At 38.3% G+C, this 144,179-nt stretch overlaps 8 protein-coding genes, 1 long non-coding RNA gene and 2 pseudogenes across 29 annotated transcripts in view; 9 read left to right on the top strand and 2 right to left on the bottom strand.

Moving 5' to 3' along the window:
• The window catches only part of LOC104613421 (putative disease resistance protein RGA3), an 8,150-nt gene extending 2,905 nt beyond the window's left edge, over positions 1–5,245 (bottom strand). For 5 of the 16 annotated variants that reach the window (XM_088892029.1, XM_088892031.1, XM_088892028.1 and 2 more), the window contains exons 1-4: positions 1,187–4,817; positions 881–965; positions 740–804; positions 266–318 (exon numbers count right to left, since the gene is read on the bottom strand). In XM_088892029.1, coding sequence (XP_088748155.1) covers positions 961–965; positions 1,187–4,670 — 3,489 coding nt within the window. In that variant the 5' untranslated portion in view covers positions 4,671–4,817 and the 3' untranslated portion in view covers positions 266–318; positions 740–804; positions 881–960. Of the gene's footprint in view, positions 319–739; positions 805–880; positions 966–1,186 lie in introns of all 16 variants that reach the window. The other 11 variants (XM_088892030.1, XM_088892027.1, XM_088892026.1 and 8 more) reach the window with 5 other exon arrangements.
• Positions 5,246–5,442: 197 nt separating this feature from the next.
• On the top strand, positions 5,443–8,948 carry LOC148790130 (uncharacterized). The gene is made up of 2 exons (XM_088892037.1): positions 5,443–8,219; positions 8,297–8,948. The coding sequence occupies exons 1-2, from the start codon at positions 7,962–7,964 to the stop codon at positions 8,846–8,848; spliced, it is 810 nt and encodes a 269-aa protein (XP_088748163.1). The 5' UTR covers positions 5,443–7,961; the 3' UTR covers positions 8,849–8,948.
• A 21,032-nt stretch (positions 8,949–29,980) lies between these two features.
• LOC104613422 (uncharacterized) lies at positions 29,981–37,849 on the top strand. The gene is made up of 10 exons (XM_019200489.2): positions 29,981–30,757; positions 31,317–31,429; positions 31,575–31,637; positions 31,762–31,851; positions 32,112–32,277; positions 32,641–32,830; positions 35,078–35,916; positions 36,122–36,736; positions 36,816–36,881; positions 37,426–37,849. The coding sequence occupies exons 1-10, from the start codon at positions 30,188–30,190 to the stop codon at positions 37,531–37,533; spliced, it is 2,820 nt and encodes a 939-aa protein (XP_019056034.2). The 5' UTR covers positions 29,981–30,187; the 3' UTR covers positions 37,534–37,849.
• A 1,448-nt stretch (positions 37,850–39,297) lies between these two features.
• Positions 39,298–45,581, bottom strand: LOC104613423 (pheophytinase, chloroplastic-like). 4 transcript variants are annotated; one of them, XM_010281229.3, is made up of 7 exons: positions 45,346–45,560; positions 45,018–45,230; positions 44,183–44,923; positions 40,811–41,037; positions 40,287–40,478; positions 40,046–40,202; positions 39,298–39,872 (listed from the first exon to the last, which is right to left on the bottom strand). In XM_010281229.3, exons 3-7 carry the CDS (start codon positions 44,903–44,905, stop codon positions 39,630–39,632), a joined length of 1,542 nt encoding a protein of 513 aa, XP_010279531.1. In that variant the 5' UTR covers positions 44,906–44,923; positions 45,018–45,230; positions 45,346–45,560; the 3' UTR covers positions 39,298–39,629. The 4 variants fall into 4 exon arrangements, with proteins under 4 accessions (XP_010279531.1, XP_010279533.1, XP_010279530.1 ...); XM_010281231.3 differs by lacking the exon at positions 45,018–45,230 and having other exon boundaries at positions 45,346–45,581; XM_010281228.3 differs by having other exon boundaries at positions 44,183–45,230.
• Positions 45,582–50,927: 5,346 nt separating this feature from the next.
• Positions 50,928–59,240, top strand: LOC104613424 (RNA-binding protein Y14-like). The gene is made up of 4 exons (XM_010281233.3): positions 50,928–51,359; positions 54,342–54,478; positions 58,332–58,477; positions 58,861–59,240. The coding sequence occupies exons 1-4, from the start codon at positions 51,089–51,091 to the stop codon at positions 58,904–58,906; spliced, it is 600 nt and encodes a 199-aa protein (XP_010279535.1). The 5' UTR covers positions 50,928–51,088; the 3' UTR covers positions 58,907–59,240.
• A 2,676-nt stretch (positions 59,241–61,916) lies between these two features.
• On the top strand, positions 61,917–67,622 carry LOC104613473 (putative disease resistance RPP13-like protein 1; annotated as a pseudogene). The gene is made up of 3 exons (XR_016078603.1): positions 61,917–64,960; positions 65,777–67,106; positions 67,199–67,622. The product of XR_016078603.1 is annotated as a putative disease resistance RPP13-like protein 1 (transcript).
• A 2,502-nt stretch (positions 67,623–70,124) lies between these two features.
• On the top strand, positions 70,125–80,516 carry LOC148790131 (uncharacterized). The gene is made up of 3 exons (XM_088891494.1): positions 70,125–70,633; positions 72,230–72,423; positions 80,026–80,516. The coding sequence occupies exons 1-3, from the start codon at positions 70,125–70,127 to the stop codon at positions 80,514–80,516; spliced, it is 1,194 nt and encodes a 397-aa protein (XP_088747620.1).
• Positions 80,517–82,098: 1,582 nt separating this feature from the next.
• Positions 82,099–85,641, top strand: LOC104613425 (uncharacterized). Of its 2 annotated transcripts, XR_737959.3 has the most exons (4): positions 82,099–82,278; positions 82,426–82,491; positions 82,593–82,736; positions 85,215–85,641. It is a non-coding gene; the product is annotated as an uncharacterized LOC104613425 (long non-coding RNA). The 2 variants fall into 2 exon arrangements; XR_737957.3 differs by having other exon boundaries at positions 82,107–82,278; positions 82,593–85,641.
• A 15,331-nt stretch (positions 85,642–100,972) lies between these two features.
• On the top strand, positions 100,973–102,955 carry LOC104613426 (zeatin O-glucosyltransferase-like). Its single transcript, XM_010281235.3, has one exon. The coding sequence runs from the start codon at positions 101,185–101,187 to the stop codon at positions 102,706–102,708; it is 1,524 nt and encodes a 507-aa protein (XP_010279537.1). The 5' UTR covers positions 100,973–101,184; the 3' UTR covers positions 102,709–102,955.
• An 8,809-nt stretch (positions 102,956–111,764) lies between these two features.
• LOC104613427 (zeatin O-glucosyltransferase-like) lies at positions 111,765–113,531 on the top strand. Its single transcript, XM_010281236.2, has one exon. The coding sequence runs from the start codon at positions 111,855–111,857 to the stop codon at positions 113,334–113,336; it is 1,482 nt and encodes a 493-aa protein (XP_010279538.1). The 5' UTR covers positions 111,765–111,854; the 3' UTR covers positions 113,337–113,531.
• A 24,513-nt stretch (positions 113,532–138,044) lies between these two features.
• On the top strand, positions 138,045–139,882 carry LOC104613428 (zeatin O-glucosyltransferase pseudogene; annotated as a pseudogene).
• Positions 139,883–144,179: the final 4,297 nt, after the last annotated feature.

Genomic DNA, 144,179 nt, shown 5'->3' on the forward strand with positions numbered 1-144,179 from the left:
GTCAACAATAGACAAAACAACCTCAAACCAACACTCTCTTTCTATTAGATTCAAAAAACAAAAACCATGGAATCAATGAAACAAATGTAAAAGAGAGCTCTTAACAGTCTCTTTGTAATTGCTTCAACTTCTATAAATAATCTCCCATATGGAAGCAGAGAAGTTAATAGGAGAGAGTAATTTTAGGGAGAAAGAGTGGAAATTAGAGAAAAAATGTGGTCTCTCGGTTTACTTTATGAAGCGTGGGCGAGAGAGAGAGACTTACATAGATCACAGATCAGAGGTAGAACAGATCATCAACGGCAACCTTAGAGAGAACTGTGACAGAGAAAGAACCACTGTGAATAGAGAGTCAAAGTCGAAGAAAATGAGAATAGGAAGCCTGCGACATGATTATTGTTCGTGCTCCTGGCTGCCTCTAGTTTTATGCCGAGGCCCATTTTTCATTCTAAAAAGAATGAGGCCTGTGGCAAGAATATTATAACCAAATTACTTTTTGTTATTCATTCTTGCCCATTTTTACCCAAAATGAATAAGAATTGAAAGAATGAGGAATATGGCAATGAACCAAATATGGCCTTGACATCCACCAATTTGTCCAGGACATGTATCTACCATGTACAAGTTCTCATATTTAGACATACTAGATTTCTGACCTATTAAGGGAAAGTAAACCAAGTAATGATATCATATTCATTCCCCACCTAAGTACGAAGAAAAAAAGCTTAATAGAAAATACCATCTGTGTTCCTGATGATTCCACCATTGCCACTTGACTGTGTCCTGCCATGCTATGGTAACCATCTGCATTAATTTAAAATCAATAAGAAACCAGAAAGAAGGAACAAGTGTCTTAAAAATATACTAACCAAATCATCACCTGGACCTAGTGTAGTACATCTTCTTCTAACAAAAACATGTTTTTTCTTTCCGCCATCTCCTTGTTATCATGAAGATGTGCTAAACTGCATGTTTTAAAAAATTGAATGGTAAGAGATAAATATCTAAAAATGGATCAATTAGCACCAATCCCCCAATCAATGTATGAAACATTTCAACATAATTAATATGAAGAGGATATATAGTCAAACATATTAGATTGGTGGAACACAGCATGCTAGGACCTACAAGACCTTTTCTACGTAGTATGATGACTTGCTAGATAAATGTCAGTTGAGATAATTACCATCCAAGGATTGAATATAGGGCCCATTAATCTTAATAAATGGGACATGTGCAATCTTATGCCAGTCCTCTCCTGTTCCTTTTTGGCATCGCATCTCTAAATTAGGACAGCTCCATATTGACAGAAATTGAAGTGCAGTGAGGTGTTGCATCCCTTCTGGTAGACAGAGTATATTATCACAGTACCAAATTTCCAACTCTCGAAGTGATTTGAGGTGCCCCAACCAATTTGGAAGAGAAGCTAATTTACCACAACTCCAAATGTTCAATGTCTGGAGATTGGTAAAATGTTGCATAGCATCTGGCAATGATGATAAGTTTTCACAGTCAGAAAGTGATAAGTGTTGAAGAGCAGTTAAGCCACTTATCCCTTCTGGCAAAGATATTAGGCTATGGCACCCACATACTACTAAGGACTCAAGCAATATGAGGCTCCCCAATTCTTCTGGTAAATGATCTAGTTCATAGCAATTACTAAGACTTAATGATTGTAGAGTAGTAAGACTTTTGATCTCACTCAACAAAGAGTTAAGCTTGGCGCAGTCCCTAATTTCTAGAGACAAGAGTCTTGTTTTGTTACATAGCAACCCCTGTGGTAAAGACACTAACTCCGGAAACCCACTAACTATAAGGTTGGAAAGAGAGACAATGTTTGTGACTGAGCTTAACAGCATAATGTTGCAATCCCTCAGCTCTAGATTTTCTAGAGATGGGAGAGATGGTAGGTTTGTCAATTTTGGACACCCCTCAATTATCAGTTTACTGAGACAAGGAAGTAGTGCCTTTTTTTCAACAATTGACCACCCAACTAAGTTAGGCATATCTTTTATTGTGAGTTGTTTCAACATTGGGAATATTTCCCTACTGTTGCCACTGGAGCTGTTACTAAAATACATTGCAGCATCTACTCTTTCCACCATGAGAACCTCAAGACAGGGGAGCTGACCAAAAGGAGGCAGATTGGCACACCGTTTGCATTTGATTAATGAGACTTGTACCAGATTCAAGAGTGACAAATCCATCAACCAACCTGGGAAATTTGCACCCTTATAATTCTCAATGGCTAACCTTTTTAAATCTGGGTGTGGTTGGAGGTATTCAAGCACACGCTCAACATTATCTCGAACACTTGCACCATCAACATTTGTACCATCATCACGCTTCCAAGTCTTCCATGATAATCCCAGAAATTGAAGCTTTCTCTTCTCTTGCATGTTTGCCTGCTTTGCACATGCTGCATTTCTCACATTCTGAAGGTTTTTAATCATTAATTCACCTTGAAGGTTTAATCTCGATAACTCTTCTATGCCACATCCATGTACCTCATCCACTATGAATATTGGCAATGTTTGAAGGAACCTAAGCTTTCCAATATCTGTTGGCAACTTTTCTAATGACCAACATCCATGTATATCAAGATGTCTAAGATTGGTCAATTTCCACATGTCTTTGGGTAACCTTTGAAGTTGATGACATTGTATGAGATTCAAGGTCTGGAGATTACAAAGGCTGCTAATAGATTTGGGTAACATTTTGATAAAATTGCCTGAAAGGTCAAGGTACCTTAAATGTTTCAGTGTAGCAATTGACTTGGACAATTTCTTAATTCCACTGTAGCTCAAATCTAACACACGCAAGGATCTAAAACTTAATATCAGATTACGTGAGACCCTTGAGATTTTGCGCCAACCAAATAATAAAAGGAACGAGCGTAGGTTCTTTGCATTAGGGAGAACACCTGGAAGTGCTAACACCATTTCATTACAAACCAATGAGGAATGGCGTACTCCTATTGGAATTGTTACTTGCTTGTTAGCATTCACAATTGAACAATCAATACCTGCAACAGACCTTGCAAGATCATGAACAAGGTCATGCATCTTGCACTCCAGTATTATTCCATCACTCTCTTTTATTACGTCTTGAAAAAATGATCTCCATAATAGCTCATTGAAATACTCATTACCAACTTCTTCTAATGGCTTATTTCCTCCAGATGCCTGAACGAAGCCTTCTGCAACCCAAAGATGGATGAGTTTCTCTCTTTTCATCTTATAATCCTTAGGAAATATTGAGCAATATGCAAAACATTGTTGCAGATATGATGGTAGATTATCATAACTCAATCTTAAGGCAGGTAAAATTCCATTTTCACCTCCAATTATATCCCAGATGTCACTGTCTTTAACAGATAACCACTCACTTTTTTCTCTTTTAAAGCACATCAAACTTCCAAGGGTCTTTGCTGCTAGAGGCACACCCCTACACTTTTTCACAATTTCCTTCCCAATTGATACTAAACTTGAGGATTCTTTTTCATTCTCAAACTGAAATGCTCGTTGCTTGAATAGAGACCAACAAGCATCTTCAGGTAAACCATCCAGACCGTGAGAAGTGACTGTGCCAGTAATCAATGCAACCTTCTCACTACGAGTAGTTACAATGATCTTACTTCCCCCAGCACCACATCTTAGAAGAAGTTTCATTCTATCCCACTTCTCATAATCTTCATTCCATACATCATCTAAAACTAGTAAAAATCTCTTCCTGGTTAACATTTCTTTAAGGCGACGCTGCATTGGTTCCATATCTAAACAATCACATCTCTTGCCAGTTGCCGATTCTATAATAGCTCTTACAAGCATTCTAACATCAAAATCCACTGAGACACAAACCCAAATTCTTTGTTCAAAATGTCTCACAACCCTCTCATCATTGTAGGCCAATTTTGCAAGTGTTGTCATTCCTAGGCCCCCCATGCCAACAATGGGGATGACTGATACATCATCATCATTTCCTTCATGAATTAGAAACTTAATTATTTTCTCTTTATCATCTCCTCTTCCATAAATTTCTGATTCAACTAAAGAAGAATCAGTCTGCAATCTCCCAATTAACCCATCTCTCCTATCAATAATTCTATCTTTCAAATGAAACTTGAACCTCTCACCGGCAATTAAATCTAGCCTTTCACCAATCTCCTTCAACTGACGTCTCATCCTATAGTGAAAAATAAAAGGATTTGAAGTTGAAAAGAAGTTCCGCACCTGTTTTCTTATATGATCTCGAATCGTCGCATGAATATGATGAGTCTCCACTTTCTTGTGCAGAGCTTCAATCAAATATTCGTCCAACAAATCATCCGCATCATAAGCTACATCTTTCAGGTTCCTCAGCCAAATTCTTAGTGCCTTATCAGTTACCTGTCGGTCCTTCGCATCTTCAAGCACAGCTTGAATTGTTGATAATGTGCTCCGAAGCTTTTTCACCTCCTTCTTAGCGCCACCAAACAATCCAAACTCTTCAAATACCTCAGACACTGTCTTCTCAAATATAGCCTGCAAAAGAGTGGAAAGAACTGCTTCCGCCATGTCTGAGAACACCCAAAAGATAGTATTGCTAGTGAAGTAAGGGACAAGCTCTTTTTTTTTCTGTCTTTTATCAGTAATATAAAAGCTCAGGCTTCTTCTATAATTCCTTAGCATCGATTGCAGCTTCCAGAAACGTCTATCTTATCTTCCGAGACCCTTCTCGGTTACTTCTTCCATAACCCCACTTCAGAGAAGAGGGCCCTACAGAAAGTAGTACACACTTCAAATCACACCAACAATGAGACTGCAAATTTCAGATATTTTAATAGACCCAAATGGTTGTTCTGGACAATAACGCGTTGGCTGAGTTTATCGTTGACGGGGTCTCCGTCAGCGAAGAGCTGAGTCAACCCCGCGGAATAGCAGCATTGGCCACTCGGCCTGCCTGCATCCGAAAGGAGTTGTCTTTGGCCTCATTTTCTTGTGCCAGTGTCGGTGCTTCCAGGGACTGGTATGTAGGATCAGCTGATCGGTTACCGTCTCTTTGGGTGCGGCATTGTTGCAAGACTAACAACTCCCATCTCCTCCACCTCTGCCTTAACACTATAAATCATCACCACCATCATCTATTTATCTCCTACTTCCTTTTCCGCCAAGTTTCCACTCTCCACAGGCTCCGCGGCTGAGGCCGCAAGGTCTGAACCGTCAAGCCTGCAAGCTGTAGTTGCTCTCCCTGTATTGCCCCAAAATCTACGTGGAAAATGGTGGTATAGAACCCCTCTTCATCGGAGACACAGGAAAGATGAATCATAGAGCCTAATATGTCCTGATGGTGCACGATTTGGCCGATCTTAGCTGTCAACGATCTTGTCTCTGAATCGAGTGGTCAAGGACCTGAAACGGAGGGAAAAGAGAAGCTCCGGGGAGAACCCGGCGTATGGGTTCCGAAGCTCAAGTTAGAGTTTCTCAAAGGCAAGATAGACCAGATAGCGCAAAAGTTAGCATACCTCGTTTCTGGGGGGTAGGAGCCTTTTATAACCACCTCGCGCACTCACTCCCAGGCTTCTGTCAGATCGGGCATGATTACTTCTGAACTCCTGCCAGTTCGGATGTCATTTCCTCTGGCCGGTCAGAACCGCCACTGTTCCTTTGTCAGAGCCGTCTCTGCGGTTAGTAACGACGGTGGCAGGTGGCGGTAGCAGGAGGCCGTTTGAAGTGCGGCTGTCAGTCATCGGATCCCAAATCAGTCAGGTGCGTCGCCCAAGGATACGGACGTCCCTGGCGTCAGGTACGTTTGATCAGCCTGGTGTTTCGGAGGCGAAGTGTTGGAGTGAGTGAGATGTCTTGAGTTCGGTTTGGGGAGTGTTTCGAGTTGCCACGGGCCAGCTCGGGTCACAGCTTTGCGAGGCTTGGGGCCCAATATAGTTTGTGCTCCTTGCAGGGAGCTCGGGTTCTCAGTAGGGAGCTCCGAGTTCTTAATAGGGAGCTCGGGCTCTTGGTAGGGAGCTCGGGCTCTTGGCGGGGAGCTCGGGCTCTTATCAGGGAGCTCGGACTCGTGGTAGGGAGCTCGGGCTCTTGGCGGGGAGCTCGGGCTCTTGGCGGGGAGCTCGGGCCCTTGGTGGGGAGCTCGGGCTCTTATCAGGGAGCTCGGACTCGTGGTAGGGAGCTCGGGCTCTTGGCGGGGAGCTCGGGCTCTTGGCGGGGAGCTCGGGCCCTTGGTGGGGAGCTCGGGCTCCTAGTAGGGCGGTCTGGAGTTCGGGTTCAGTAGCGAGCTTGGACTTTGCTTTCGGTGATTGCTTCGGGCGCTCTACTGTCCCGAGTTGCTTGTTTCTGCCACGTGTCGGGTAACTGCGAGGTCGGGCCAAATTCCCCTTCATCAATTGCCCCCCACTCCCTGCGACAAGGGTCCCGCCTTGGCGCAGGGAGTTTGCAAGGTAGCAGGAGGGTTTTGGTCCGTGCTGAGCGCGCTTGCTCTAATTTGATTTTCAAAAAAGGGCACGCGTTTGGGAGTCGTGACGGCAGTTGTTCAAGAGTTGCGCTGTAGACGCTTTTATTGCGAGGAGACGTGCGCCGACACCCCGTCAGTTTCGGGAAGACGCGTGCTGACACCTGTCCTCTGACAAGACGTGCGCGACGCCTCGTCGGTTTCGGAGAGACGTGCGCTGATTGGTTTTGGAAGACATGCGGTTTAGCACGGCTGTGGGCCGTTGGATTGGCTTCGATCTGGGCCGTCGCTTTCCAGCCGTAGTGGATATAAATAGCGCGCGGGGGGGGGGGGGGACCCCGTCCGTGCTACTGTTGTATCTCTTGAGCTTGCGCCTAAGTTCCAGTTCGCGTTCAGGCTCTTCAGCTCGCGTCCCAGGTTCCTTGCTTGTTCGAGTTTTCGCGGTCTTCCTTCAGTCTTCTTCCAGGTGAGTGCTTTCGGAATCCCGCTTTATTCTCTGATGTCTAGTTCGGAGGGTTCGGGCTGTTCAAGCGGGTCTGATGTAGGTTCTACCAATCGGTTTGCGTCCCCTGGTAGTTCAAGTGAGCCCGATGTAGGTCCTGAGGAATGGGTTGAACCTATGGGCCGAGGTGCTTCGGGTAGGTCAGCGTCCACCTCCCGTCGTGGCCGGGTTATAGACCCGTTCGGTCCTTCGACTATGACGCCTGAGGGACTTCAATCCCTCATAGGCTACTACGACTTGCCCGGGGAGCACGCTTACTTCATCCCTACGGGTAGCTTCCCTTGGGAACACGGTCCTGATGAGATCGTGATTTTCCGGGAACAGCTCGCCGCGGGGCTGCGGCTGCCCTTTCACCCTCTTCTCGTCGAGGTTCTAAACCACTTCGGTGTGACGGTCGACCAGCTTCACCCGAACTCCATAAGGAACTTAGTGGGGACGATCTCTTTATTTTGTGACGAGAACTTCCCTTTGGACCTGGAGATTTTCTCCTCCATTTTAATGCTGAAAAAGCAAGCGGGTCCCCTTCCTGGGCGTAGGCGGGCATACTACCTGTCCCCTCGCCCGGGCTTCAAGCTCTTACACGGACTCCCTAATAAGGTCCCAGCGTGGAAGCGGGACTATTTCGGGGTGCGAAGTGCGTTGGGGTGGCCGTTTCAGACCGGCTGGGGGATGGCCGCTCCCGACTCCGGCGTCACACTTGATAAGGAGACGGCGAAGGGCCTCCGGCAATGGGCGCGGCTCGGGCAAGAGTGTCAACGGTATCTGACGGAGGCCAAGCTTATTGTTGCGGGCCTGAGTTCAGGTAGGTTCTTTCCCTAGCGATCCTGTCTTGCTCTTCTTTTACATCTTACTGATGCCGAACTCCTTTTCGCAAGTACAATGGACTCTCGAGGGACCCGAGGTGGGCACTTGTTCCATGGCATGAAGAGGAGAAAAACGGGTGGCTAAGTGAGCTCGCGCCGGACCGTCCCAGGGTGCGGAGCCCGAGGTGCCGGACTATCCGGCGGAGGAGCCCGAGATGGTTCCGCTTACGCAGGAGCCGGCGGGGGCTCCTTATGCCGAAACCACGCGCACTGGGGCTCCTGCTTACTCCGAGTCTGCCCATACACGAGCTGGGCCGTCGGGCTCAGAGGCCCCCAGGGGCTTCAGGAGCGTGCTGTCGCCTGTTCATGCTCTTCAACGGAGTAAGGAGGTGATGTTTCCCGAGGAAGTTGCGGCGTGGACCGAGCTCCCTCTGCACCAAGTGGCCTGCCGTGCCGTTACTCACGCTATGGTGGTAAGTGTTCCCTTTTTTAGAGTTCTTCGGCTTTTATTCTTCTATTCGTTCCTTTGATCTCGCTTTTCCTTTGGTAGGTGAACTCTTCTATTCACGCCTTAGCGAACCAGGTGGAGAGATACTCGAGGCAGGCGCGAGCTGCCGAGGAGGCTGCTCGAACTACCGAGGAGGCTGCTCGTGCTGCCGAGGCTGCTGCTCGCCTCGCGCGGTCTAGGCAGGCGAGGTCTCAGAGAGATGCTGAGGCCATGGGAGTGGTGGTGAAGAATATGGCGGAGTTGAAGCTGGACCTGCAACACCAGGTCGAGTATCTCCAGGAGGATATCGGGGAGAGGACTCAGATCTTCTCTCAAGGCATCGAAGACGCGAAGAAGAAAGCTGTCAGCGATTACATTGCTTCGCCGGATTTCGATGATCTGATGGTAGACTCCTACAGGAGGGGTTTCAAGCTAAGCCGGTGGATGATCCGGAATACGTACCCCGAGCTCGACACTAGCGCCATATCCACTTCGCACATTACTCAAGAAATGGCTAATGCTGCAGATGCCGAACCGGACTCCGAGGGGGAGGCAGGTCCTTCGGGTGTTGTTGAAGTGGCTTCTGATAACGATGAAGTAGCCCCTAGCTTGTGAAATGAAATGTACACATTTTTTTTTTGAATGTACACGTCTATTCTGAAATGAAATGGCTTTTTGTTCATGTACTGGTCCTGTCTTCGAGCTATGTTTTTTTCCGAACTGACCATTTCGGTCCTTCAGTTCATTTTGACATGAAATGACTTCGGGGTACTTGCCTTGGTGGCATATAGGTAGTACCTTCTTAAGTTGACAACGTTCCATGCTCGAGGTACTTGTTTTCCTTCTAGGGTTCCGAGCTCGTATGCTCCCCCACCGAGTGCTTTCTTTACTCTGTAGGGTCCCTCCCAGTTTGGTCCAAGTTTCCCTACGCCGGGTTCAGGCACCATGACCTTACGGAGAACTAGGTCGCCGACGCGGAAGTTCCTCTTTTTTACTCGCACGTTATAATACTGAGCTACCTTTTGTTGGTAGGCCGCAGTTCGGATGTGCGCGAGGTCTCTCACTTCGTCCAGTAGGTCGAGGTTGGTGCGTAACTCGCCCTCGTTTGTTTGTTCGTCGTACGCTTCTAGTCGCAACGTAGGTACTTCGATTTCCGCCGGGATTACTGCCTCGGTGCCGTATGTGAGGTTAAAGGGGGTCTCACCTGTGGCGGTTTTTTCTGTGGTTCGGTGTGCCCATAGAACACTTGGTAGTTTGTCTGCCCACAAACCTTTGGCTCAGTCCAATCGCGCTTTCAGTCCGCGGAGGATGGCTTTGTTCATTACTTCTGTTTGGCCATTTGCCTATGGGTGTGCGACCGATGTGAAATAATCTATTGCCAGGGGTTCAGCTTCTATCCACTTTGTGAAATAATCTACTGCCACCACTAGGAATTTTCTCCCGCCTGTCGCTGGTGTGAATGGCCCCAGGAGGTCGATGCCCTATTGGGCGAAGGGCCATGGGCTGGTGAGGTATTTGAGGTCGGCAGCGGGCTGATGGTGGATGCTGGCATGCTTCTGACACTTGTCACATTTTCTGACGAGCTCGATTGCCTCGGTCTTCATTGTCGGCCAGTAGTATCCTTGTCGAAGTGCCTTTTGGGCGAGGGCTCTGCCCCCTAGGTGCGCCGCACAAGCCTTCATGGATGTCGCGGAGTACCAGCTCGGCTTCGGCTGGGCGCAAGCATCGCAAATAGGGGAGCGTGTAGGATCGTCGGTACAACCGTTCGTCTATCATGACGTATTTGGCTGCCTGGCGCTGCACCCTCTTGGCTGCGTTGCGGTCCGCGGGGAGGGTTCCGTCTAACAGGAAGCTCGCGAGTGGGTCGATCCAGCTCAGCTCTGCTTCAGTGACGGGAGCGACCTCTTCTGCCCCACCGAGAATGCTGGGCCGAGGTAAGTCCTCTACGTACACGGTTCTCCTAGCGTTGTGGCTCGTGCTAGCTAGTCAGGACAGGGCTTCGGCCTCAGCGTTCTCTGACCTCGGGATTGCTTGATGAAGTGTGACTGGAAGTTGAGCAGAGCCTCCTTTACCTTTGCCAAATATGCAATCATTGTGAGCTCGCGTGCTTCGTACTCGCCTGTAACTTGGTTGACTACGAGCTGGGAATCACTGCAAATAACCATGTGTTTCGCTCCAACCTTGTGCGCCAGGTTTAGCCTGGCTATCAGTGCCTCGTACTCTGCCTCGTTGTTAGATGCCGCGAACTCAAAGCGTAGTGTGTATTCCAGTTTTGTTCCGCTCGGGCCACGTAGCACTATTCCAGCCCTGCTACCTTGTTGGTTCGAGGAGCCATCTACGTGAAGGATCCAGGGCTCCTCCTCCCAGTTCGCGCTTGGTCTAACTAGGAGGGATGCCACACTGGCTGCTACTTCAGGGGGTTCGGACTCGTTTGGTTTGGGAGCTCCAAGTTCGCCCGAACTGGGGATCTCGGGCTCGACCGGTTCACGGGCTTCGGGGCTAAACGTGCACTCGGCGATGAAATCTGCCAAGTTTTGGGCCTTAATGGCAGTTCTTGGCTTGTACTGGAGATCGTACTCGCTGAGTTTGATGGCCCACTTCGTCAGTCGGCCGGAAACCTCGGGTTTGAGTAGTACTTGTCTCAGAGGTTTGTCGGTCAGGACGATGACGGTGTGAGCCTGGAAGTACGGGCGGAGTTTTCGTGCTGCTATCACCAGTGCGTATGCTAGCTTTTCTATCTGCGGGTACCTTGTCTCTGCTCCCTGCAAGATTTTACTAACATAGTATATGGGTCGCTGGACCCGGTCTGTCTCCTTTACTAGTACCGAACTGACCACCTCGTCGTTAGCTAAGGTTGGCACACTGGCGAGGTAACCTTTCAGCTCGTCAAACGCGAGCTGGCAATCTTGGGTCCATTCGAACCCTTTGCCTTTGATTGCTTTGAAGAAGGGTAGGCAGCGATCTGCCGACTTGGACATGAAGCGGCTTAGAGCGGCTATGTGGCCGTTTAGCCTTTGAACTTCTTTTACTTTCCGAGGCGGTCTCATATCTAGGATGGTTTTTATCTTGTCCGGGTTGGCCTCGATGCCACGCCGATTGACAACGTAGCCTAGGAATTTGCCCGAGGTGACGCCAAAGACACATTTGTTGGGGTTCAACTTCATGTTAAACTGACGCAGGATTTGGAAGACAGAGTCCAAGTCTTTTATTATTTCTCGCGAAAACCGTGTTTTGATGACCATGTCGTCTACATAGCACTCTATCTTTGTGCCGATCAGGGGCCGAAACATCCTATTTACAAGTCTTTGGAAGGTCGCCCCGGCATTTTTTAATCCGAAGGGCATGACCTTGTAACAGTATAGACCGGACTCGGTTAAGAAGCTGGTTTTTTCCTCGTCGGATTGGTCCATCCGGATTTGGTTGTAGCCTGAGTAGGCATCCAGGAAGCATAGCAATTTATGTCCCAAGGTCGCATCCACTAGGCGGTCGATCCTAGGGAGGGGGAAGCAGTCTTTCGGGCAAGCTCGGTTCAGGTCGGTGTAGTCGACGCACATGCGCCACTTACCGTTCGCCTTTTTCACCAGCATAGGGTTGGCCACCCAGCTCGGGTAATGGACTTCCCTTATGAAGTCTGCTGCGAGGAGCTTCTCGACTTCGTCGTCGACCGCCTTCCAGCGCTCTGGGGCTAAGTTTCGTTTCTTCTGTCTAACGGGTCTGACAGTTCGGCCCGTAGGGGTTCTTTGACAGAAGCACCAATCTGGAGTGCGCGAGCTGGGTCCGTAGGCGAGGTCGGGATCGCGACTGTTTCTTCTGTGGGCGAGGCTCGTTCTTCGCCTTGCTCCGCGGGCCGCTCCAGATCGAGGTCACCGGCCGCCTTGGTCTTTCCCTTCAGGGCGGCAACGTAGCACTTGTGGGACTCGAGCTGGTCGCCCCGCGCTACCCCACACCGAAGTCCGTAGGGAACTTCATGGCCAAATAGTAGGTGGAGACCACCGCCCGCAGGATATGCGTGATTGGCCACCCTAGTATGGCATTGTATGGGGAGGGGGTCGCGACCACCAGGAAGTCGTGGTTGAGTCTGACCGCACAAGGCCACGTGCCGACTTCCACGGGTACCGTTATTTTTCCAAGGGGCTTGACTTCCTCTCCGCTGAAGCCCACCATGGGAGTGCTTGCGGGCTTTAGTTCGCTCCTTGGTAGCTGTAGCCGATCAAACGCCGATTTGAAGAGGATGTCCGCCGAGCTGCCTGAATCTACAAGTACGCGCCTAACCTCGAAGTCGCTGATCCTTAGTTTAATGACAAGCGCGTCATCGTGAGGGTAGCAAACTCCTCGCGCGTCGTCTTCTGTGAAGAGGATTGGCTCCTCGGTCTTTGGCCTTTTCGGAGGGTTCCGCTCCTCGAGGACCGCTTCGCGAACTGAAGTCCGGGCTGCTGCTAATGTACACCCCGCTACCACCGAACCTCCCACAATTACATGGATGGTTCCCCGAACTGGCCTTTCTGCCGGAGGCTGTCGCTGCATCGGTTCGGCAGGCCTGCTGCTAGTTTTGGGGGCGTCCTTTAAGTGCTCGCCTGGCTGATCCGCTTTATTGCTATTATTGTTGTGCTGTATAAAGTTTCTCAAGTATCCGCGACGGATGAGCCCCTCTATCTCGTCTCGGAGATTATTGCATTGCTCGGTACTGTGCCCATGGTCCCTATGGAAGCTACAATACAAATTCTTGTTTCTTTCGTTCGGATTTCCCTTTAGGCGAGGTGGCCATTTCACGTACGGGGCATCCTTAATAGTCATTAGGATCTCGGTCCGCCTCGTGTTCAGTTGCGTGTAATCCGTCCGAACTAGCAGGGGAGCTCGGAACGACTGGTTCGGTTTTGGGTCCCGGGCCGGGTTTTTTCGGTCGGCTGAGTTAGAGGGTTCGCCATCCCTCTTTCTTTTCTCGTTTCCACCCTCGATTCTTTGGTTGATTTCTTCCTCGGTCCTCATGAACTTGTCCGCGAGCTTGAGGAATTCGGCCACGGTCACAGGCTGGTTGGCTACCATGTGCCATTTGAACTCCTTGTGTGTCACCCCTCTTTTTGCTGCGGCAAGCTGCACCGCGGGGTCTAACCGCGGTATCTGTAAGCACGCTTCGTTGAATCGTTTGATGTAGCCCCGTATGGGTTCTCCTTCCCTTTGGACTACCCCGAAGATGCTTTCCTCTGCTCTGGGGCACCGTTTGCTGGTGACAAAGTGTGCAGTGAAGACCTGCACGAACTGAGCCCAACACTTTATCGATTCGGGGGCCAGGTTCCTGTACCAAGTGCGGGCTACCCCCTTTAGGGTGGTGGTGAAAGCCACACACATGCATGATTCGCTGGCTCTGGCGAGGTGCATTTGGGACTGGAAAGCGTCCACGTGGTCGTTGGGGTCGAAGGACCCATCATACTTGTCTAGAGGTGGGAGCTTGAAATCTCTAGGCAAGGGGACTGCCAGGAGTTTTGATGCGAGGGGGGAAGGAACTGAGAGAATCGGGGCAACTCATACCTCGTCCGAGCTCGTCTCGCCTTTGCCTCTGAGCTCTGACAGGACGCGGGTGGCGGTTCGTCGACCTCGACGGCGCCTTCGCTGCTGAGTGGGCCTTGTACTGGCGCTGTTGGCCTCCGTGTTGCCGAGCTCGATGAGCCCGGAGTGCTGGTAGTCCGCTGCTACCAGTGCGCCGAATCGGTTTTCCACCAGTGGGGACTCCGGTTTGGAGCCCCGAGGTGCCGATCTCGCGGGCGAGGTTCCCGATCCGCTTGCGAGCCGCGAGGCGGGTATGACTTTTCTTTCTCTCCGGCCTAGGGACAAGGCCTGGCTGTTTGGGGGATTCTGGGGCCTAGAGGCCTTTCCTTGGTGGAGGTGCCCATCCTGCGGAGAGGCCTTGACCGGCTTCGGAGCAGGGTGGCGAGGTGGAAGTAGTGGTTGGTTCGGTGTCAGTTGGGGGAACTGCTGTTGATAGTGGTACTGGGAGAGGTTGTGCAACACTTGGTGCTGGTGAAGCTGGTGTTGCTGGAACTGTTGCATCTGGGCTTGCATTGCCCGCATGCACTGCATTAGGTCGTCCAACCGATTTTGGCTAGCTGCCAGGGGGACGGCGGTTGGTTCAGTGAAGGTAGTCTCGATGGGAAGAGGGAAGGGGATGTTTGCGGCAGGTAGGCTTACAGGCGCCACTGCTTGTGGCGTAGTCAGATTGGGGATTCCATCCACCGAGAGGGGGATGGTGAACTGCCCAACACACACCACGGGAACTTGGGGTTGTTCCCCGGTGGTGTTTGTCTCTGTGCCGCGTCCGGCATTGCTGGATGAGGGCATGAGTATTGAGTTTTTCAAAGAAGAAGAAAAGGGTATGAAAGTTTTGGAGGGAGGCCTTTTGAAGCGCTTCCCACAGACGGCGCCAATTGATGGTGCACGATCCGGCCGATCTTAGCTGTCAACGATCTTGCCTCTGAATCGAGTGGTCAAGGACCTGAAACGGAGGGAAAAGAGAAGCTCCGGGGAGAACCCGGCGTATGGGCTCCGAAGCTCAAGTTAGAGTTTCTCAAAGGCAAGATAGACCAGATAGCGCAAAAGTTAGCATACCTCGTTTCTGGGGGGTAGGAGCCTTTTATAACCACCTCGCGCACTCACTCCCAGGCTTCTGTCAGATCGGGCATGATTACTTCTGAACTCCTACCAGTTCGGATGTCATTTCCTCTGGCCGGTCAGAACCGCCACTGTTCCTTTGTCAGAGCCGTCTCTGCGGTTAGTAACGACGGTGGCAGGTGGCGGTAGCAGGAGGCCGTTTGAAGTGCGGCTGTCAGGCATCGGATCCCAAATCAGTCAGGTGCGTCGCCCAAGGATAAGGACGTCCCTGGCGTCAGGTACGTTTGATCAGCCTGGTGTTTCGGAGGCGAAGTGTTGGAGTGAGCGAGATGTCTTGAGTTCGGTTTGGGGAGTGTTCCGAGCTGCCACGGGCCAGCTCGGGTCACAGCTTTGCGAGGTTTGGGGCCCAATATAGTTTGTGCTTCTTGCAGGGAGCTCGGGTTCTCAGTAGGGAGCTCCGAGTTCTTAATAGGGAGCTCGGGCTCTTGGTAGGGAGCTCGGGCTCTTGGCGGGGAGCTCGGGCTCTTATCAGGGAGCTCGGACTCGTGGTAGGGAGCTCGGGCTCTTATCGGGGAGCTCGGGCCCTTGGCGGGGAGCTCGGGCTCTTATCAGGGAGCTCGGACTCGTGGTAGGGAGCTCGGGCCCTTGGCGGGGAGCTCGGGCTCTTGGCGGGGAGCTCGGGCCCTTGGTGGGGAGCTCGGGCTCCTAGTAGGGCGGTCTGGAGTTCGGGTTCAGTAGCGAGCTTGGACTTTGCTTTCGGTGCTTGCTTCGGGCGCTCTACTGTCCCGAGTTGCTTGTTTCTGCCACGTATCGGGTAACTGCGAGGTCGGGCCAAATTTCCCTTCATCATGTCCCAATGCAGCCAAACCAGTGTTGGAAGTTGGAAGTTTGAACATGATAGAAAGAGAGACGAAGAAAGGTTGAGCACCAACTTGGGCCTGGACTGTGGACTGTGGAGATGTTCCCAGTGTGGAGATGTTCCCAGTTCATTCACGGGGGTAGTGTATGTGGGTAGGCGTGGACAGAGTACCAGTGAGTAGGAGATCCAGTGTCTTTTCCAATTACCATGCATAAGAAGATCAAGACGTTTGATGGATCCCACCATGCCGGAAAGGCATGATACCGGAAGAGTTTTGACCAATCAAACCCCTTCTTATTCGTACATTCGATTTATATTTTAATAGTTGTTAATAAAATTTTATTCTCTAATAAGATTTTTTTATATGTATTTAGGCCGGGCGTTGGAAGAGTGGGCCAGATCCCAGATCGGCCCAAACTGTTTCTCAGCACTAGTCATGTTTGTTAGGCCAGGCCAAGTTAAGGGCCAATCCAAGCCCAACCGAAAGGTGAGACCACCTAATGACTTGAACTAGCACAAGTGGCACTCTTAGGGGTTGTTTGATTCAGTGGCGTTGTATTGTTCTTGCATTTTGGATTTTTTTTTTTTTTGATATTTTGCATTTTGGATTGATCAATGCAAATTTATTATTTTTTTGAACAAGAATATAATTGCTGATTGATCAATATAAATTTATGAGAAATATGTATTGTTACATTATATATGAGGGTTATTTCAATTTAAAAAAATGCATATATCTAAAAAAACATCAATTTGTGGTTTTTGGCAGAAATAGATATTTACTCAAAATGTTTAAGATAAAAAATTTCTCTCACACAAATATGTATCATCAACCCAAACGGCACTACCGTACCAAAAACTCCCTTAGTAGACAGGTAGAGATGGGCTGGGCCTGATCAGACCTGGCCACGTGGACAATATCAAATGGAGGTTTCTTTAATGGTCTAAGTTAAAGAAAAAAAAATAGAAAGTTAAATGAAATAAATTATCAATTACCATATAATGCCAATATTTGTCATGGCTTCACATCTGGACCACCATGTGAAAAAAAATCTAACCAATAAAACTATCCATCAGATAAGAGATACACTGGATCAGCCACATGTTCAATCCCACAATCCATGCCAGCTATATGCCTAACCTTGTATTAGTGATTTTCATGATGCTATCAAAATTTTATTTTTTTGGTATAGTTGATTTAAAATGGTGAACTCGTATTGTTCACACACGGTGTTTTGGGTCAAATTTTTTATCCATAAAATAAAATAGTGGGGAAGAGATTTAGGGTTTCCTTTTGAAATCCAAATTAATTTGTCACATAAAATTCTTCTTTTCCCTTTTGTTACAAAAAATAAAAATAAAAAAATCCTTGGTCATTCAATAATGCTCACTACTGATGACCTATTATGTGTTTGGTATAGTTTTCATTTATTAAATAATAGTTTGTACTTTATTTGGCTTTAAAATCGAGAAAAATACTTGATAAACTGTTTATTAACAAATAGGTAACATTTGAATAAATGCTCAATTATTGACAAAAGTGTTAAAATGAAGATTCTCCAAAAATTGATACATACATAAATCAATACCTATTTTTGTGAAAACCTGTGCGTATGATTTAGCATGGTGGGATAAATACTAATTTGACAATAACATAGCACAACTTATCAAATAAACAGAAGCCATACAAAAAACCACCCTAATAGTTGAGATGGTCATTCGGTGTCCCTCCATAAAAGTAAGTATACGATCAAATACGTATAACTCTGCAAGCTTTTTGTAGTAAGTACAATGGATGTGACCCTGCTCCAACTAGCAAAATCCCACCACTTCTTCCCCTACCCACATGAATGACCCAACTAGCAAACCTGCAAAGAAGCTTCCTCACATGAACTCGCATAATTCTGCATGTAGATGTTTCTTATGTGCATTCAGACTGTCCATTAGATAGGAGACCCACTAGACCAGCAACATATTTGATGCCACCGTATCATTCAAAAAGTTTAATTTTTCAATGTAAAACTTGTAAAAGTGGGCTTATTTTTTACATGTTTATTCAGATCAAAATTTTTTCCATAAATATTGGACGGGGAGAGGTAGTTGAATACTCATTTTGAGTTTCAAGTTAATTATTGCCATGTAAAAGAATTTTTTTTTTTTTTTTGTCAGAGGAAATACAAGCAAAACACATGTCAATTAACACTATTTGGTAGCTTCAATAGGATAGTTGTGACCTGTGATAGGTGACCCAATATTAATAAATTGCTACAGAAAATGTTATCATCTGCACTCTATTGACTTACTGTTGAGCTATAATAAGATAAGATAGTTGTAATAGTCTAACACCCTCTCCAGATGTATTAGTCATCTTTCTAATCCTGTTTCCACACCGGAAAAGTGAAAAGGATATGACACTTATGAGGAAGAAGGTAGGCAAACTATCACAGCAATAGAAAGAATTAAACTCAGTTTCTGGTGGGAGGGGAATAACAAGAATAAAGGCCTGAATACAATATCCTGGCATCAATTATGCAAACCCAAAAACCAGGAGGGTTTAGGGTTCAGGCTCAGTGTGGAAATAGTATAAATACATACCAAATAATACAAAAAATAAGGTTTGGCACTCCACATATTTGTATTTGTATTCCTTTCAAACTGAGCTTCAGGAAAATGGAGGAACTAATTAGAGCTCTTTTCTCTAAGCAGGTCTAGAGACTGTTCACTGCCAAAACAGAACTATGGGCCCAGGTGATTAAAGAAAAATACATCAAGATCAAATCCTTTTTCAAATTAACAAAGAAATCCAATGATTCCTTGTGGTGGAAGCAAGTTACTGTCCTATTGGACCATCTGAAAAGAAATGTTTTTTGGAAACCAAAAGATGAGAATTCAATATACATTCTCCATCCATGGATTCTGTCATTACCAAATGTCTCTCCTAAAATCATACTAGGTTTTCAAAATCAAGTAAACATACAGAAGGTCAGGTCAGTGAACCGTGGAATCCAGATGGACACTGGAATCTCCTCCTAAGACATCTGTTTAAGGAGGAAAGCATTAGTCACATAATCTAGCTAAATCTTTCTACAGATATCCACTCAGACAGATTGCTGTGGAAGAGCTCTAAGAAAGCTACCTACTGTGTCCAAACAAGATGCAAATTTTTCGTGAGCCAGATACCATCTTCTGGATCAAATGAGAACTAGAACCTCATTCGGAAGAGAAATTTGCTTTTCGGGTTTCAAATCTTCATGTGGGCAATAGCTCATCATCACGTATAAACCGTTTATCTTTGTACGAAGTCTATGTTTGCTCCTTTTTTTTTTTAATAAAAAGGAAGAAAGTAGGCCGGTTTAATGTTGGATCTGAGTGAAATTGTATAAATGAATATAACATCTACGTATTGGTCGGACCCGTCAACATGCTAATCCTTCCAATTCTTTATTAGATTAGTTTTTTTTTTTTTTTCTTTTTTTCAAGGTTTGGGTTATCTAACCACAAAGCCAGATGCCCACTAGAGGTGCAACCAAATTGAGTTTTAATCAAACAATTTGGGTTCAAATTCAATCAGATTCGGTTCGAGTTCCATGCTAATCGAGTTTGAATTTCAATTTCTAGGTAAATTCGATTAATTTTTCAAAGTTGAATTCCATCAATAAAATATTCGGCTCAGAATATTTTAATCAAATCCAACTATGACACGTTGGAGAGAAGTTGGGCTCGGCTCAGTTGATTGCATTTTCATCCCTAATCTCCACAATAATCCAAATTGTTTTCAGTTCAAAAATTGGAAAACAAGATGATCCTGACTGATTTATTATGCGTTATACTTTTTTATTTCCTTACCTACCATGACAAACCAATTTCTACCTCATTTCTTAACCCGAACCATTAAAGAAATCTTTTCTAAAAAGCTGGGTAGACCAACTACTGTTGGAGATCATTAACATGAATTATATAACTAATACACTATTATATTGCATTAAAATATATTTAAATATTTTAAGTTAATCATAGAATTTAGTTAAAACCAAATTTGTACTACCCAAACCCCTTCTCACACCTTGTCTATATCCTCTCAATTCCCTTAGCCTTGCACTATTAGTTAGAGGGAGAGAACAAATGGGTAGGTTTTACCCAAAATCAAATGGGCAAATCAGTCAAGAACCGATCTTATGTAGTCTGTTGTAGGGTAGAGTCTAGTTCCAAATTTTTGGAATCGACACCCACCCAAGCTGGTTCTAGGGTCTAGGGGTTTATTCTACTTAAACTGATCTAATGAATTGGCCTTAGAACTGAATTTGTCTTGAAATAAATTTCAAAATACTTTGAGGGTATAAAGATTTGATCCAGTGTTTTTGAACTGCCGTTGATCCAGACGGTTGGACCGCTCGGCCCGGAAACCGTCTAGGCAACTGGTTCCGTTTTTGCATAAACCCAGAATCTGGTAAAAAACTGTTGAAAAAGTCAACAAAACATTGACCCGGGCGGTTGAACCGTTGACCCGTTCAACGGTTTTTTATCATTTTTTTATTTTTTAAATTTTCCTGTCAGAACGAACTGTCCGTTCGAACCGAACGGTTGGATCGTTGACCCGGAAACCGGTGACCAAAACGGTTCTATTTCTGGGTCATTTTTTAAAACATTGATTTGACCAATGAGTTACAAAGGCTATGGTTTCACTTGACCATTGAGTTACTTAAGTGATTTGATCATTTGTTTCATTTTAATATTTGAGTGTGTATAATGTGTGATGTAAAAGGTAATATTTACAAAATTTAAATTATAATGATAAGTTTTGAACCATATATTAATATATTAAATTACTCAATTTAGTCAAAAAATATAATATAAGTTTTTAAACTATATATTACATTTATTAAAAATCAAGTTTTTTTAAAAGCATGAGTTTTTTTTTTTCCTTTTGAAGAGAGATTAAAGAAAGAACAGATTCCATGGATAACCCCTGGATCTGACCCCAAAATCGCTTAGGCCAGAACCGACCTTGGAACTAACCTTCACAAATTGGGTTCTAGTTCCAAAAACTTGAAACCGATCCCTATAGGATATGTTCTAGATTCTTCCATGAAACCGAACTAAGCCGACCCATAGTCACTACACGTGCCATTTAGGGTTTTTTTCCGGAGGATGAAGTTTACCAAATTTTAGAGTTATAATTTTACCCTAATTTTAAATGTTTAAACATTTAAAATTTTTATCTACCAAAAAATCATTAATGAAAGTAGCCCAATCAGATCCATTTTGTTTCTTTCTAGAGGATGCAACCACCTATTTTCTGTATTTGTCATGGGTAAAGGATAATTCGGTCAGTTCAACACATCCCACTTCTCCAATTCCCTTGTATCCACGTCCACTAACTGATATTAATTGTTCATAAGCTGCAAGAAACACTATTTACAAAATAGGTTTACTTTAGACATGTGAAAAAGGGTTCTCCATTGTAATTCCCCATGAATATCCGGCCTCTTTTATGCCCAATTACTCTCCATATCTAAGAATTTTGGCGTTATCTAAGGACTAAGAATTGTTTTCTTTCTCGTGATTTAAAAAAAAAACAAAAATCTTATAATGGTTTGAAAAACATTTAATTTTTAAAACAAAAAACATATAAAATACATTTTTTATGATATGTTATTTTCTTTAAAGGTGATATCAAAAATACACTTTTGAATTTCTGATTTAAAAAACATAATTTCTTCCAGTGAATTGATGTTATGTTTCATAAAGTATATAAACATTCCGATAGAGATCATAATAGAATGGATATTAATTTATTATTTTGTTTTTATTTTTTATACGTATTTCTTATTTATAGTTTGGATACAAGTCTGTTGAAATGTGGATTGGTATGATCCATAGGAGCTTTAAAATTGCATCTCTTAGGCTATATCAAGCTGGTGATTGATTAAAATACCGGCGTGTTCAATAATCATAATCACTGGCGTCTCGGGTTTGTCCTACCGAATGGCAAATGGTTGTAGGAAACGTAATCTCTTTGGCAAGTGTCCGGGTGGGTCTTTCGGGCTTTCTAAAGCTTGGAATACCATTTATTTTATTTTATTTTTTTTCATTTAACAATTAAAAGACAGAATGACCATAAGATGAACCAAGAAAAAAAAAAAAGAAAATCGGAAAGCTTCAAATGAAATGGTCTTCCACACTTGTTCCATGTTAATGGTTAAACAACCAGACGAATATATCATTCTTTGTTCTTTTGGCTGTGTTTGGTTGCAATGCAATTTTATTATATTAATACAATGCATGGAAATGCAAATGTAAAAAATGTAAATTTTTATGTAATCTAATTTCATGTCTTAATTTACTTCATTTTGCACTGCAACCAAATAAAATAAGCAAAAATTTAAAACAAAAATAAGTCAAAATTTACAATCAAATCATTTACATTAACATAATTTTGTACTAATGCAAATTTATTTGCATTGCAAACAAATACAGCCTTTTCTATCAGAGGCAGATCAATCATCTTTCCTGAATTCCGGTGAAGTGTGAACCCCACACTAACAGTAGTAATGAATTCCCTGCATCATAAATACATCATAAATTGATGAATTGATAAGACGATGATGATTACATTTATGATACTTAAGGTTTTGTATGCATTTAAAAGCAAAGCATGGCAGTCCTATATGCCGAAGTCAGCCGAGTACATGGATTCCATGCTTATAAAGTTTGGTGCATTACAAGTAAATAAAACTTTTAGGCTCAGTTTGAAAGCAGTACAAACGTAAATATGTACAGCGTAATTATATATAAAATATAAGGTTTTGCATTCTACATATTTGTATTTGTACTCGTTTCAAACTCAGCCTTAGAGGATTAAAACTCAATGAATAAACGCTTATTGGATAAAAAGCTCATCAAATGCCCAAAACAACTCAACCAAACCATGAGTGCTCCCACATAGACCCTAACATTGGCTTGGCTAAATTTGGGCTAATTCAAGAGCTCCCCTACTTTAATTGATCCAAAATTGTACATAAGACTAAGTTTTCTCTTTTGGTAAATTGGACACAAAAATTTTTCCATTCATCTAATTTTGTGTAGGTGTGTGGCAAGGAAAACAATTTTTAAAGGAGAGAAAATAGACCAATAAGAATCTGCCATTAAGAATGACCTATTACATTTTAATGATAAATTCTGACAAAATTTTGGCATCTTTTAATAGGTTGTAATAATACATTTTGAGATATCTTTTTTTTTCCTTCATTTAATATAAAATAATAGCAAGAAAGTAAGTTTAGAAGTACTCTTGCCTGCGCATTCACACTTTCTATAGTGGCATACATATAACCATATAATAATATTTTAACAAATTTAGTTTAATTTATTAATGTTATACATTGCAATCTGAATTTTATTTGAATTCAATATAAATATGATAAATAAAATTCCATTCGAATCAGAATATTAACAAATCAAATTGGATATAGGTATATCCAATTCAATCAAATCTGCTTGCAGCTCTATACATTAGAGACAGAGATAGATAAAGAGAAAAAGAATTTAAAAAAGAAAAAAAAAACTTTTTGATTTTGAGTTCCATGTTGGACCAATTCTTGTTCTTACTTGTTCCTAATCAATTCATACCTAGAACCGATTATTTTATTCAATATATATTTTTTAATTTTCTTTTATTTTTTATCATATTTTATGTTTAAAATGATAAGTTTTATAAATAATGTATAAGACAATATTAGTTAAAAGTGTTTAATTTATTAAGTATAAATAATTTAGTATTTTTCTATAAATTTCATTAAGGTTATATTATCAAAATTTAAATTGTAACTTATTATTTAAATAAAAAAATACAGTTTTCAGTATAATCAGGTCTATTAGGCCTCGACTATTAATAATCAGTTCAAAATTAGTTCTACTTGGATCTCATTCAGACCCGACTTGTTGACAACCTTACTTACAAACAAGTTTGGCTTTCATGTTGTTGGTAATTTGACTAGGCCTCTTTAGAAATACTCCTAATTAACTTGTAGCATCCAATTAATTCTAGAAAATCCTTTTATTAATGGGAGATACCAATTTGAATAGTGTGAAGCCCACAACAAATGAAAAAAAAAAAAAAAACAACTTAAGCCCATGTACTTAAGTCTGAAATGGGTGGGGTCGGGCCACTTAAAAGTGAGCAGCCCATATTAAGTGTGTAAGTTAGGTTGCCTCGAGTTAACAGTTTACACTGTTTCAGACTTGAGTTTCGGGTTAGGTTTATTGAAATTTTGACAAAATCCCAATCCTAACCCACAAAAATTGTACCCCTAGCCCATGTGGCCAATTTGCCCACAACTAAAATGGTGTTTAGTGAATCAGACCAATAAGTGTCTAAACACTTGTGTATTTTGAGACTTTACCATCCTAAAGGCCCAAATCCGATTTATTCATCCCATTGTTTGATTATCATGTTAAAATAGCCCAACACATTATATGCAATTAATCTCTCTATTAATAACACTCAACGCCATTAATCTCTCTATTCTCTACTAATAACACCCAACACATCATTTGCAATTAGCCTTTATGACATATAATTCTTATAGAGGATTCATATAATTCTATTATTGGCAGATTTAGGTATCCATCACAAGAAACAATATAGAGCATTTTTTATGTCATAACATAGTAACATATCCTATCACATTTGATCATTAGTTGATATAGCATTCTTGAATGCCCCAACATACTCAAGTATTTGACCCCAAGAGGATTTCACTAGTTGGCATATCAAAGATAGACAAACTTGATAATCAGCCCAATACTAATATCAAGTTTAGGGATTGAAAGTAATATCCACTTGTTCCATTTATCACAAAGTATAGGAATACTCTAGGTTTGATTCAATTCATTGTTTCTTGCAAACATTCATTCTCGCATCTTTGATCACAACCCTAGTAATGGAGACCCACTATTCCACAATCTTGAGCAATGTGGAAATGACAATCTTGTCAAGATAAATTCCTAAATCTATCCACTAGTTATGAACATTTAAATCCATATTGCAACAATTATGTAGCCTCATGCATAATACTAATATAACACTTGAAATGAATGAACTTTCACAATAAGTCATATATAATACATCATTTAGAAGGGCATACACACTACCTAACAATCTTTCTTTAAAATATTTTTCTAGAAAGGAGAAAAAGACTAAATCAAGCTTACATCTTTTGAAAGCAAAAAATATGCAAATACATTGAGAACTATGTCGATAACATTATGTTAAATTCATTGGGAGATGTTCCCAATGTGCAATGATCACAACCAAAGCATGTGCCGCCAGCTTTGCATTAAGTCCTTGGTACAAATGTAACCATGCAATTCTGAAATTGAGACATTGTACTCTTGCAATAAAAAGGTTTGTTATTTTGGCCATAAAAAGCAAAAAAAAAAGAAAAAGCTTAATATTTTATTATTAATCAAAAATCTAAGACGAATATCCTAAAAGCCCACTAAAATCTGTTAAAATATTAAAATATCTGAAATTTCCATTAAAATACTCTCAAATATTTCAATATAAATTAAAAATTATTAAATTTTATGCAGAAAAAAGAAGGTCGTTTTCAAAAGAAGAAAAATAGTAAAAATAAAATAAAGTTTTAAGTTTGAACTCTGAAACCACAAATAAATAAATAAATAAATAAATAAAGAAGAAAGAATCTTATCGCGTTTTAAAGTGCGTGGGCCGTCTCAAGATTCCACTAGTGATTTGATCAAATGGGCCGCCACCATAAAAAATATGGGAATATATGTCAACGTTGTCGTAATTTTGATTTGGACAACACCCCCCATCTAACACGTGGCATCAACATGCTGATCCTTCCATCAGGACCGTTTACAGGATCAGGATGGTGAAAGAAAACTGAAGGGCTGTTTTTTTATAACAATTAAAATTCAAAATTCAAAACAGAGACAGAACTGATGTATTGTACCCGCAACCGGACGGGTCGACGATCCACATTCCGTAACGTTGCCGCTGCACGGTACTTTAGAAAGCAGAGCCCCGTAGCTTTTTGCTGAGAAGGATGGCAGAAAGCAGATGGGCCAAGCCAAAATCATGTAAAACCTGAAATCAGCTGATAGTTACTCATGCTTTGTTCTTTTCTTTTGGGAGGAGTTATTCGTGTACATCTCATTTTCATAAATAGCGGTACATCCAAATAGGGTTTTGTTTGTAGGCTGCAAATATTTGGAATCGTGGATCCAAAATTTGATTCATTAATATCGAGATTCAAATGGAATATTGTCCATCAGATTTATACCAGATTCGGATTACAATCGGATAATATTATATTAAAAAATTATCAAAACATTTTAATTTATTAATAAATTAAATTAAAAATGACTTTAATATTATATATTATGAATAAAATAAATTAGAAATAACTTGTTTTAATCTCAAACTTACGACTTCTTTAGTAAAAATACAACATCCAAATGGCATCATATGTGATCTAAAAGGGGTGAATTCATGTTCAATCCAATTATAAAAGGATCAAAGTCAGACAAATGGATACCATTTGCAAGCTTATCTTTTTATTAGAGATATATCCCTTAAGCTTAATTTGGAAGGAGTATAAATACAAATAAGTAGAGTGCAAAATCTTGTATTTGCATTATATATATCCTTTTTCTAAATTGAGCCTTAGTTTGGAAGTGATGATGTGTGATTTGGTTGCTCCTAGTTGGAAGGTAGCTTGGGTGTTGGACTAACACGTTGCTGGTCGAATTGTAAGAAGCGCAGTATCAAAGGTCCTGAGGTGCTTTACCTAGTGTGGACACTTTGATGCTTAAGTTAGCAAAGAGTATTGTAGCGAGTTGGTTTGCTTGTAAATATGAGAGTATGAGAGCTAAATCGTACGTACTTTATAAGGATGGAGGTGATGCCCTTATATAGACAAGCTATCATAGGACTCACGAAACATATCCCGAGATTTCCGGCCCATGTAACCAAGAGTTTGATTCACACCTAGAGATGGACTTCGTGTGAGCCGATAAGGCTTATCGAGTCCATCCAATCCGGGTGGGATAATGATAAGGCTCGCTGATGTGCAGTGTGATCCCGAAGAGATTGGAGACGACTGGCTAGCTTCTAAAAGAGGGCTACATGGTACCTCGGCAGGTCGGGACTCTACAAGCTACTCGTACTTTAGTCTTAGCCGTGGTTTTTGAGATGCCTAAGCTGACTTAGCCTGTTGAGGTGTTCGAAAAATGCTGAGTTGTCATCTAATCATCCAGTCGCTCTACGTGTTCGCATACTAACTAGTCGGGCCAAATTACCCTTCATCAGGAAGGAAATACAAATACAAATGTATAGAATGCATAACCTTGTATTTTGCATTATTTTGTATACATTTGTACTGTACATAATTGTAATCTTTCCAGAGTACAAATACAAATATGTAGAGTGCAAAACCTTGCATTTTATATTATTTTGTATGCATTTATACTGTACATATTTGCATTTTTACTCGAGTTTGGAAGGAGTACAAATACAAATATGTAGAGTGCAAAACCTTGCATTTTATATTATTTTGTATGCATTTATACTGTACATATTTGCATTTTTACTCTTGAGTTTGGAAGGAGTACAAATACAAATATGTAGAGTGCAAAACCTGGTATTTGTATTATTTTGTATCTATTTGTATTGTACATATTTACATTTGTACTCTTTCCAAATTGAGCCTTAATAAAAAATGCATGAAAATGAGATATGCCCTAAACAATTAAGAATTCTTAATGTAGAATATCCTTTATCGTCCAAATGTAAAGAAAATGCCCATTTGAGAGAGTTTTCTGCATTGGTTTCAGTGTTGCAAGGTAGGCCCTGCCATGGGTGATCATGGGCCGAGCCAGGCCTGATTTTGGGCCAATGTCTTCCATATATAAAACATTACATGATCTATAATATATTATATTAAATGACATAACATGCATATAAAATTATTTTATACATTATATAATATAAAATATTATATATAATATAAATTATACATGTCATGATATAATATTTATATAAAATATATAATCTAATGTAAAATAACATGTATACATGTGTATACATTATACACAAAATGTGTAAGTTTAAATATATGCGGGCCGAGCCGGGCCTAGGTTGGGCTTAAAGTATTAAGCCTAAGCCTGGCCCTAAAATTTGTAGGCCTGATGTGAGCCCAAACCCGGGCCGGGCCTGAACACAAAACCTAGGCCCAAGCCCAGAATTTCCGGGCCGGGTTGAAATGATTGACCCCCTAGGCCCTGCACAGAAAGTCGAGAAGTTGTGTTTGATGATCGATTATTCAATGATACTAGTTTTGGTAGCTTCTCCAAAGCCACTCAATCAACACAAAAGCTCACACAATTAAACAGTCTCAAAAAAATACATAGTTGCCACTTTGGAATCAACATCCCGTGCACGAGATCCCGTGCACGAGCACGTGCGTGAGAGAGAGAGAGAGAGAGAGATCCTTTGAATGGCTCCCCAAGCCCCAACTCCCAAGGGTCGTCAAATCTAAGCTTTGGCCCACCTCAGGTCATCCTATAGTTTGTATTTTGAAAAAGTACAGATAGGCCCAATGTAGATTTCTGAATTCCATTGCAAAGTTATAAACATTCAAAATGTCAAAAACCCTCACTATACATCAATATCCGCCCATAAATTGACATAAATTCTAAGTTAGCACCCATCCCAACTGTACTTTGGGCCTAAATTTTGACCCTGGGCTGAATCGTCATTCTCCCTTTACATTTTGCATCAAAAAACTGTTTTAAACATTGGGCCATGGGTTGAATGGTCTGAATGTTTGGTTTGATTGTTCGGTATATTCAATTAAAAATAAAATTTTAAAAACTCAAAAAATAAAATGATCTAAGGTATTTTTAAAACTATTTTATATTAAAATAATCTTTAATAAATTTATATCATAGGCTCATACCAACTACTAACACATGCCTATAAAAAAACTACCAACATATGCATTTGGGTTAATTTTAATCAAGTCAACATCTCTAATAATTGTATCTCAAAAGAAAAAACATCTCTAATAATTGCTTTATAAAACTGTTTCACTGTTGATTCAGGATTCAAATGGTCCGACTGCATGGCCCGATCCAAGTCTGATAAAGATAACATGGATATACAGAAATAAGGGCCCGTTTAATTTGCGGGAATAGGAGTTTGGAATGAGTTCGGCTTCTGTCAGAGCAAGTTGGTGCTCACACGTTCGTGCAGCCCCTTGCAACTTTACATTGTGAATATCTTTCATGAAATACGTTAGTTAAATAGGGAAATATTCCCAATGCAAGACTGTTAGAATGGGTTTTGCTCTCACCGAAGCCAGACTCATCTGGAATCAGAATCTGAATGGGACATTTAGTTGGGTAGAAGTGGAATCTAATTTCCACTCTTGGTAGAGGGAAGTGCCATTTCCTCTCCTCCCTTGGAAATGAAATCCTTTTCCAATTGATTCTAACTCCCACTCGAATTCTTATCTGAATAAAAGACAATGGAAATAGACCATTCTGATTCCAATTGGATTCTGATTTCCCAAAATATTTGCTCTTTCTGATGGGGTTGCGGTAGTGGCGTTTGTCCAAAGGAATTGGAACTCCCCTTCAATGCTCATGCAACCATGTAATGGGGTTTCTGAGTTCTGTAAGGCAGAACCCAGGCATCTAGATGAATGAATAGTCATACTCACAAATCACAATCGTCACAAGACCTCTGAGATCAGAATCGGTTGGTGGTTAATGGCTAGTGGTTACATAGAATGAAATCTTTTTTGTTGGGATCCACCAAATGGTTGGTCACCATTTCCCTTCTCCTACGTGGGGTTTTCGTTCCTTTACCACTGTCCAGATTACAGTCAATTCAGGAATATTAATCCTGGATTATCACTTTATAAAAGAGAAGCGTATGATCAGCTCCCTCCACATATTTTCTTATTCTTTCTTTCTTTCTCAGTTTTTTCCTCCACCCAATAAAAGAAGAGGAGAAATGAAATGTAATTGATGAAAACATCATCACAAAGTCATAATTGTTAGGTAAGAATATCATTAATTTCTGGGACCCAATCACAGAAGAACAGACAAACAAGGGATGACCAAAAAAGAAAAAGAATCCACGACGCCATACGTGTAGACTACACATATTTATGCTACAACCAGAAGAGTTGACAAAAGAAGGCTGAGAGCTTCTTATATAATATAAAGCTGCGTCCGTAGTAACTAACTGTCCATCTGTTTTGTGCAATGGACCCCCTCTCGCCAAGTACATGGAGAGAGGCAGGTCACAGACAAAGAGAGATGTTCTCCATAATCTGCAAGTTAGCTTTTCTGTGAAAGTAACGACCTTCAAACCTTGCCCATGAATTATTCACAGTTACATCTAAATTCTGTCTTCTACCCCACTCTTAACAGCGGGAATACTGGTAGCAGATGCCATGGCCGGATTTTATGTAAAATTCTTCATCAGATTCTTTCTATCTGTTCACTTCTTTGCTGTTCTTGTTTACTCGGTGTGGTGTCCCAGTGAATTTCGACACATCAATCCTAATTTTGAACAGAAGACTAATCGTTTTTGGGAGTTTGAGGAGCAATCTAATAGTTGGGTTGAAGTGGAATTACCTTTTGATTTGGTTTCTTGTATCAATGGAAACTGTACCAAGGTGGGTTCTATTTCTCAGATGAAGCAGCAAGAGGAAAGCTTGCAGGGGAGAATTGATATTCCTGAACAAGGGAAGAACTCAAAGGTCATGCCTGGTGACAGGGCATTACTGGACGAGAGTTCTAATATTGTTCTCCCTCAAAGGAAGAGAATTTCTCTAACTAGGATGGCAGAGATATCTATTTGGGTGACAGGGGAAAGTGGGTCTATCTATGAAAGGTTCTGGAATGGGGTGCAGTGGGTAATTGCACCTCACGATTTACCAATATCAGCTGGTCCTGCAGTTTCAGTTTTTATTGTCAATCAGACTTTTATTGCGTTATCTGAAGCAGGAAATCTATATCAGGTAATATTCTGCACAGCCTGCTTCTATTTCAGTATCAGATGAAATCTCTGAGAGAGAGAGAGAGAGCAGAATATCTTACGGTAGCGAATCAATATTAGTAAGCTCCATGAAATTAATTCTAAAAATTAGCATTGGTTTAGTTACTAACCCTTCCGTCTGGTCCATTCTAATTCTAAGGTTTTATTACGTTTGATATTTATTCCACGGGATACGGTTAATTTTCATATCATATAAAGCTGCAGCGGTACTTCCAGAGAGGAGCTAGAAGAGTAATAAATATAACTATTGTAAACGAAATTTCTTTAATTAAATTCAACAAACAAAATAACTTGTCCTTTCTAGTTAACAAAGAAAAATAATTTCTCCAATATAGATTCATTTAGAAAAGTAAGAAATACTAAATTTTGTTTGTAAATTGTAATGGCCACTTGGATTGCTATATACCTACAGAGAGAAAATCGCATACTTTCTTTCTCTTCTGTATTATAATTAAACAGCACTCATCATATATATTCATCTACAGTATTTTACTAATATATTCCTGCTTTTCTTTTTTCAGCTGCAGATTAGTGAAAGCTCACAGGCAGTTTGGATTGAGTGCACGCCTACACATACAGAAACAAATTCTAGCTTAATCCTGATCAAGTCTGGTGTTGTTTCAAATGATGGAAAGTAAGCAATCTATATTGGAAGTGTTCATGCCTCCTATACATGCAAAACCTGTTCCCACTGCTGTAGAATCCTGTAAAGCTGAATTCCTGTGCGTACCTTATTATCTTTTTTTTTTTTTTTTTTTCCTTTCCTTTCTCCTCATCAGAAGAGCATACTTCACCACAATTGGAGGATCCCTGTTGGAACTCATTGAAATTAAGCCTTGGAGGTGAGACTAATGGCTGTAATCTCAGATAATAAATCCTAGTTCAGTTACAGAGTTTTCAACAAAAAAAAAAAAGTTCAATTACAGACTTCAATGTTTGATTTGATCTGAAATCAACTTTAAACAGGTGGATATATCATGGCCGACCCCCTGGTGGAAATGCTGCAGCAGTAGTCAATGTTGCCACTGTTAGACCAGATGTGGTATTTACAGTGAGGTAGCAACCATCACATTATAATCCTCACAAAGCAAAGTGTGCCATTTTCTATGGTTTATTTTTATGCTAGCATAGTAAAGATATTGTCTTCAAGATTCTACATCACTAATTCACAATTTATACCAAATAATAATATGGCCAATCCTGAATCAGAATTGATTTGATGAAGAATCATGCAAATTCTCTTCTGTAAACGTAGTGGCCTTCTTTTCTGTTTGAGAGTCATCAGAAAATGCTAAATATGAAATCTTTCAGTGCAGTTCCAGGGGAGATCTTTATGAGCTAGACCGAAGCTCAAGGCCATCATGGAAGAAACATATATGGGGCGAAGGATCAAAACAAGAAATTTCATTGGCACCATCCATTGGATGTACTTTGCATGGCTTGGTTGGAGCTCATTCTATATCTCTGTTCCTTTTAACAAAGGTACAACACTGAGTTTGTATCTATGCCTATGTAAAAATAGAAAATACATTTTATGGTAAGTACTAGAAAATTTTTATGTTATAATATCTCTCATATGGTACCATATAGTTTGCAAATTAATAACCTCAACTTGTAGTATCCACTGGGTTCCCTTTATCACATTCAGAACAGTGTCATTCTAATCTGATTCACACTTTTAGGTTCTATAGGTAGAGATGAACTTGAGTATTTTTTTCATTATAATTGAACATTGCAAACTCACTGTGGCAGATTATTTTTGTTTGATAATTACAAACATCTAAGTTTTACTAACGGGACACCATTCTTATTATCATTGTTTTATAAGACTTTGTAGACATGCAGGATGGTCACTTGATTGAGAGAAGGCTGCACCAGAGGAAGTGGAGATGGATAGCTCATGAAGGTCCAAAGGACCAACACTTAACATCTATCACACCTGCCACTCAAGACGAACTAAATGAGAAGGTTTTCTCATTGTTCTTTACTACATCTAGTGGATCCGTATATGAATATCAGCTTCCTAAACATTCACGTAAGCTCCAATTTAGACCTTGCAAACAAAGACATGATTTCATTCCTTCAGTTAAGTTGTACTAGTCTGCATTGTACCCCTAGCTAAGAATGCAAAATCAAGTCAAGGTTTCAAACCTACAATGTTAATTGTTTATCTGTGTGCAAAATGAAATTGCTTTCATTTTTTATGATTCATTAATATATTGATTAGCTTCTAAACCTAAATTTTGTGATACAAGTGTTAGAATTAAATTCTGCATTATGTTTATGAATTAATGAACATGTTGATGCTGATTACCACTTCAGTCAGGTGAATTTGCTTCTATAGCATTCTTTTATCCTCTCTTCAGCTTGTGGGGAGTGTTCTGCCAAACCTGTAACTGGTAAACGGTAGATTTTAGTCAAGAAAACAACTTCTCTTGATTGTTTCTATTGTAGCAAACTGATTATCTTTTATTGTCAACTAGAGAACTGAGCAGTGATTCTTTTACTTATTCCATTTGGTAAGCACATACTCAGAGAGGAAAACCAAGGGAGGGCATGTTACATTTAAAATTTCAGTGAGTGCTTCGATAGTGAATGTCAGACTCATTACCCCACTAAAACCCACTCTGGCTCCTTAGAGCCCCACAAATCAAAGCCCAAGGAGGGATGGCAGACTGGCAGAGTATGATCACCATCACAAAAGAGAGGTGCACCTTATTATAGAAGGATGCTACAAGCCTTCAACTTTTCATTCATTATTAGAAGAACCACAACAATGAATGATAAGACAGATCTAATATTTATATTTAACAATTAATGGATCTACTTTCATAAGGAGCTAAAACTTTCAACCAATGTGGCTTAAAAATCAGAAAACTATATCTTGTAGAGACTGAGTTGCCCTTGACTTCTAGTCTAATTCAGTCATTGCTCAAAGTTGGGCCTCCAGATTCATGGATCCAGCTAAAACTCATGGGGTCTTTTCTAGGACTAGAGTATGTAAAATCCAAATAGGTCGTTTCACTTACATCAACTAGCACCAAAATCCCCCAGCCCCCACTCAGCCAACCCCCACTGCCCCTTCTTGTGATATTTCAAATTTCTTTGCTTACATTCTTGCAAAATAGTACAATAATCTGACACTACCACAACTGTCTTTTTTCAATCAAAATTCTTCATCACAGTCTAGGGAAGTTGAGTAAAACTATATGATGGAGATCCTACATCTCCATAAGGCTTATTGGGGGAAGTTTTGCCACGGGATATAGGCCATCTATTTAACAATTATGTACCTTCTTATGCTGCCTTTTATTTTGGGCATCTAGGGTAGTTTGGTCATTTCAATTTATTTGTGTGGGTCTGGAAATGGGAATGTGTCCATTATCTCTTTCTTCATGCTAATTTTGAACCTCTAAAGTTAGTTTTAGCTTTCTATTTAATTAGGTATGGTCAGTGCTTAACCCCTATAGAAAGCCTATTTGTAGTTTACTGGCTTTTACTTCATGTTTATATCTCCTGTTCCCCTTTGATATGGAACATAAATTTAGTACAAGGATGGCCACTTTGAAAGATCCAACATTAGGTATCAATTTATTGAAGAACCACCGTAGTATGATGCTCAATGTAAAATTATAAATGAATTTCTTTCAACCATGGCTGTTACATTGCTTAATAAAAGGAATAAGCATTATAATTTGGAAGTTGGGAAAAATCAGAAATTTAATAATCAATTGTAGCAGAAACTATATATCTTTGTGCTCATTAAATTATATTTGATTAACACCATGTTATTAGCATATTGGAGTTATTAGGTATGTGATGTGGTTGAAACATATTTGGCATTGATACCAACTCCAATTTCAGTCTAATGGCTAATATGAGTTGGCAGTTAGCACTGGTTATTTACAACCATCACATCTTCTGATACTCTCTTAATTTTACTTTCTTGTTGGACTGCCTTTAACATATCAATTAGTTGTAGCCTTGAAAGTTTCCTGAAATATAGATTACACTAGTCAATCTTTTTTTACAGAACTTTTCTACATAAGAATTATGCTCCTTTAGATATGATGAGTGTACTTTCAGAAAGTACAAGAGATATCAAAATGAGCATGCATTAATTAAAATCTACAAAAAAAAATCTACCATGTGTAAGACAACTTTCCGCATTGCACATTAACATAACAATGACACATGAGTTTGAAAGTTCATTTCTATTAACAGGATATCTTATGCATTTTTGAATAAAAGCCATGAATGCAAATTTTCTCTGGGAAGACAGGTACATCTCAGGGGAATGAAATGCTAGAGCAGTGGGTGAATCACATGCATCCACCACACTCAAAAACCGCAATGGGAATTCCAGGCCTGCTATTGCAAGCTGGCAGGATAGTGTTCCCACTAGATGATGGTAGGCTTGCAGAATTACATTTACCCGGCATCGGTGGTGAAAGTTCTGGCCCAACTCAACAGCTCAATGTGCGAAGAAAAACATCAGTTAATTATGAATGGTCAGTCTTAGATGCCCCAGAAACTGAAGGATGGAATAAAGAGTATTGCACTGAAGAACGAGGACCCTTGAATTGTATCGCAGGTATAAAAGATGAGTCAATTTCCTCTGGAATTACAAGGACAACAACAAGAAGGCGAAAGGGAAACCAAGCACAACAGAACTACCTATATCCAAGTACATCAGAAAGTAGCCTCACTAAACCTTTTGACCAAAGTAACTTCCTTATAAACTGGACTAATACAAACTTTCACATGCGAGTTATGCAGGAAGGCAAATCATTTTTTCTCATAACAGATACTGGACTGACTTATGAAAATCTATATACTAATAATGTATGGTTGTGGTTGAGGCATGAGCACTCAACAATTATGAAAGGTACAGTAGGAAGCTACAATGGGAGTTTGTTTCTGATTGACATACATGGGAACTTACTTATGAGAGAAAGAAGCAGCAATAAGCTAGCATGGATTAACTGCACTGCCATGAGAAAGGGAAGGCAAGTGATTGGGGGTCCTCCATGGGACAGATTACCTGGACGAACATTGAAAGTTACAGCTGAAGATTCACTTTTCTTTGTGAGCAGAAATGGAAGACTAGTTCAATTTATGGTAAGTTTTCAGATACCAAACCAAAATGAGTATTCTATATTGGGGCAGTATATTTAAAGAAATAATTTAAGCACTTAATATAGGTATTATGACTGTTTTTGTTTTTTTTGGTTGTTGTGAGCCAGAAGAATATGTATTTAAGTTGCAATTGACAATACTAAATTAAGCTGTCATACACTTCTGATTTATGGACCTATTTTAATAGGTTGCCTTGCGAAAATTCAAGTGGAAAGACTGCCAAAACCCCCCAAATACTAGAATTGCATGTATAGTAGATCAGGAAACCTTCCGTGAAAATATAGTGTTTGTTGTTGGGAAGAATGGTCGGCTATATCAGTATAACAAAGTGACAGAATTGTGGCATGAACACTATCAGTCCCCACATTTAGTTCTATCGAGATCGCCTGGAACTGCTATGAGGCCATCATCTACATCACTAACAGGTTCTCTATACATGACCTCAGAAGATGGAGGACTTGTTGAATATCACTGGAATGCATTGGATGGATGGAACTGGGTGGAACATGGAACACCAGACAAAAGTGTAACTCTAGTCAGCCCACCAGGTCCTTGCTTTGAAGGAAATCAATTGTTTTTGATTGGATCAGATGGTGAAGTTTATCTGAGATACTTGGAACAAAGTACATGGAAATGGAAAAACTATGGTTTCCCCTCTGTGGAAAATATGTCTGCTAAAGATCAAATGTTAATGGAAGCAAAATATGTAAAGGATGAAATCTGCATCAACGAAGATATTGTGGCTAGTATCGTTAAGAACACACAAGACATACATAATTTCAACAGAAAGTGCAATGCAAAGGTTGGTAGCAATCTGCATTTTTCTATATCAGTAAAAATTTTTGATGTTATTACTGAAAAGATATCTTGATCTTACACAGGTGGCATCAATACGTCCAATCCCATTTTCGGAGAACTCAGTGATCTTTGAGTTAAGAGATGGAAGAGTAAGCAATATAATAAATCATAACTTTCCAGTAGCATCTCAAAAAAGAAACCAGATTTCCATTTATGTCCACCTCCAACATAAGAAATGCTAGTTGTATGTATAACATGCATACAACTACAACTGCAGGATGGAAATGGAAAAGTAACACTAAACATGATTCAAAATGAAAAGCATCATATATTGAAATGTTAGGTATAGATACTTACAATGGATTTCTGTTAAAGAAGCCAAACCCTTTTAAAATTTTGAACAATCTCTTCAGATTTTTTTTATCTGACACAAATATTTCCCATCCCAAAAGGCATAAGGAAGAACTGGTAAGTTCAGCATTGTCATGGACCTTTTTGAATATTCCACTCCTGACCTTCATGACTGTCAACCCTTTTAATCTTCAAATTATAACATGCATGGTTCAATTTTCACTGATTGACAAAGTGAAATATTGGAAAGGATTTCCACAGAAACTTGTGAACAAAGACTTTTCAAATCTCATGTCAGAAAATTAAAAGAAAGCAATAGCTAACAATGCAACTTCATGGCAGTTGGCAGAATTGAAACAAATAGATGGCACACAATGGGAGTGGTCACGTATCATCAGGACTCCAACAAGCCTATGTGCTGAAAGTTATTGGACTGCTTTGGCATCGTGATGCTTCCTACAAACTCTTACACACCAAAAAAAAAAGAAGAAATCAACCCAAAAACAATCCATATGGGAACACTGTACAAATACATGGGGGTTGGTGGTGTCTTCTGTCATGCTTTCTGGGCAGCATTGTAAAAAGACTAAAATACAATATATGGGTGACTGGGTATCAAGTCCCATCTTTGGGTGTTTGTAATCATCAACTCAAATTAATAAAATTGCTCTTTAGTGATAAAAAAAATCAAGCAAGAGCTGTACACTATATTAACATGTCCTAATCTATTAGTTTCAATAAATTGATCAGAGGAATTTCCATTCTTCTATGAAATTCGTTTTAGAAAATTTTCCCATATCAATTTGGGCATTCTATTCTGTTAGCTCTTATTGGGGCTAATAAATGGCTTGGGCGTACTGGCATGAATAAAAGTAGTACTGAGAATTTCTTAGGGGCATTCATTAAATCCTTTGCAAAAAATGTTGGTCTGGCATGAAGCAACTGCTATGGAAAATCACCAAAAATCATTTAGTTTGAAGCAATTGGGGCTTTTGGTTGCATCGAAAAGAGGACTGATTGCGATATTTTTCATAAACCTTTCCGTATCATAAGTAAATTTGTTCATTAGTTGTCATCTTTTGCACTTATTCATATTATGCATGTACTGATAATTGATTTCCTTAAACTGTTATGTTAATGTAACTGTGTAAACAGTTGAGCATTTCGTATGAAAAGTTCAAAATCTTATTGAACTTAGCTTTATCAGCATTTCTATAGAAAAGCAAGGTTACACTTCTGGGACGACTGAGGAGCCTTGCATGCACCTCCTTGATGATCATTTTTGTGAAAATTCAATAACTGCAGAACGGGAATCTTACACTCAATTTCAGTGTTTTGTAGAAAAACTCGTCAAACTAGTCACTTTTGTGATTCATACCATTTACCAAGCAGCAAGATGTGAAAAATCCATTACTAGTTCACCCAAATGCTTAAAGGAAGAAATATAGGTCAAGTCTCAAAGCAAATTTATACAGTCTGCAGATTAAGTTCTCTTGTGACATTCCAAGCATTGACTGCTGCATAAATCAAGTATGATGTTGATATTCTGTGTGATGGCAATTTGCAAATCCAGGGAGAAGTTCAATTTAGAAAGGTCTCTATCTTAAGCTTTACCGATCAGTCACACTATCGGTGAATCCTTGTAGTTCCCATGGATTTGCATTTCCAAACAAATAACGTTTTTCTTTTGATTGGATAGTTGAATTGAATATAGAGTACAGTGAAGAAATTCGCCGCACAAGGAAAAGATAAATTGCAATTTTAGAGGTTTCATTTCATTCCTCTAGAACTTTCAAACCAAACACAGCATCATTGATCAAATCAGGGAGTGGGAGTGCAAACATTGGATTGAGCGCCCATGTTCGATTGTTTTTTTCTTCTCCAACAAATAAATTTATACCTCAAAAAAAAAACTTGAGAAAAAAACTCATATTTTTAATCAAAAAAAATTTGAGAAAAAAACATGAAAGAAAAGGTAGGAAAAGGAAGGGAAAGGTAGGGAAACCTGTACCAGCCTTAGTGTGAGGTTTCCTTACACTTTATTTCAAACCAAACACAGCCTTAGTGTGAGGTTTTATGGGCGATCTTCTCTCAGTCTCAGAGCATTGTTAACAAATACATTGTGCAATATGGAAGTAAGGTTATGTACTCATCTAGTTCTAGCATGGTCACATGGAAAAGACAAAACATTATTCCATCTTAGAACTTAGTAAATAAAGATTTCAATTCATTGGTTTATTTCCTTTTTTTTTTGTTTCAATTCTTTTCATATTCCTCCATGAAACATTTCGTTGCCTGTCTGCTTAGAAGACAATCACTGCCACTACTCTGCAATCATCTTCATTCAAGTCTTGTTCACCCACCTACAAAATTACATACAAGAAGACAGAAATTCCTATGGTAATTGCACTTCTTTTCTCCACACTTTTGAACTGACACATTTATGTATACATTGATGTGGAACTGAATTTCTTTACCACATTAACGAATCAAAATATATGATACACATCAGATTTACATCATGTGTAAAAGAAGGTGAACTTTTGTTATCGAGGATTAGTTTCTTTATCTCTAGCACGGGATTTAATGTAAGTGTTTATTTGGTTCCAGAAAGAGAATCTCGATCCAAAGAGACGCACCCTCACTGATTTTCTTGATCCATCTCTGACAAACTCTAAATCCCCGGAGACTCCATATTCAACAGATTCAGGATCTTCCAGAAGAGGCAATGCAATAGAACCCTGTGAGTCGAGGTTTCTGATCCATCCACGTAGTAAATAATTCACAACCTGAACAATGAGGAGAGAAGGACCAACTTCTTTAACTACCCTAATAATGGAAAAGTGAAGGCAAAACAGAAGGGGCTGTCACACAGTTTCAGGGAAACAACCTAAAGAAATGATGTATATAGCTCAGTCAAAACTTGTCCAACTTCTACAGCTATCAAGAATGAGAGTTATACCTCAGGAACCTCGTCATGAGGGCAATGACCTGCTGGGCTAATCTCATAATATGGAGCTTCAGGCAGTTGCCGTTTCACCTGGCGCCCCCACACAGGCTTTACCCAAGGATCTTCTTTGCCATACATGAGACAGATTGGGACATTGTTCTCTTGGCATCTAAATAAGAGGATATAAATTCCTTAACTGTGAAAGAGAAACAATGGGTATAAATAGTGACTTGAATTCTTGAAAATCATATACCTAGATAAAGATTCACGGAAGGAAAGTTGTCCTTTAGGAGCACACATGATTGATGCAAATGATGCAGCTGCTGCTGGATGTTGTGTTACTTCAAGTATGCGAGAGAAAACCTTGTCAACTTTTGTTGAGTGATCAGCATAAACTTGCTTAAGCAAGTTGCCTATATTTCTGGGGTCACTTATCTTTTGCCATCTGCAGGAGAGAGGGAGAGACAGAGATATTTCAGTTAACGCAGCTACTCAGACAAAAATAGTTGTGGAAGAAGTTGGAGGCAGAAAGCATATTCTTCCCTGGGAATACCAGATCAGCATAACATAAAAAATATTATATTTTTAAGCTTCACTTGATAACAATAAAAATAAACAAAATGGTACTTTCACTCATTAAGGGAATAAGGATTGTCAACATCTGTTCTCAGCAAACTTGTAAAAACTAGATTGCCTTAGATAAGAAGGAAGAGGTATTCCTCCTTCACATAAATGGAAACAAAATGATGAACTCGATCAATGAAAGTTAAAACTTACACCAATTCTGTGAGCTTTCTGGCATTTGTTGGCAGTGGAAATGTCCCTGCCCATGGGAAAATCCTGGCTAGTCTTGGAGATCTAATAGGATTAGGAAGAAATCCCCAAAATGGTGTTGCATTTAGCAGTGTAACACCCTTCACTAGCTGAGGATTACATGCTGCAAAATAGAGTGCCACAAATCCTCCTAGAGAGTTTCCCACAACATAAACTGGTTCACCAATAACCTGCAGCAAGGCTTACCAGTTTAGTTTTCTTTTCCATAAATTGGAAAAGAAATAACACACTTAGAAGTTAGAAATACTAAAAGTTTTACAGTGAACAAAACACAGTAAAATAAGAACTTCTTTATCTGAAGGACCAATATTTTATTACTGCAATTACATTTTATCAAACAAAGAGAGTGCAAACATCTTTGCATAAATAGATAGAATTACTATAATTCTCTCAAAAATCTATCAAACACCAGGGTTGACAAGAAGCCTAAAGAAGAAGAGTAAGAATTGGGATCTTTTTAAACAGCTTTTAAATAACCATAAATATTAGTATGATTAATAATCTTCTATATTACTACATTTCATAATGAGAGAGATAAGAACGTAGACACTGCACAGTTTGCATTCTTGTAATGAAAATTTATTGATCAAAAGAGAGAAAAAGAGTACAAATGATCAATGAAAGAATAAAGAATGTCTAACCCCCAGGAAAATAGATTCCTTGCAATTCCACCCTTAGCCAAGCAGTGTACCAGAAAGTCGGCAGACCTAGGTATTCATATGAATGAGATGTTCAGTCTGAAAACTATGGCTATTACCTCTCTGATATAGTGTCTTAGACTCCGAGGACTATTTCATCCTGACTGCATCCAACCAATGATGACCTAAGATACCCCCCTGCCCACCCCCAAACAAAAGAGAAAAGAAATCTCTACCCCCTCAAAAATCAACTATGTTTGCTCTCATGATGTAGTTTCAAAAATCAGAAGTATATTTTCTTATTAGTAACAAAAAAATTTTAGTGATTAAAAAAAATAATTTTGTCGAAGTACAGGTTTGCTTAAGACAACAAGCTGGCAATAGCCACCTAGCCCTCTTTACCCTACATGTCTAGTAAGATTCCTAGGGAACTAGGGTAACATTTCTACCTAACCCATAAGCTAGACTACTTGCCAAACTTCAAACCTGACTAAACCTTGTATGTACTAACCCATCACTGGACTACTAACACCACCAAACCCAAGTACATCACCAGTGCATTTTTAAAATATATGAGGCAACATGCTTTCATCCACGCCAAAAAAGAGAAAATAATAGAGAGCATGTATTGGGAAATGCCAAATCGATAAATTTGCAATGCATTCCACCATTCCAGCCTCTTTACCCACACAATCTGTGGAAACACTAAAATAGTATATATATATATATATATTGGGTATAACATTCATATGATTTGTCATTCTCTAGATGTGTGCCAGTCATGTAATTCAAACAGTTACCATGGCTTAAAGAGCAAAAGACTATAACAGTTATTTCACAAACATTAAGTACATAGTCATCTTACTAGCTTATTTATAATAGCATAACTTTGAACCATCAAATGAATCCTAAAGATAACGGCATTTGAGGCATTTTTTTATGCAAAATAGATGGAAGTTGCCACATCAAGGTATGATACTGATGGGGAACAGGTAGATTTCCAACTTGAAAAGAGTCAGAATTCCTTTTCTCAGAATAAAGCATGCACATACAAGAACTGCTAACATACAAAATACCATAACTGTGTAGTAAACATACAAATACTTAATTCTCAACTAGGTAATGTGTAGGGAAACAAATAAATAGAGAAATGCTCAAAAATATGTTAGACTTTTGTAGGATTTAGTATGACTCCTGGTGTACAAGTGATTTAATGTGAGACAGCATCATATATCTTCAGAGGAAAAGGAAGCTAGGCTTACATAGTAAATACAATGTTATTGGACTATGTACTATAATCTGGTTTTGCTGATGATCTACAATCAAAACATCCTGATATTTAAGACCCAACTGGGAATGGATGGTTTTGAGTTAATAAATCCTTAGTGAGTAAAGTTATTCATGTCATTGCATCATTTGTCCTTTCCCATGAAGGTAAACATCATGATGCTCACCAGACTGTATGTCCAGAAAATAGAAAGGAATGTAATTTAAGAATGAGAATTCTAGAAGAAAGGCCCTCGATCCTTATGATTCTTTCAGGTAGTTTCTAGCTGTACGTGGAGCATACTTGACCGATACTTGAATTTTTTGAGTTTTTAACAGTAAAAATTAATACAATACCTTACCTCTTTCTCAAAAAGAATTATTCTTTCAGGTGGTTGAAACTACAGTTTAGAGGATTGGGAAGCATAGGTCAAGATCCCTTGAAGAATATTTTAACAGAAGATATCTCTGAAAAACTCTTCCTTAATCTCTGTTTACTTTATTCCCTTCCAAATTGAACCAATGCCAACTCCAAACATGGATTGCATTGAATGAAAGTGTAATTCAACAAAAAAAAAAAGAAAAAAGAAAACGCTCCAGAGAAGTTTCTACTCTCTACATCACCATGTGACCTCTCCAAATTGGCCTAGTGCCAACTTCAAGCCAATTATTATGTATTTCTCAAGATCTTGCTTTGTGGATGCTAGGGGTGGATTCGAGCCAAGCCGAGCTGAGCCGAATACTTGGCTATTCAAGCTCGGCTCACAGAAATAGTGTTAGGATCAAGCTCGATTCGAGCTAGAGACTTGAGATCGAGCTCGAGCTCAGTTCAAAAGCTCACAAGTTCAGCTTGGCTCGACTCGAGCTCAACTGCAAGCCAAGCTTTTTCTAAAAGATAAAAATTATACATACAAAAATATTTTTTTATTTTACATACAAAAATTTAGAATTACAAAAATTATTTACTATTATACATAAAAAATAAAAATACCATATATAAAAAATACTATTATATATAATAAAATTTATTTATTATATACAAAATATTATACTAGGCTCGATTATATAAAATTATATATATAATTTTATGTATGTATATAAAATTATTTATTTATTATACTAGACTCGATTAGGCTTGCAAGCCTCATGAGCCGAGCTTCACTGGGCTCGAGCTCAGCTTGATTAGCAAATGAGCCTATATATCAGGATCAAGTCGAAGCTTGGTTTAAACCTAGCTGAGCTTGAATAGCTCGTGGCCTCTCCTAGCATAGAAAATCAAAAAAATAATTTAAAATCTTGGAAGCTATCATATTGGAATTCTATAGAAGTAATATCAATATAAACACATAAATATACCAGGAAAACCGCATACCCAAGATGCAATAAGAAATTTTGACATTTAGCCAAATACCTGTTCCACAAAATGTTGAACCTGATCACGCCATAGATCAATTGAATACACCAGCTTATCTGCCCATGGTTCAGTTTCTTTTCCAAAACCCCAGATCTGATCCTCTTCTTCTGAAACACCTTCTTTAAACAGAGGAGCAGGATCTTCAGATGGTAATGACAAGCCTTGTCCTAGAAAATCAATAGCCCATACTCTAAAGTCACGGCCCAGATCCTTCAATTGCTTCTCATAGTGGAAGGATCCCACGCCAAAACCAGGAAGAAAAAGTATCGGTGGAGAATTAACATTTTCACACCCTGACTTTTCATAATGTACTCTAAGTTTTGGCTTCCATTCCCAGAAGCAACTCCTAATAGGAGAACCATGGTCCCCATTGGATTCGTCCTGCAGACCCGGAATTGAAACCTTTGTTATCACTTCCTCTCTTTCTGAAACATTTCTTATACCCTCTCTCCCATCCACCACATAACAATTATAGCTTTCTCTCAAGATGCTGGAATTGTCAACATGCTGACGTTGATCAAGATTCTGAATTTTGGAACAACTTAAATGCTCCGACCCGAAAGAATCGCTTCTGGAATCAACTCCAACACATCCAGGTCGAATTTTTCTAGCAAGAAATATCTTCGACCCGTTCAAGTTCAAGCTTTTCTCAACTAGTCTCCACTTCAATTTATCAACATGACAGGATGGCGCAGATTGGCAGAAGGAGAGCAGTTCCATAGCTTAGAAAATGGCTCTCTGTGATATAAATAAAAGGAAAGAAAACTGAAAATTCAGAGATAAACTCGGTTTAAAATGAATCTTGAGCAGAATTAAAAACAAACCAAACAACCACTTATCAAATGAGTCGAGCATAAAACTCGCTGTTGGATAATCCAGAAATTAGATGAAAATATGAAAAGGATTTCGCTTCTGCATAGCCAATTCATTACGATTTACACGTGGAATTCACAAAATTACACTTCCAAATGATGAAGTTTTAACAAAAGCCTCCATGGCACTAATTGACCATAGAAGAACTCATTTGAACTGTTACTGCCTGAACCTATAAAAAAAAAAAAAATCAAAATTTTAACCGAAAAATCGAAAAGAAAAGAACAGAAAAAGAAGCTTCAGCGATTGTAACCAGATTAATAAAACTGAAGAAAAAGAGAGCCTACAAGATTGAGAAGCTTGAACCTCATCCGCGGATCTAGTTACCATTAAATCCAGATATTTCTCGAAATCAAAGTTGCTTTGAGCACAAAAAATCGAGGAGGCTCTATAACCGGACAGGGATAGATTGAGAGCGAGAGAGGGAGTTGATTGTAAGCTTCTCCGTAACAGGATCTGCTACTCACTAATGAGCGCCTCACATGCACATCCATAGTGCATTGGAACATCTCCCGTGAATAATAACTAATAAGAACGGGAGATGTTCCAATGAATGATAGGATGTGCGTGTGAGGCGCCTGTGAAGCGCCAAATGTGATGAGCAGATCCGGTCTCAGCTTCTCCGCAAAGAAAACAAACTGATGTGAGAACTGTGAGAAAGAAGCGGAAAACGGAATTTTTTGCACGTTCCTGATCCGTGCTCGCACATTTCATCATGGTGGGTCCCAGTCTTATGGTCAAATGTGCGGACACAGACAATGTTGGAACGTGTTGGGAAAACATCCCAACTCTCACCTAATCCGTCTGAATTGGACTACACTTGCACGTGGCAAAAGCTCCCTCAATCTGGCTCTCCTTGAAATGCCATGTGTTCTGTATAAAATAATGCTTTAATCCGCCTGTTAAGGAACGCTCTCTTAGCCACGAAAAGAGAATAAAGAGAATAATAGATTGGATGACGTGGTGAAACCTAAGGTTCTGATTCGATGTTGTCAAACTGGAAACTACTCAACATAAATCGCATCTGGTGCCAATCGAACGGTAGAAATTACTACTAGATATTTCATGCAGATGGTAATTACCGGCCGGGTCTAAACCACCAACTAAATGTATCGTACCTGCCTGACCAGTTGTACATCAAGTGGCAAATTTGGAAATAAACAAAAATATGAATTTGCCCACGAAGAGAATTTGTCTAATTACTGCGGCCCGGGTGCTAATACAGTGTTGGCCCACTTCTTGGCCGTGAGTCGGGGAGAGAGGAGGAAATGGATAAGAGTGGCAGGCAGAAAAGGAAAAAGATAATGAAAAGTCTAACGTCAGCTAATTATGTTGTTTGTCTTAAAAGCCCAGATTAGACTTTGGGTATTAATTTTCAACAATTGGATCAGATTCAATGCGAACTGGATTAGATCCGAATTCATCCCGATTTTATTTATGTATGTGTCAAAAGTAAAATATTAATCACTTGCATGGTGTTTGGAAGCGTGAATGTTTTTTGAGACCGATTTTCAAGCAAAAACGTTCATACTTTTAAGACCTGTTTTTCTGGGAAAAAATGTCTTATTTTTGTTTGATAGTGTTCTGCCACGTAGATAGTGAGCAATATTATACTGTTTGGTAAAATGATTTTTATTACCGTTTTTCATATATATGCACACATTACCCTGTAAGATGATGCACGCTAATATCATACTAAATTATATAATGATTCTTATCAAACAGTCCAGATTAATTGGATGATTATTTTATAATATTTTGTCTAAAAATTTAAATTCAACGGTTGAAAATATTATTGGAATAAATCAACAACATCACCCATTGAAAATGGTCTAGATTTATTGGGTTTTTTATAGTTCCGTCCACCCCTAAGGTGGAGCTAGGATTTATAAGGGTAGACTGAATCTGCACGTGGATTTTGCTGAGCAATGTTAAGTGTACGAATTCGTTTTCTTGCACATAGCATGACTCACAGGTGATCGTACATTGGAGCAGATCTGATAATTTCTTAACTCTCAAAGATAAGAATTGAGACCGGATCTGTTCCTCACAGGCGCCTCATATGCACATCCTATCATGCATTGGAAACATCTCCCATATTTATTAGTTATTATACGCACATCCTATCATCCTGTGAAGCGCCCATTTGTGAGGAACAGATCCCGCTTCATAGGAATTCATTTTATTTACTGTCATGGCAGCTAGCTTCCTTCTCCAACCTGATATTTCCCACCCTTCTTGGCAATGCCAACCCCCAGCACCTATATCGGAAAACAGAGTAATCTCTCTCTCATGCCCACACCTTCCAAATATTTTTTTTTTTCAGAAACAATGTTTCCCCTCACTAGTTCCCAAAGTACAAATAATTCAACTGATTTTCATTTTTCGTTTCAGTCATTTATACTGACATGGTGTTTGGAAGATACTTTCTCCGACAATGATCAACTTCCTCAGGCGACGATCTACCTCTTCCAGCGACGGCAGTGACGAAGATACTTTCGGTGAGCAGAGGTTACAGAGGCTCTGTGATGTTCAGCAGTAAGAAGAAAGAATAAGACCGATTTTCGGTGGGTCGAGAAGCACCGGAACATTCCCACTGATGCCAACTCAGATTACACATAAGCGCCATGTAGGAGCCACTTTTTGCCAGCTTAAGGGATGTTTGGAACCGTGGCCGTTTTTCAAAAAAATGGTGCCACATCGGATCCACATAGACATTTCAACAAACACCCATGTATCTCATTGTTTGGTTCAGCCGATTATTAAAAAATCGAGCATGCCTCGAAAATCAGGACCCACCTATCCATGAAACGCCAAATTTGGCGTTTTCATGCATTGGTGAACTGTTTCCCCCAACAGTTGACTCAATGTGGTGTTTACCTGTCAACACATACATGGAAAACAGTGTTTACCAAATAGTATAATGTTGCTCACTGCCTACATGGTAAAAGCGTTTTTTTTGTGAAAAACGGGTCTTGGAAGCATGGGCATTTTTTCTTGAAAATCGGTCCCAAAAGTGGCCACGCTTCCAAACACCATGTCAGTTAACCGTTGGGGGCAACGGTTCACTGATGCATCGGTGGGGTCCTGATTTACGAGGCATGCCCAATTTTTTAATAATCGGCTGAACCAAACAATGAGATACATGGGCATTTGTTGAAACGCCTATGTGGATCCGATGTGGCACCGTTTTTTTTTTTTTAAACGACCATGGTTCCAAACATCCCTTGATATAAGGCCTTTGAATCTGCATGGAATCCAAAGGCAAATGAGTTCAAATCAGCCCCACAAAGACTGTCCCCCACAACGGTCCCATCCCTGCCGTGTATTTGGAACATCTCCCGATGATATATCAAAAACAATAATGTCATCATCGGGAGATGTTCTCAATACACGGCAGGGATGTGGTGTGGGATGTTGTAGGGGCAATCTTGTGGGGGGCTGATTCGGTCTCAAGGCAAATACCCAATGACATAAATAACTGTATGTATTGGTATCAAATTAGACACGTGGCAAGCGTGTTGATAACCATGAATTGACACTTGTGGGGCCCATATTCTCTCTCTCTATTACATGTATAGTCTCCTTAAACTAATTCTTCTTCATGATGAGAGAAGCTAAGTTTGAAGAGAGAAAGCCCTAGTCAACCTTTCCCTCTATAAAAGCGAATAAACCAAAATCGTAAGGCTGTGTTTGTTTTAAATGTAAATACAAATCGATGTAAAATTTCATTATTGATTTGTATTTGTTTTGCGTTTGTTTTTAATTTGAATATGGATTAGTGTAAAACTCCACTCTTGATCCATATTTTAATGTGTTCGTTTTTAGTGTAAGGCTCCATCGACAGAGGCGGAGCCAAGGGGTGGTGGAGGGGAGCCATGTTTCTTAGGTTTTGCCCCCGTTACTCATGTTTCTTAGCTTTTGGCCCCCGCTATCCATGTTTTCTAGGTTTTGCCCTTCATCAAGAAAAAATTCTAGCTCCACCCCTGCCCACCGATTGATTTTTCCATCCATAAGCAATGTAAATAATACATCGGTTTTATAAATGTACAATTAGATTGATTATCAGATCAAAAAAGCTCCAAGTGTTCACTAAAATTGTAAACCCATCGATTGAGTTTTACATTGATAAAAAACTAACACAACCTAATAAGCATAATCACATCGTAATCACTTCCCCTATATTCTTAGGGTGTCATTTTCTCTTTTGACATCAACAATTCTTAGGGCGATCCAAATGACAAATTAATCTAAAACCTCATTAATTGGTTTCTACAAAATTGATCCAGAAATTGTTAATCAGGATAATTGGGTTTGACCATATTATATTTGACATTTATAATTGCCTATGATATAATGTTAAAATATAATTAAAAAAGGGAGAATAGAACTCATCATTTTCGCTTTCTGAACTCAGAATACAACAGTGTTGCAGGACTAATATTGAGAAATATAAGAATGAGTTCAGTCATGCCATCTGATCACTTTTCTTAAAATCGTACTGATTTATTATTAAATCTATATAAACCTTTATGTAGCTTTGATATATCATAAATATATTACTTATTTTTGGATGCTATTAGATTTGTAAATTGCCATGTTTTAATATAGATAATCCAAGCAGAAACGCGGATTCAAGTTCCGCTATTTTCACCTACATCGAAAAGTTAGTATGTTGTGTTAAATATATAAAAAAAAAGTGAATAAAAGATACAGCTATATTATTGCTCTTTAATAGGCCGGCCGGATATCGTCCCCATAGGGCTAGATCCAACATCTAATGATCTGAATAGGCTAGGCTTGCTTTGGTCACAAAATTGGGCTTCGGTCATTAGTTGCTTCTTTGGCACATTGGTCGGAAATTGGGATCGGTTCCTCACGTTGCACCTTACACTAACCTCACAAGCACATCAACCCGTGTATTGAAAATATTTTTCATAAATAATAACGTATAAATACAGGAGATGTTTTCAATACAAGGTGGGATGTGCTCACAAGTAGGGGTGAGTATTCGGTTTATTCGATTAAAAGTTGAACTGAATAAACTGAAATTATTAAAACCAAAATAAAAAAATGAAAATTGAAACCAAAACCAAATTATAATAAAACCGAATTTAATTAATATATATATATATATATATATATATATATATAATATTATATATTATAACCTATAATATATATTATGAAATTGAATTTCATTATAATATATTAATATATAAATATATAGCATATTATACATTAAATGTTATATATTATATAGTAAATTTTAGTTAATTCGATTTATTTGATTAACTGAATTTCTAAGTCTAAAACCTAAATCGAAAACTGAAATACCCAAAAATTGAAAAAGCGAAATAAAAATTTTCGATTCGGTATTTCGATTTTAACCGAATAATGCTCACTCCTACCTCGAGAGGTTGGCGTAAGGAGCAAATCCGGTCTCATTGGTCGGGCTTCGGTTGATCCAGTAATTTTGGCCTTAGTTTGCAACGATAGACAACCGTTAAATTGGAATATTTAATGTTGATGACAATGGATGGTGGTGGTGGGGTAGAGTTTGACCCTTACGCATGTGTTTGGTTTGAAAGAAATAGGTTTCTCTATTTTTTCTATTTTTTTTAATTGGGGGTTTTTATAGTTAACCTCAGAAATCTGACTATGACCGTAAAGTTCAGATGAATCCTATCCGTTGATTGATGTAAAATTCAATTTGGAACACAGCCTTAATCCCATATAGTACAACAAATCATTCAGACAACAGACGCGAAAAGGACGACAACGTAACGTTGTGGGTCCTATTTATCAGCGAGCGATGACCTGCAATTTACGTGTACATCAGCCGGTGAGCCGTGAGCGGGAGTGAGTGCGGAGTGCCCGACTTTTATACCCGATACGAAAGTATGAAACATTGAAACCCTGCTCTTCTAATATCTTCTCTCTCCTTACGTCCGTTCTCCGAGGCGAACAAAGATAAACCAAAATTTAGTGGGAAAGACGACTCGAGAAGCACAGATCAAGTAACAGAGAATGGCGGCCGCAGATGTTGAAGCTGTAGACTTCGAGCCCGAAGAGGATGATCTCATGGACGAAGATGGGGCCGTCGATGTCGAAACGTCACCTAGAGCTCCTCTCCCCAAGCTCAAATCTGCCATCACCGGTGGGTCGTCCTCCTTCTCTGCTCCAAAGAAGACCAAAGGTAGAGGTTTCCGAGAAGAAACAGATGCTGAACGTAACAGTCGTTTTGCCGCGAACAATTTCGACTCCTTGGACTCGGATGGCGGCCCTGGTCCCCAACGATGTCAGTTCACCTACTCTCTATCTCTATATATTCCTTCAAATTAGTTATTTTTTCCCCTCTTCTAGGGTTTATTAGTCCTACTCAGAATGCTGTTATATCCTTTTATTTTACATTCTAGTTTTTCTTCAGTATTTGTTTAGGGTTTAGGATATTTTTTTGGAGGACCAGAGTACTCAGTTTGCAAATGAAATCCAATAGTGTTCGTGCTTGAGATATATAATGCTATGAAACAATCAAGCTTTCCCATTTAATCGTATGGAGATCTTTTCTGACACCCAGAGTATATCGTCATTGGTATGTAACAAGCCACATACTTAGATTGGGCACAACTAGGTCCTACATTTTTGCTCCGTTGGCCATGGGGTTGATTGACCTTGGGACACCTACCTGAACAAGCAATTGAACCTGGCTACCGAGGATTTTGCTTCTCTAATCAACTGTGCTAGATCTCATGAACCTTGGGTTGTGATGTTATCCAACTGAACTGTCCCCCTCCTACCAGAGTTTTGTCCAAACCAGAGAATATGAGAAACACCACAGCTGACTCATCCCTACATGGCTATATGTTTTCGTAATACCTGAAAAATTTTGTTGCCATTTGTTGGAGATTTTTCATATTGCTGTGGGTGAAACAAAAGAGTCCTTGGAGCTTAAATGGAATTGGTGCTGTACTCCCTTAGGAATGAACAATCAAATTTATAGGGGATATGTTATTGCCTTCCTTTGGAGCATTTGGGAGGAGAAAAGTTCTAAGATTGTTTACAACAAAAAAGACGATATACAAGGAAAGAGTGTTGAGGGAACAATCTGATACAAATAAAGTGCAGTAGGAGATTCTGTTCTTAATAGAGGGAAGGAGGGCCAAGACATCTGTTCTGATGAATGGGGAGAGTGAGGAGGGAGATATGCTGGGGAGATGGGTTCTTATGCTTGCCCCATGTTTGGAAGTTGTTTCCTTGTTACTTTCAGTTGGCTCTAGGGTTTATCTTCAAAAAGAGCTTCGTTACTTGTACAGAGATGTTATGGTGTATTACAATATACTATATGTTCTATACACACAACCAAACGGGTTGAAGCAAAGGATTTATTTTCACAGGGTTAACAAAAAAAGATCAATCTGATTGACTTTGGGAAAAATTAATATCAGTATGCATATCATGTTAAATTGTTAACCAAAGTGTGGTTATCTGTGATTCTTCTGTGGCAGTTCATGATTAAGGGAAATAGCGTCTTGCTTCCTTCAAAGCATATATCAGTGCAGTTGTTTATTGTATGGAAGCACCACAGTAGTTTGCTTTGGTATGTTTTTCTAATTTTATTGTGTGCCATTATGCTCCTCCTCTTTCCTCTCTCTCTCTCTCTTAAGTTGGCTAGATCATTATATTAGGGTTGCAAATCAAGTGAGTTGTGTCAGATCCAGGGCCAGGAAACAGCCAATCTGCCAACCTGTGGATAAGCCTGGGATAACTGGCCTGAGCAGCTGAGTCTGACCTGAACTACAGACTGCTCAACCATTCTGTAACTCAATTCAGTCAGCTTTGTCCTGTTTAGCAAATGCTTGACCTGAGCCTACCCAAGTTGCAGCCTTACCGGAGCCTGACCTGAACTGCATACTGCTCAGTGCTCAACTATTCTGTAACTCAATTTGGTTGGCTTTAGCCAGTTTGGTTATCTCAGATAAAAATATGAAAATATAAGCTTAGAAAGATCTGAACTGTAGATCTTGCAGTAGCTGTAGAACAACATTCATCCACTTAACCAAAGACTAATGTTGTGGGTGCTTATTTATTTTTTTGATCAATAACACCAACTTCATTAAATTAAAAGAAAAGAGGGAATATGGATACAAAAGGGGAGATAAAATATCTTAGCTCCCCAAAAGCAGAAAACAAAGGGAATGCAAAGAGAAAAGATTAAAAACTAGCCCAAAAAACAGACTCCCTATTCACTCCTTGCTTGGCCAACCCATCCGCAAATGAGTTGGCACTCCTCTTCACCCAGCTGTACTGAATCTCAATGTCCCTACCCAGCCATAAGAACTGTTTTTTTTCATTGTTAAAGTTCCACAAATCACTGTCCTCTGTCTTCAACCAACTAACCACCACCTTCGAATCACCTTCCAGGATCAAACGACTGATATTTAATTCCTTTGCTCTTCGAAAGTTGTGGGTGCTTATTTGAAAGGGATACATGATGTTAGGCCCTGGTTGAATCAGGTTCCCCAAGGCATCCTAAGTCCAATCTGAGTTGAGGTTGGGCATTTACATTTTTCCAATGTTATAAAATCCCAACCAGATGGTAAATCATTTTCAAGTAAGGTTTGTCGATTGTGGTTCAGTGGTTGAACAGTGGTTAGATTGCAAATTTAACAGTGATGTTGTTCACTAAACCATAGCTGTAAAAATAGGATCTATGTAGTATGTTCGGTTCTTTATATTCACCAAGCTGAACTATCCTGAACACCAGAAGAATTACTGCCAGGTTTGGATGTGCTAATGGTAGACATACTTAAAAAAAACAGCAATACACTACCCTGAAAAGCCAATCTACAGGAAATGTTCACATGCCACACACGAGAAAGAGAAAACTAACTGCACCAATATAGCACCTATATCTATTAGAAATTACATAAATCATGCCAAAAAGTGATTCAAACCCAGAAAACATCATTGTTGCCATGGTTGGATAAAACCAAGTGAAGAAAAAAATGATTTTTTTGCGAATGACACTAAATAACATATATAACAATTAGTTCCAGAAATCCTCTATTTCTGAGAAAATTATCAAACCACTTCCAATCAGAACAAGAGTATGGCCATACTCTTGAAACTGACCTGGCTTGCATGATCTGCGGACAAGACTGTGTTGAAATGCTACTCATGCTGAATACCAGGACATTGTTTGCTATCTTTTCTGTCACTTCTTTCCTTTTTTTTACAATGCAATGTTCAGAAGCCTCAGTTTTTAATTAAATCTGTGCAGCCATTGAGGGGTGGATCATTTTGGTTACTGGAGTACATGAAGAGGCACAAGAGGATGATCTCCAAAATACCTTTGGTGAATTTGGGGAGGTTAAGAACTTGCATCTAAATCTTGATCGTCGCACAGGATTTGTCAAGGTAAGTAAAATTGTTTCATTTGAGAATCTGCATTTGGATCCATTAACTGATGAACATCACATGGATGATCTTAAGAAAGGAATTATCTTGCCTCTTTTTGTGCCATGAACATTTTTATTGATAATATACATAACATGTTGGGAAAAAGTTAATGAGGAGGAAAAAATGCATTAAGATTGCCTTGTGATCAATGCCATACTCAATCCTCAAAATCAAGATTTAGTAAATTATATTTGTATTCATGCGAACGGACAAGGGACAAAAATTGACTTGCTTTGCTTATTGATAATTGGTCCTACCTCCTGATTTTAAAAGTATGCATCAATAATGGAAAAGGCAAAATTAAATATGGAATTTTATGAATTTTACATATTTTTGTGCAGCAAGGGTATTTTGGTTATTTGACCAAGGTGTAAGTTGGTCCACCTGGGTGGTTTGCTTTGTCTTAGTTATAATGTATTTATCCATAAATTTTCAGTTGTAAGGTGAATACTTAGTTATGGCAGATTCTTTAAGTTGTAGTATGAGAGTGGCAGAGCTGTAGTTCTTTGTTTTCCTAGTTTTAGGAGTATGGCTTGTCAGCCCAAGGTTTTATCATTTGCACCCTATGGTGTTTGCCAATGCAATGAGGTGATGTCTAGCTGTTTTGGCCTCCCTATTGGCGAAGAATCTGTGCTTAGTCTAGACTAATAGACCAATTGCATCTTTACATTAACTCAGCAATCCCTAATAATTTAGCATTATTTCATTAGAAGGTTCCATTGTTTGACCCCCTTCTCTTGAAGAACCTAGGCGATTTTGGCAGTTTGCTGAGATTTCAATCCAAAACTAATGGTACCCTTCCATTAACCACAAAATCCATCTTAAACCTATTTCAGTTGCCACGTTGATTTTTATAAAAATCTGATATTATAATTTTTTTGATAAGTAACAAATAAATTTCATTAAAGAGAAACTTTGATTGTAATTTTGAAAAGAAGGCAACTGTTTATGTTCATTTAGAAGGAGATCTGAAGGATTACAGAGAACCCTGTCTCCTAATATTAAAAAAGATCAAGATGGCATTGAGCTATCACAGTATCATTAAACTAGAAAGACCTTTTCACTCCATCTTTTCCTAGTCCATTAGCTATTGAATTTAGTTCTCGTGGGATCTCTCTCCTTCGGAACAGAGGATCAAGGAATGTCTCTTCAAGTAGTGAGCCACCTTGCAAGGTTTCTGCCAACAGCTGTTGCTTCATCTAATGACATTGGCGAAGTCCTTTTCAATGGCTAAAGAAGGGGTCAAGGCCTTTGACAATTCCTTCCCCATTAAGGGGGCCAGCATCTCTGTTTTGCCGGAGATGGCATTCCCAAGTTGGACAATTGTCTGCTGAATGCCTGAAATATGCTCCCACTGGACCTGGTAAGGATTTCTTCACCCTGGCAGGCCCAGGATTCCTGGAGGAACTGTCATCAAACTGTAACTTAATCTCACCTTCAACTGGAGGAAGAGGGGAACTTATAGGAAGTTGGTTTCTCTTCTCTGTAGAAGATCAAAGATGCCAACCAGATTTATTTAAAAGTCATTGAGAGAGATTCCCTGAACTCTTTACTAATAAGAACCCAAGAATTCAAAGGAACAAGGCTATTCTGCATTTTTTGATGGGAAACAGTAACTTTCATTAATAATAATGGATAAAAATTACAACTGCCACCATCCAAGGGCAGGATGGAGAACCCTTTGACAAAAACTGTCTCGTAAACAGGCCCAAAACAACTCTTGCCTATTTACTCCTTGCTTTGCCAAAGCATCAACCATACCATTTGCTGATCTTGCCCAGTTAAATCTCACCCCAATGTCCCTTGCTAAGCTCGAGATTTTTCTTAGCTGATGTCTGAATATATGATTGTTCCTTTCTTCCCATATCCTCTTCCCTTTCCTATTATCGCAGTATGAACGATAGCCTTCTAATATAGGTTCCCCTTTCACAAAGACCCATGTATTTCCAATAATAGAACCTGGTGAGAAACACTTGAGTCCCACAAGGCCCAAAAAGAAATTTCAATGCTGTTGAGTGACCAGACAGTAAATGAGAAGATCATTAATTTGGCATCCTTAAGACACATGATATACACCTTGGAGGATGTGCATCTATGCTTAGAAACTCTGCCTGTTGTCACACTTCTGATCCTTTTTTTTGGATGAACAACTGAATTTTTATCCTTTAGCTGCTTTCCAAATGAAGAAAGAAGCTCTATGGGTAGGGGTGGGGGTGGGGGGTGGGTGGGGACAAGACAACTCAACTCAACTAAGCCTTGTCCCAACTATATGGCAACACAAGACAATTGGAGTTTTTTCCCGTAATTTGTTTTCTGGAAGGTCTTGATATTAGGATTAGACATCAAGGTGTAGAAGAAAGACACATTGGAAAAGAGGTATAATATGTGTTAGCAGTGTGGGGGGAGATGTTGACCTCTCTAAGGATGTGGACAAGAGTGGCAATATCCTCAGTTTTTTTTGGTGTGTGTTTGTGAGAGAGATCAACCCTTTCCTCAGCCCACCCTCTTTCTTGGTTTTGCAAACAATACCATTGGTTAATGAGGTAGTCCCTCTTCTTTCCTCCAAAGTTCCTCAATGTGGTGGTCCCTTAAACCTTTGTGGGGACCAAAGGGGACCTGGAACACCGAACATTGACAAGTTGAATGAAGAGGCCAGCCAAGGTAGTCATAAAAGGAATGAACCTAGCACTTTAGTAGATAATTCTTCTTCCAAATAGTCAACCTCTTCTCACAGTTTTCAATTACTGGGTTTCAAAAGGTGATGAACATAGGATTACCTCCAAGAGGCTTGCCCAAATATTTGATCAGCCATTTCTCCATCCTACATCTCAAAATTCACTAGAAGCCTTGCAAGACCTCATCTGACAAATTAATACCCACCTCAAATTCTCTCACTAGCAGCAAAGCACCATTGGTGAGATTACTGAGAATGGCATGATGCCGTGACCAAAGTAAAAAGAAGTGCAGATAGAGAGGGCATCCCTGCTACAGTGCAATAGAGCACCTTAAAAAACCAGAGATGGGGTCATTAATCAAAACAGAACCAAATAGTATAATAGCTAGATCATACCTGTCCGCCAATTTGATATTAAAGCCCATGGTTAATGACTATGCTCTCACAAAATGATCAATTCTATAGGCATACACTTTCTTCTAATCAATCATCATATGGGTCTCATGTTGCCAGTAATCAATCTTATGGGTCCAAAATCAATTAGAGTTCACATCCCTCCTTTTAGTTAAAAATTTAAGAATACAGAATCTGGGCCTAGAATAAGGAATTGAATACTACCTGATTGTGCATATCATATGGAAGTGTGCCGGGTTAATTAAAGATAAAGTGGGTGATTTTGGTGGTTGATAAGGACTGATTATGTGGTAACAAGATGGTAATATCTTGGAGAATTGCATGTGATCATCCATATTCTAGTGCATAATGTTTTGGTGGTTGTTTAGTTATCAATAAAAAAAAAATGTTTTGGTTGTTTTTTGGTACTGCCATTTTGTTTAACAGGTTATGCGAATTTTGGTGTGTTAACCATTTTTAGTATGCTATGTTCTTGTATACAGATGTTAATCATTTGTCTTCTGCTGATAAATATTAGCATTAGTGTTCTGGCCATAAATTTTGTGCATGACCGACATTTTTAAGTTAAATGTTCGCTTAGTGAAGTGAAAGAGAAATTGCATATCGTTAGTTTGAACATATTCAGATAATCTTTTCAGTTGCATGCTATTATATTTTCTTTGTATAGGAATGGCAATAGCACCATGCCTTTCTTATTAACAAATTTGGAATTTTTGTTTTTAGGGCTATGCACTAATTGAATATGAGAATTTTGAGGAGGCTCAGGCTGCCATATCTGCAATAAATGGAACTGAGCTTCTTACCCAGACCATCTATGTTGATTGGGCCTTCAGCAATGGACCTTTCAAAAGGAGGAACATGAGGAGGAGGTTCGTTGATTCTTCTATACCCTTGTACTCATGCGATGCTTCAGTGTAGTAGTTTGTATTTTATGGTCTTAGCCAAGTTTTGTGTCAACCGATTTAATTGCTTGTTGAGGACTCCTGGGTCCATATAATTCTCTTGGATGAATTCACCAGGGATATCCAGAAGGGCTCCCAAGAAATAGGTTGAATGACTTCCAGTGCACTTTTGGATTAGTCCAAATGGGCAGCTTTTTTTTTTTTTTATTTTGATCGTGAGGCCCATGGGTGTTATTGGTCATAGAACATCCAGTTCTGCATGCTGGGCAGCTGAGGAAATTATTTCTTTTTTGAGTGAGCTTTTACATTGTGTTTATGGAGAAGCTTTGGTTCATGTTATTGTTTTGCAGGTCACCCCGTGGGCACCGATCAAGGAGTCCTAGGAGGAGGTATTGAGACTGACTCAAAGTCATATGGGCATTTGGTTTTTGGTGTGGGACTGGAATCTGGATTCGTGCTGAATGAATTGGGTTGATACTACCGATCAAAAAAAAAAAAATTGGGTTGATACTTGTGAGCACTTGATTTGTGGTATTTACTTTTTTTTAATGCATGCCTGGCTTGCAGTTTTCTGTCTAATGCCCTGTCTTTGCTTTTGCTTTTCTTTTTTTATCCCTTTCTCGAAAAGATAAGTGTTTTTAGCCCTGATGCTATTCCCTCGGAATATATTCAAAGTTTACACTTGAGCTAAATACTATGAAATGTTACAGATCCTTGTTGCCTGGATTCACCGTTGAGACTACTCTTTATCCAAATTTTCTCCATGTGCGTTGAAGGTCTCTTCCTATTGTCATCCTTCGGTCAAATCTGCTTGTTGGGACTTGGGCTTGGCTCAATCCCAGGGCCTAGTGGTTTGGTTAGAGGTTTAACTTTTATGCTCATCCCTTTATTCTGCATATGGGGTCGGTAGATTTGAGCATGGCATTCAGAGAAGTATTTTTATGGGGATGGGTTCTATTTATCTTGTGTATGTGGCCAGACCGGAAGAGACAGCACTCAGACATTTGGAATCCTTTGGAGGCATATCACTCCAAATCCCGGGGTGAACTGAAAAAGGTTTTGGCTCTTTATCAAGTTCCACTCCATTCTTTGTTCATCATAGCTAACAATCAATTCTTGGAGGGAACAACATCCTACCATCGTATTAACAGCCAAGCGTGATCTAATCGACTTTGTAGGTGTTCGGCATCGGCACTGGGATTAGGGGTGCTCACGGTTCGGGGAGGTATTTTTTCAAACCGAACCGATCTGATCGGTTTTTTAAATATTTAAACCAAAACCGAACCGATGCAACCGGTTAATCGTGGTTCGGTTTTTCAGTTTTTTATGCACTTAAAATAAAAAAAAAATTAAAACTGTTGGTGCCGGTGCTGGTGGTTGCTGTTGGTGCTGGATTGCTTGAGCTTGAGAGGTTGCGTTGGCCGGAGACGCAAAGAGGAGAGAGAGAGAGAGAGAGAGAGAGAGAGAGAGAAGAGATCATATGGCGTTGGACCGTTGGTGCTTACTTGCTGGTGAGGCGGCGACCAGTGTTGTTGCTTGGTGCTGCCGTTTTGGTGGTTGATACGGGCCGTGCGACCATTTGATGTAAGGACCGGAATACAGTCACACTCTGGCAGGGGAAAAGACAAAAGAGCAAATGATGGAGATTGGAGACTGGGCTGGGTGGATGGCAGATTGGGTTGGCAGACTGCTGAACTTTTAATTGAGGGGTTAAAATTTCAAAGAGAAGGCTGAAAGTCTGCTGAATTCTCTTATTCGATTTTCAAAAAAATAAAAAATATTATATATATATATATTGGTCGGTTTGGTTAATCGTCGGTTTTTTGAACTGGTTAACTGAAATCGAACCGAAATTATTAGTTTTTTAAGAACATCGAACTGAAACCGAATCGGTTGGTTCAGTTAACTAATTTTTCAGTTTGGTTTCGGTCGGTTTTTTTTGTTGGTTTGGTATTTTGGTTTTTTTGCTCACCCCTAACTAGGACTGTGTATGTCTGAGTTGTAAGTACTGTTTTCTCTTATTTTTTGTTTGGATACGGTATTGTTATATAGGCTGTTTTTTGGGAAAACATCATTAGTTTTGTTTGGTATCAGTGTTGTAGAACTCTTATTAGCATTGATCTATATTATCCAATGTCTAAGATGATGCCACATTGATGTCACATCAATTTAGACCTGGCAAAAAGTTGACCCAACCTGTGAACCTGACTCAACCCAACCCGAAAAAATAGGGTTAGGGTCTCATATTTAGCTACCTGAATGTGAGAATAACCTGACCCAACCCAACCCGCTAACCCGATTGTCAAGTCTAATTGGGACTATTTATGCATTGTTAGAAGTTTCCACTCTTTAATTTTTTCTATTTAGTCTTTACTCTTTATTGTTTACTCTTTAAATTGTTAATGTTCAAGTTTTTTTTTTTATTTTATATTTGGAATTTTAAGGTTAATTCCTTTAATTTTGGCATTTTCATGTAGTTTTTCTTTTTCTTTTTTTAAATTTTAGTTATTTTTTGGGATGACCCGAATATTTAGGGTTAGGGTCTAGCAATTGATAACCCAATCCAAAATTTAACCCGACCCAAAATCAACCCAAAGTGTCTTGACCCAACCCGAACCTGACTCACCCAACCAAATTGCCAGGTCTACACATCATTGCAATGCTGACGGCAATGGGCTGTTTTTCGAGAAAACATTGAATTTGGCGTTTTTTCATACTACACTTTCTCGATTTCCAAGGCATGGTTTGGAGTAGCGTTTTTTTGGAAAAATGATAAGCAACTCGATGCCAAACACCGCCTTTAACCCACAATCGGCGACAAGCTAGTAACTTTTGAAGAACTCATTACTAGTGAGATTATTAGGGATGTATAAATGCATTTCACAAACCAATGCAGTTCATCATGATCCATCAATCATGTACGAAATCTCTTAGGCTGTGTTTGTTTGGAGTGTAAATCTCATCGATGTAAAACTCTACTGATGGAGTTTTACACCGAACCATTTGGAAAAAGTGAGCATTAAAAAATGTGACTATCGATGTAATACTATATCGATAAAATTGATGTAGTTTTTACGTGGATAATTGATGTAAAGCTTCATTATAAGTGATGTTTGTTTTACATTAATTTACAATGTAAATCAAACCTCCATCCAAATGCCGAAAAAATCGAACTGCTGATGATGTTTTACATTGGATTCAAACGCAGACAAAACCAAACTGGTGGTAACGTTTTATACTACAAACAAATGCAGCCTTAGGTTGTGCATTATTCATTTCAGAAATGTTTTTTGGTTGAGACGTGTTGATTAGGAAGTTAAAGTGTTCTCTTTTTTTTTTTTTTTTTTTTTTTATTGTTATAAAGAATTTGTTGCACTGGTATCTCAAAGAAGTCCATTTCTGCATGAATTAGCATATTGCCAATTGAATTTTTCCCTAATTCTGCATAAATGCCAATGTGGAAAATTATTGCAAAAAATTAGTTGTGAAACGTATCCTTTCTAAATATATTGATACCGATATAATACATCCCAAGTCCTCAGATAGAAATACATAGATACCGATACAATACACCCCAAAACCCCATACCATATTGATACTTTAATCCGGATTGGAGGGTAATACAAACTCCCAAAATCAACCCGAGCACGCCCAAGTTACATCCTGAAAAAACCCTTGGGTTTGATTTAATACACAATAACCAAATCAACCCATTAATTAACAATTTTTAAAGAAAACACAATTATCAAGCGATGGCAACTAGCTAGCTGCTAATTTCTGAGAAAAAAACGGCAACTACCGAACTACCTCATTAGAAAAACCAGAATAATTAAGCCACGACAACTTTATTCAAATCAAAACCAGGCCAGAGGCGTGCTAACGTGCAGTGCAGATCTTGTTATCTATGGGCGAAATGGTAGTACGGTTCTTTAGTCTTTGCCAATACCATGGTGCACCACTTCATACTGACTCGATTGTTGCCTGGCCAAACTGGCTAATTTGTGGGTTCTTTCTAGAGCGTTAATCTAGTAAATAAAATATAAACTTAACCAGTATTCATTAAATAGCTATGTAGTAACTATATTATAAATAAAAATTTTAATCAAGTTGGTGAGGAATCACTTTCTAAACTTCTTGGACGAGCCAATATCAACTACCATGCATATACTAATAACATCAAATGGGTTTGGAATACGAGACTAAGACTTCATAGATCGATATGATAAAAGCCCTGCTTTGGTGTTGTGCTATAGGTTTCTTGTTTCCGTATATCCTTTCCATTTGCAAAGAACAAACGACACAGATATAGCTGTGGGAGAAGTGTTTCTGGGCGCCTTCCTTACGGTGATGCTTGAACAGTTGACCTCTTCTGAGCTAAGAGGGGTTGCACTTCGCTGGAGAATACATAAAAAGCTGAAGAAATTAGAGAATACGCTGTCAAAAATTCAAGCTGTGCTCATTGATGCAGAGAACAAGCAAATGAAAGACATAAAAGTGGAAAAGTGGCTAGATGATCTCAAACATGTGGCTTATGATGTAGAAGACATACTGGACAAGGTCTCAACTGAAGCTCTCCGCCAAAAATTGGAAGCAGAAGCCAAGATAAAGCAGGTACGCAAGAAACTCATTCCTTATAATTTACGTCCTCGTGTAGTTTCATTCAAGTTTGGGATAGTATCTAAGATAAGTACGATAAATAAAGAGTTGGAAGAAATTGCACTAGAGAGAGATCGTCTTGGCTTACAAGAGGGAGTTGGAGCAGAGTCAGTTCGAGTTGAACAGAGACGGCCAACAAGTTCCTTGTTAAATGAGTCTCTTGTTTATGGAAGAGAGGAAGACAAAGCAAAGATAATCAAGTTGCTACTGTCTGATGAACATAATCATAATGGGGCCCTAGTAATTCCCATAGTTGGTATGCCTGGGGTTGGAAAGACCACCCTTGCTCAGCTTGTGTATAATGGTGATAGCGTAAAGCAATATTTTGATCTAAAAGCATGGGTATATGTTTCAGAGGGCTATAACATGTTGACATTAACAAAAGCAATTCTGGAGTCTGCTACAGGGCAATCTTGTAATCTTAATGAATTAGATTCACTTCAAGCTAATCTTAAGAAGGAATTAAAGGACAAGAAATTTTTACTTGTTTTGGATGAAGTCTGGAATGAGAACTATAACGATTGGTGTGCCCTCCTATCTCCTTTCAGAGGTGGGATACAAGAAAGTAAGATCATAGTAACTACAAGAAGTGAAACTGTTTCATCCGTTGTGGGCAATGTTCATGCCTACAAACTGAATGTCTTATCAGAGAAAGACTGCTTCTTGTTATTTAAACAACATGCATTTGTGGATGGAATATCAGAAACAAATCCAAACTTGGAAGAACTTGGCCGTGGAATTGTAGGAAAATGCAATGGTTTGCCTTTGGCAGCAAAGACACTTGGAGGTCTCCTGCACTCCAAAGTAGATGTAAATGAGTGGAGAAACATCCTAGAAAGTGAATTATGGGAATTACCAGAGGACCGAAGTGAGATTCTTCCTGCCCTAAGATTGAGTTACCATCATCTTCCAGCACACCTGAAGCGGTGCTTCGCCTATTGTTCTATTTTTCCAAAGGGCTATGAATTTGAGGAGACATTAGTATTCTTGTGGATGGCAGAGGGTTTTGTCCAACCAAATGAAAGGAAGCATATGGAAGACATAGCTGGTGAGTAATTTGATGAGTTACTCCACAGGATGTTCTTTCAACAATCAAGTCATAATACATCAATGTTTATGATGCATGACCTCATGAATGATTTAGCACAGTCTATTTCAGGAGGAACTTGTTTCAGGTTAGAGGATGGAAATAAGAGCAATAATAGGGCAAACAAAATTCCTGAGAAGGCTAGACATTCATCATTTCTTCGTGGACAGTATGATAGAATAACAAAGTTTCAGGCCTTTCATGAGCTAAAGCTTCTACGGACCTTCTTACCATTAACAAGAAGAGAGGACAAGTATTGCTACATACCTAAACAGATCCTTCATGACTTGTTTCCCAAATTAACTTGCCTACGGGTACTATCCTTGAGATGGTATTATATCACACAATTTCCAGATTCAATTGGCCAACTGAAACACCTAAGGTATTTAGACTTCTCTCATACCCCAATCAGAAGACTGCCTGACTCAACTAATGCTCTATACAACTTACAGTCATTGATATTGAATTGTTGGCCCAATCTCATTGAATTGCCGAAGGACATGGGAAACCTGATCAACTTGCGACATCTCAAAACAAGTGAATGCCCCAATTTAGAAAAGATGCCAATGGGGTTTGGTAGATTGACTAATCTCAGAACTTTGTCTAATTTTGTTGTGAGTCAAGAATCTCCAATAAGCGAGTTAGGCAAAATTTCACACCTCCAAGGGAACATTCACATTTCAAAGTTAGAGAATGTAGATGCATTCAATTGACTGATGCAAGTCGTGCCAACTTAAAGGATAAACTACACATTCAAGGGCTTAAATTGGAATGGAGTGGTGCATCTAGTTTCCATGAAGATGTGCTTAGGGTGTTGCAACCTCATATGAACTTGAAGGAGCTCTTCATCAGCTCCTATCTTGGTGAATTTTTTCCAAGTTGGATTGGTGATCAGTCCTTGTCCAATTTAGTGATCCTGAAACTCTTTAAATGTAGCAAATGCAAGTCACTACCCCCACTTGGGCAACTACCCATGCTCAAAGATCTCTATATTGAAGGAATGCATAGAATTAACTGTGTGGGTCGCGAGTTTTATGGGGATTGTTTGGATAAAACTTTCCCATCATTGGAGATACTATCTTTCAGGGAGATGCTTGGGTTGGTGGAATGGTTTGGATTGGGAGAAGAGAAAGAATTAAAAGGCATTGAAGAATTTCCTAATCTCACTAAGCTTACTATGCAAAACTGTCCCAAGCTACAAAAACTATCACCTTGTTTCCCTGCCCTTGTATCACTAGAGGTAAAAGATTGTAAGGCATTGATTGCCCTTCCAAAACTCCTTCCCTCATCTGTAAGTACAGACCAACCTAGCAAAAGGTTTAAGAAAGGTCAACGATCCTCAAGTGAAAGAGGTGATGAGCTGACCCCTCATCTTTGTGAGCTCGTTATTGGGGATTGTCTCAAGCTGAGGGAGGCACCCTTCCCGCTACCTTTCATGACAAAACTTGAGATTCGTGGCTGCTCAGTGCACCATTTCTACGGACAAGAGGAGAGTAATAAACTTCTACTAGAAGGTTTTGCAGAGATCACCTCACTCAACTCATTCCATATTTCTGAATTTGTTAACACATTTCCCACAGGGATTTCTTCAAGCCATGATTGCACTCGAAGACTTAGAAATTTGTAATTGCTTTTCTCTTAAAGATCTTGGAAATGATGTGGGTTTTCAACACCTTGTTTCTCTTTGTAGGTTGGTAATTCTGGGATGCCCCAGACTTAAAACGTTGCCTGAGCTACCCCTCAGAGTCAAATTTTTGCATATCGAACATTGTTATGGCCTGAGAGAGCTACCCCATATTGATTTACTTACTGAGCTACGAAGTCTTTCTATCATCAAATGTGGAAGGCTACAATACTTACCCCAGGGATTGAATAATCTCAGATATCTTGAACATTTAGAGATCAAATGGTGTAGTTCTATTGAGTCCTTTCCATGTACAGGACTGCCCATCAAGATTGAACGCCTTGAGATAAAAGATTGCAGGGTTCTCAAGTTACCAGTTCAGGGACTACACAACCTTACCTCTCTCAAGTATTTGATCATTGAGGAATGTTATCATCTGAAATCCTTGTCAAGAGCGTGGTTGCCCACTTCTCTTGAGCATATTGAATTCAGGGAATGTGAGAATCTCAATAACTTGCCTGAAGATTTGAACCAACTTTCATGTCTTTATCATTTAGAGGTCAACAATTGTCCAGCTCTTGTAGATTTTCCAGAAGAAGGGTTACCTGTCACCAGCTTGAGATCAGTTTGGATCATTGGATGCAAGAACCTTAAGTTCTTACCTAATCACATGAACAGCCTCGCATCACTTCATGAATTGCGAATATGGAATTGTCCTAAAATCGTGTCATTTCCTCAAGGAGGATTGCCCGCCAATCTGTACTCACTTTCCATCAAAGATTGCAACTATCTCAAGCTCCAGTTTGATTGGGGTCTGCACGACCTAACCTCTCTTAGATATCTCATGGTTGCTGGTTGTCCTGAGCTTTTCTCCTCTCTGGATTGGCAGTTACAGCTAATGACTCTTACATCTCTTCATTTAGAAAGATGTGAAAATCTTATTTTCATTCTCAGGGGGCTAAAAAATCTCACCTCCCTTGAAGAGTTAGTAATAATCAAGAGTAACCAACTCAAGTCCTTAAGGGAGATAGGGGTTCTCACTGCTTCACTTTCTCGTCTAGATATACAGGACTGTCCTTTGCTGAAACAACAGTTTCAGGATGAAGAAGATAGGCCCAAGATAGCCCACATTTCCTGTATAGAGATTGATGGTGAAAACATAACTTAATCTTTCTCAAATGATTTGGTGATTCCTTTGATGAGAAGAACAAAGAACTTCCTATGGTCAGGTACTATGTTGTCTTTGTCATTCAGTTATAAAGAACTTGTTTAAATTTGATAAAATTAGTTAATGGGAAGTTCTTTTTTTCTCTCATTTTAGTTACCCATGTAGAGGATGAACAGGATGTGATGGGAATATTTTCATCCTCCTATGCACAGCTGATGGTTCTACTTCAAAATTGCAGAGCATCATCACCGAACAAGTGCTAATTCTAACTTCTGAGTAATCTTCCCTACATTCCTTTTGGTAATTGATACCGTGATTTCTATGGGATTTGATCTTGGATTTACATAAACTGCAGCCTTTTGTGATTCATCTTAGTTTATGTTAAAGCTTAAAACAGACATTTTTTTTTGAAAGAAAACGCTTAAAACAGACATTGATGTCATACTTTAAGCATGGTTGCATTTGCAACTCTGAATATTTACCTTTCATTTATGTTTTTATTCGTATGTTCATTTCATCTACTTCATTGTCAAGTGATTAGACTTGTATATCAATCTGATTCACAATATTTGATTTACTATGGAAGGGCATCATGACTATTGTAGTTTTATACATATGTAAGCATAAACCATCATGCATAATAAAAGGAGTAGAAAAAGGTGGAGTTTTTTAGAACTTGAAGAGAGACAAGAACACATTAAAATTAACAGTTTTAAATGCTATGATGGAAATCAATTATAATACTAATGGATATGGCGATATTTGATATTTGATGTACTAATAGACAAGATGGCAACAATCTCAAGCTCCGCCACAACTGAAGCCTACATGGTCTAACCTAGGGATGGCAATTTCCACCAAACCCGGCAGGTACCCGCCCCTACCCTCCCCAATAGAGTGGGTTATTGTTTGAAGAATGGATTTTGGGGTAGAGACAAGTTTTAGGGTTTTACAACAAATACGATGCAGGTAGGGTACGTTATTACACTAAACCCAACCCTCATTGACTTACACATTGAATTTACTAAAATATCCCTAGTGCTTATAATTAAATTATTGTTGTAAGGCATATAGACTTAAGTGTTATATGTTGAATGCAATAATGCTTTAAATCTTATATGAAGGATGGTAAAAAAATTATGGGTTTTCTACATGTTTCAATCAAAAAGTTGGTAAGTTTGATGCTTGTTCATGTTATTTTGCTTGTTTATTTCTTATATATAATAAGAAATAATATGAAATTAGATGTGGGTTCTAGACCCAACCCACCCTAATGCAGAGAGGGTAGGGTCAGGGAGGGTTTGGGACCTTTTAAACCATGCTTAATTACCAATACAACCAAATTGTATACGTCAACCTTGAACATTGGTCAAGTGGAAGGTTTGGTGGTTTAACCAGTAAATTAGCCTGTTAAATTGTTCAAATTTATCAAAAACTCATCGGTGGGAATGCTATGTTGTTATTCCACTCAACCATCCGACATCTTCAATGGGCAAAACAAATGAACTTTCAATGATATTCCCCCAAAAACATCATGCCAATGGGATAAGTTAATAGGGAAACTCACCCCCACCCTTCTTTGAGAAGGGTTGTTTTGTGTCTAATTCATTTAGGGATGAGTTTGGGCTATGAAATGTCAACCCTCAATGGTTTTGGGTTAGTGCATATATAATAGGGATTCAACTTGGGATGGACCAATGGGAATCCAGTTTGGGTTGGGTTGAAGATTGGATTAGGGTTAGAAAATGCCAACCAACTGTTAGAACTGTAGTGCAAGTCAATCCGATCCAATGTATTATTCTTATTACTAGATATTCTTGCATATATGTTTATAAATAGGGTAAATTACAGATTACCACCTTTTACTTTGGGGTTGACACTTGCCCATTGAACTTTCATTTGCGACAAAGATCTCATAAATTTTTAGATTCCAACAATTTGCCCCCTCATTGTTAATTGGGTGAAGTTAATTTATTAAAATATCATTTCAAGATTCCTATGAGCAAGAGGACCGAATTTCAAAATGATGAAAATGGGCAGGGGAAAGCACATCATCTCTTTAGAATGACAAATAAGGGGTTTTATTCTTTATACAAATATGTAAGAGAAAGGGAAAAATTGGTCCCATAAATTAAGAAAAGGGTAATTTGGGGATTTGGAAATGTTTAACATATACATGACAGTCACATGCAAGTCTTTTTTGAAGTTAATTAAGGGAATGCTAATAGAGGGGACAAAGTATTGGAATCTTAAAGTTCAAGGAGTAAGTGGCACTACCCCAAAATACTAGATGGTAATTTGTAATTTACTGATTTTAACCTGTATGTATGTATGTGTACACACGTGTGTTTGTATATTTAACAAGCCGATTACCACCTGTACTTTAAGGGTGGTCAAAGTTAGCGCCCTGAACTTTCATTTGCAACAAAGCCCCTTCAACTTTTAGATTCCAATACTTTGTCCCTTTTCCACCAATTGGATTGATAGAAATAGCTAATTTACTAAAACACCCTTTCAACATGCGTATAAGTAAGAAAACAACATTTCAAAATGACTAACATGTGTATTGAGCCGACTGGGAGTGGAATGGTCAAGTCACTCACATGGCTCGGTACAAAACCACATCTGCACCCCACAGGGGCGACCAACATTTCAGTGTGCATTGGGAACATCTTTCGTAGTTTTCAGTGGGAGATGTTCTCAATACACAGTTAAGATATGTTGTGAGGTGCCCTTTATGGAGTGTAGATGTGAATTCGGCTCGAACAACATGTGACTTCCCCTCGAGATGAGTTGACCTTGCGATTTGGAGACATTCAATTTGTCCTTAGGAGTGAGATGAGTGGCGCAACCAACACTGATGTCTCACTTGAGGAAAGCATGAGACCAAACCGAGTTGACACATGCACAAAATGCAGTGGCTAGTGGTGGTATGGGACAAGAGAGTCAACAGGTCGATTAGACACCTCCATCTACAAATTCCTCCGAACAAGAGATGATGAGTATTTCATGTAATGAATATGAACGGTTGATCTAGGTTACTTCTCAACCGAGTATAGCTATACTTGCTTACTCAGGTATGGCTTGTCTAGCATCCAAACCCTTCCATTGGATCATTGATTCTAGAGCTTTCAATCATATGAATGGGACTCTAGGTGTGTTCTCTTCTCTTTCTTCATCCTTTACAACCCACACTATTACCCTTGCTAATGGTTGCACTTCTTCCATATGTGGTACCGATAATGTTAACACTGGTTCATTCTCTTTGCCTTTAGTTCTGTATGTTCCCAAGTTCCATTTTAATCTTATGTCTTTTAGTAAATTGATCAAGTCTCTTAATTGTTCTATCACCTTTTACCTTTCATCTATTGTCTTTCAGAATCTCAAGACCAGAATAAAGATTGGTGGAGGACATGAAGATGGTGGACTGTATTATCTTGATGGTGGTGGTGGTTCGTCAACAACTCTTCAGATGTCTCTTTCTCCTCTCCAGTGGCATTGCGTACTTGAACATCCATTTCTTAAAGCTCTTAAGCAACTTATTTCAGCATTGAATTGTCTTTCTACTTTGGATTGTGAGTCATGTCAGTATGGGAAACATCATCGGGTTTCCTTTAGTCCTAGAGTCGATAGTCGTATGTCGAATCATTTTTCTTTGGTCCATTTAGACATTTGGGGTCCAAATAAAATAGTGTCACACAATGGCTACAAGTACTTTGTTATTTTTGTCGATGATTATTCAAAGATGACATGACTTTGTCTTATGAAAGAAAGAAATGAATTATTTTCTATTTTCCAAAAGTCACATGCTGAAATTCACACTCAATTTAGTGTTCATATTATGATCCTACGTTCTGATAATGACAAAAAATATTTTTATATGCCTTTTCAGCAATATTTAGAACAACATGGTATTATCCATAAGACCTCTTGCTCTTACACCCCTCAACAAAATGGGGTAGCTGAACGGAAGAACCGTCACCTCTTGGAAACTACTCGGTTCCTGTTGCACCATATGAATGTACCCAAATGTTTTTGGAGTGATGCTGTGCTTACATCTTGCTTTCTTATTAACTGAATGCCTATGCCCATCCTTGATGGTCAGTCACCCTTCTCTGTTTTGTTTCCTACATTGTCCCCTTTTCCTCTCATTTCTAGGGTTTTTGGGTGTGTTTGTTTTGTTCATAACCTTGGCCCTGGACTAGACAAATTAGATGCACAATCTACTAAGTGTGTCTTCCTTGGATATTTTATGACACAAAAATGGTACAAGTGTTATAATCCCAGTTCTCGATGTTGCTATGTGTGTCCTGATGTTACTTTCTTTGAGTCGGTTCTATTCTTTTTTGGGTTGGATGTCTCTTTTTCTTCTTCTTCTCTTCTACTTCCAGTCTTTATTGTGGGCCCTATTCCACTTGTTCCAGCTACTAAACCATTGCCTCTGATGCCACTTCTTGCTACTTGGCCACCTATCTAGCAAGTGTATATGCATTGACATGCACCGACTCCTCCAACTTCTTCACCATTGACGGATCCAACAGTAGTTTTCGCAGCACCATCACACCCCATTTTTTACCTTGACCTTCCTAGTTCCTTGCGAAAAGTTAAATGTAGTTGTACCCTTCATCCTATCTCTAATTATGTTTATGTTTCTCACCTTTCTCCTTCCCATCGACAGTTTGTTTTATTGTTATCTTTTGTTTCTGTTCCCAAGGATGTCCAAGAAGCCCTTATCTCTCTAGGGTGGCATCAAGCGATGGAAGAACTCTCATCTCTGGCTCATAATCATATGTGGGATATCACTACTCTTCCCCTTGGTAAGCATGCTGTCAGATGTAAGTGGGTATACACTATAAAGTATTTACTTAATGGTAGTGTTGAGTGGTTGAAAGCTCGGTTGGTTGCAACGGGTTATTCATAGTTATATGGCATTGACTACATGGAGACTTTTTCTCCTATTACCAAGATTGGTTCACTTCGTGTTTTGATCTCTCTATCTGCTATGTATGATTGGCCTTTGTTTCAACTTGATATTAAGAATGTTATTTTTCATGGTGATCTTCTTGAGGAGGTGTATATGGAGCAACCACCTAGGTTTGTTGCTCAGGGGGAGGATGGCAAAGTGTGTAAACTCAAGAAAGTTATTTATGGACTTAAATAGTCCTCTCGTGCATGATTTGGCAGATTCAGTGAAGTAGTGAAGAAATTTAGCATGAAACAACGTCAGGTTGACCATTCAGTATTCAACTATGGTTCTGGTGTTGGGAAGATTTTGTTGGTGGTATATGTAGATGATATTGTTATTATTGGCACTGACAAGTTCGAGATTGATAGGTTGAAAACCTTTTTGCATGATCACTTTCAGATAAAGGACCTTGGTAAACTAAGATATTTCTTAGGGATAGAGGTAGCGAGGTCTAAGTATGGTATTAACTTGTGCCATAGGAAATGTCCTTAATCTACTAGAGGAGACAAGGTGTTGTTGGGTGCCAAATCAGCTGAAACACCCATGGAATTGAATGTCAAGTTGAGTAGTGATACATGTGAGGAGTTTGAAGATCTAGGAAGGGACAAAAGGTTGGTGGGTAAACTAAACTACCTAACCATTACATAGCCAGATATTTCATTTGTAGTTAGTGTGGTGAGTAAGTTTATGCAGAACCCTTGAGTTTCACATTGGGATGCAGTTCTAAGGATTGTAAGGTATTTGAAGGGAGCTCTTGGTCGTGGCTTGCTATACAAGAGTAGAGGAAATCTTGAAATAGAAGGATAACAATGCTGATTGGGTTGGTTTTGTATCTGACAGAAGGTTCACTACAGGTTATTGTACCTTTCTTGATGACATGGAAGAATAAGAAACAGACAGTGGTGGCAAGAAGTAGTGCATAGGTTGAATATAGAGCCATGGCACAAACAACTTGTGAATTAGTGTGGTTGAGAAATCTTCTTCAGGAGATGGGGTACTCAATTGACACTTCGATGAAGCTCTATTGTGACAATTAAGTTGCAGTCCACATTTCCTCTAATCCAGTTTTTCATGAGAGAACAAAACACATAGAAGTTGATTATCACTTTGTGAGAGAAAATGTTCTTAGTGGAGTGATAAGTGCAATATATGTTAACACAGGAAGCCAATGGGCAGATTTGTTCACCATTGGTTGAGTTAGGCAAGAGTGGACTACATATGTAACAAGTTGGGATTATATGATATATATTCACCAGCTTGAGGGGGAGTGTTAGTGTTTATTATATAGGGGCAGATTAGTCCTTTTGTTTATATTTACTATGAGGTGTAATGTTGAGTTAAGTGATGTGTCCCACACTTAAGTAGGGGCACAAGAGTCAATTTGTTTTAATATAGAAAACTAACCTAGCTGACTAGAGAGCATAGATTTTTCTCTCTAGTTCAAACCTATCTTTCTTTCTTCCTTCTCTCCTTCTCTTCACTCTTCTCCTTTCTTCCTCTCTCTTCTCTCCCTCTCTTTGTCTTTCCTTTCTCTTTTATTCTAAAACTAACAGATATACAAATATGAACTTTATCAAAACTAATGAAGGATTAAATGCAAAATTAAGTTTATAGACAAATATCTTAGAAACAAGAGGTTTTAAAATTAGTAGGACTAAAACAAAATATAAATTTAATAAAAATAGGAGTGAAAATCAATGTACGCTTAGGATTGGAGACCAAGAGATAACCCAATATGACCTTTTCTAGTGCCTTGGTACGATAATTCTTAACAACGTAGAGATTGAGGAGGACATTGCCCATAGAATTAGAGTAGAATGGGCAAAATGGAGGGGTGTATCTGGAACCTCATGATAGGAAAATGCCACTTAGGTCGAAAGGAGAAATCTATAAAACAGTTGTAAGGCCAGCTATATTGTATGGAGCAGAGTATTGGACAATCAAGAAACAATATGTTGAAAAAATGAGTATGGGAGAAATGTGTATGTTGAGATGGATGAGTGGAAAAACTAGAAATGATAGGGTCGGCAATTAAGTTATTTGAAGGAGCATAGGAGTAGCTCCAATAGATGATAAAATGAGAGAAAGTAGACTAAGATGGTTTGCTCACATACATAGAAGACATTGACAACACCCATAATAAGTGATTTGTTGCAAGTTGCAAGGGCTAGAAGGGCTAAGCGTAGACCAAAAAAAGATTGGTTGAAGTAGTAAGAAATAATTTAAGTTGAAACTAGAAGGGGGTATTACATTCCTTGGAAAATGGTTATGTTGTTTCCCTATTGAGAAAAATAATCTTTGGGCCTCGATTATTTAAAGTAAATATAGAAGGGATAGCAATGGATGGGATAGTAACCTGTCTCTCTATAGGACCTCATTAGTAAATCCTTGAAAAAGTATTGTTTCCCTTAGCCAGTTCTTTTCTCCTTTCATTAGATACAATTTTGGAAATGGTAACTGATAACCCTACATTTTGATGCCTTAAGGGCATCAATTCAAGGGTATTTTCAGCCTTAGAATAGTCAAAGTGTACATTTTTCCCAGTTAAAATCAATTATGTGACCTCTGAGGATCTCTGTGCAAATTATGTAGAAAATTGGGAAGTTTTCTAGGCTGAAGTGCAATTTTTGGGAAGCTAGTGTGAAGACCAGTTGAGAGAGGGGGTGTTTTGTGAAAAACTGAAAGTAGGAGGGCGCCTCCTAGTTGCTAAACCCAGTTTGGCGCCCCTCCTACTGTATTAGCATGCTCCCCACGCCTTAGTAAACCCTAGGATGCATTTTAACCCATTCTTTTCACTCTTAACAAACCCTAACCACCCCTAACTGCTAAATCCTCACCTTCCATTCCTTCTAATCTCCACCATCCATTCTAGGGCACTCTCTTTTTAGCATTCTAACCCTAGGAGCCACCTAACTTCTAATCTTCACCATTCAACCTTTAGCCATTAAATCTCAACCTTACATAATATTGAGTGCCTTTTCCTTTTCTTCTCAACCTTAGGATCACCCTAGAACCATCCTAACCCTTCATTCTAAACCCTTGGGCATCCATATTTTTGCTAAAACCTAGCTGTCGCCCCCTCTTTCTCTCTAATTGTAGTTATATCCACCATTCTCTATAAAAAAGACCTTAGGGGCCCTACAGAAGGGGTTGGCCAATTCGCCCAGTTACAAGGCTAAGGTTTCTTGAGAAGTTCAAGGGTTGTAGAAGGGGAGGACGCCCAATTCTTGTCAGGAGGGGTTCCTGCAAGCTGTTCAACCATTCTGCAACTACCGCCACTGGATTTGATCAACCATTATTTTCTTTACTTTATTTTCATTTCTGTTATTTTTATTTCTGCAATCTTTTAGATTTAATTCTTATTCGTTTCTTTGTTTTGTAGATCTGAATTCGTTTAGTTTAGGGCTAAGGTGTTTCGAGGGGTTCGAGGGTTGTAGAAAGGACGGATGCCCGGTTCTTGTTAGGAGGGGTTTCTACAAGCTGTCTGGCCGATTTGCAGCTACCGCCACTGGATCCGAATTCTGGACCAACTTTGTTTATTTCTTTTATTTCTTTTGTTGATTTCTACACTTTGTTAAATTCTGAATTTTAGTTATTTTTTGTATAATTCCGAATCATTTAATTTCAACACTAATAGATTTTATTTTCTTATTTTTTGCAATTCTCGATTATATTCTCTTGTCCGGATCTAAGTACATATTAATTTTTCCCTCGCTTCTCTGTGGATATGACCCGTTCTCATCCCTTTACTATGTTAGTAGGTGTTTGAGAAATGATAAAAATTATAAATGTTTAAACTGGTGTCCGGAGTGTTTAACGACGCACTTCCGGACACACTAGTAACATTATTATATTATAGATAAATCTTGGTTGGGTCAACAACCTCTTTTCCATTCCTACCCTAATCTTTATCTTTTCTCTTTGAACAATGAAATTCTGGTATCCTCAATCATGTTTAGAGGGATTAGGGATTTTCTTTTAATTTCAACTTCCAAAGATTCTGATAGTGAGAGTTAGGTAATAGCTTCTCTCTTGAATAAGCACGTTTGGTCACCTTCTTCAAAACAAACTATTTTCTATGAAGTACTACTTTCGTAAGTTGGTGGCTGGCTCCTCTTCTTTAATACCATACAAGAAGATTTGGCTATCTATGGTCACTTCTAGAGTTTCTTTTTCACTTAGGAGGCTTCCTATGAAGGGATTAATACCTATGATAGATTTTTATAAAAAGAAAGGGGTAGTTGTACATAGCTCCACATGTTTGGCTAATGTGTATTAAGGATGGGGAATCTTGTGGCCACCTTCTCATCAATTGTGAGTTCACCAGAAGCTTATGGCAGTACTTTTTGGACCTCTTCCATGGTAAAAGCTTCTATCGGGCTCCCTCAACTCCATTTGTGATTTTCTATGTCAAGGGCCTGGTTGTAGGTTGGGGAAAAGTGGTTCTCTATTTGGAAAAACTACAATTCATGTTGTCTTGTGGGGTATCTAGGAAGAAAGAAATAAGAGATTATTTGAGAATAAAGTTTCTTCCCTTGTTGGACTGGAAGATAGAGTCCTCTTTATGATCTCCTCTTGGTTGCTTACCCATTAAGACATTTAGAGGCATTTCTTTTGGAGATATGGACAGAAATCTACTTCAAGTTCTAAACTTCTTTTGCTTTGAAATTGATTGCAGTGCTCTGATCTCCCCAAGGCCCCCATTTGACTTTATTTTCTAACTTGATGGAAGTTGTAGAAGTGTGTGACAAATGCCCAAAGAAAAGTTGGTATTGGGGGTTGCATTTTCAGTTTTAATGGTGAGGTGGTTTGGGCCTATAGTGGTCCTATTGGTGATATTGAGATCTGAAGCTGAAGTTCTGGCTCTACTAGTTGCTTTACAAGCTGTTGTAACCTTTGATTTATCCTCTATTGTGGTGGAAGGTGACTCTAAAATTGTAATTTGTTGGGCTAAATGAGTTGCAACTAGACCTGTTCATGGGTCGGGCTCGGGCCGGACTTTGACTCTTTATTAATAGAAAAATGTTAGGCTCGAGCCCGAGCCCGACCCGACCAACGGGCCTACAACTTGGGCCCGAGCCCGGCCTTGATAAAAAGCCCGAAGCCCGAGCCCGAAGCTCGACCTAATAAAAGAAATTCGAATTTTTCCCTATTCAAATGGACATTTTCTATTTTAATTTAGATGTTTTTTCCCCTATTTAAATGAACAATGGGCCTACAAGTGAATCAACAACATTCTCAAATCAAAATATTTATTCAAATGGACATCACATAGGGTTTTTACTTAGGTTTAACTATAGGTCGGGTCGGGCCGGGCTCGGGCCAGGCTATTTTGGCAAAGCCCGAGCCCGGCTCGAATTTTATGCGGGTCGGGCTTTTTGGCCCGAGGTTAAGCCCGCAGGCCAAAAAACCTGTTCAAGCCCGTCTGGGGGTCAGGCCGGGCCGGGCCGCCCCGTCGGGCCACCCAGCCCATGAACATGTTTAGTTGCAACCAATATCTTTTGCTCTTTTAAATGGATCCCTAGAGAATTCCACAATGTTGCTGATGGGCTGGCTGAATCTGGAGTGGATAAGAATTTTTTGTATAGTGTGAACACTTTCCCTTTGTAAATTTGGGGGGTGGGATCATTTTGGGTCTTGTTTTGTTTTCTTATTTGAGCTTGTAAATGTATATGACAGTTGTCAGAATTCAAGAAACAATAGCTAGCTACAACTGGCCATCTAGCTATCCATTAAGGCATGTGTGGAAAGTTGGCTACTCTGTAATTTTGTATATATACTTGATCATTTAAGTTAATAAACACAACTTTTCCATCTCATTTCAAGAACTCTGTTCGACTTTCATGGTATCAGAGCAGTGATCTACCGCTGCGAAGAAAAAGAATCACACCATGTCATTGGATTTTGGGAGCGACTCACCATTCTTTCTTCATCCATCCGATAGCCCAGGAGCCATGCTCGTTTCATCACCACTCGTCGGAGACAACTTCCCGATGTACAACGAGCAATGAAAAACACTCTCTATTCCAAGAACAAGTTCATGTTTGTGGACAGATTGCTGCTAAAGCCACCTGAATCGACACTAGAGGAAAGTGCCTAGATAAAGTGCAACTCAATGGTAGTTGCTTGGATATTCAATGCCTTGTCAAAGGAATTATACGACAGTGTGGCGTTCATTGACTGTGCAGCTGAAATATGGAAGGAATTGGAAGAAAGATTTTCACAGGGTAATATACCCCACATTCATCAATTGAAGCGAGATCTGGCTCTCTTGCAGCAAGGCGATCTAAGCATTGCTGCATACTTTACCAAACTTAAGACCCTATGGGACGAGCTTGGGGCGCTGGTCATCCATCCATAATGCACCTATGGAGCACCAAAGGCTTTCATGGTTGAAAGATAGAATGAGAAGCTCCATCAATTTTTAATGGGATTAAATGATACGTATAACACCATACAATCAAATATCCTCAATTCAAATCCTTTGCCGATGATCAACAAAGTATATTCGTTGCTTGTACAAGAAGAGCGTCATCAACAGATTGTCTTTGTTCGACCACTACAACCTAAAGCAACAACTTTCAATGCAAGATTCAACAAATCCACTAAAACTTCACGAACACAAACCAATCTTGGATCTCGCCCACGATATAAGTGTGACTACTGCAAGAAATATGGTCACACTCGTAATCAATGCTACGAGCTGAATGGCTACGCTGCCAATTGGGACAAGAATCGGCGAAAGACTGACAAATCATCTCCAAGATCGTACAAGCCCGCTTCTTATGCTACCTCTGATCAGACTCATTCCACAATAGATGCACCATCACCGATTGTCGGTCTCAATATGCAGCAATATTCTCACCTCTTGTTATTGCCGCCACATCCTCTGGTAAGCATACCAATCCAATTGAATGGACCATTGACAGCGGTGCCAACATTCATATGGTTTCTTCCACACCCCTCTTTTCTAAACAACAACAATTGACCACACCAAAACTTATTCATTTACCTAATGGTGGTATTTTCCATCCAACTCATTGCGGGACTGTAACTATTGGCAATCATACACTTGACCATGTTCTGCACATTCCATCATTTGAATGCAATTTGCTTTCAATTAGTCAAATTACTCGCCAACTTAGCTGTGTTGTTATATTTTTCCCCACATTCTATGTCCTCTAGGACCCTCATTCCAAGATACTGATTGGAACAAGTGAGCTCCATAGAGGACTATCATCTCTGGTTTCAACCTGCTCCTTCGACAATTGCCCCTTAGGTCTTTTCCAACAAAGTCTCCTCAGCTAATGACTCCATTCTTTGGCATATGCGACTTGGGCATTCCTATCGTCATTGTCTCTCCCACATTGTTGCGCCCTCTCATCATTGTTCTTGGGCATATGCGACAAGCACCGCAGCAGTCTCCTCAGCTGATGACTCTGTTCTTTGGCATATGTGATGGGTGAGTTCCATTGTTGCGCCCTCACATTGTTGCGATGCTTGTCACTGAGCCAAGATAACACGATTGCCCTTTCCAATTAGTAATTCATGTAGTAATTTTCCATTCTCTTTGATTCATTGTGACATTTGAGGTGGGTATAAAACCCCTCACATTCTGGTGCACATTACTTTTTAACCATTGTAGACAATAACACCTGTTGCACTTGGGTCTATCTCATGAAAAATAAGTCAGAGGCAGGTTCTTTGCTTATAGTTTTTTTCCATATGGTGCGTTGCCAATTTAATTGTCAAGTACAACAATTCCGATCGAACAATGGGTCTGAATTTAACTCAAAGTCTATCCAACAATTCTTCACTTCTCTAGGAATAATTCACCAAACCTCTTGCATTAACACCCCTCAACAGAATGGCATAGCAGAACGCAAACACCGCCATTTACTTGAGGTGGCCCGTGCGTTGAGGTTTCAGGCATCCCTTCCTCTTTCTTTTTGGGGAGAATGCCTCCTTACTGCCACATATATAATCAATCTTTAACCCACTAAGGTCCTTTCAGGAATTTCTCCTTATGAAGCTTTGTTTAACTGCCCACCTTCATATGAAAACATGCAAGTCTTTGGCTGTCTTTGTTACTCACAAATACACCCTCAACCTTCAGATAAATTTGCTGCCCGAGCCGCAAAATGCGTCTTTGTAGGATATCTACATGCCCAGAAAGAATATCGTGTGTATGATCTTGAAAATCACCACATATTTACTTCTCGTGATGTCATATTCTATGAGACCTATTTTCCATTCCAAATGGCTGAGCAAAATACTACTCAAGTATTGCCAATCATATCACCCAATGAAGTTGTAGATTATCCAGGGGAACCTTGTGATTCCACTACCATTCAGCCCGCACCTATTGAACCAACCCAGCTCGCAACTACTGAGCCCGTTTTCATTGAACCCACTATTGCTGATAACCTGAACACAGTATCCCAAACCATTGACACCATTGACACCATTGACACCACCACCATTTCCACCACTCGACCTCGTTGAACTACCATCCATATCTAGAACCAATGGTGCGTCCCTTGAGACTGAACCAACCACCTACAAGCTACCCATGATCCTAGATGGTGCCAAGCCATGGCAGCTGAAATTGAAGCATTAGAAAAGAAAGATACTTGGACCATTGTTGATTTGCCACCCGATAAGCGTGCCATTGGCAACAAATGGGTATATCATATCAAGTACAAAGCTGATGGAACTATTGAACGGTTCAAAGCCCGACTTATTGCAAAAGGCTATACACAAATTGAAGGTCTTGACCACCACAACACCTTTGTTCCAGTAGCAAGATTATCTACTATTCGTTGTTTTCTTGCTGTGGCAGCAGTTCGTGGTTGGGCCCTTCATCAACTAGATGTAAACAATGCCTTCTTACATGGTGATCTTAATGAAGAAGTCTACATATCCATTCCTCATGGCTTTGCTAAAAACGGTGACAGAAGAGTCTACAAACTTCAAAAGTCCCTCTATGACCTAAAACAAGCATCCCGCATGTGGTTTGCAAAATTCACACATGTCCTCACCTCCATTGGTTTTACACAATCAACCGCAGATTACTCCTGTTTTACCATCTCAAATGATGCTTCTTACACGGTTGTTTTGGTCTATGTTGATTATGTCATCATTACTGGCAATTATCCATATAGAATTACCTCCCTCAAAACCTACATCAATGACAAGTTCGGCATCAAAGACCTTGGGGCCTTAACTTTTTTTTTGGGACTTGAAGTTTCATGCACCCAAGATGGGATATACCTCAACCTGCAAAAATACATTATGGATCTTCGTTGTGATACAAACATGTTGGACTGCAATCCATGCCTCACACCTATGGAACGACAAAAGCACTTTGTAGATCCAAATAGTCTCACTTTCTCTGACCCAACTCTATACCAGTAGGCCGATTGGTGTATCTGACTATTACGCGCCTTGATCTCAGCTTTGCAGTCAATTGCCTCATTCAATTCATGCATGATCCCCATGATGAACATTTTGATGCTACTCTCAGAGTTGTTTGGTACCTCAAGGGTACGATTTCTCAAGGCCTTTTCTTTTTCTGCTCAATCATCTCTTCAACTTGATGCTTACTACGATTCAGATTAGGCCAGCTGTCCAATAACGAGACGCTCCACAACTGGTTATCTGATGCTTCTTGGTGATTCTCCATTATCCTAGAAAACTAAAAAACAACACACAGTCTCTCGATCCCCTATGCGTTTATTCTACGACAGCAAAGCATCATTACACATTGCATTAAATCTGGTATTTTTGAAAGAACTAAACACATAGAAATTGATTATCACTTTGTTCATGAATACATCCAGCTTGGCGATATTATCACTTCCACTACAAGAAAAATGACCTGAGCCGGCGGTTTGGCGGTCTTCAAGGCCGCCGCTATAGAAAGATCTGAGGTGGCGTTCTTTCGAGGACCGCGCTGCCTAGAAAATTAAAAAAAAGAAGAATAAAAATTGGGCGGCGGTCTTTAGAACTGAAACGACACTTTGTAAACTGAACCGGTCTAAATAACCCGGCGCTGAGAGATCCAAAAGCCAAAACTCCCGCATTCTGCTAATTCCCACGCGGTCTTTAGAACTGAAACGACGCCTTTTAAATTGAACCGGTCTAAATTACTTAACGCTGAGAGGTCCAAAAGCCAAAACTCCCGCATTCTGCTAATTCCACTTTCGACAAAATTCTAACGAAAAAGGGTTCTCTCCATAGCAGAAAACCAGTTGCAGTGGTGAAAGTAAGATCTTTCTCTCTTTCTCTCTCTCACACACACATACTCACTCACTCACTCTCATTCTCTCTCTCTCTTAAAATATCATCACTGCCTTCTTCTTTGTGGTTGATTCATTTGTGCTTCGACCTCACCCACATGTATTGTCTTTAGGGATTTCTGCCATTTGAGGGTTTTTTTGCCGTCGTCGTCAACGATTCTTAAGAGCAAGCACAAGAGGTATGTTCACCAAGGCGTATGTAAACAATTTTTTTTTTTTTTTTTTTTTTCGTTTTGCTCCAACTGCATGTTAACGATATGATTTTGATATGTATTTACAGGATATGAAATTTGGCTAGCAGAGTGTCTTGGATACGATTACTGACTTCTTTAGAGTAGCTTTTGGGAGTGTGGGGGTGTTGGTGGTGGTGGGATCTTCGTTCCCATGTTTACCCTTGTGAAATAATCAACAACAATATCAAGATGTAAGAGATATGTTGTTATTGTTTCCTCTTAAGCTTTCTTTAGTAGTGTCATAGACCTGACTTGTTTGGAAGAAACTCTGCAATTATGTTAAACCCTTTCTATAAAGGGAAAGAGTTGTAAATTCTTCTACTTTATAGAATGAGGAGAAAATTAAGTGGGAAGAAAAGATTTTTCAACTCAAATCCTTTCTTAAGATATGATTTTAATTCTATGCTTTTCTAGATAAATTTTGGTTGACTTATTTTTTAATCTATTACTATAAGAGGATAGCTTACTTTTTTAAGTAATCCTGGTTCATCTGAAATTTTTTCTTTTTTTTTTTTTGAATTTATATGAGGGTAATTTACATTTCAATTTGTCCTAATCTTCTAATTTTGAGTCTTTGAGGATGTAATCGAGGCCTTTCCCTTGAGCTTCATTCTTGTTCTTGGGTTCTTAAATATAGCATCTCAAGATACATTGTTTCTGTATTTCTTTCTAGTTCTTTGTATTCACATGCTTATTTAACTTATTTCTTCCTAAAGATATTTGAGAATCCTACCATTCTAAAATTTCTTCATATGAGAATTGTTCTTTTTTCTTCTCATTCAGGTGGTTTAGTTTAATTATTGAACTTTTATATGTGTTCATGTTTCAAATATATATTAGAATTTTGGTTCTGACCATTCTATACTATAGATGGATAGAGATATTTTTATCCTGTTCTATACATAATCAAGCAGGATTAAGACATAACTTATAGTTTTGGCCTTCTATTGATGACTAAATTGCTGGATTATAATAAGAAATGGTGGTCAATGAAATGCTTTGAACCAGAAGTAAGAAACAAAATTGCACCTTAATAGTTTGATTTATTTTCAGATTTAATAGGAAGAAAACAAATGATACTGGTCATAGAGTATTTCTTTCTTGACTATGAACAACCTAGATGTGGCCTACTACTTTGTTTGTTGGCATGTCTTAATCTACAATTTGAAACCAACTTTTAGGGATCATGTTTGATAAAGAGTGCTTGTGATTGGTGTTTGGAGTTTAGGATTTGTTCTTCTATTAGGGTTGGGAACCGGTTTAGGTTTCTTTTTTGACATTTGCCTGTAGCTCATATATGATATATAATATATCCATTTACCCTAGTTTTTGTTCCATCTTCTTTATTAGAATTGTTGGCTCATTTATTCACTCTTGAGTTGGCTTAGGAGTGTAGATTACAATAAACTCTAGTTGGGTTGCATTACTCAAAAGTGAATTAAGTGTTTGGGTCATATAGGACTAGCTAGGGGAGGTAGCAATAGGTTAGATCACATTCAGTTTGGTCATATTGGATCCAGTAGGAGAGAGGAGATGAAAAATTTGCTCTTTCTATTATTGCTCATAGTAGTTTCTATCATTTTGTTATGAACCATTTGGTTGGTCCATAAGAAAACTCGCAGTATGGTTGAAAAAACTGGGCCCCACTTTTGTCAAAGTTGTAAAAAAGTGACTTTTTGTAACCATGCAACCCATTTGGTGGTATTCTACAGCCTATTGCTTTTAGTTTTTTGAATCATGCAAACCCAAAAGAGAGTATCATGCTTGCATGAGTTTGGGTGTGGGCCAAGCAACTTGCCACCTGGGTATTATTATATAATACATTAAAAAAGCTTGTTAGTACCATAAAGCAGTGGAGATAATTGCAAGACCCTGGGATTTGTGGTCCTGGAATCAGAACTTTGGAGGTTCCTGATAATAATTGATCAATGCTTGCATTATGCTTTAAATCAGAACTTTGGAGGTTCCTAAAAGCTGTAATGGGGAAGCAAGATTCACATTCGATTATCTATGTGATCGCCTGGTAGTATGTCTGCCCCTGTATGATAAAAATAGTATTATAGTTAACCTAACTTTTATTTGATCTTGATCTAATGAGTTATTTAAACATTGATCTTATAATTCTAGTGCTAATAGCAGTATTTTTGCTGCTAGTGAATGTTAATCCTTTTTCAATTTTTTTTTATCAGCATTCTTTTGTCAAATGTTCCGTTAGTATTGAATTTATGAGAAATTGTAGGACCCACCTAAATTAGATCAAAACTTTTAATAATTGGGAGCAATTTTCAGACCATGTCAGGAGATCTTGAGATGGAGCTCAATCTAGCTCAGACTGAGGATGTCTCTTAATTGAGAGGATCTCAGGCGACTATGTAGCTAATCCCAAATAGTATCTTATGGTGGCCATTAGTTTTTTATGTTTTGGTTAGTTATGGTGGCCGACCAATCTTATTCTGGAATTCATAAATCTAGAAGTGGCAGACTTCAAGACTTCCATTACTTTTATATTGGTATTTGGAGCAACTTCTTGCTCCCACTTTTGATCAGTTTTCGTTTATCTGTTATTGCATTGATCATGTCTTTAAATCCTTGTGCTTTGAAACAAATAATGTGGCTGTGGACATGTGTTTTGCATCTGTATTTACTTAGTAGTCAGTTATTCATAATAGATGAAATGATACTTAGCCTTTCCAAGGGAGGAAATAGAGAAGCAGGAGTTGCTGCTGGAATTTCTTTTGCAGCTACAACAAAGGAAACAAGAAGCTGCTGACAAGTTGCATGATACCATTTGTTATCTGTCTTTGACATTGAAGAAGTTCTGAAGCAACAAAAGATGCTTAAGAAAAAAAAGGAGGTTTATACCTAGATCTGAACAAGGATGTTTTCAGCTGCAGGCTATGACAAAAATCCCTTTGTTTTTCTTTCTTTTACTTTTGCATTGGAAGATGTGCTTCATTATTATAGAATTTGATTTTTTTTTAAGTTCTTGTACTATTTATATTTCAATTGGATATTGTATTTGAACAATGTCTTTTGGATACTTCAATATATAATCTTTGAATTAATAGATTTCATTTTAAATTGATTTTTATCAAATGGTTTTTTTTTTGTATTAAATAGGTATGAAAATGCTACATCAATAAACAATTTAGATATCACAAAATGTCAGAATTAATATGGTATAATTGTATAAATAAAAATGATAAAAAAAGAAATCTAAGCCGACGGTCATGGAACTGCTGGTTTAGCCACAAACAACACCTAAGGTGGCGGTCATTTAACACCTAAGCCAGCGGTTCGGACCGCCACCTAAGAATGAAAGGGAATTTGGCAGAAATCTAAGGTGGCGGCCTTTTGGTATCTAGCCGGCGGTCAAAACCGCCGCCTGATTAATACTAAGCCGGTGGCTCGGTATGACCGCCGCTTCAGAGCAATTTCAACCGATCGTTTTTCTTGTAGTGTTCTCACATATCTACCACCATTCAGCCTGCAGATATCTTCACAAGTCGGTTACTTTGTAATTCTGTATATATACTCGATCATCTAAGTTAATAAACACAAATTTTTCCATCTCATTTCAATAACTTTGTTCGACTTTCAGAGCTGTCAGAGGACAGAATGGTGAAGCAGGATTGATGCAGCCAACCCCATATGATTGGCGCAAGGCTTAGATGATGGGTCCTAACTGAACATTTGACCTCAATGAACAATTTGATCAGATTACTGTCCCCACTTGCCTTTTTGGACTGTTAAGAGAAAAATTGTTTAGGGAGAGGCATATAGACCAGATGGTTACTATATTGTTAGTTTTGCTGACTTGGGACATCTACTGGATGCAATTAATGCCAGTGAAAAGGTGGGTCCTGAGTCCTGACATGTGCATTTGCAAATCTAAATCTGCTATGGGACTATCTATCCTTCTAGGGATGCTCCCATTTCTTTGTTACATATTGGCATATGGTCCATATTTGCACATGTGCAATAGGACATCTAGATATGTATGGTCCACTTTTCTTCATTGTATATGGCCTTCTACTTGACTCTGCTTGGTATCCAGATTCCGGTGTAACTAAAATTCCTGAAAAATGTTGGAGACTTGTGTGGTCATGCATGATGCAACCCTCTGAGTCTCTCGCAATATGGTAATGAACGCTCCCACTGCCACATCTACCCAACCCATTTCTACTTACTCTTTCCTCTGTGGTGGAATGGAAGCTTAGGATCAAATGAGAATGAATGAAAACTTGAAAAGAGTTCTAACCAAAAGCAAAGATGGTCTGCTATTTGTTGTTTGTGAAAGCAAGAACAGAGTTGGGTTGAGGGTGGAGAAGGTGCAATTAACTGTGTAAGCAAATTAAAACAGAGTAGTGTGGAGTACTAAATAACGAAAACTCCCGTCCCCTATTTATAATTTTATAGGATTATAACCATGAAAGCATAGTGGGCTCTACACGGTTAATCCGCTGCTCAAACAATAGAAAAAGAAAATCTGAATTTATTTTCGCTCATTCCAGGAAGGATACTTGCTGCATCTTCGCTCATTTCTTCTTAAAAATAAAAGAAGAGAGAAAATCTAGTTCTTTCGGCACCCTGAATAGTATCCTCCAGCATTGTATTAAAGCTGAAGAAGTTCTGAGAAAATACGCTCGGAAATCGGAATGACGGAAAGAGAAGTCAAGCACGCGTCATAGAGCGAAGGGTATTCCTTGTGGTGTGGAAAAAAGTAAAATTTTCTCTTCTCCTACAATGAAAAGCATCCTTCCAAAACGAGTAAGATATCTGCTGCCAACACACAAGTATTTGAGTTCCATGTCTATGTTCCATAATACTCCTGCCACCAAAAGACATTCTAACACTCTATCAACATGATCTGACACCGGACATCTTATCATGAGACTGGGATCCATCAGAAACGTGGAGAATCCATATATAGGATGTGCGGTGTAAGATCATGGTGATAGAGTGTTGGAATTACTTGGCAGAGATCCGGACTCGTATAGAACACTGGCGTGGGACGGTGTGAGGCTGTGGGGACGGTGTAAGTACAGGCCTACCCTGACCGAAGCCGATTTCCATATGATATAGTTACGTAGCCCAGTTCTCACGCCAGTATTCACACTTTGGCAGTGGAACGAGACCGGATTCACTCAGAAATAAAGGCTGTTCGAACTGAAGCCGATCTCCCAGTGGAACCCATGTTCTTCTAAACGCTTTATCACCTACCCAGCATTGGGAAAAGGAGATCACATCTCCGCCCTATAATGCCCCACAGTACATCCCCATTGTGTAATCGGAATATATCCTGATGATGTCAGTTCTGGTATATCATCGAAAGATGTTCTCACTGCACGACGAAGATATACTGTGGGGGCGGAGATGTGAACTCCCAGGGAAGATGTAGGCAACTTCCATGGACGCGTATCCGACATATTGTATTAAAGTCAATCTTTTAAGCTGATTCCAGAAAGAGCTAAGCCTCGCAAAAGTCGATTCAACCCAAAAAAGCGGGTCAGGGTCCCCCTATCTAGTGACCCGAACTAGAAGGCAACATGCCCTGACAAGACCCGAACAGACTTTTGGTCGGGTCGGTTTAAGCCACGGGTCACCATTGTTTTCAAATCACTTGACCCAGATAATCGAAGTGTTTAAACTGTATGATTTGGACGGTTAAACCAGTGTTTTTAACCCTCTGTTGGCGTGTCAGTAGCACTGTTTGAATTTGTATAGATTTCCCTATCTTTTCTTTCAAAACTAACAGGAGGGCTTCTCGCATTTGAATTTAGTCCCATTATTACTGATTCGAATTCCTATTCCTATTCCTGTCTGAACAAAACAGATTATAAGAATGGATCATTCCGATTCTGATTCTAATTCCAATTCTAATTCCGATTCCTATTCCAACTATGAATCAAATAGACCCTGAATTTTTAACGACAAAAAGAAAATAAATCCTTAAAATAAAGAATGCTAAATGCAGCCTTAAACACCAATAACAGGATATTTGGCTTAATGATGAGCTCCTTACTATGATTAAAATGAGGCTTCGGGAAGTGAATTTAGTCTTACTTCTCTTGCTTTTAAGGCTATTTAGTACGGCTAAGAACGGTTAGCCTTTTGCATAGATATTTAGAGGGGCAAGGCTTCTACGTCCCCCTCCCTCATAGGTGATTGAATTTGAATTCTAATAAAATCCAGAGTAACTTTTGGGGTTAAAAAAGTTTATTTTTATTTGTTTCTATCCTACCAAGTTCGGAGAGGGATATATTTATCTCCAAAGTCCAAAGTACGTAATTTCTAAGAATTCCTTCAACAATTCAATTCTGCACTAGTCTTTTCCACTTCTCATATTGAAAGGTCACACTAAAGAGTTTTCAGCTCATATATAATTATGGTGTATAGGGTAAACTTCTAATAACTCATCCAATAATTATAAAAATAAAGAAAAGAGAAAAAACATTAAAAATATTTTCTTTTTATAATTCTTTAAAAAAATATTAAGATATGAATCTAAAATTTTAAACATCCGTCTTGGGACCTTTTAAACCATGCTTAATTTTGGAAAGGGTTGGTTTGTGTCTGATTCAGTTGGGGATGTTTTTTTTTTTTAGATGAAAATAGAAATATATTAAGACAAAGCAAAGAGAGATGAGTCCATCCAACTGGGAATGTTCTCCCAGTACCAAAAATTCTCAGTACTTTCGGCCTCTTGGGCCAAGTTAGGAATTGGGTTTGGGCTAAGAAATGTCAGCCCACAACGGTTTTGCGTTATTGCATAGTAGGGATGAGACTTAGGTTGGGCCATCTGGAACCCAGTTTCGGCTGGATTTCGGGTTAGGGTTAGAAAATTCCAACCCACTATAAGATTGAATTGGTTAGAACTGTTGTGCAAGTCAATCCGATCCTATGTATTCTTATAACCATTTACACATGATATATGATGTATCTGTATGCATATAAAATATGTTCATGTGGGAGGGGGAGAAGAGAGGGTGATGGTGATGAGTGGTTTATTATAAATTGGGTACGTAACTTACAGGTTAACAACCTGTACTATAGAAGTAGTGATACTTACTTCCCTCAACTTTCATGTGTGATAAATTTTCAGTTCCAACAATGAGGTTAATTAATTTATTAAAATGCCCTTTCAAGATTCGTATGAACAAGAGGACCACATTTCCAAATGATGAAAATGGATAATCTCTTTCTCGCTCATTTTGGGTGAGAGAGAAGAAAGAAAGATAAGTATTGGAATCTTAAAGTTTAAAGGGTAAGTGGCACTGCCCCAAAAGTACAAGATGGTAATTTGTAATTTACACTATATATGTATGTTTGTTTGTGTATACACACATACGAGTACACACTTCTTGTGTTTGTGTATTTAACAAACCGATTACCACCTGTATTTTGAGGATAGTGATATTTAGCACCCTGAACTTTTATCTGCATTAAATACCATGGTTTCCAAAACTAGAGCAGATCGGACCGGAAAAACCAGGAATCGGTCAGCCGTTTTTTAAAAAAATCGGATTTTTCCTTCAAACCGTTGATTTTGGTCAGCGAACTGTTAAATCGGGCAATTAACTATTTAAATCATTTTGACTGTTTTTTATTATTATTTTTTTAATTTTTAATTTTTTTTTGTCAGAATGGGCCGAATGTTTGATTTGAAACGGTCGAACCATTCGACTCGATAACCATACCCCTGACCAGTTTGATCTCTAAGTTGGTTTTAAAAACCATGATAAATACCCCCTTGAACATTTTAAGTAGTTATATTTGGTTTGAAAGGAAAGATAGGGAACCCTTCCTTACTTTTTTTTCTTCAAATCAAACACAACTTAGATTCCAATACTTTGATAGATAAAGTTATTTTACTAAAATGCCCTTTCAAAATGCATATAAGCAAGAAGACATGATTTCAAAATTGACTGATGATGCAATCAGAATTGGCTGCTAGTCAGAAACTAACAGGTCCGTTGAGACGGGTGGAATAGTCAAGTCACCTCACCCTAGAGTGCGACCACACACCTTCACCGGGCTCGGACAATGTGTGATATGTCCCCTCAGGATGAGTCGACCTGTCGACTTGAAGGCAATCACCTCGTCCTTGTTGAGAGTGAGATGAGTGGCGCAACCAACACAATATCTCACTTGAGAAGAAAAATGAGAACAAACTAAGACCGACTTTGGTCAGGGCAAGCCAGTGCCTATACCCTGCGAATAGCCTCTTGCAACCCTGGATCGATATATATATATATATCATGAAAGATGAAAGAAAGTATATAAATACGGAGATATTTCTAATGTAAATTGTAAAGGCTGTTTGAAGTTTGAATGGCTTGACCGAAGCTGTACTCAGATCAAACCAAGCTGATACATGTACACAAGTCCATAAGAACACACGTTTGTTCAATAGACTGAGGAGGCAACATGCAAGCATGTAGGTAGAGGCACGCTGCTAGGAGGCTAGATGCCATGTGTGCGTACGTAGAACCAAGATCTTTGTGACCAAGCTAATCAAACTGCCAGTGCTAACACATTTGAAGTGGCCCATAGCCAACCACGTATACACATAATATGTAGACCATGTGCATGACATGTGGACTGAGATTTCAACCATGTATATGTATAGAATGAGGCCCCTCTCCTACAAATAGGTGAATCCTCATCTCATTGTTCCAATATTTTAGATTCAGACGCTCCATATACTTCATCCTCACCTCAACAGTCAACACACCTCATCTCATCTTACCTTCTGCACAACCTTCAGGAGTTCTTCAGCTTGTCTTCTCTCTTCTACCTTACTAATTTGACCGCGGGAATCTCATTTCCAGGGTATCACCGAGGCCTGTGCAAAGTTTCAGATTGTCCTCCAAATCGGATAGCATCAAACCCTAATCGAACAAAACCTTTACAATGAGAAGAAAGAAAGAAACATAAATAAAGGATTTATACAAAATTACAAATATACAAGAGAAAGGATAAAATGATCCCACAAATTAAAAAAAAAAGTGGTAATTTAGAGATTTAAAAATGTTTAACAATTTTTTTTTTTTGAAATTAACTGATGAAATATTAGCAAAGGAAATAAAGTGTTGGAATCTAATAGTTGAGGAGGGATTTGTCTTAAATGAAAGTTTCTAAAATTAAGTATCAGTACTACCCCCAAAATACAGGGTTGTAAAATCTATAACTTCCTCTATTATTTTTTTCCTCACTAAGTCTTGCTTTGGCCTTACCGAATCCAACCTGTTTAATTAGATGAATTAATGAAAGAAACCCTCCATATATATTGGCACCTGCACAAGTTTACTTACCATCTCCCAATCTAAAAATCCATATATTTACTTGCATTATTAAGACGACCCATCTTCCTAATAATTGTTATTAATAATAAAAAATAAGATAATTTTAGTGGGAGACCGAAACAATGATTAACAAGACCTACATAAATTGGGTAGACTCACAAATGAGAAATGACCACTTGACAATTTGCCTAATTTTCCTTTTCAAAAAAAGGAAGCGACATACAACCACGTTTTGTAACTTTTGTTCGAGGATAAGTTCCCAAATTAACACTAAACCTATCGATTTGATCATGATGAGACCCATTTATCTAAAAATAAAAAATGAGGATGTGAACGGTGGAGAATGAAATAATTCTTGCCGACATGGGAAAGCATGAAATAATTCTGAATTGATGGAGGACAAGCACATAATAAGATCAGATGGGGGTCATTATCTTCTGTCTTAATAATTGCTTTGAGGATTATGCAATACAGTGTTGCAGAAAATAAATACTTTTGAAGCAAAATCATCATTGAAAGTATTATCCAAATGCTAGGAGTTAAAAAATCAAAGTGGTTGCATTAAATTCTGCGATCTAATTACTTTATACAAAAACAGGCAAGAGGAGGCAGTTGGTGAAGTCTAGAGTATTGGTTAGAAATGATTCTTATAAACTTTTACGAGTTTATCCTTGAAATGAATTTCATTCAATCTTCCTTTGTACCTTTTATGGCGAGTAATCATGTTATGTATACAAATTTTAAAAAAGAAAAATGAATCTGAGGCCCACTGAATATGGGCCCATTAGCCAATAAATGTCCTATGGCCATCCGGGTCTTGAAAATAGGGGTGGTCATGGGCTGGGCTTGGCACCTATAATAAGGGCTGGACCTGGCCTAGCCTTGATCTTGACCTGAAACATAAGTCTGGGCCCGGGTTAGGCCAGGCCATCCGGGTCTTGAAAATAGGGGTGGTCATGGGCTGGGCTTGGCACCTATAATAAGGGCTGGACCTGGCCTAGCCTTGATCTTGACCTGAAACATAAGTCTGGGCCCGGGTTAGGCCAGGCCAGGCTTTGGGCCTGTGACATTAAATGATAAAAAATTTAGATATTTATAATATTTTATATTATATAACAAATGATAATTTTATATTGGGCCTATGTCACTAAATAATATGTTCATCCAACTTGTATGGTTGTCTATTGCTAAATAGATGAAAGCTTTTATTTTATAATTCGATTTAGGATCTTGAATGTCAAGATAGAAGCTTTGCATTCATCTATTTAACAATACTTAACCAGGGAAAAATTATGAACTCATTTATGAGTAACTGGTGAAATGTTTTTACACTTTTACTTTATATTTATCATATAATATTCAGGATGGGTAGATTGAATAAATATGTGCAGCCACTATCATGCTTGTGCCATTCCATCACTCAATGGTCCCTTTAATTAAGCGCTCAGATCAGATTGAGTATACAATTCAATAAAAAATGCACTCGGATGAGCTGAATGCATTAGTTGTGTGGCGAGCTACGTAACTAATGAGGACTGTGAGGCTAATTAATATATAATTATTATTTATTAAAACTTGATCACAGAAATTAAGCATAAGATCGACATGACAAGCATGTCAAAATCAATTTCTTTCTCTGATGCCAACAGCCAAATTCTTAAATCAAAAAAGCAAGAGTGATTCTGTGATACAGGGACACGTTTTCCTTTCGTATTGATGTGACACTGCAGCCCCCACATTTGAACTCCGGCCAACCCCACATCCACATACTTGACAATATCACAGCTTTTTACCAGTCTCAGGGACCACATGATTAACAGATTAAGTAATGTTCACTTCATGTTCCACGGTATGTATCACAGCCCTGGCGCTTTTTCATTAATAGAAGGAAGGAAAAGCACGTTTCTGTATCATATGCAAAATAATAGTGACATTTGAATATGAAGATATATTTCTTGATTTTTTTTTTCTTTACAAAATTTAATTTAATTTCCCCCCGCCCACACATAATCAAGTACTGGCACGATCTCGGTTCTCGTCCTGGGGTTAAGGTTATCAATAGGTTGGATCTATGCAAGGTTCAAAATATCGTTATGTATTGGTTTATATTGGAGTCTTTTTTATACATCTTTATAAGGGTAAATCGGCCTTTGACTGATCCCTCTTAATCAGATTTAAATACTGATACAAGAAAATATGTTGAATGTATCAATCTGTATCGATATTTTGAACCTTGAACCTATGTGCACAATCACATTAGAAGTCTAGAAGATAGCTTGGTCTAATTCATCCAGCATGGGACAATTCAGATTTCAAAGTGGAGCTTAATTATCTGGCCCCCTACAATGGGGTCAGTGACAGATTGACAATACACATGTATTTTCATTTGTAATAAATTCCCCCTGAACTATTACGTTGCAATATTAAAGACCCTTTTGACCGTTATATTAATTTACCAAAGGTGCTAAATTATCAAAATGCTATCTTCTTAATTAATTCAAGGGGTATGAAATGAAATTTTCAAAATGAGGGCAAAGTCATTCCCCTTTTGGCAAAGAGCTGTATGGTACACTATCACTAGATATAGATGAATCTCTGACCCCATTACCTGAGAAAAAGTATATTTATTGCCGGAGATATCTTTAATCATATGAGAATCGATATTTTTAGGAATTGGTAGGTTATCAAAGTATAAATGAAAGGGAAAAACGGAAAAATAGGACAGAGCCAATGCAGATTTCTGAATTCTACTGTAGAGTTATAAACATTCAAAATGTCAAAAACCCTCATTTTATACATCAATGCCCATCTGTGAATTAGTATCTATTCCGAATTAGCACCTATCCCAACTGTACTTTGAACCTAGAAATTCTGATCCTAAATTGAACCGCCATTCTCCCAAGGGAAAAATCGTTTGAACAGATAATAAAAGAGTCATGTTAGGATTTAAATACCTTTAAACATCCAAATGAAAATCTTTTCCAGTTAACTGGCAGACGCTAATTACAGAGGGGGCCTTTGTTGTCACAAATGAAAGTATAGAGGGGTATTTGTCATTGACCCTATAGTAAAGGGGGCCTTTGCAATTATTTACTCCCAAAAAAGGTTAGTAAGTATAGTTGGCCTTGGATGAATTTTCTCTTACTTCAACTTGGAATGTGAATAGAGACCATGCTCCTATTGTTGATTGGCATAAACAGGCATGGAAATTGACTCATGATGTGATTCCTATTGATAGTGTGATTAGTAAATGTGGTATCCATCTTGCACCCAAATGTTGTTGTTGTGTCCAGCCAAATCTGGAGAGTATTCATCATGTTTTTGTTAATGGAGCTTTGACTAGTAAGTTATAGATGTACTGCAAAAACTTATTTGATATTCTCATCATCCTAGATCAAAACGTGATGAATAGGATTCTGTTGTGGTGGAGTCGTGCAATTACGGATTCTCAATCTCATAGTCTTATCAAAAATTTACCCCCATTTTACTTTGGGTTCTTTGGAAGGAGACATGCAGCCGTAGATCGAATTGAAGGTAAAGGGGTTACCTCTGCTACCCTTATCAATAGAGTTAATAAATGGCTTTTGGAAATTAGCTCGCTTCAAGGCAGTCTTTCAACTCCTAAGGAAAACTCCCTTCTTCTTCATGTTTTGAACATTCCCATTAAAATCCATTAAAAAAAAAACTTGGGTGAAAGTGCAGGTGGAGGCATTGCAAGGGATATCAATGGTTTTTTTTTTTTTATCTTAGCTTTCATAATTTTTATGGTAGTGGGACTCATGGTTCAAAGTATCGATACACCCCTATGTATCAGTAGGGACGTATCAATACTTAAAAACACATGCTCAATGATTTGTTTTTATTTTTTTTTTCAAAGTATGATTTTTAAAGACATTTTTAATGGCTTTTTTATTGAAATAAACTAGAGTCCCGAAACACCTATAAATAGATGTATCGAGACCAAAAGATACAACATCTTATCGATACTTTTAACCTTTGTAAAACTTCTATAATGGCTGAATTCCTAGCTCTCTATGACGGCTTCTCTCTACGCTATAATAATAACATTACCGAGATTGAGGTGGAGAGTGGTAATAATATTTTAGTGGAGATTTTTCTTTAGAAAGCCTCTTATCCTTGGAATATTACCTACTACTTAAGAAATATCAAGGATATGTGCAATTTCATGAGGATTAAATTCTTTTATACTCTTAGAGAATGAAATAGATGTGCAAATTTCCTAATGAATAGGGGCATTGCAGAAAAGATATTCTAGGTTTTTAGCTCGATTCAAGATATTCCTCGAGCCCCTAGAAATTCGTTGAGGGAAGACTATATGAAGATTACTGTCTTACATATTTATTAATGTATTTTCTTCTTATTTATGTTTGGCCTTTTTGTGATTTCTTAGTGCTCGTGGGCTGGGTTGAGAGTATAAGGAATTGTGCTTTTCCGTTGAATTTTGGGGTAAGGTGGGTTATATCTGCCCCTCCACCTAAAATTAAGGTTCAAAGTATCGATACGTATCGGTTCGGAACCCTTCTGATATGCCCCTATAGTGGGTGTATCGGGGGTCTGACCGGTTCAGGGGGTGGAGGAGATTTAAACCGGCCCCCCTGAACCGATTTCGGAAAAAATAAAAAAAAGTAAAAAAAAAAGGTATCGATTTGCCTAATACACCTCTATCGACGTATCGAACGTATTGATATTTTGAACCTTGCCTAGAATAAACTTTTGGGGGGTTAAAAGAAGTATAATTGGCTTCAAATACTAGTCTGAATCAGGTAGGTACAATGTTGTAAGTACATTCAATGAGCACTTGGAATTTTGACACTTGACCCTTAAAATACCCCAGCCTACGCTTGAAAAAGATTAAAAACCACTTTTGATAATTGTCAAAATATTTATTAAGTACTCATTCAACGTACTTATTAAAAGTTCTTTTGACTACTAAATCTGATCCCCTCAAATATTGCTTTTGAATTTTGATAGGCAGGTCTAATATATTAGTTATTAAAAGTTTAGTCCCCCTCCCCCACAGAGTAACTGATCTTGATGGTTGTGTGAAAGCTATGAAACCCATGGTAATTCTCCACAACATAATAAAATGCTTAAACCCACGATGAGACGTTGAAGAATGGTTGGAGCCCCATGACTGACATGAGGCATTATCATTGGTTGGTTCCATATCGTCTGAATGGTGGGAAGAAAAGGGAGGGAATGGATAGATAAAAAGGACAGGAAGCCTTTAAGCCAAGTCTTCGTGGGCCTTGGAAAATTTACTTAGAAGGATATGTGATGTGAAATGTTGCGTATAGTAGGGTTGGTCCTACCCGTTTTCTATTTTCTTCTTGGTTTCTAGCGTTTTCATGCTTTTTGAAGTTTATGACTGTCTAAGCATTTGCACTTTATATTCGTGTGGTGTGACTTGTTCCCTTGTTTTTAGCTTTTAAAGGCAATATTTTTGAATATTTACTAGGGTAAAATTAGATGGGCCAACAATAATATTTGTTTGCCCAAATTTGAGTTCCACTAGAATCTGATTTGGGTAACCTAAATTCAATCCTTTTATAATTGGATCAAATATAGATGTGTGTGTGTGATGAATATATAATAATAGAGATGTGTATAAAAATAATTATATTTGCTAAATATATTTATATGTATATATGTGTTAATTTATGTTTAATTTATATTTTCTGTTTTAATTTTTAATTTTTATTTATAGAAAATCTTAAAAATTGGGATTTGTAACCAGAAAATGTTTTCTTTTTTTTTGCAAAAATAGTGGCACAAGGCACCTTGGGTTGCATAAATCTCAAAAAGTTACCTAAAATACAAAATCATCTCAATTGGACAATTGAGTGTAAAGTTATGTCTTTCAAAAGTTTGTACATACATTTAGTGTACAACATGTAAGTTGGTAACTGGGCCAAATACATTAACAGTTCAACCCCTTGGATCAGATAGTTTTGACCAATCCCTAGCTTTAAGAGGGCTGAACTTGGAATGATGGTTGGGTGAGTCAACGGTGGATTGAAAACACTTCCCTATACCAAACAAGACCCAACCCCATTGACAGCTCTGACTCTATTCTAAAAAAAAAGATAGAAGTTCCTCAAAACTAAAGAAAACACAAATTTGAAGAAATGGAATTCAGTCAGTGCAAAGCCTGTTCAAACAACCATCATAGCCTTGCATTGGGAATATCTTGCCATGAAATAAAGCATAGAAGTACGGAGATGTTCCCGATGCAAGGCTGTAAAGACTGTTCGAACAGTGTTCGAATGGGCCTTGCACTGACTGAAGCCGATCTCAAATTTGAAACCCCTTTGGAATTCATCCCAGCTATTGTTTTTTTTTTTTTTTTTTCGCTTAAGATCATCCAGGTATTGTTGGAGGCCCACATCTTCCCCATATCTAGTTGCTGGCTGATTTCATAGGTTTTTCCTTCGGTTCTCTTCAATCTCAGTGTCTTTCGTCCACATACATAAGTTGCAAAAGTTGCTCGCTGTCACACACTCTTGCTAGATTAGCTATAAGTTTTTTTCGCCTTTTTTTACTTGTTTGGGTCCCTCCTATGTGTATTGCTAATGCTATTTCGGCTGATATGGCCCAATTAAACTCTCTTGTAGCCCGAGATTGATAGTTGAAATAGAATCGGCCTGTGGAAAAAAAGGAATTGTTTAGATCCCTTCCCTACTTATTATATCTTATATGTCCCTAATTAATTGTGTTTTAATCCTCTATGTATCAATTTTGATCCTATGCTTCATTTTGATCCCATGCTTTTCATCTCATCCCACTAGAATAATTGTGTTAGTGCCCCCCTCCCCCTTCTCTCAATCTGGTTTGTTTTTAGCCTTATAAATTTATCCTTCATCAAACTTAGTTAAGCCAATTCCTTATCACTATTCTTTTCATTTAGGGTAATTTGCGATCTGGCGTTTGGCAGTTTAAAGGGGCAATGTACTTGGGTGGACAAGAATTATTAGTTCTAGGTTAAATCATGGTTTTCAATTTATTGCATTTACAGTGTCGTTATACTTAGGGGATGACAATTTCTGCCCTACAAATGGGGAAGGTTTCTTTTTTGAATAATGGAATTTTGGGATGGGGATGGGTTTTAGGATTTTAGAGAACCCGTAAGGTTATGGATTAGGTACAGTATTAAGCTAAACCCAATCTTCTCCTATCCACATATTGGTGAAAGTCTGAAAGTCTGAAAGACATGAAATTATGTATTAGGTGTTGAATACTTGAATTTAATAACATTTTGAATTTTATGTGAAGGATAATTGATAGATCATATATTTTTTTATATGTTTTAATCAAATAACTGAAAATTTTGGTATTTCTTCATGTTACTTGTTTAGTGGTTATATATAATAGGAAATAATAGAAAATTAGATACGGATTTTAAAACTCCACATGCCGACACCACCTGCCCCACCCTCGAATGTAGGGAGCATTTGGACTCTGAAAATCCAACCCACTATAAATTTCGAAGATGTCAGGTAGGAATTAAAAGGTCAAGAGAAAGACGAAGAACTTAAAATTTACAAAACCCTCAACAAACCTGTCCCCGTCCCTAATTCTAGTTAAAGAGATTTTTTATCTTTCCACATATTGTATATATGGACAGACTAGGACAAACCATTGGATAAAGCCCACCAAAGAGATGTTTACATCAAAAGGACCCACCCATCTCAATGTAACACCGATCAAAGCTGGAAGAGACATAAACCTGAGTTCGGCTGGGGCACAACTAAGATACAAATAGACCACTCAATGTTACAATCTTATTTGTCCAGCAAATCTCCATGGGAAACCAGCTCTAGATACAAAAAGACCATTCAATGTATATGGAACATGATACATGTTATGAGGCCCAATCCACGTTCCATTCATATGGGCTCATGCCCAATTTTTGTCATGTAAAATTTGGAAAATGAAATTATAGTCTTATATGGTATCAGTATTAGACTTAACAAACACGATTTTTTTTCCTTTTCTCTTGCTTCACTGCTTTACTATTGTTATGTACAACCGACATGGTTACCATTTGGTGGCTTCAGTCAGCTTCAAGCTAGCAGCAAACTTGGACCAAACATTCGTGACCCAGGTCCCGGTATGCGTTCGCTTACATAGATTAGATGTAGACCCGTCTATTTAGGTCGTAAAATGGGTTCTGTTCGTGGATATCTGTTTGTGAATTGAGCTCCGTCTCTTTGACATGCCAACTGCCTTGATATAAAGTTTCTCTTATCAGAAAAACAAAAAAGAGAAAAAGAATTGAGCCCTGTCTCTAACTCTGTCGGCTACCTCTATATGGATTCCTGGGGAATTCAACACAATAGCAGATATTTTTGACTTAAAATCTGGTGTATTCTTAGAGAATTCTTGTATGGCAATCTTAATCTTAAGGGGGGCCAAAACCTAGAAAACATGGCAAAAACTAAGAAAAATGGGTAAAAGAATCAAAATATAAGTGAAATTTAATTGGGTTTTGTGGGAACTTTGAAGGCATAGGGGGGTGGGGGGGCATGGCTCCCCTCCGCCACCCCCTGGCTCCGCCCCTGCTCTGTTGCACTTCCACCCACTCAAAGTGGGGAAATTTTCCAAAGATGAATGACTCACTCAACAGTGTTATGGACCAACTGCCATCAAAACTGAAAGCAAAGTCACGTTGCTATTTTATTAAAATTTGGAGACCCCATGAGTTTGCTGGCTGTAGAATGTAGACAGAAACCGCATAAGTTAATATGTTAACAGGGCCATAGGCCATGCATGGTCCTTGCAGTTCTGCATTATTTTAGGGTCTAGCATCATCATTGCAGTTCAATATATATTCTAATTATTTCCTTTGAGACCCCAGAGTAGTTATTTTACAGGGAAAATTTCTCTCATACATAAAGAGAGGGATATACCCAGGGAAAAACAACTTAGAGTGGCCCCACAGTTTACCAAAACATGAACATAGAATTGATTGTTAATGAATCGAAATTTTATTGACCAACTTTTTATTCAGTCATTAATCAAAAAAAAAAATGTTCTAACAACCCACTAACCAACATGTTTTCATAAAAAAAAAAAGAAATTGGAAAACATGTCTGTGTTTTGAATAGAATTCATTTGTTCAATGAATATTGATGGAACAAGGAAATGAGTAATGTACATGGAAACAGTTACCTTTTAGAAAAAAAAAAAATAGAAAAAATGAAGAAACAATTACAAGCCCAAGAGCTCGCTAGCTTATAAAAGCCAGACTCCATGCACCTATCTTGAAGGCCTCAAGGTAACTAAAGGAAAAAAACCCATCCTTGTCTCAATGGGTCATCATAATGTTCACAATCCTCATCCTCATGGTGTTCTTCGTAATTCCCATCATCTCCACGATCATCGTCGTCGTTTCTCTGATCAAAACGGCCTCAGCAGGCAAGCACCAGTTGTAGTGGTAATGGTGCCCTTTCCAGCACAAGGCCACCTCAACCAACTCTTACACTTGTCCCGTCTCATATCGGCCTATGGCATTCCCGTCCACTATGTGGGCTCTGCAACTCATAATCGCCAAGCAAAGGACCGTGTCCATGGCTGGAACCCTCTAGCCATACCTAACCTCCACTTCCATGACTTCCCCATGCCACCATTCCACAACCCTCCGCCCGACCCACATGCCCCCATCAAGTTCCCTGCCCATCTCCAACCCACCTTCGATGCCTCGTTGCATCTCCGTGGACCCATCGCTGCACTTCTGAGCTCGCTCTCTACTCTCACCAACAGGGTTGTCGTTATCCACGACACTCTCATGGCATTTGCTGTTCAAGATGTCACTTCCCTCTCCAATGCCGAGGCCTATGCCTTTCACAGTGTCTCGGCCTTCGCCATTGTTTTCCACTTGTGGGAGATCCTCGGAAAACCCACGGACGGAGGGATTGTCATTCCAAACGGAGTACCTCATCACTCACTCGAAGGATGCTTCACCGCCGAATTTGTGAATTTCATGGCTCGTCAGTATCATTTGATGAAATTCGACGTGGGTGATCTCTACAATACCTGCCGGCCCATCGAAGGCAGGTTCATGGATCTATTGACTCAAGAGAAGCTCAACGGGAGAAAGAAAATATGGGCAGTTGGGCCATTGAACCCAGTAATCCTCCATTCGGCAAAAGAATCGCCTCGTCGTCGCCGGCACAAGTGCTTGGAATGGTTAGACAAGCAACCAGCGCAATCAGTACTATATGTTTCATTCGGGACCTTGACGTCACTACCGGACGATCAGATCAACGAGCTTGCAGTTGGATTAGAGCGTAGCAAGCAACGTTTCATCTGGGTGTTAAGAGAAGCGGACAGAGGAGATATTTACGATGAAGGCCTAGGGGTGGAAGCTAGGAGAACTCCACTTCCAAAAGGGTACGACTATTACGAGGGGGAGGGGAGGGTGGAAGGTAGGGGACTAATACTTAGGGACTGGGCTCCACAGCTAGAGATCCTGGCCCACCCATCAACGGGTGGGTTCCTGAGTCACTGTGGTTGGAATTCATGCATGGAAAGCCTCAGCATGGGCGTGCCAATGGCAGCTTGGCCAATGCACTCAGACCAGCCGAGAAACACCATGCTTGTGACTCAGGTATTGAAGGTGGGCCTTGTTGTCCGAGACTGGTCACGGCGGCACGAACTGGTTTCTTCGTCCACCATAGAAGATGCAATCAAGAAGCTGATGGCGTCAGAGGAAGGGGATGACATGAGGAAGAGAGCTGAAAAACTAGGCGGCACCGTTCGCCAATCGATGTCGGAGCAGGGTGGGACGTCTTGTGCTGAGCTAGAGTCCTTCATCGCTCACATCTCTAGATAGTAGATAGAGCGAGTGGGGCTGGCGCTGCAGTTACTTACTGTCCATGAACTAATCGAGGTGCCGTGGAGTATTTGGTCAGAAAGGTTACTTGGGACCTATCATGCATTTCACTGTTTTCGATCAGGAGAGACTGGTTTCAGTGCCACAAATTTGTAATGATTTGTCACATTCAATGAGAGAAATGCATATAAAACCCCTAAAATTAATTAATTCTAGTGATACCAAATGTTCTGGACGGGTTGGTAAAGGTGTGGTCTAGTCATTTTGAACAAAATGTTCCAGTCTGAAATATGCTACAGTAGCGATTCTACTGTTGCTTGTTGCTTGTCGGTCTGGAAACAAAGGACTGTGCTTATCAAAGAAAACAGTAAAAAAAAAAAAAAAAAGAAGAAAAAAAACAATGGAAAAGGAAAGCAGATCGAGTACTGCATCGATCGATCTTCTATGTGCTTAACTGTTGCAAGTAGATAATCAAATAGACAATAATCTATCACGTATGGACAATGAGGATGGTCAATTGTTGTGGAAATAGGTGCCCTTTTGGGAAAAATTAAGCTTCGGCTGCTGGGAATGTTTCTGCTTACTGTTTGACTTCTGGTCAAGTTAATCACCACACCCATGACCCATCTTAATTTTTTCATGCCAAAAAAACATTCTCAACACTCAGCAGCCAAAGGGCTGAATTTTCAAAGTGGACCCCACATGTCTAGTATGTAGAAGTTAGTTAGGAAAAATCCCAATTCCCAAAGGAGCCCCAACTGGCTGTCTGTCTGTCTGTCTGTCTCTTTCTCTCATTTTAAGGGCTGTCGCGCGGCTTAGCCTCTTTGAATAGCTTATGCAGAATATGCATTCAAACGGTACCGGACGGATTAGAGGCAACATCTCAAGAATGAACACGCCAGTGTTTAGTGCATGTTTGGTGTTTAATTGGTAGGCATAAGGTGTGGTCCCATCTAGACTAGACTCCTTCAAAACAGCAAAACTAACTTAATTACCTGAAAATTTCATCTCGGCACTTCCAAACATGTCCCATGTGGTAATGGATGTAAAAAAAAGAGGTAAGAAAGAAACAAGCTCTCAACAATTCTGTTGAGAAATTAAAAAAATCTAATTTTCGCAAAAGGAGAGGATGTAAAAAAAGAGGGCTGAAAATTACATGCAAGAGGACGACAGATAGGGAGCTGATGTACGCTGTCCAACTTCAGGGGAAGAAATTCAAAAGAATAGTCAATAGTGAGCTTAATTCCGAGCTTATCGGTAGGGATGAATTGGAAATGTTGACAGGGAACTCTCTTAGGAAAGGGGAGAATGCGAATAGGATTCTAGATGTGGCGGGGGAGAAGAAATTCAGATGGAAGGGGAGGAACCGAGACCTCTAGGGGAGCAGGAGGCTTCCCTGACAACCTCTAGTGGCTCTGATTTGGAAGGAGATACGGTTGCGGAAGAAAATGAGATAGACTCGGAGGGAAAAGCGGTGGAGAAGAAACTGGGAAGAGAATTTTTAGAAAATTGGAGGAAGAAGAAAGAGATCCTAAGTAAGAGCAAGGAGAAGGATAGAGAAGATAATGAGTCCTGAAAGAAGCAAATGAAATATTCAACTTAGGGGGGTGGCCTGGAAATAGGAAGTTGAGAAGCTAACTGGTTTGTAAGTAGATTGCTTAGTGCAGTGGACAAAGAATTAAGAAGTCGCAGCATTAGGTGAAGAAGGGGAAGTTTTGTTTTGCATGTTGGGTTAGGGTAAGGAAGTGGTGTGAATTAGGTGGGCTGGTGTGGCTTAGTTGGGCCTGGATTTTCACTTTGGTCTCTTAGGGTATGTTTAACTTCGGGTGGATCCCTTGGTAAATTCTCTTTTTTATATTATAAAACTTTTTTATTTATCTTGAAAATAAAAATGATATAATGCAGATTAGAGTTTGAAAAAATCCACTTTAATAACTAGGTATTTATATAATCCACTCCTAGGGGTGCAACTTGGGCAGATTGGGTTGGGTTGAGGTCAACCGTCAACCCTACCCAATTAGGGGTGTGAAGGGATGAGAGATTCATCACATGGATAGCCGAACCCTGTAGGAAGGTAGGGCGAAATTTCAAAAATTTCTCTCTCTCTCATCTGGGAATCACATTCCATGTTTTAGAAAACTGCATTTTCAATGATTAGTCTTGAACCCTAAACCGAACCAGATCTGAAACTAAAAGTTAGGAGAGGGATATACCTAATACAGAGTAGTAGTAACTCCCAATGAAGGTATTCACGCCCAAGGAGATCTCCAAAGACTGCTCCCACTGAAGGTGATATAGTGTAGGGTGGAGTGGAATCAACAGGGTGATCCTTCAGCAAGAACCTGATTCTTCACCAAGAATCTGATGGAGGGCGAATGAGCACAATTTCTTATCAGTTTTTCTCCAGAAACTGATATCAAGAACACTTCTTGATCACTCCTACTGGTGGAGAACGAACTGGCAATGGTGGCAGCAATAGAGGGAGGCAAGAGCAGAACATGGCGTCAGTCTTACTAGGGTTGTCTTCTCTCTTGGATCTGAGATCTTGTTGGGTGAAGTAGGGTTCCAGCTCCTAATCTCATTAGGAGTTTCCTAATCCAAACCTGTATTTGGATCTGGACTCTCTTTAAGAGATAAGGATAAACCTTTATCTTATCTATAGATTAAGATCAGTTCTCCTAATCTAATTAGGAGTTTCCTAATTCAAATCATTATTTGGATCTGGACTCTCTGAGTGGATAGGGATAACTCCCTATCCTATCTGTTGATCTAAATCTCAGAACCGCCCCTCTTTAATTAATCAAATTAAACCAGTTTGATTTGGGCTTAAGGCCCATTAAGTCCATGGCTCATTCAACCTCCAAATTGCTGCCCAGTTGGGTATCCTTGTATGGCATGGGACCCAAACATTGATCTATACATCAGCCACATGGGTTCAACCCAGCCTCTATTACAAGGCTTGGTCGAATTCACTGTAGGAAACAATGAACCCATGAGCCCATCACCATGGGCTTTTAATGGGCCCAACACTTACACTAAGTGGTCCCTGGGTCAAGCCACCTTATAAAAACCCAAGGACTGTTGGCAGATGCAAGATTAGCCCATCAGGTATTACCCTCAATGGTCTTACACTTAACCTCTCAGCCCATAATGACCAAACACTACTCGACAAGAGAGGACCTCTCCCTCGGCTGCAAGGAACAATGTTGCAATCTCTCTCTCTCTCTCTATATATATATATGTGTGTGTGTGTGTGTGTATCTCTATATAAATATATTTTGCAAAACAAATTTCAACGATTAAAATCAACTAACGGCAGTTTTGGTTTCCATCAGAGAGAGTGCATCCCCGATCATTATTTTGTCTGACAAAGGGGTTGATCCTATCACTATGATCACCCACTCAGATGAATTCTTGGACTGCCCCAACATACCCAAATTTTGACCCCCTCTAAGGATCTCACTGATTGGCATATCAAAGGCAGCCCAATCTGATACCTAGTGCAGTATCATAATCGAGTCTAGGGGTCAGGTGTAACATTCCAGTTTTGCCCATCAATCTCCAAGGTCCAAGGCAATACTGAAATTTTGGTCTGGTTCAGGGTTTCAAGAAAACTCACACTACATGTACCTCAGGTCTCACCCTAGCAGCTAAGACAAACCACCCCAACCAATTTGGCAGTACATCAGTGTTAGCCTTGGCAGGATAAATCTCCCCAGATCTATCCAACGGCTATGAAGATTCTAAACTAACACGAGCCTCATATGTGTCCAAATTAAGGGTATTACATAGAAACACACCATAAAAAAATGAATCAAATATATACTTTATTCATTTACATTAAATGTCATAAGATACATCATTCTGATTGGAACTAAGAGCATACACTGTCTAACAGGGTGATCATTTCCAACCTGGCCTAGAAATAAGTCTTATTAGAGGTGTTAAGGCTGCATTTGTCATTCCTTATTTTAAGGACTTATCTCCTTTTTGTAGTTGAAAACTAAGTATTCATAGGAGCATTTTAATAGTAAAAGGAAGATAAATCCTTAAAATAAGGAATGCCAAATGCAGCCTAAGCTTGGTCCATGATCACCCTTAGGTAAAATCCTAAGAAGAAAACTTTGGACTTAGGACTGGACCAACTCAAGATTAAAACTAAGTTTACCAACATAGGCCTAAAGCTTAACCCAACATAACTCAGGTCAAGTTTAGTTGGATCTAGGAGGTTTGAAAGAAGTTATGAATATATAATCATCTTTTATTGGGCTTAATGGCCCAATTTAGGAGTAAAATGGATTAAAAATATGTATAGATTTCATTAACAAATGTATGTACATATATGTATGCATTTTTTTAGGTGGGTTTGGATGAGACCTCAACCCACCTCTCTCGAATTTAAGTTAGGCCCAATGTTTTTTGCCCAGACAAGGCCTGAAGCTCAAAAGTTGAAACCCAACCATGCAAAAGCTTAGATTTGGCCCACCCAAGTTGTAACAAATGAACACAAAATCTTCTATGTGCCCACTTTTTTTTTTTTTTTTAACCCAAACAAACCTCTCTAGTTCCTATCTCCAACAAGCTAGATTCTTTTCAATCTCTCTCTCTCCAGACCAATAGTCCCTCTCTTCCCTTTCTATCTCTTAAAGCATAACTAGAATATTGTGACTTCATAAGATGAATAGAACCAAATTCAGATGTGGAATTCATCATAAATGATACAAATGCTTTATGGTGCATTATAATAAAGAAGCATAGCGCATTGATTTGTATTTAATTGTAGGGTCAGAATAGTTCATTTTGATTTCTATATTTGGTTGTAGTCTTGTCAATGATACTTGAAACTATACGACTTGATCTAACTATCTTGGATTTGGATGATGTATTTACATAATCAAATCAGATTCAGATTTTGCAATCTGCTTTAGATTAATAATCAGACCAGATTCGGATTTGACTCCATACAATTGAATTAAAATCTGAATCCAATTATATTATAATATTTATCCATTTTAATATATAAAATTTACATAATTATACTTAAAATTATAAAAATATAATTTTATATAAATATATATAATAAATTGATTATGTTATACTTATATTAATTTATTGTATATATAAGTAGAAAAGTTATTAACTTTTTAATTTTTTTGTATTTTATAAAATTAAAGCAGGGCCGAATTAAGTCTGAATTCGATCCGAGTCTGTTTGGATTTGAATTCGAGTTCAAGGTCTTTAAATCTGATTAGATTTTAGATCGAATTTGAATGCAAGTTATCAATAATTGTATTAGACTCAGATTTTGCTGAATCCAATTTGTTTATAGCCTTATTTGGTTGGGTGGAATCAGAATCTGAGTCCCGTACTTGGTGGAATTTTCCTCCATTTGAGGGAATGGCTATTCCCTCTCCCTCCCTTGGTAATGAAAATTTATTTCAATCAATTGATTCCATTTCCTGTATGAACCAAACAGGATGGGGGAATAGACCATTCTGGTTCCGATTATGATGACAAACCAAACGGATCCTTAGTTTTATCTTTTGTATTTTATATGCCCATTAAAAAACATCCAACATATTCCAAGGGGTGGTACGAAGTATTACATTGTAATTCTTTTAATTTTTTTTTTAAATTTCTTCTGTCCAATCCAAGGTAAGGATCTCTTTTAGCTAGCTTTATTCTAAAAGTCCTCACCATGTGCTGAAATAGCCTCCTTGATGAGCATTTTTTTCTTTGCAAATGTTCCTTAAAGCATTGGATGGCTATTATTAATGCTTGACCAAATTCAGATGCAAGTTGGGCCATATACGGAAGATGCCTGAATGTCTATGAATACTAAGCATAGTTGAACGTTCCTTACTATACTCTTATTGCTACACTATTTGTCTTGAGTTCTATCCCATAGTGATCAGTGGTGTGCCCACCCATGATAGATTGCTCAGCCCAGTGCATGATTTTATTTCCAGCTGATTTAGACTTTTAATTCTCATGCAATTAATAAGAGAGTTTCCTTTTCCCATAATCTCATTTGCTAGTCTGAAGGAAAAAGAATTATATTCAAACATACACACACATACATATATATATACACACAAATACATACATATATATATACACACAAACACACACATATATATATATATATATATATATATATCCAGCCCCTTTAAAGGATAAGATTCGGTCTTGCTACTTTAATTTGCAGTTCCGTGGAGAGATGAGGAAAGCTAACTTGACATGGCTTACACTGCTAAGAACAATAAGTTAAAGAAGACATGACATGCAACCAGATTCCAATTTTTTTTGGTGACAATTATATATATATATATATATCCTAACGAGTACAAATTATTCCTTTTCTTGAAGACTGTATAATTACCAAAAAAATCATATTCTCATGAGTAGGAATTAATATAGATTTATTATTGCTCTTTGTACTATATATATGCCCATTCAAAAAAGGGATTTCGACTCATTTTATGGGATTGAATAGGGAGCAGGCATCCTAGTTAATTAATTTATAAAGAAAATTAGTACCAAAGGGTTACTTTTTATTTATTTTTTGATTAATGAAGGGTATGGAATATGCCCAATTCCCTCGCCTTTACATAGTTATTGAGATGTTTTAGTAGTTTTCTTTAACATATATTTGCATGGACACGAGGGAACCAAAGGGAATTGAAAGGCTAGATTTCTATTGGAAACCCTGCAAGTACCTATATATATTCCTCTTTTTCTTCTTCCACTCTCTGAATTTATGCTAAAAGAGAGATCAGAAGAATAATTCCAATGGAATTTCATCAAAGCTAAGGGTTTGACAAGAAGCTCTGACCAATGGGAGTTTCTAAAATATATGAAAAATGGAAATATGTGCAGCATAAGTGGATTCAAAGCTAATAGCTTTTAAGGGATCAGATTCAGGACCCATTGCCAATGGTCAACAGCTCACATGCTAATTATTTTAACTCACATGGGTATGGAACAAGTTGTATGTCTAGATTTAATTGGAGATCTAACAAGGTAACTAACAGAGCCATAGTTCGTAAAATCCTGAATGTTTTTGTTTTGAAAGAAACAACAAAAAAAAAAAGAAAAAGAAAAAACAGTACATGCCTTTGGAACCATAAAAAATAATGGTTTTTAAAACAAAAATAAATTTTATAGTGTAGAAATTATATGATTTATAGAATTTGATATTAAATAAACAGATGAAAAAATGTTTTTTAAATTTAAAACTTCAAGAACACACTTTGGTTTTAGTTTTCGAAACAAAGAGCATGTACAAATATAACCAAGAATATTTGGGTTTTCACCAGCTGGTTTTGTTTTTGAAACTCTCAAGAAAAACAATTCAGACACCCCCTTGGTAGAGTTGATGTTATTTGAAAGTTAGGTGTTCCACTGCACATACCAGTTGCGCTTCAGACTTGAGCCATTAGTTGTCATTCATTGTCTTGCTCCTAGTCTTTGTCTTTTGATTGAACAGTTGATGAGAGGGGGTGACCAATGGCAGTACTTAAATATGAAAGATGGAAATACAATATATAAGAAGTGGATTCAAAGCTGATGTCTTAATGGGATCAGACCCAGATCAGACCCAGGTAAGACTCGGTGCTTTTAGCAGAGAAACATCTTCACGTCTCTTGAAGTCATCTGAGTCAGTATTCCACTGCACATGTCAGTTGTGCTTCAAGTTAAACCAATCCCTTAGCTGCCATTCTTTGTCTTTCTCCTGGTCTTTTCATTGAAGAGCTGGGCCCACATGTTACATTGACAAGCAGTTCTGCCATTAAAAATGATGAAGATCATATATATGAGATGGTATAGTGCAACTGGCTAGTTATGGAACTTAAAATCTTATCTCATACATGAAAACGTTATCCATCACAAGATAAAATGCTTCCTTGTTCTATAGGAAGTCTCAATTTCGGCCAACTGGCTCCAATTTCTTTTTCTTCAACTATGGTTAGATACATTGGACGAGCACTTTCTTTCTGATTACTCCTGTTGGTACATTTCCGCGTTGCTTTCAGTTGTAGAGGATTTTGTTTTTACCTTTCTCTTAACATGTTGGTGACCTTCTTAATTATTAGAAATTTAGAATAGGCCCTTTTGTTTTTTTTGGATTATAATTAAATGGGAAAGTCAGCCAATGGGGTTATGGTTTTCATTGACCGTTTTTTTTTTTTCTTTTCATGTTCGTTTTTTATGTTTACGTAGGATCGATCCACTAAAAAGTAGGTATCCTTTATTCATCTCTCATGTGGATTAATTAATAACTTTCCTACGTGGGAAAAAAAAGTTGCTAAAATGTTTTGTGACAATTTTACTCATTCTAATAATGACTTTTTTTATGGATAAAAGTATAATTTACACGAGAATTAAAGTTCAATTACCTGGGTAAATGTTTAATAAGTAACACTTACGTGGGTAAATGAAATTACTTGAATAAATAATTTTCCGAAAAATGAATAGTACTGGGGTGGTTTTGATTACAGCTGAAGTGGCTGAATTGAATGAGCATCATGCTTTGTCTTTTATAAAGTTCTAGGTAAATTAGGTTGTGATTGGCCTCTCAATGGTTGAACTGTCTTTATTCTATACACCAATGCCCACCCCTGAATTCCGAAGTGACACCTACCCAACTGTAGTTTGGGCTGAATTGTTTTTATCCTTATGATTTTTAATTAATGAATTTGCAGGTTTTTTTTTTTTTAAATAAAATTCTTTCTTCTATTACAATAAATTGGCTAAATTATTAACCCTTAAATATTTCATCATTTAATAATTTTATCCACTAAGGTTATATTTGGTTTGAAGGAAAAGGTAGGGAAATGAAGGGAAAGATAGGGAAATCTATACAACCTTCATTTCCCTACTTTGCCCTTCAAATTAACCAAACACAGCGTAAAGGACAGCAATACGAGCCAGTCAAAATACAAAACTAGTCACCAAAGGTGCAGGAGAGAGGTCAATTCACTGAACATGGAACTGAAAACGATATGCAGTGAAACAAATACGAGCCACAACAAAAACTTCTATAAAAGCTCAAAGCTGAAGCTTGCAGTTGCAGTAGGCTTGCAGCGAAAAGTATAACCTGCAAGACCCCTTCAATTCTCTCTCTCTCAAATTATTATTTATCAATGGATCATCAAGATGTTCACCACCATCAATACAAAAACCACCACCACCACCACCGCCACCATCGTCTAGAGTTTCAGGTAAACGGCCTAAACCAAATCCCAGTTCGTGTAGTTATGGTACCCTTTCCAGCCCAAGGTCACCTCAATCAGCTTCTACACTTGTCCCGTCTCATATCAGCCTACGGCATTCCAGTGCACTACGTTGGCTGGGCAACCCACAATCGCCAAGCAAAGCAACGCGTCCATGGTTGGAACCCTCTCACTGTCTCCAACATACGCTTCCATGACTTCCCCATGCCACCATTGCTCAACCCTCCACCAAACCCAGATGCCCCGATCAAGTTTCCTTCCCACCTCCAACCCACATTTGACGCCTCCTTGCACCTCCGTGAGCCCATGGCTGCACTCCTTCGCTTGCTTTCCCCCACCACACGTAGGCTTGTCGTCATCCACGACACTCTCATGGCGTTTTCTGTGCAAGATGTCGCTGCCATTGCTAATGCTGAGGCCTACGCTTTCCACAGTGTATCCGCCTTCGCCATTGCCTTCTACTTGTGGGAGTCCCTTGGGAGGCCAACGCCGGATCAGGGAATTATTATTCCAAAGGATTTGCCTGATCTCTCACTTGAAGGATGCTTCACCCAGGAGTTTGCAAACTTCATCAGCCACCACTATGATGTGATGAATTTCGATGTTGGTGATCTCTACAACACATGCCGACCAATGGAAGCCACATTCATTGATTTGTTAGCTCAAGAGCAACTCAACGGAAACAAGAAAATATGGGCCGTCGGGCCACTGAATCCACTAGCTCTCAGTTTGGCCAGAGAATTCAAGCACCGGCACAAGTGCTTGGAGTGGCTAGACAAACAGCCATCGCAGTCAGTCCTATATGTTTCATTTGGGACCATGACATCGATATCGGACGATCAGATATCTGAGCTTGCTGTTGGTTTGGAACGTAGTAAGCAACGGTTTATCTGGGTCTTAAGGGAAGCTGACCGAGGAGATATTTATGCTCAAGTGGAGGATGCTAGGAAAGTTGAGCTCCCAAAAGGGTATGAGGAGAGAATGGATGGAGTGGGATTAATAGTGAGAGACTGGGCTCCACAGCTTGAGATCTTGGCTCACCCTTCAACCGGCGGATTCATGAGCCACTGTGGTTGGAATTCATGCATGGAGAGCATCAGCATGGGCGTGCCGATTGCAGCTTGGCCAATGCACTCAGACCAGCCAAGGAACACCATGCTTGTGACCAAGGTGTTGAAGGTTGGTATTGTAGTAGGAGAATGGCAACGACGAGAAGAACTGGTTTCTTCACTCACAATTGAAAATGCAATCACCAAGTTGATGGCTTCAGAGGAAGGAAATAAAATGAAAAAGAGAGCTGAGAATTTGGGTCGTGCAGTTCATCAATCGGTAGCTGAAGGTGGAACCTCTCATGCCGAGTTGGAGTCTTTCATCGCCTTTATCTCTAGATAGGGAATGGTCTTACTTCTTAGTGCCAATGATATAATTATCATGTTTGACAAGTCAACCAACGTTTAAATAATAACCCTAGTATTGGCCAGAACAGTCTACTTTCGCAGCTGTGTTTTCTCTGATCATTACTGTAGACTGTATTATTTACTTACTTCTTTTAATTAATTATCATATAAGAAGTACTGTTTTATCTTATCCTACTTTTCTCTGCTAGCTGCAAAGTACAAACAACTAGAGAGATTAAGATTTTAAGATTTACTACTTCTCACCATTTGGATAAATGGATTACTCTGCTAATTCTGTATGAGGAGATGTTTTTGGGTCAAGAAACTGGAGTGTCTATCACATTAATTCTTCTACATAAGAGAGAAAGTAAACCGAGACAGGAATCGAATCTTTTATTATTATTATTATCATCATTTTTCTCTTGAGTAGACTACATATATGCATGATAAAGAAGAAGAGTAAGATCAAATCATATGCCACGTAATCCAACTAAGTGAAACTAACCTCCCATTACTAGACCAAAAAGAGCAGAGAAAAGCGAATAGTTAATACAGGAAGCAGAAGCTAATCTCCCGATTCTTCAAGCAGAATTGCTATGCCTGTAGAACAGAAAGAACAAGGAAAAAACTTTACACTACTCCGTGGAAGGTGATGACAATGCATGGGATAAGTAGTCACTTCTCCCATGTTTCAGAAAACATCAGGTTATGATTTAGGTTACGTGGCCTTGTTTTCTACCGCTCTTTGGTCCTCCACTCCTGAAAGGATCGAAAGTGAACTCTGAAAAAGAATAAAGAGAAAATTAGTAATCTTGAAGCTTCAGGATTACTGTTATCGTTTTTGGGAATTATAATGAAAAAGATCAGTCACAAATTAACTCCTAAGCATGCAATTTTGTATCAAGTTGGATCTGTGCGTTTTGTTATTTCTGTTGTCCCTTATGTTTGTTGCTTTCTTTTATAGAAAAACTCCAAAGCCTGCAATTTTGTTTTCTTCAACTCTTCACAAATTCATCATAATCCACATATATCTGAAGAAAAAAGTAAAGGAATTTCAAGTGCTCGTCATCTTCATAAAGTGGGCCTCACGCAATCCGTGTATCTTAGGCTTTTTCCTTGTGAGAAAAAAAAAAGGGTCATTTACTAACACACTATTAGCTAATAATATATAATTTTCATTGAAATTATGATGATATATTTTGGTTAAAAATACTTGTTTTATCAACATATATAAAAAGTCTACTAGTTTGCTGTAATTTTTATCAAGTTTATATTATCAAAAACAAAGCTTCAAATTATTACTATTAGGTAATTATAGATGTAAGTCTAAAAATGTCAGACCCGATTATCCCTGTTCATAATTTGTTCTGATTTTGGGTCTATCTTATGGAATCGATTAATAAGGTTGAGGTGCACCTTTTTAGATGGAAAATGCTATGTAAACCTAAATCTTGTGTGGATGGGATACTATAAAAATGTTGAATGGATGAATGCCGCTTACCTAGATAAATGAGGATGGAAAATTCTGACCCAACCCACAAGTTTATGGGTCCAAGTGGTGAATAATTGCAACTTTTGGGATGCCAAGATTTCAAAAAGAATGTTAAGTCAAAGGGAGTTAATAATGAAAGGAATAAGCTGGACCATTGGAAATGGAAAGCCAATGAGTCTTTCGAAAAATACATGCATGGGCTGCAAATTCCCCTCTTCAACTCCAATTAAATGGGTAGAACATTCCAAATCCGGATGCAAAGGTAAAAGACATTTTGGACTCCATAAATTGCAAGTGGGATGAAAACAAAGTTCATAGAATATGTTGGAGCAACGCAAGTGTGGTAGTAAAAATCAGAGGAAGAACAAAAAAATCTGTACAAGAGAAAATAGGATATAGAATGAAGAGAAGAAGAGAAGAAGATGAAAAGCCAACATTTACTTTGTTTCTTAGCATCTTGAGCTCTGTTGCAAAAATGTTTCAGATTACAAGATATATAAAGGAGTTTTACTTTTATGGTCTAGACCTTTCAGCTCTCAAGCAAGTGTATCGGAAAGGAAATTTTAAGAAATGTATCCGGATACACCTTGGATACGCATGTGTATCAGAGAAAAATAAGATACGCTTGGAAACACTATAAGTACTTTAATAAATCATAAAAATACATCAACAACACTAAATGTAAGTTCTCAATATACATTGTATTATGAAGAAATATATTGTAACTAATTATAACTTCATTAAAAATCCTATGCTTAAGTATAATTTATAAATTATAATTCTTAAGTTTTAATGTTTTATGGGATGGAAAAAAACCCAACTCTCCTATCCAACCATAAAATATGCATTGTCACAACTTCTATGTAAAAACATAATTACTTATTATTTATTATTCCAAAAATTATAAAAAATAAATAAAATTATATAATATATTCAAAAATTGTTATTAAAGAAGAAATTTCAATTGCTTTGTGAATATGATAGATCATCCACAGAATTATAATATATTCAATCATTGTTATCAAATAATAAAATATAACTAATTAATTATTTTTTTAATTCTAAAAATATAAAAATAAAAAAAGAATTATTAAAGAAGATATTTCAATTGGCCTGTGGATATTATAGATCATCCATAGAATTATAATATATTCAATTGTTGTGAATAAATGATAAAATATAATTAATTATTATTTATTTTTTAATTCTAAAAGTATAAAAAATAAAAAATATATTAAAGAAAAAATTTCAATTGCTTTATGGATATGATAGATAAATCCATAGATCTAAAATATATTTAGCCTTTATAGGCAGAGAAAAAAGGTACATTTATAAATTTTTTGTTAATTTATATTTTCCCCAAATATCTTCATGAAATTTCCATAAATCTACTGATAATACAAAAAAAAATTATGATTTTGAATGTAAGAAATGTAGATTGAAATAAATTTGAACCTCCAATAAAAAAAAGAAATCACAAGATATTATAAAAAATTGAAAAAATTTATCTATCTTTGCCATATTTTTTCAAATTTTGAAAAATCTTTAAAAAAATTAACGATTCACACTTGTTTCTTGCAAACTTTTGCAAATCTACCAATCTAGGAATGAAGCTTGGAATTTTAGAGTTATTTGGGGGGTCAAAGAAGGCTTATTTTGGGAAAAAGAAACTTGCTTTCCCCCTTTAATTTTTTTTTTTTAGTTTTTGGCCATATATTTTTCGTCGATACGCTACCAATACACCCCGATACACCCTGATACGGGTCCGATACGCATGAAATTAAAAAGACAAAACATCTGATTTCCATATGTATCCCGTATCTATTTTTCAAAAATATGATATGATACGTCGAGCATATCATATCGAAATTTTAAACCTTGCTCTCAAGTCCCAAGGCAACCCACTTAATACAAAAGACAAATATAAAAAAAAATTACAAAATTATCACTCTTACTTTTCAACAGAAAGGAAATCAGATTTACTCCTCACAAAACGCATCTTACAACATGTTGCAATTTGCTAAAAGTAAATACATAATTTTGATAACTAATAGTAGTTTCATTAATTTATTCTTTAACAGTAACTATTGTAATTATTTAACAATAATTAACAGTAATTAATTTTGTCAAGAAATATACTTAATTTTTTCAATTAGCAGTAAGTACTTGACTTAATTTTATTAGTTACCATTAATACTTGTTTACAAGGGGCGGATTAGGATTTTGGGCCCTGTAGATGTTTCTCTTTTGTAAAGCCTTTCATTTTCTGATATGAGTCCCGTTCTTTGGGGCTCAACTGTATCTTCTTCTTTTCCTTACCTTTTGTTTTTAAAAAAATTTAGGATAAAATATAAAAACCTCCCCTAAAGTTTTATTTTAACAAAATCCTCCCTTGAAGTTTTGAGAAATCCAAAACATACCTCCCTTGCATCAATGACCCATACTAAAAATTGTCCAAGTTACAAAATTGCCCCTGACTAATAGTGAGGGCATCTTCAAGATATTTTTAAAATGGCAAAAAATGTTTTTCACTCGATTCACTCAAGTTTACTAGTTTAGAATAGTAAACTAATCCATCTTTTAGAGTAAACTCCAAACCCTAAACAGTAGAAAATATCATTTGTAGTGGCATCATCTGTCTGAATATTCCATTCAACGGAGAATATTTCCAGCCAATAAGCTTGCATCAACCTTCAAAAGGGTATTTAATGCAATGAATTCTCAGATGAACCGGTAGAAGGGCTTTGCTTGCATTTCTAAGAAGCCAAGTATTTTTTCTGTCTCTCTCTTTATGGTCTTGAAGTCGGAAGCCATGGCCAAGTGGATGTGGATGAAGTACAAATTGGGGAAATCACAATGGTGACAACTACTCAGTCCTTTCTTTTCTCTGTATTTACATATGGGGGATGAGTAAAACAGGAATTCAATTTTTTATGGAACAAGGGTTCAATGTTGGGTCTGCCCAACTTTCTCTCCATAGCCTCATTCAAACCTCTGACTCCGTGTATAGGTATCTCTCTCTCTCTCTGGTCCTTCCAATTTTCTTACTCTCTAACCACATTAGATATCTCTCTTTACAATTTTCAACACAACGAATGTCATCTTGGCCGATGGCACCACTCTCCCCACTAGTGTCACCAATGGAACTATCTTTGCTAGATTTCCCACCATTGATGTCAAGATGGTTGTGGAGATTGCTGGAGATGAAATCCAAGTATCCAGTTTGGCATTAACATTACCAACACTACTAATGCTCCTATGCCCTCCAACATTTTTCTTTTCAACGATGGCTACTCCTACCGTAAACCCACTAATCAAGGTACTTCTATATGCACCTCTCTCTCCTCCCAATTTTCTTCCTTTTCTCATTTTCCTTCTCTGCTTATCTAAGCACGTTAGATCTCCTTTATTCTTCTTAAGTATAGTCTTTATAAATCCCCAAGAGACAACTCATAAAGGAGACTAAGAGAGATGCATGAGAAGTATAATAACACAAGGGTGTTTAGAAAATTAAAAGGCTTCTTCTGTCTATCGAGATAAAAATCGATAAAATTCGCTTTTGCATTATCTAGTGGCCCGTTGTCAATAGGAGTAAGTTTGAGTGAAAAAGCCTATGGCAGCTGAGTGCTGCCTCTGTTTTTTATTCGATGTGTTTCAGGGGTCGAAAATTGAAAGAAGGGTAAAGAGGACCGAAATGGGTGATTCTAAGTAAAAGTTTATTTTAGGGTAATTTTAGTAAAATTTCATGTAAAATCATTTATAGAAGGGTAAAATGGATATTTAAAAAGTAATCGATAAATCAAATATTTTCCATATGGCTTAGTGACTAAAGGGAGGTATTTGTTGTGTTTTTTAAAAATTCATGTAAAATCATTTATAGAAGGGTAAAATGGGTATTAAAAAAAATAACCCACAAATCAAACCCGTACATTGCACATGTCTCAACTAGTATGGAACTAGTGTTATTGGCTGCTTAGCTAGAGATGAGGAGGGTCAAATTCTTTTATCAAGAAGCAGAGCACTAGGTTTGAATTCTGTCAATCTTAATGAAGCTTGGACAGCTCTTGAAGGCTCGTTCTTTGCCATCTTTACTTGGTAGTAAGTGTTGGACAGTGTACTTTCAGTAAGAACATCATCATGGAGGGGGAGCCATCTTATATGCAGCAAAAGAAGCCTTGATATTCATGGGGGATCGTGTTTTGGATGAAGCTGGGTCTTGTTTTTTAAGTTGTAGTTTGTGCTTATTTGTTTTACTGGTTCTTGCGATAGCTTCCTCTTGTGTTATGTAGCCTGTCATTAATAATAATAATAATAATAATAATAATAATAATAATTTGTTCCAAATCAAATTTCCAAATTTGACCTATTGACAGCTTTAGTTACAATTGCCTTGCATCAATTAGGACTGTAACCTCATTGAGACACCTCTTCATTTTCTTTTGTTTATGTGGTAAGAAGGGTTTGGCCGCGAGCCTTGGGCAAGAATGATATTTAATTTTCATTTCCTTTGATTAAATTTATTCTCATGAATGTTAGGACTAAAACTGTCATTTCCTCTTCTATATAATGAAAAGGTTGATTTAAGGGTCAACTACTAGAACACCCCTTTTTTTTCATAGATTTACCTAAACCTAGTTTAATTGTAGTTTTCATTTTACAAAAATAAAACACCCTATAGTTTGCAACCTATTTACATAATCAAACTTTCACTGAGAAACGTTTGTTTTGTCATCTAAAAATAGTAACATGATCACCTAAAGTTAGTGAAAAATATTCAAGGGCATAAGCCCATGATTTTTTATTCCAAAAGTACCCCTAACACTTCTTTGTATAGAAAACAAAATTGACCAAATAGAATTATTTCCCGTGTCTTATTAGAGGTAAAAATGGTATTTTAATTTTTTTTTCTTTTAATTAATTTATTCAAATAGACACCGGTGTCAAAACTATCATTTTCCACTATCACCGAGTGAAAATTATAAATGGTGTTTTAATAAAACACAACAAACATAAAAGTTGAGAGAGAGAGCGAGAGAGAAAGAGAGAGAGAGAGAGAGAAAGAGTGTGGTTGTGAGACATGTGCATTCAATGATTGGTGTGGGGCACTATTATTGGTTCCACAGCCTGCTACACATGATACTAGAAAAAATTATAATCAATCATCTGATATCTTAAAAGTGATAACCAATCAGGTGAGTTTTCATCAAAATTCATTGGGAGGAGGGTTTGATTTGTCAAAGCTTTTCCTTATATCATGTCTTTGGAGTATCATAGATTTTTCCTTTAAGAAAACACAAATTATAGGATAGATTTTGATAAGTGTAAAATTATGGAACTGTTTTAGTAAGTGATCCCACACAAAATTAGAAAAGCTCCTAAAAACGTAATAAACGAGGATGATTTTTTTTTTTTTTTGGTACTAACGAGGATGGAATTGAAAAGCTGGAAATTGCGCGTGGCAAATTTCTCAATACCGATCACAGCCATAGGCATTAGGGACATCAGTCCAGCCCAAGCCCGAATGCCCATCGACTTGGGAAAAAAATCTAAGCCCACTACGATTTTATTTGTGGGCTGAGAAAGAAATGAGGCATGGCGAGCTGGGTTAGGTTAGATGGTTGCTATATCTATATGTATCAACCACGACTGCTCTTTTCAATAAGGCTCAAGAAAAGAATAATACAGTTTTCTAGTGTGCCTTACAGATCATCTTCCACCTCATATTTATTGATGGTTTTGGGACCCACAAAGTGACACAATATAGCAGATGTGTAGTATAAGATGATTGCTGAAGCAAAGAGAATAGGTATTTGTATAATATGTCAATATACATGAACATTGGGGTGCTAATTGGACCGGATCTGGACGAATCTGATCCAATCCGATGGAGCAGGACCAATCCAATTCGATGAATACTTTGGATCAATTTGGATTGATACAATTCAATGTCTAGACTGTCTAATCTGTTCAAATTGGTTGCAAACCAAATCAATGGGCCAGATATCAATCCAATCCAACCTAGTTCAATATAAATCCACTATTGAATCCAATGAATACTTTGGACTATTGAATCTGGACTAGTCCAATAAAATATATCTTGTTGGTCTGTCCAATCCATCCAAATTGATTTTGATTTGGACAGATCCAACCTAAAACCAATCCATTGACACTTTATATGAATAAAGGGAATGAGAAACAAGATTCTATGTATCTCTGCCCCGTGTCAATGTCCAATAATCATTAATCATATTTTGGTTCATTGAAAGCGGTATCAAAGTACCAGCTTTTGGGTTTCCCTTGATATAGGTGGCTGCTAACCAAAGGAGTTTTATGCAATTAATCCTGTATTCCTCACATTATGGAGAAGGTGGAAGCCACCAAAAGACACGTCTAACTTTGCGGCACATGCACAAATTAATTTTCCCTACATGGACAGCCTATAAGAAATGTTTGGTGAAAAACCTGAAAAGCTCAAATTAATTTCTTGTGCTGCAGAAGTTTTTTTTATTGACTTCTCCAAAGCAGATAAAAGTAGCTCAACCGAATAGCCCTTACAATGGGGCCCTAAACTGGGGCTTTTTGTTTTTTAGACAATTAGGCTTTACGAGCACAAATCTTGAGGCTTATTCGAAACAAAGAAACCCTAGTTAAAAGTCCCTTTTTTGGTAAGAACTAAGAAGTTTAAAAGACTTTCGGCAAGAGAGTGAGAGAGAGAGGTTGGCTGAAAATTGTTATTTTTGGAATTATGAGAATAGGCCAAGAAGCTTGAGAAATTGAGGATAGTGGTCAGCTAATGGGACCAACACTAATTTTACTCTAACATTGGTTTCTAAATTGGAAACCCAACAAAGGCTGTGGTATATGTTGCACCATTAGCAATCTCAATAAAGGTGCAAATAGGGATTTGATTTTCTAAAATATGGGAAGGCAACATTGTAGAAAATAACAACTACAATATTTCTTTCTAACAACTTTTATGCCCATTTTACAAATGAACAAATATAGCCTCATCATACAAATTTGGGTCAATTTAAGTTAGAGAGCTCTTGGATTGGCTCAGATTTAACCAAAAGTCAATGGAGGGCCCATTCGGGAGCACTCAAGATTAAATTGTGTTACTTTAGTTGAGATGTTTTGTTTTGAAGAAGCCACCAAGGGCTTGTTTGAGAGGACTAAAGCTTTGATTCATCTTCTTTCATTGAGCAGCTTTGAAAAGCTACTAAAAGCTTCACTGGAAAGCCTTTTTCTACTGAATGACAGCATATTTGGGCTTTTCAGATTTATCTCCAGACAAAACTTATAGGCTGTCCATATAGGCCCATCTTGCAAAGCCAGAAGCTTCTGCATGGAAGACATCTCCAATGAACACTAAAAAGAGCTACTGTGGAGAGCCACGTAGATTAGAGGTGCCACCAACTGAGGCCTACAACCTTGAATTTATTTTGTGTGTTTTATATATAAAAATATTTTTTATTTTATATCATATAAAATAAAAATATGTCTTTGTGACATATGGGCTCTGACAAGGATAAACACAGTACAGAAATCAGAAACACTTATAAAATCCAACTCAAAGCGAAAGATAAAGATGCTCTTCACCATCCCTAGATCTCCTCACTTATTTTTGCTGATGTGGAGGAGGTTAGAAAAGTTCCAACTTTCAAACTGCTCCAGGGAGTCGAGTGCATCGGTCAAGCTGCGATTGGAAATAATAGCCTTTCGGGTAAATGCACATAAATTAATGGTATATATTCAGCCAACAGATCTCGTCAACAATATACTTTATGTTTTATTTTGGGCAAACTTGGGGCCGGGAATTGGGGATGGAGATAGGGAGGGTGATGGTACGATTCCATCCCAGGGAATATAGATTAGGAACGAAAATAGATAAATAAATAAATTTGCCTTGTTATCCCGTCAAAATTCCAATGTTGACCATGGCTCTTATGTATTAGTCATGGTTTTCAAAACCGCCTGATTCAGCGGTTTATTGACCAAAATCAACATTTTTTTGAGAATTTTTTTTGGAGAAAATGGAATCAATCATCTGACCAATTCCCATTTTTTCCGGTCAAATTGTTCGAATGGTTTTGATTTTTTTTTCTATTTTTTTTGTTAGAATGGGCCAACCATTCGGTTTAAATGGTTGGATCGTTCAGCCCGATAACCAAACCCTTGACCGGTTTGGTCCCCAAATCGGTCTTAAAAACCATGGTATTAGTGTTTAAGGGTGAAATTAATGGTCTAAGAATTATTAGCCTCCAATATCTCATGGAAATTCCTTTGATTTCATTGCTGAAATATGGCATTTGACCCATTGAAAACACCCTTGTTGGCCCTACATTAATCCTCTCCAAAGGATGGGTTGAGGGAACAAACCGAGGAACCCCTACTCCATAATTGAATAGGCCAAAAGTTGTCTTTTGCTTGTCAAGGAATAAAAGAAAGAAATAGAGTTCCTACATAAGAAGTGCTTTTCTCAAATACAATACTTATCATATCTTGTATACATAGATAGATAGAAATACCCAAATAGAATAGCACCTTTGAGAATATAGATAGAGAGATAGATAGAAATACCCACGGTTTTTTTAAACTGAACTGGTCAGGGGTCCGGCTACCGGTTCGAATAGTCCGACCGTTCGATCTGAACAGCCAGCCCGTTCTGACAGAAAAAAATAAAAATTTAAAAGAAAATTAAAAATTTTGAAAAATGGTCAAAACTGTTCCAACGGTTAATCAGCCGGTTCAGTTGTTTGCTGACCCCAAATCAACGGTTTTAGGAAAAAAAGAGGGTTTGGGGAAAAATGGAACCGATCAAGTGACCGATTCCCAATTTTTCCGGTCTGACTGTCTGGTCCGGTCTAGTTTTGAAAACCATGAAAATACCCAATAGAATAGCACCTTTGAGTACAGACTGCCAAGTTTGCATTTCCATGAAGGTAAATTCTTATGTCCCAATGTAGTGATGATAGAGTAGGCTTATGGCCAAAAACTCACATCGGCACCCCACAAAGTGCACCTACGGATGCCCCAGAGCACATATTTGGAACATCTCTCAATGACAAGTATAGGCAGGGGCAGCAGTTTTTAATCCAACTTGCTTAACCCGCCCAACCCTCACACTTATTAGCGGGTTGGGTTGTAACTTTTAATACTGGGTTCTTAACGGGTTGGTCAACCCAATAACAAAATTTTAAGTGGGTTGGGCGGGTTGGGTCGTAACTTTTAATATTGGGTTCTTAGCGGGTTGGCCAACCCAATAGCAAAATTTTAAATGGGTTGGGCGGGTTGGGTCGTGGGTGTCCAGCGGACATCTAGCAATTAAGGATTCTAGTTTTTCATCATTTGCTTATATCTTGGAGAGAAATCTCGACAAATTTCTCTTCCTCTACGAGTAACAAGTCTCCTCCTCTACAACTTTCATATCTAAGGGCGATAAGTTTCCTCCTCTACTAATCTCTCTCTCTCTCCCTCTAGACCGGAACCTTAATCAAATGGCAGTTAGAGGTGTAAAACGAGTCATGTCGGGCCGGCACGACACTGCCCGTGGGTGGCTTGTGCAAAGTGCAGGTCGTACCGCCCCACCCCCTAAGGATAACTTGGGGGGTCGGCCCAACACGGCCCACGACCCAGGCCTGTGTGAGCCTGTGGGTCGGGCTGGCCTGTGGACTGAGCCTTGGGCCAAGTTGGGTCGTGCATTGGGCCAAAGCTATTTATTTAAAAAAAATGATAAAAAAATTTCAAATTTTAATTTTATATGAATTTTGATATATAAAATTGCTTATATATACAATAATTAAATAAATTAGTATAGTAAAATTAAAAAAATATTTATGTTATTAATATATTATATACTATATATTATTATATAATTATGATTTATATAATATTATATAAATATATAAATAATATATATGGGTCGTGCTGGCCCGGCCTGTGGACCTAAAACCCCAGGCCCAGCACAAGTTGCACGGTCGTACCTGGCCTGGCATGACCCGTTTTACACCTCTAATGGCAGTAGTATCAGTTTGGAAGAAGATTGATTGTTGGAGGAAGAGAAACCGTCATTTGAGTTAGGGTTTTTTCTTGGATTGCCTCTACTCAACTGTTTTTTGAGGGAAGAGGTTCATTGGAATCTGGAATCAATAGTATTAAGGTGTGTGTGCAATGGGGCTATGTTATTGTTTGCTAGATATCTAAACGACAAGTATCCTTATATACGATGAGAGGCATTTTGCCCAAAGGTAGTTTTTTTATTTTGCAATTTTTCCAATAGCTATTTATATTGTCTGTAATTTTTATTATATTTCTTTACTCTCTATGTTTTTCTATGATTTTTTATATTATTCTCGAATTTCTGTTATTTTTTTTCTGCAATTTCTAGTTTTTCTTTGTTTTTTTTTTGTAATTTTTGTTATTTTTCTTCATTTTCTATGTTTTTCTATAATTTTAATTATATAATTATGCAATTTAAGTTTTTTTGTAATTTTCTTCTTTTCAAATTTTTATGTAATTTCTATTAATTTTATGCATTTCATGTTTTTGTTTAATTTCTATTTTATTTCCTGCAGTTTCTATTATATTTGTGTAATTTTCATTATTTTATCTAAATAGATTGGGTTCAGGTGGGTTGAACCCAACCCATTTAATTCTATCTAATTGGGCCATTAATTGGTTGACGGATTAGATGGATTAGGTTGAAACTCAACCCAAACCGAACCCAATCCAACCCGCCCAATTGCCACCTCTGGAGATATTCTCAATACACGTTGAGATGTGCATGTGGGGCACCTATGGAGCGCACTCTATGGAGTGCCAATATGAACTCCATGGCCAATTGGTCATGCTACTTGCAGTTCTGTGGACATGGTGTCATGTTGCTTCTTATGCGGAGTCATAATATATAGAAATGAAAATATAATGCTAATCCTACAACCAGAAGGTGTACGTGGTTGTAGAATTTGCTGCCACCACCAACATACAAATTAAAACATGTCAAAGAACCTTATGCTATCTTTAGTCACAATGCAAATAAATTTACACTGATGCAAAACAACTATGACAGTGCAAATGATTTAAATGTAAATTCACATCTATTTTTTGTTTCAAATTTTAACTTATTTTATTTGATTGCAATACAAATAAGATAAATCAAGACATGAAGCAGAATAAAGTAAAACTCAAAATAAAATTAAATGAGAATTTGCATTTCTTTTTTCATTAACACTCCCAGTGCAAATAAAATTGCACTGCAACCAAACATATTGGGAAAATTGAATGGAAAGAAGACTTAGTGTGGTGCCAATTCCGAGGCACATGGGTTTCAACAGCTAACACCTTCTCATGTTAGAGTGGTAGTATCTTCTACAACCACTTCCTGATTGTAAGGTTGGCATTTCTCCTAAAAAAATACAAAAAGAAATTGAAACAAAGCTGTAGTATCCAATTCAATGACGTAGGATTCAAAGAATTCAACAGACCATGTCTCAGTTCAATGCATCTTTATTGGTGGCAATTATTCTTTGTTCAACACTTTACGGCTATATATAGTGAGTGCACTGGTGGGGTTTTCCTCCAAAACTGAAGATGATTCCAACTCGAATCTGATGTTTCTTCAGTTCGTTTGTCCAGACATTTGGTATCACTACAGTAGTTGGGCAAAAGAAAAAAGAAACCACGCAAATTAAAGTCCCAGAAGGAAATAGCTTGCTAGGTTTAAATACATGCACCTGAATAAAGTTTAAACTTTGGCATTCGACACTTCAGGTGTTGCACAAGACACTGAATTGGGTAAGGTACATTCCTTTTTTTTGGAACTTAGAAATTTCCGAAGACATGAGATTTTTGGAGTTATAGGAAAATTGCCATAAAAATCTAGACCAATGAAACATTTGCAAAGGAAGCATCCAGGAATAGTTATAGAAAAGCATCAAATCCGATGATAGTCCTTTGTTTTTTATAGATAGTCCTTTCAGTGAATGATTTTGAACACTAGAACATTTTCTTTTCATTCTAAAGCCCAAAATAAAATTCCAATTGAATCCATGACAACAACTTCATATTGGTGCATAATTGTATATTCATCTAGCTTTCGGGCAGTAGAAATCATGGTTTTTAAAACCCACCCAGAGACCGAACCGGTCAGGGCTCTAGTTAGCCCGTTTTAATAAAAAATAAAAATAAATAAAAAAATTAAAAAATGGTCAAAACCGTTCGAATGTTAACTGCTCGAATCAACAGTTTACTGATCAAAATCAACAGTTTTTTGAAAAAAATTGATTTTGGGAAAAAACAGATCTGGTCAACTGACTGGTTCTTGGTTTTTCTGGTCTGACCGTCTGGTTCGGTCCGGTTTTAAAACCATGGTAAAAATTATTAATGGCCATCAATCTGGCATGATCAAAACCTTTGTCTGTTGAGATGAGGAAAAGAAGCCTGGGACAGAAGGATAACAACAAACTTAATCTAGGTTTATATTCTCAAAGTCTAAAGGAAGATAAATTAAAATACAGTGTTTGGTTGTAATTAAGAAATAAAAATTCATGGATGAAAGGAAAAAAGAAAATAAAGTGACTTAGTTTGGCTGACAATGGAAACTAAGAGAGAGAAGGTAGAAAAAACAGAGAAAATAAATTAGTAATGGAGAGTGAGAAATTTAAATAAGTGAAACAGGTTGCACTCTCCCAAATCAAATTAAAATACTACTTACTAGGTTTGAGTTCGAATTCGATTCAAATTATATTTTTTTGGTTGAGCTCAGTTCAATTAAATATTCAATGAGATCAAGTTTGACTTGAAAGCTTGAAAATGAATATATTTTTATATTTTATAAATATGTTTGATATATTCTTTATAATATATAGGATATTCTTATATTATATAGAATATAAAACATAAAAATATGTTTCTCATAATATATATTTTTTACATTCTATAATATGTATGTATGTATATTGTACGTACACATGTATGTATGTGTTAATCGAACCAGGTACATGAACTTTCAAATCAAACTCATGATTTTTGAGTCGTTGTTGACCTAGACGATCAGACCGTTTGGCCCGGGAACCGTCCAGGCAAACGGTTCTATTTTACCCCAAACCCGGTCCTTGGTCAAAAAACATTGAATCGGTCAACAATCCGTTGATTCGGGATATTGAATTATCGACCCGTTCAATAGTTTTTGGCCATTTTTTATTTTTAATTATTGTTTTTTTTTTATTTTTGTTATCAGAACAGGTCATTCGTTCGAACTAGACGGTCAAACCGTCGACCCTATCTAATATAGCTTATTACAAGCTGGGTGAGATCACAGCTTATAATAAACCAATCCCAAGACCCCTCAATAAAATGTAAACCTGCCAGTATTTGAAAGAAAAAAAAAATATATCACATCAACTGGTGTTTGGTTTAAAACACTGGTTTATTCACATTTCATTGGGTTGCATGTGATTAGGGCTGCAGGAAATTTTTTACTCAAGTTGGGCTTCCAATAAATCTTTTATTTATTAAAAGCTAGGCCCAAAAATTATTATTTGTTTTTCGGCTCTACCGCTGCTTATTTATTACAAGTTGGGCCCAACAATATATATATATATATATATATATATATATATATATATTTAAAACATTATTTATAATTTAAAATTTTTATTTATTTTAAGTAAATTTATTTTTCAAAAAAAATTTGTTAATTTCAGTATTTTATCCCTATCAGGGATGGAGGATAAGTTCTGATGGGGATCGGGGATGGGGATGAAGTTAATTTCAGAATCGGGGATAGAGACGGGAAATATAATCCCCACCCCAAACCCACCATGTTGTCATTCCTATTTGGACTTTTCTCCTCCTTTCTTAGAAGTTTTTCTTGCCTACTCTTCCTCAACCAAGAAAAAATAAATAAGCACAACTTCTTACCCACTAGACTTCCTTGAATTGCAACATTATGGAGCTTATCATATTGCAACATATGCAATTCAAGGATATGGGATACCCCAAAAATATATTTTCCAAAACAAATCACTTCTATACTACTTTTATTTTTTCCAGTCATTTTGTGGATCAAAATATCATACATTGTAATACACTGAATGGGGGGGCGTATCCGATGTTTCATTGTTCTTACCCCATACTCAAAAAACTGGTCAGGGTGGGTCTAAGGCATTCCTATCTCTACCTATAAAAGAGTGAATGCCCTTTTTTCTGGAATTTTCACTAGACATTTTCCATCCCTCTTATCTAAGCGTATAGTGGGCACAAATAGGGCATATATGTCCTTTACTCTCACTTTAGAAACTGCCCACTTATAACCATTCAAAAATTGTTCACTTATAACCAGTTTCGTTTTTCTCCCAAAACCAGATATTTGCAAAAAAACGTTGATTTGGAGCAAACCGCTGACCTGGGCGTTCAAACCATTCAACAGTTTTGACCGTTTTTTATTTTTTTGTCAAAACGAGCCGACCATTCGACCTGGGAACCGAACCCCTGACCGGTTCGTTCTCCGAGTCAGTTTTAAAAACCTTAATTCAAATCTTACATGTATGTTCCAATATAAGTCCGATACACGGAATTCATAGAAATTATCTATAGCGTTCCTTTTCGTATGTATTCTACATCGAGCCGTTCCAAATACAAGTTCCCTTCTCTCTCATTAATTTCATTACATTATATTTTGAGCCGAATTGCCTCTCATTAATTTTATATTTACTCTTATAGTTAAGTGCAATTTCTCTATCATTAATTAGTTGATTACCCCTGTAATTAATACATAATTTTAAATTTGAATTTCGATTTTAGCGCCTAATTGGAATTCTCTTCTATAAAACTACAAACTTAGCAATAGCAAGATTCAAACCTTAGACATTAGGTTATAAAACTAGAGATTCACCACTAAGCCACATTCATTTGCTTGTTATAGGCTTATGCATTTTTATGTTTCAATAAATTTTCTCTTTTTCTTAGTGTATGCTTATCAATAAATGTTAGAATTAATTATTAAAATTTATGTATTCAAAAATATAAAGATAAATTATATTGATTGTTTTAAAACTAATATATATCAATATACATTTTAATTCTTAAATTACAGTTTTTTTTTTACTTTTAAATAACTTATTTATAATCATATAAAACTTGTAACTATCGTTATTAATATATTTTTAGCATTTACTTGAGTTTTTTTGTATATTTATGCATATCTTGATTTTTCATCCATATTTATATGTATCTAAAATGTATCCCGAACATGGTTTTTCTACCTTTTTCTTCCTTTTCCTACCTTTTCCTTCAAACCAAAGATAGCTTTAATTACTAGCATTGTTCAACCAATTAAGCTTCCACCGAGAAAAAGAATAATGCTTATGTCAACTATAAACAGCCCAATTTGTATTAAACAATCCAAAACGTTTTACGCTAAAAACAGTAATGGTACCAAGCACAACCTTAATCCAATATATATGATCAAAACCATGTTCTTGCCAATGCCACAAGCTTCACTCTTTCTTTCTACACGAGTATTTTCTTTAAACAAACAAAAGCAAGGTTAAGGATAAAGCAGAAAATTGTAGTATATAAATCCATCCTGCAGAACCCATGTAGGACTACTTCAAAACAAAACCAAAAAACAATCCATGACCTTTTTTTTCTGAATAATCCCATCTAGGACATTGTATAAGTCAAGGTAGGCCCTTTCTGGTGAACCTCAGATATATTAAATGGTTTTTTTTGTTCTTGGCATTGCTCTAAAAATTATTTATTATGAAAAAAATGAGAAGAGAATATGTAGGACAGAGTCCACATACAATTGGCTTTGTAAGAAATCCAAAAAAATAAATATAGAGCTCCTGCAGCATCACTTGCCTGTTTTTTTCTTTTCAGCTTTCCAATTGCCCATTTAATTAAAATTCCCCACTTGACCATTAATTGCTAAACAAATCTAGATCAAAAGAATCTTCAGTGGTCTATGCTTTCTTACCACAGTATTGTTTGGGAAAGAATATACAATACATATATAGGGGATGTGAAACTGACATACACTGATAGGAACTCAACACTTTCTTCTTTGTTTTTCATAAACAATATTGAAACCTCCAAAGAATGATTATGGTACTTATATATCCAAGTGGTTTAGTGGTATTAGAGTTGCTTAATTAATTTAAGCATAAGCTTGGATCTAGGGATATAAGACAATTAATATATATATATATATATATATATGTCAGGACAAAACCTACCATTAAATGGGTGCCATCATGATTCACCCTCCCCACCCCACTTCCACTTTTGCAGAAAAAAAAAAAACAATAAAACAAAAATATTTCTACAATTGGACTGTGACAACAGGTTCTATGGCATCTCTTAAAATGCTGAAGAAAGATAATGCTTATATCATGTGGATATGGTTAAAAGTTATCTCTAATCGTGCTGATTTCTGATCTCAGAGACATTTAATTAAGGATCATACAATGAATATGCAATAAGTTGCAAATCAAGTGGCCATTAGGCCACTACTACAGGTTCAGTTCTGCAATGCCCAGGGATTCTCTTTGTTGTCCACATGTAATAAAAAAAAAAGTGATTTATATGATTCAAAGTGGAATTAAATAAGTTATTCAAATCAATGGTTTCAGTAGCTACAATGGGAGTGTCATCCCTTGTGTGATAATTTTAACTTATCACATTCTTGATTCATGCACTTATACTCTGGAAATCTGGCATCAGACTAAATTAATGAGTTAATATCATTTGAAAAGAGGAATCCAAACGACAGTGCTCATGGAACGTGCTTACAATGCTCTGCCTACTAGATCCGGACTCTGTATGTACTCATTTCCATTGTAATAACTAAGGCTATATTGTCCTCCTGTTGGGGTTTGCTCTGTTTATTGAGAATGATGGGTTCTCTAATCAGTACCTTGAATTGAAAGGGTGGGGAGAAGAAATTTAGTCCTCATTTGTGTTTGGAACCATTAATCTAGTCTAATAACTCTGTATATTACATATGTATGAAAAGGGCTTCAAAGAACTGTTTTGGATGTAGTGATACTTGGCTCTCTGAACTTTCATTTGCACAGATAGTTATCCTGCTCTTTCAAATTCCAGCACTCTTCTCCCTCCCTAGTAACAGGCTTGGAGGTAAGGGTAAATATATGAAAAATGCCCAATCAAAGTTTGGTTAGGTGAGAAAAGAAAGAAGGGAAGATAACGAAAATGCGCATTTGTTCAAGTGTGATATCTCTTTGGGATCAGTGTTGATGCAATGCTCAATCCTTCAAGTCCAAGAAAGAAGGTAGGAAAAGTTCACTATGCTTTCCAAAGTTTGATGCAATGCTCTCTCCATTCAAGCCTAATAAAGTAGGAAAAGTTAAAGAACTTAGGTTTTAGAGATGCAAAAGACCTGTAATAAAGGAGGAGTTCATATTGGTGCCCTGCGAGCGCCCCACATGCACATCTCTGCATGTATTTGGAACATCTTCCATACTTGTCATCGGGAGATCTTCCCAATACACTTGGGGTCATGGTTTTCAAAACTGGGCCGGACTGAACGGTCAGATTAGAAAAATCGGGAACCGGTCAGGTGACCGGTTCTGTTTTACCCTAGAACCGTTATTTCACCAAGAACAGTTGATTTGGTCAGCAAACTGCTAGCCCAGGCGGTCGAACCACTCAAACCATCCAACAGTTTTGGTGGTTTTTATTTTTTTTTAATTTTAATTTTCTTTTTTTCAGAATGGGTCATCTGTTCAGTTCGAATGGCCTAACCATTTGACCGAGGAACCGGACCCTTGACCGGTTCATTGTTCGGTTCAGTTTTAAAAACCTTGCTTGGGATGTGTTGTGAGGCACCAATGCGAAGTCATAAAGGAGAGGACAAATAGCCTCATAAAATATGAAAAGAATAGTGAATCCAAGCTTGCTCTCAACAAAACACTTCCCACTAGGGGTGAGCATTTGGCTTATTGGGTTAAAAATCGAAATAAAAAAATAAAAACCGAATTACAAGAAAACCGAAATTTTCAGTTATTTCGATTAAATGTATATTATATTATATTATATTATGAAACTGAATTTCATTATAATATACTATATATAATATATTAATATATAAATATATAGCATATTATATATTATATGTTATATATTACATATTATATAATGAATTTTTGTTAATTCGACTTTTTCTGGTTAACCAAATTTTTAATTCTGAAAATCGAAATTTACAAAAACCAAATTAATCGAAATGAAAAAACGGAAACCAAAATTTTTGGTTCAGATTTTCAATTTTAACAGAATAATCCTCATCCCTACTTCCCACACCAACCTCACAGCACATTGCAGTTGTGCATTAGAAAATCTACCCATGAATGACAACATACGAGATAGATGTAAATGACTATCATGTCTAAAACTGAAATTTTTGGTTCGGTTTTTCAATTTTAAGAGAATAATGCTCACCCCTACTTCCCACACCAACCTCACAAAACATTGCAGTTGTGCATTAGAAAATCTACCCATGAATGACAACATAGGAGGAGAGGTATAAATCGGCCTATGCCACCCGTGGCCCGGCACGACCCAACACGACGGTCTGCGAGCCTGGGATTTTAGGTCCATGGGCTGGCACGGCACAACCGAGCGGGCAGCAGCGGGCTGGCACAACCAGGCATGGCCCAATATATTATATATATTTATATATTTTTTATATATATTATAATTATATAATAATATATAGTATATAATATATTAATAAAATAAATATTTTTTTAATTTTATTATACTAATTTATTTAACTATTGCATATATAAGCAATTTTATACACAAAATTCATATAAAATTAAAATTTTAAGTTTTTTTGTCATTTTTTTAAATAAATAGCCTTGGCCCGATACATGGCCCGACCTGGCCCAAGGCTCTGCCCACAAGCCAGCCCAGCCCATGGCACGGCACAAGCCCACATGGGCCTAGGCCGTTGGCCATGTCAGACCAACCCCCAAATTTTTCACCGGGGAATACGGCACAGCCCATGATGACCCGCGAACTAGTACAGCATGGCTCACTTTACACCTCTACATAGGAGGTAGATGTACATAACAATCATCACATGGGGAGCAAATTGGACTTCAGAGTAGTTTAGGGTTTTAGAAATGTTTTTAGGTGTAAATGACTATCACGTCTGAATCTTCTCTCAACTTACCTAACCAAATGCTAATGGCAAGAAACGAGTGATGGAATGTAAAATACAAGATAACACTGTGGTATTTTATCCTATCTAATAATAATATACAAAAACTTCCCTGTAATTTCATTGTAACAAAAACTCGACAAAAACCTGACAATCATAAAAACCTTCCCTGTAATTTCATTGTAACAAAAACTCGACAAAAACCTGACAGAAAACGTTAGTTGATGCATCATTTTTTTTTTTTTAAACATAAGTTCCATTCAATAACCTACCACCATGACTGAAACAGAGCCGGCAAAGTCAACTTCAATGTCCACTAACGATTACTAGACGAGCTGCCATCATCTACATTTCTACTCATAGTTCTGGGCAAGTAATCTAGTCCATACACTTGGACGCCACGTATCAGACGGACATGAAGCGACATGATTGGCCCTGTATCTTCCCATTCCTATTGAAGGGTTCAGAGTGTTGAGGAAATAGAACCACCACTGAAAGAAAATCGTGCATTGCTGGTTTATAGAGAAATCCTTTGTGATGGCCGGTGTTTCATTGAAGCTATTGCAAGCAATGATTTGAAGCAAAACCGAGTTCCGATTCATCACGGGCTTTCTTTGAAAGTGAAATATAGAAATTGAAGGAAATGATTCTGCGAGATTGTTCTAAGTTTTGTAGTGGTTCCCGAGAGAAAGACAGTGTGTTGGAGCTGTGAATTGCTTCATTTCTCTGCTTCTTCCTCCTCCTCTCGCTTATACAAACCCACAAACACCTTCTAGGCTTCTTTCACCCCTCCTATTGTTCTGAATTTTGTAGTGGTTCCCAAGAGAAAGATGGTGTATTGGAGCTATGAATTGCATCATTTCTCTGCTTCTTCTTCCTCCTCTCACTTGTACAAACCCACAAAATTGGATCTAAAGAATCCAAGACGTTAGGTTATTAGATTCACCAATGCTTCTGCACAAACCCACAAGCACCTTCTAGGCTTCTACTACACCTCCTACTCCATTGGCCCCACACCACCTCCTATGTTCTCTGGCAGGCCATGTTGTTTTTGACTGTCTGAGATGGAAATATGGAATGGAGAGCACTAATGAGAATGAAATCGAAGTGCCTTCTGCACTTATGGTAGCCCTATTATGAAGTTTGTGGACTGCGCAAAATAGCTAGAGTTTAGACTTTAGAGCTTGAAATCGAAGCTTCTACTGAGAATGCTTGACATTTATGAGGGGGAGGGAGAATACAACTAGACAACACAGCGACGTCGAAAAACATGAAATGCTGGCGACTTGGAGTTGGCCATTGTCAAATATTCTCAGCCTCTCACAATCACAGCGCTGACCGCTGAGTGCCAATCTTGGGTCTTGTTGATAAATGGCTCAGGCGTGCCCGCGGACTGGTATCTCTTTTATTTCTTTTCATCTTTTTTCTGTCAAGTCACCTAGATATTTATAAAAGGAATTAAAATGAAAACAGTTCTTGTAACAAAAGAAAAAAGAAACAAAAGCAATTCATCCTGCCATGGGATGATTGGAGTTGCAAAGCATACAAAATACGAGAAAACCAGCATTCAAGCACTTGGCTTTGCGTTGAATTGAAGGCCAAGAGCAGAGCTCAATTTGATTTTACAGGCTTTGTTTCAGTCATGGTGGTAGGCTATTGAATGGAACTTATCCTTGCCCGTCTGCGTCAGTGGAAAAAAAGGTCAAATCTGTATTTGAAAAAATTGGTGCATCAACTAACGTTTTCCGTTGCATCAGTGACGGAAAGGAGGTTGTTCAGGGAAGATATTTCTTACAATGAAACTATAGGGGAGGTTTTTATGATTATCAGAAACTTTATGCGACGTTTTTATTTATTGGGAAAATTCTAGATTACTACCTTAGACTTTGGGTCTAGTGTCACTTTGGTCCCAAACTTTAAAATGTGTCAATTCAGAACTTGAAATTTCAAAATATGTCAATCCAGTACCCATCCTTAATGGATACCACGTGGTGACATTGCAAATTAAATATTTTAAAAATGACAAAATTACCTTTTAAAACATTGTTCATCATCTTATTCCAAAGAAATAAGACACTATCCATGTATGTCATCTATTTCCGTAGCATCTATTTCCATTTAAGTAGACATTATCAAAGGCATCTCTTTCAGTTTCTCCTATCTCTTGTAGCAGGTTTCCATTAGGCTCATCTCAGTGAAGACTAGTTAGTATCAGAGGGAGCTCTGGGATCCCTATTGCCTATACTCTATCTCTATAGAGAAATTTCTAGTGGGTTGAACTTGGAAGTTGTTTTTGAATTTCTTTTCCATTTCTAACTTCTCTAGAGGCATTACTGCAGGTTGTTAACTTTAAATTCTAAATTACTTTCTCAAAAGAGAGAGTTAGGTTCACACAGCTCTAATTCGGTCAAACTTAGTTGCCTTTAAAGTACTACAAAAATGTGTGGTTTTAAGGAGTAGTTTCTAGGTTTTAGCCAGGTTTAGACATGGTAAGGGTAAAGCATATTGTGAGGCGAAGCCATGATGGGAAGTTGTTGCACTTCTCCCAATCTTGTGCCCTCTTCTACCAAGCATCAATATCACCGTCACCCCCATGACCAGATCAATACCAGCAAGAATCTTCACTGAAGTGCTTCATGTATCTAGCCCTAAATTAGACCCGCCGGCATCAAACATACCACCCAAGCTCCCATTGCAGTTGCTCATCTTCATCACCTAACATACCATCAAAACGTGAGACACCCATCAGCTCATTGATGTAGAATATTTTGTTAACAAGACCGTGGTTTTGAGCAGGGATTTGTCCATTGTTGGGAAAACATTAGGTGATGGGAAAACCTTAGGTGTGTTTCTTGAGCGTGTGGGGAAGGTGGATATGGTTGATGGAGTTAGATTTAGCGGTAGTTGTTGGAGTGGTAGGAGAAATGAGGAAAACTAATTCTAATGATTGATAAAGAAAATTAGATGATATTCGAAGGGTATTTATGTCCTTTCATATGTTACTTGTACTGGATTAATACATTTTAAAATTCAGGAATCAAAATGACACTAAGCCTAAAGTAAAAGATACTACACTGGAATTTTCCATGTTACACTTGCCATGTTTCTCTTTTCTATTTTTTTTGTCATTATTTATTTCAAACTTAAAACCTCAAACAAAATAACTACTTTATTGGTTACACTCGTCACGTATTTGTTTTTTCCACGAAGCCCTTTACTTCCTTTGGGATTAACCTCTTATCCGTTTGTCGATGCAACTCCATACTGTTCATCTAGAATTCAAGACTGTGACAGGACAACTGGACGATCAACATGGTTAGTGGGGCTGCAGAAGGTTCTTGCTTGGTTCGACCAGGCTGACCAAATAAACTATTAAACTCTAGCCCTCCGCCATCATAAACATAAGGCTTCGTTGTTCTTTTTCATCAAAAATTATTATTTAAAGAGAGATTTTTATCCTATTCAAATATTAGCGATTTTTCCCGCAAATGAAAATGTTAGAACATAAGTTTTTTTATCAACGGGAATCAAAATTCTATTGATAAACTTTCCCCTCTCAAAATCCAAAAACAGAATGCCCCCTAAAAAAAATAAAACTAGAATAAGCCCTCTTGGTTCATCAGTTTAAGCAACTGTTGAAGCTTATCCAATTTTTGACTTTTGGAGCTATCCTGCATGGGATATTCAGACCGACCCATTGTGGGCTTAACCTGAAAAAAAAAAAAAAAGCAAATGCTCGCTTCAACACATTATTCAGCACTAGTATTGAGGCCAGTCACTGAGTTCATTCAGATCTCTGGAATGGATGATTTTCCAATCTTCCAGGATGATTTCCAAGTATGAACCAGTATGAACAAAAATTGTTTTGTTGGTCCTTCGTGCTAGTAAAATAAAAATTATATTAAAAGAAAGAAAGGAATGGTAGAAAAGTAGGGGAGGGGACGACCTAACAAAATTAAAAAAGGCCAAAGCATCCTCAGCCATTAGAAGACTTGTACAAAATAGAGATGAAGCGACCCCCATAACAAACAATACAAGACAGCTGAACCCCTCTATTTGAGTGCTCTATCTCCAACTTTGCCATCCCCATTTGCTGAATACAAAATAATGAAGGAATCTGATACGTGAAAGGAAGAAAGATTAAGTCAAGGACATGCGGAATATATATATATATATATAGGCATAGAACTATAAGTTCTTGCAGATCGAGTTGCAGAAAAAACAAGCTAGGAAATTTCATCAACAACCTTGAATCGAATGGATCATCTTCATCATCGCTTTGGTGATCAAGATGGCCCTAAAAAGCCGAAAGTCACGGTGGTGATAGTGCCCTTTCCGGCACAAGGTCACCTCAATCAGCTCTTACACTTCTCCCGGCTAATATCAGGCTACGGGATTCCGGTACACTACGCTGGCTCAGCAACCCACAACCGCCAAGCAAGGCAGCGTATTCATGGCTGGAACCCTCTCACAATCTCCAACCTCCACTTCCATGACTTCCCCATGCCACCATTCCCCACACCTCCGCCCAATCCAGATGCCCCCATCAAGTTCCCCAGCCACCTCCAGCCGTCGTTCAACGCCTCCTTGCACCTCCGTGAGCCCGTCGCCGCACTCCTTCGTTCGCTTTCACGTACCACACACAGACTCGTTGTTGTTCATGATACACTCACAGCATTTGCTGTGCAAGATGTGGCTACCCTCCCTAATGGTGAGGCCTATGCCTTCCACAGCGCATCGGCCTTTGCTCTCGTCTACTACTTATGGGAGTCTCGTGGACGACCTTCGAATGGAGGGATTGTTCTTCCAAATGAGCTACCCTACATCTCACTGGAAGGCTGCTTCACCACCGAGTTCGCGAATTTTATCACTCGTCAATATGATATAATGAATTTCGACGCTGGTGATATCTACAACACATGCCGGCCAGTCGAAGGTAGGTTCTTGGATCTACTGATTAAAGAGCAGCTTAATCGAGATAAGAGACTATGGGCAGTCGGGCCCCTGAATCCAATGGCGCTCCGTTTGACCAGAGAATCGCCTCATCGTCAACACAAGTGTTTGCAGTGGCTAGACAAGCAACCATTGCAATCAGTACTGTATGTTTCATTTGGAACCATGACATCATTACCGGACGATCAGATACTCGAGCTTGCAGTTGGGCTAGAACGTAGCAAGCAACGTTTTGTTTGGGTCTTGAGAGAAGCTGACATAGGAGATATTTACGCAGGGGAGAAGTCCGGTAGGGAGATACAACTTCCGAAGGGCTACGAGGAGAGGATAGAAGGGGTGGGAGTGGGATTAATTGTAAGGGACTGGGCTCCACAGCTGGAGATACTAGCCCACCCGTCGACAGCCGGATTCTTGAGTCACTGTGGCTGGAATTCATGCATGGAAAGCATCAGCTTGGGCGTGCCGGTTGCAGCTTGGCCGATGCACTCCGACCAGCCAAGGAACACCATGCTCGTAACCCAAGTGCTGAAGGTGGGTCTCGTGGTCCAAGAATGGGATCGCCGGCAGGAATTGGTTCCATCTGTCACTGTCGAGAATGCAGTCAAAAGATTGATGGCATCAGAGGAAGGGAACAACATGAGAAAGCGAGCTAAGGAATTGAGTGGCTCCATCCGTCGGTCGGTGGCTCAAGGTGGAATTTCCTGTACCGAACTAGACTCCTTTGTTGCTCATATCTCTAGATAGGTAACCTGTACCAGCAAAGTTTCACTGTCTCAGGTCTGAGAGGATGGGAAATGGAGGCGTTAAGGTCTTGTTTTATTTGCAATTCTTCCTTAAATATAGCGAAGATAAATTCTTGAAATGGGTAACATGTACTGTACTAGGAATCTCTCTCCCCTTCCGTCTAGCCAATAAATTAATTAATCTCCAAAGAAAAACTCTCCCGGACGGAACGCTACTGTAGCCATGTTAATCTTGTCGAGAAGAAGAGGAGGGATGATTTGTTATCGTACCATTTGAATCTCAAGAGAAAGAGAGAGAGACAGAGAGAGATGGAACGGTAACTTTCTTTGTCTTTTGGACGGGAGAGAAATTTAGCGGTCCACGTTTGGCAGCCTACGCCGTCCACAGGCCATACTGTCGAAGGTGGTGATGCTTTCCACGGTAGAGAATTAAAGATCTCATCATCTCATCATATACTAGGGTGTCTCATTCACAAACATCCAACATTAACCGTACCATCTCTTTATAACTGGAGAGATTATATATTTATGCTCGGTTAATGTGAAATGCAGTAATAACCAAGTGGTTTCAGAGTATAGAAATATTATTAGCAAAAAGCTAGATAAGCAAAAAATAACAAAACAGGATTAGGGTATAGAGATGGTGATAATGTTGCAGAGGCTGTTTTTGATTGCAGTGCAATTTTATTTTTATTAGTACGAAAACGTTGGAATGCAAATTCTGATTTAATTTTGTTTTAGGTTTTATTTTATTATGTTTCAAGTCTTGTTTTAATTTTCTTTGTACTACAATCAAATAAAGTAAGGTAAAATTTGAAACAAAAATAAATCATAATTTTGCATCAGCGCAATTAGATTTGTACTACAATCAAACACATACAGAAGTTCAAAACTAAAAGACTATTACATTTTAACTCGGTCTCGTAAACACATGTAAAGTGGTCAACATATATGTTGGGGTTGATGTCAGCCCTTCACTTAAACCCCCTATATCTATACCACCGGGACCAATTAGGACGCAGCTAGTAGGCCAAGTGAACCCCAAAACCCCTAAGATAAACCTCTTAAGCCTAGGAAATGACAAGAAGGCCATTTTAAATTTATGTTTTTATCATTGAGAGACTAAATTCAAACCTGCCAAAGGCATACTAGAACAAACCCCTAATAGGCATAAGAAACCATTGAAAAAATGATGATAATCTTGGATTGATTGATTAAAACCCTCTAAAAAGCTTGCTTGATCTATTTTCTTGAGAATTTTTTGCATGTAAGGGCTTTCCTAAAACCTCGAACATGTGGATTGGGTTAATTTTGTATTATTTGCTGCTATTTTTCTTCATATTTCTTGATAATTTGAGCTTGGGTTGATTGTGATTCCAAATCTTGGGAAGTTTTTTTTCAAGCTTCTCGCAATTTTAGGATTAGAGGGAGAGAGGCAAGGGGTTTTAGAAAATTAGTACTTAAGTCTCAATAGCTGCCACTCAAAAACTAAAAATAATAGATTCTAGAGGGATTATTGAGAAGATTTTGAGATATCATTAATTTACTACTTGGACTAAGATTGGGCTTCCACTAATTTACAACTTGGAAAGAGTGATGCCTAACACCTTTCCTCTCCCAATCCAATTGGATTCATAAAATCTTGGTATAGTACCATATAAGTGGAACAATGAAGTCACTAAGGCTGCATTTGTTTATAATACAAATGCAAAACCCGTGTATTTATGTACTCCGGTTCAGGTTAATTTGTAGGCATTTATTTGCAATACATTTCTGCATCGTAAAATGGAAGGAAATTGTATTTTCTAACAGCTTCGTTTCAAGAAATTGAGATATTTCTCTATTAATTTTTTGGATACGAATATTTGCTTTCTTCAAAGAAAGAGTAAATAAGCTTCATGGGTGCATTGATCGTCCATGGGAGGTGGTTGTCATCACTACTAAACCCTACCACAATGGCAAGTTATCATCATCTACTTTCAGCCATGGCGACAATCGATCTCACTAAAAATCAATCGAATATGACCAGGTAAACACCATTTTCCATTTTTTTGTACTGACCACTGCCTTATTTTTGTAGGTTTGCACTTACTATTTACTAGTCTTCTTCGTTCTACCCATCACATACCAGTGTTGTCCACTCTGAACCACTGCCCGTTGAAGACAATGACCTTCCTCTCAAACATAATCGGTAACAGATCTATCATCGTTTTGGCAAATCTGAGTTATGTATCAATGGTACATAACAGATCTAACTTCAGTTTTTATTTTTTGCACCCATGTAAACTTTAAATCTTACATTATCTTCTACTTTCAACGTTTAAAGTAAACCCCATTTGCGGATCTGAAAGCATATCCACTATTTTCCCTCTACTTTTTTTGAACTGAATACACATGATCATCTAAAAATTGTTACGAAGAAGAGGGTCGAACTATCCTTTGTTTTTATTTTATTTGGGATGCATACAAACTGGCCATCACACTAAATCTGGTTTTTTTAGCGAATGAAACTCTGATTTGAATGGCTCCTTCATGAATCATACCCATACAATAGTCATCGATTTGGGGTACAACAGTATATAATGATCATAACATGTATCCGATAACTCTGATCAATGAATGAAACTCTGTTTAGTGTACAAAAATATGATCAGTTATCTTTTTTTGTAGTATGTAACTCCCTCATTTCGCATGCTTCAGACATGTATTCCATCCTCTTTGTTTTCTCTTTTTTCTTTTTCTGTTTTTTTTTTTTTTTCGATAGGGGGATGTAATGGCTGGTGTGAATGGGTTTTCATAGATAGTCAGGCCTGGAATTATTTTGAATTTTTTATGGGTCATGACCTGGAACAAGCATAGCATAAAGGGAAAGTAGATTAAATTTTTTGTGGGTCATTAATCATGATATGGTTTAGTTGGGCCACTGACTAGGGTAGGAATGGTCTCTCTCCCCTATATGTAACGATTTGTATATCTTGATAAACCTGAGTTGGGAAAGCAGATTAAATTTTATTTCTTCCAAAATTTTGGTTTAGGAGTTGATAGTCCAGTAATAATGTAATATGACCTTGCTTATTTACCACCATGGTCTGTCACACATTTTGCTTTGTTTAAATCAATTATCTTATGAAAGATGGTCGAGGGTTCATAGTCAAAGAGTGAGGATGGGGGAATAACGATTTAATCTTGAGTAGAGCATTTAATCAAAAGAGATGGAAATTAACAAAGTGAGGCAGAACGGATCATTTTGTCGGGTAGATAGAGCATTTAATGTTTTATCTGATGCTTTCTTCCAAATGTTAGCAAAAATGTACAGGTGTTTGCTTTGATTGGAGACACACAACAATAGCACAAAATGGGTTCAGAAATGTTAACCCACTTTGCATTAATGAATCGATTTAGGGCCTTTTTGTACTGTTCCAAAGTGCATGGAGGACCCATTTTCTCTTGAATTAAATGGATGGTGATTTCTTTAGGCAAACCATTGGCTTCCTAGAGATCATATTCACCTATCATATAAGATTTTGAATGCACCCATCCATTGCCCATCCTACTCTAATTCTATGAGTGGCATCTTCATTAACATCTCCCTTGTTATGAATTATTAAACAAAAGGCCATCTTTTAGTCTCCAATCTTAGAGATCACATCTGTGCCCCACAATTGCTCATAGTATATCCCCGTCGTACATTGAGAATATCTTCTGATGATAGTATCAGTTCTGATGATATCATTATTGGGAGGTATTTCCAATACACGGCAGGGATGTGCTGTGGGACACTGTGGGGCGCAGATCTGAACTCCCAATCTTAAGTGTACATTGATTTGTGTGCTCCTACTATATATGTACATTGCATATATTCCATTATACTCTTGATTTTAACACCTCTTGTTTCTAAGGCATTTGTCCATAAACATAATTTGGAATTTAATCATTCAGTAGTATCATCAATTAAAACACCTAAACATGTTTAGTAAATTTAATTATGATTTGAGCAAATAAATAATGGCTAATTTTGAACCTTGGAGAAGACTTATTGTAACAATAAAATCTAATGTTTCTCCCAGACCCATCATATTTTCTTCCTAAGGACTTTATCATATGCTTTCATTAGATCAATGAACACCATGTGAAGCTTTCATCTTCTCTCTAAACTTTTTTTTTATCAATAATCACAAAAGAAAGATATCTTCCATGATTTATCTCCCTAACAAAAACTCAATTTGGTTCTCTGATATACTTGTTTCATGTTGTAACCTTTACTCAATTATTCTATCCCGAAGTTTCATAATACAAACAAAAACTCCTTATTGTCTTCTTTAAAAAATAAAAAAAAATCGATTTCTTCTAAATCCATTTGAAGTGTATAAGTACTAATTACGTTAGTAATTTTTCCACTAAAAATAAGTTTAATTAAAATTATGTTATTTCTAATTTTTTTAATAAAATTTTATTTTTAGATTC

Source organism: Nelumbo nucifera, chromosome 7, assembly GCF_055504915.1.
Source record: "Nelumbo nucifera cultivar China Antique chromosome 7, China Antique-T2T, whole genome shotgun sequence".
Lineage (NCBI taxonomy): Eukaryota > Viridiplantae > Streptophyta > Magnoliopsida > Proteales > Nelumbonaceae > Nelumbo > Nelumbo nucifera.

What these genes read in the sequence shown, in the direction of transcription:
- LOC148790130 (XM_088892037.1), top strand. Translation starts at nt 7,962, where the DNA reads ATGGTTCCGCTTACGCAGGAGCCGGCGGGGGCTCCTTATGCCGAAACC. An exon ending in CCGTTACTCACGCTATGGTG is followed by an intron (nt 8,220 to 8,296) that starts GTAAGTGTTCCC and finishes TTCCTTTGGTAG; the next exon opens with GTGAACTCTTCTATTCACGC.
- LOC104613422 (XM_019200489.2), top strand. Translation starts at nt 30,188, where the DNA reads ATGGCCGGATTTTATGTAAAATTCTTCATCAGATTCTTTCTATCTGTT. An exon ending in GAAGACTAGTTCAATTTATG is followed by an intron (nt 35,917 to 36,121) that starts GTAAGTTTTCAG and finishes CTATTTTAATAG; the next exon opens with GTTGCCTTGCGAAAATTCAA. An exon ending in ACAGAAAGTGCAATGCAAAG is followed by an intron (nt 36,737 to 36,815) that starts GTTGGTAGCAAT and finishes GATCTTACACAG; the next exon opens with GTGGCATCAATACGTCCAAT.
- LOC104613423 (XM_010281231.3), bottom strand. Translation starts at nt 44,905, where the DNA reads ATGGAACTGCTCTCCTTCTGCCAATCTGCGCCATCCTGTCATGTTGAT. An exon ending in AGAAAGCTCACAGAATTGGT is followed by an intron (nt 40,479 to 40,810) that starts GTAAGTTTTAAC and finishes TCTCTCCTGCAG; the next exon opens with ATGGCAAAAGATAAGTGACC. An exon ending in TTCCGTGAATCTTTATCTAG is followed by an intron (nt 40,203 to 40,286) that starts GTATATGATTTT and finishes CCTCTTATTTAG; the next exon opens with ATGCCAAGAGAACAATGTCC.
- LOC104613424 (XM_010281233.3), top strand. Translation starts at nt 51,089, where the DNA reads ATGGCGGCCGCAGATGTTGAAGCTGTAGACTTCGAGCCCGAAGAGGAT. An exon ending in GTCGCACAGGATTTGTCAAG is followed by an intron (nt 54,479 to 58,331) that starts GTAAGTAAAATT and finishes TTTTGTTTTTAG; the next exon opens with GGCTATGCACTAATTGAATA. An exon ending in AGGAGGAACATGAGGAGGAG is followed by an intron (nt 58,478 to 58,860) that starts GTTCGTTGATTC and finishes ATTGTTTTGCAG; the next exon opens with GTCACCCCGTGGGCACCGAT.
- LOC148790131 (XM_088891494.1), top strand. Translation starts at nt 70,125, where the DNA reads ATGGCTTGTCTAGCATCCAAACCCTTCCATTGGATCATTGATTCTAGA. An exon ending in TTGGATTGTGAGTCATGTCA is followed by an intron (nt 70,634 to 72,229) that starts GTATGGGAAACA and finishes ATGATTTGGCAG; the next exon opens with ATTCAGTGAAGTAGTGAAGA. An exon ending in CTTTCAGATAAAGGACCTTG is followed by an intron (nt 72,424 to 80,025) that starts GTAAACTAAGAT and finishes AGGTCCTTTCAG; the next exon opens with GAATTTCTCCTTATGAAGCT.
- LOC104613426 (XM_010281235.3), top strand. Translation starts at nt 101,185, where the DNA reads ATGGGTCATCATAATGTTCACAATCCTCATCCTCATGGTGTTCTTCGT.
- LOC104613427 (XM_010281236.2), top strand. Translation starts at nt 111,855, where the DNA reads ATGGATCATCAAGATGTTCACCACCATCAATACAAAAACCACCACCAC.